This window comes from Schistocerca serialis, chromosome 2 (genome assembly GCF_023864345.2).
Source record: "Schistocerca serialis cubense isolate TAMUIC-IGC-003099 chromosome 2, iqSchSeri2.2, whole genome shotgun sequence".
NCBI classification, from domain to species: domain Eukaryota; kingdom Metazoa; phylum Arthropoda; class Insecta; order Orthoptera; family Acrididae; genus Schistocerca; species Schistocerca serialis.
In genome coordinates this window covers 880,478,870-880,623,048 of record NC_064639.1, presented here as the reverse complement: position 1 = coordinate 880,623,048, position 144,179 = coordinate 880,478,870, and the positions used below count along the sequence as shown (strand labels likewise).

The following is a 144,179-nucleotide window of genomic DNA, read 5'->3' as shown; positions in this document are numbered from 1 at the left end:
TATACGTGGCATAATAAATATTAAAAAATAACAAAGAAATAAATTACTTGACTTCGCAAGAAGTCTGGGTGCTGTGTGCACTTGTGGAAAATATATGTTACAAAAAATTGACATTCTTGTTTTACAATGACATATTACAGGAATATTCTTGTCGTTGTTTCGTCGAAGATTTCTTGCAGTAAATACGTAGCACTTTACTTATTTGTGGCTTTCATGGCCTGCAAAAAAAAATATTTCACTACACTTGGGTAGGTACGAGTTCCACTAGGAGTGGTAGAACTTCGGGTATAATTGATAGCACTGCACTTGAGTGGGGAAATTGATTACACTTTCACAGTGGAGGAAAAGTAGGGCATCACTTTCACTGTGGAAGTTGGAGTAGTTGTCAGGGTGTGATGTTGCGTTGGAAATACGCCGTGGGTAAGGAACTGGAAGATTGGTTCTGCAACATGTTGAGCCGTATGGTGGCGGTCTCTATTTCACTTGACACATGTCCGTGCTTCCATTTATGTTTTCGTACATGAAAAATACAGAAAAAAATTTGTATTAGAATGTGCTTACTTACTAATAACTTAGTCTAAAATAAAATTGGATTAGATAAGGATAACAATTGTTTATGTACATAAGGTCTCATTCTCTTAGGAATGCTCAGTTCTCATATTTATCTATTTTTCTGGTTTTATTTGGTTAGACACGTTTTCGTCATTACTCGGCCTGGTCAGTAAATTCGGTAACAAATGTCAAAATCGGGCTTAAGACTCTTCCGATTAGTGTCTTTATAATTTTACAAGGTACATGAGTGCTTAATTCATTGCTTTATCATATTTTATTTTGAATGCATTTGAAACACATTTGGCATCCGCGCTCGTTGTGCAAAGAAAAATTGATTGTTGAGCGCTCAGCGTACATAGTGTTACGTCCGTTGGTCACAATCACGTGACAATAACTTGACAGTTCCACAACGCTAGCAGCAGTATTCTGCGAGAAGCAGAGCGTTTGGTGTCTACTAGCCGTGGTGTGAGTTTTTACACAGTTTTTCATCGACTCTGGATTACGGAAGCAGCCAGATGCGGCGACTCCCGCCGCTGTTTCGAAGAATGTGTCCGTGAAAAGGCGTACAGTACCGTTTGTGGTAAGTACAACACTTGTTCACTTTTACTCTGCGGCTTTCTACATCGTGGTTTCGTGGTACAAGTACTCATAACATTACTTCACATGCGGTATTTCACACGTGTCCTTGGAGTTATCACCTTTTCAGGTCACTCGTTATTATTAATTCGTGTTCACATTTATTTGGTCATGTTAAGGTTCACACTCACCACTTTTATACGTGTCCATTAATTACTTGTCTATAGTCGGTTCACACGCAGCAGCATATACGTGTCCATTTATTGCTGACTGCATTTTTACTACAAAATACAGTTAACATTTAGTATACACATCATGTCTAAAAATTATTTACAAAGAAATATTTAGTCTCTGTGACTACAAGGCCTGACGAAAAGCGTGTCTCTTGTTCGTAGTTTGTGCTTCCAAGGCACTTTAGGTTTACACTTTGTTCGAAATCTTGTTATTCTTTTCTTTTTGCAATAGTTACTCTTTTCTGAAGTTCAGCTCTTTTATTTTCTCTCTATTACGTCGTTAGTTTGAAGACATAGTCAATGTGGCTTCGTTTACGTGATGAACAGTTCGTGTTCTAACTACCATTAGGGAAATTGGGAAGCTTGGTGTTCCCTGACGTGCAACTGCACATAACAAATCTTAATTGAACTCGCAATTTGCGGAGAATAAGCAAAGCCCGTCGACAACCAATGTGTCACGACTATACATTCGTATAGCCTGTATGTATCAATCATGCAACCAGCTCGTAAAATTCACTTCTCTACTGGATAAGGTAGGATGGTAAGGATACTGGTTACAGGAAAACACAAAAGACTTTTATGGAGTGAAGAGATTTGAATACACAGTGTTAATGACGTATGATATGATGAGCTTAACATAAATTATTATCACCTTAGTTTTTCATGACAAATAGTATAATTAAATCGATACAGTAGTTTCAGTGTCGTCTGATCCAGCTCTCTAAACAATTATCTATGCATATCTAAAATTACTTAAACCATGCATTAGCAGTGAACTGTGTCTGTTAACTATCTTCTGTTCCATGTATCGTAAAATTGGTTTTCTAAAAAAAAAATCATCGTATCTCGAAGACCTGAAATAGATATTTCTAGTACTAAATTAGTTTATTTATAAATGATCTTTGTAGGTATTTCAGCTGCACTGTGCCGTAAAATTGTTAAGAGCGTAGGCGGTTTTCTCCGTATTATAATAAAATAATTGAGTTGCGCACTTCATTCCTGCTACCTGGATCGTTATTGACTTACTTGATTCTTATACGCTAAGCTGCTGCTTTTTGCCTGCTGCGTTTCATAGGTGGTCTCATAAAATTTGTTGTCACACACTCCTTATGCATAGCATAACATTTACCTCATTAGAGTAAGCGACCTTAATCAAATTTTTTTTTCCTACGAGCAATCATTCTGGTCTGAATGATCATTTTAATTTATTTCATTCAAGAGGAGAGAGCTTTGCTATACTTAATACTAGTGGTAGCAGGTGGCACTTAGCACGTCCCTACTATAATATTTATTTGTCAGCTCTTTCGGCTGTGACCGTTCATGGCTCAATTAACTTAAAACTAACTTACATCTAAGGCAAATCTTGCTCTCCTACAATAAATGTGTTTTACTTCAGGTGCTCATATAAATTACTTATCTTGTTGTGGCAGGTCGACAGGATGTTAGTCCTGTGCATTACTCTTACATACGTTGGTACTTCACACATAGTATGACAACTTCTAGTGTGTGTATATTTTATTTTAGCAGCTTAACTTAACAGATATTTTCAATGGTTGACTCTGTATTTCTTCAAGTCTGCGTGATGAAACAATCCTTTTATTCGTCCAGATACAGGGTCAGCTAATAGATAGCAACCAATGTGCGGCTTTCTTAAGATAATATATGGTCCTTCATACAAGTGCTGCCACTTGCGATTCTTATGACGAATCAAAGATGGTTTGAAGTGGGTCTTTAATAGCACTCGTTCATTTATACGATACGATAAGACTTTGCTAATGTGTTTGTCATGCGCCTTTTTTCTAAGGTTGGCATGAGTGGTTAAATATATGAGAGCTTATTGGTTCCGCAGCTTCCCCGTGGAGGCCTAAAGAAGCTGCTAATGGTTTTCCGACTGGGGTGGAGCTGAAATGTCAGTTATTTTTACTTGAATATTATTTTGCGACCTACCAGGTCGAAAATTTGCGTACGTATCCCATACGACTTGTGCATCTCTTGATTGCGTGTTATTTGACATCGCATTTGGTGCTTGGTTCGCCTGTGTGTAGAAAATGGTCGGATTTCCTTGGCTATTATGACCGGCGGTGTCAGGAAAAGCATGCGACGAATTGTCCTGACTATTGTTCCTGAACTGGTGGTTGGGTTGGTGAGAAAATGTCGCATTTTACGGCTGTGAAAAATTCATTTGGTGAGAGGGAGTGAAGTGACTCGGCTGACTGTACCGTTGTGGTCTGTTACAATTGTTCCATTTCTTTCCCTTGTGATGTTTTCCATTATTCGTCTTGTTGTTCTGGTACTGGTAATTACCGTTGTGATTTATCGGTCAATTACCGTATTGTTGCTGTGTGTTTTGATAAATCGGATTGTATCTATTCTGGTGTGGATATCTGTTATATTGTTTTCCATTACAGCAGTTGAAACTGTTATGATTGCCGTAAGGCTGAGCATTTGGTTGTCCCGTGTTATGTTGATACGACATTCCATTGACGCAATTTGTTATGTGCTGCTGCGGAGCGGGCGGTCCATTATTATAATTATTCCGCGCACTCGCACGCACATCCTCATAGATCATATCCAAACTGTCAAGAACAGAAAGAAAGGCTTCTAGGTCTTCTTCACTCACATTAACTAGTTTTTCTCTTATTGACACAGGAAGTTTTGACTTTAAGATCATGATTACATCTTTGGTTGAAATGGGCGTGTCCCAATACTGAATTTTACGTATATATTTTTCAAAATAACGTCTCAAACCTCCTCCTTTGGTGTTGAAAGGTTCGGCGTTGTAAACCTCCTTTCGGAGTCTTTGTTGTATACCTGAACTCCAGAATTTATTCAAAAAATGCTTTTCAAAATCTGCATAGGTGTGACATTTGTCTATTATTTCTGTACCCCAAATTGATCCTTCACCGTGTACATAGCCTAAGATGAACTGTATCCGCTGCCTGTCGTTCCATGATTCTGGAAAAGCACCTGTGAATGATTTTAGAAATACCATGGGATTTATATTTCGTTTTTCAGGTATACAAGGCTGAAAAACTCTGTGTTTTAGCACACTCTCGTCGCGCATTAGTTCAACGAGAGTTAGTTGATCGGCATGACTACGTGATGTGGAAGTTTCGCCACGCGTATTATTTACTGTTGGTGAGAATTGTACCTGACACGCGGGATATTGACGATTATCGTGTTCTGGCGGTAGCGAATACTCACTTTGATTATCACCTTGCAATTCCGTAAATTGTCGTTTCAGTTGATCTATATCATTGCGTAGCTGACGTTTCCATTCCGGAAGATCGTGGCTAAATGCTCGTCTGATTTCACCTAATTCACTGGTTAAAGTGTCACTAGAAGTACCGGGAGCGGTTAAGATTTCTGCTGCAGCAGATTTAACCGTACCCTTTAGTTCAGCGTGTACCATGCTGATAATGTACTGTTCTTTGGATTGTATCCACTCTTCAAATTCCCTATTAAGTGTATTGCTTATACCGGTGTTGACATCTGCGATCTTTTTGTCAATATTGACATCGGATATTTGCTGAGCAAGGTCTTCAACTCGCTCGCCAACGTGGTTGACACCTCCTGTCAATTGGCTTACTCTCTTTGAAACATCACTGTAATGTTTCAAAGAGTCACTCGCAGTTGATTTACACACATCTATTTGGCCCTGCATATCTGTGAACTTGCTACCAATATTGGTCTCGGCGGATTCCACCATCGAAAGAACATTATCAATTTTTGCGTGTACGCTTGCGGTTAGCTCGCTTGCGTAAGCAGTGGTAATGGCCTTAATTTTCTCCTCCATGGTGTCATTCGAATTTTTGATTTGTGCTTGGATGTCCTCTATCCTTGATTCTAAACTGTTGAACCTGCTGTCACTTTGATTTCCTAATTGACTGATTTGCGTTCCAAGATTACCCATGTGAGCTGTGCCATGTTTGCTTCAAAACTGGTTTTCATATCAGCAAACAATTTTAGTGTATCTGACAGCGAGCATTCACGTGACTGCGACGCGGTCTGTGGCGCCGACAGCTCACGTGTCGCTTCGTCGTCTGTTGTTCCCTCACTACGAGATTCAGGTTTGTTTACACCCGCGCGCTCATCAGCCATCGTAAATTTAAAGTAGTGACACTGCACGAGCTAGAAAAGATAATTTTTTTAAATTATAATTTTCACTTGTCAGGTGCGCCAACGATTTCGCGTCCTGATTTCTCAGATATTGCTTGCACGTTATAAACAATTGAAACTCTGACACACGAAAATGCCAATATGGCAACGGGAGTGATAAAATAAATGAAAAACACTTATAGAGCACTGAAACTGGCACAGATAGCGGCCATTGTGATTTACTAAAATGCACAACAATGGAAATTCTTGCTAACTATTTCTAAGTATTGTAAGCGAAATGATGAGATAGAGGCGGATCTAATAGCAAAAGGAAACAGAAATTTCGAAATTAGATTGCTTGAGGAAAAGGAAAAAAGCGTAGAGAGTGAATGTCACGAGCCGATTGAATGCTCGGTACGCAAAGCTTCAAACGTAATGAAAAATCGTACTCACATTAGTTGTCTTGCGCGCTGCTATGTATTGCTGTTGTGGATTCTTAGTGCGATTTTCTGCATAAGCGTTCTTTTTTTTTTATCACTGGTTTTGGCTTCCAATTTTCTCCACATGGCAGCATGAAAATAAAAAGAACAAATTAGTCTTTTAGTCAAGTCCCTGTTCGGGCGCCACATCTAGCGTTAAAAGGTTTTTTGGGCTTTTCTCATTTAACCAAATATAACATTGATGATGATAATTTATGGCAATGTTTGCCGACAAGATAAAGAATGCAACCTTTAACACTAGATTGCGTACTCACGGCAGTTCTCCTCGGCCGTTTTTTGGTACGACTTGAAAAGAGAGAAAAATTAATGAATGATCGCCGATGCGTCGGTTCTCGATTGTGTTCAGGAGACGTACAGATTGATTGCGTGAATATAGTTTCTCAAATGACCTCTTAACCCGGATTGCTTTCACGCAATCAGACTCTTCAATGAAATTACCTAAGGGACCTATTTGAATAATAATAAGGAAAATTGGAAATGAATGCAAAACAGTGAAATTTTGTAAAAAAGGTTGTCAGATCGGAAATTGAACACATTAATGGTCTCCCAAATACAATGGAGACACCGCGATAAAGAGCGAACCTGTAACAAAGTTCATTTAAACATAAACATTATTTGTGATTAATTTAAAGAAAAGAATAAGCATAGATTTTCTGTACAGTGAAGCATCAATATATTCTCAAAGAACAAAGGCGTTAAACTACAAACATTAACAAATTTACAATGAATACAAAACTTACATTTTTATGTTTTTCTCATACATGGAACAGTCCAACAATCGCTGCTTTTGTATGTGTGATATTTTGTAAAAAATTAAATGTCCTGGCGTGCGCGTAAGTATTTTTTGTCGTCACATGGTTTACAAAAGCGTTTTCTTTCTTGATGATAACGTGGTTTTTCACACAAAATGAAATATAACTTGTAGCGGTGCTACACAACACTTCTTAACAAGTCGGCGACCAAACATCAAAGGTAATGAAGTACATGTTAACATATCGGCGACCAGAAGTACAACTAACTATAAAGACTCTAGAATTTTCCTAACAAATGATAAATTGTTCTTTCTTCTGTTTCGCAGCGTCTTGATATGAAGCGCTGCGGCAATGATTTTAAATATCTGCGCCCAGCGAGTCATAGTGTTTAAAAGTACCTTTTAAACGCAGGCCGAGCGTCTTGGTATAGGCGCACATTATAAACAGATATCGTTTCTTTACTCTCGCGTTGTCATGCTTAGTATCATTACAAACTACAGCTCGATGGCTGTCCTTTTCTCATATGCAAAATGTCTGAAATCCAATAATATCACAAACGTTAAACACACCTTATGGTCAAATAGTTAATATACTTTTCTATAGATCGCGCCAGTTCTTACTGAAAACAGTTATCAAAATCATCAGTTGAAGAGTGTATAGTTATTTCACAAGATATTTAGTCACCGTACCCAAGGAAAAATCTGCGTCAGGAATTAAAGTTCAGGAAAAAGAAATAAAAACTTTGAGGTTTCCCGATGACTTTCTAATTTTGTCAGAGACAGTGAAGGACTTGGAAGAGCAGTTTAATGGAGTGGACATCGTCGTGAAAGGGGGATATAAGATGAATATCAACAAAAGCAAAACAAGGATAATGGAAAGTAGTCGAATTAAATCAGATGATGTTGAGGGAATTTGATTAGGAAACGACGCACGTAAAGCAGTAGATGAGTTTTGGTACTTGGGCAGCGATGTAACTGATGATGGACGAAGTAGTGAGGATATAAAGTGGAGACAGACAATGGCAAGAAAAGCATTTCTGAAGAAGAGAAATTTGTTAACGTCGAGTATAGATTTAAGTGTCAGGAAGTCTTTTCTGAAAGTTTTTTTCTGGAGTGTAGCCATATATGGAAGTGAAACATATACGATGAAAGAATAGAACTGGGGAGACAAGAAATTTGTGAAATAACATGACCAAAAGAAGGGATCGGCTGATAGGACACATTCAGAGACATCAAATTGTAACACCAGAAATGCAAATTAAATACCTTTGCATCATACAAAATTATCGCCGTTTAATAGCGATTGATAACATGTAGTGTACTCCTAATTCTGAATCTGTAGGCTTTGTTACAGAAACTACATTTAATATGTATTGGGTGTAATAGTGTATTTATTTCTGAAAGTGTATAATTGGTTGTAATGCATTTACAATTTTGAGTGTTAAATTCATTCACTTAAATTAACGTAAAATTTCATTGGCAAAGCTAATAACTAAATATACAGCACAAATTAAGATTGAACAATCTCATTTTATTCTGTATTTAGCTTAGCGAGTGACTTCTGCTTGCTTGGTATGAATTTTATTGTTGTTATATTAAAAGGAAAATCAGTTGCTCATTTGCTTAGAGAAAACTGAATTTAGTCTTTCAATAGCCAAAAGTAAACTTCTTGTCTTTTTCTAAATTTGCATTATGTTTCACTGAGGTTAATAAAAGTTATTTTTCACGTAACAAAGTTTAAGCTGAAGCTGGTCATTTATTTAACCAGTAACTACATTTAACTTTCCTTTACAAATTTAGCATTTCAAAATAAGAAACTGCAGACTCAGTACTTTCTGTTTCATTTTTTTGCTCCTGAACTCTTGTGTTGTCGAAAAGCGTGACAACCTTCTGTTGCCTTCTGATTATTTATTTAAAATTTCCTTGCCAGTGCGTTTCGTAGCGGGCTCGTGACCGTTTAATTATCCCCTTCTTAGCTAAACAGTATTTTTTTAATGAGTGAAAATGAAATGTCGTGTGGCTAGGGCCCTCCGTGGGGTAGACTGGTCGCCTGGTGCAAGTCTTTTGAGTCGACGCCCCTTCGGCGACTTGCACTTGGGACTAAAGACCACAACAACACATTTACTCGTCTTAAAATACAAACATCAACAAGTGCCCGAGACGCATTTGTGGTGCCACGCTGCTTTGGTAACACGAAACATAATTTAATTTTATCCATATTTTGCAGCTTCAAACGTGACTGTATTCAATACAGTGGAGGTACGAATTAAAAAACACCTTCAGTCACAACTTTTCGTGCTAAAACGTTAAAACGCTTTTCTTGGATTATGTGGAATATGCATTTCACCTCATTCAAGAGAAGAAATTAAACATGTATTACGACAAATTACCCCTGACGAATTGCATCGTGTATTTAATAAAACACGAAAATTTGTGATTGAAGGCGTTTTCTAATTCATATCTCCAGTGTACGATACATTATGTACACGAAAATGTTCAGAGTGTGACACTTAAACACGTCTGATCAAAAGTACCTAAGTCCGATCCCGCGGTGACTGTTCAAAACCAAAGGGTAGCACACACGGGGGAGTTAAAGACTGTTGGAGAAGCTGGCACCACATAATTACTGCTGCTCTAGCCGTTGCAACTCTCCAAAAACAAGCAACACCACCATCTGATGATGGCGGAACGGTTATCTGCCGAAATATCGTGGGCATTCGAGGATCGTATCCGGCTGGACACCCGAGAACCCTTCAAACAGCGTATACGCCGCGAAACCCTCAGTTCACAAAAGAGTACGAACCTTCAATAAAATTTGTAAGTACTTTCAGATTATTTCGACGTCTATCGAAAATAATTCTGTATCCGTATTTCTTGTAACTTTCCGCTGTTCAAAGAATCGAAGAACATGGACTCAGCGCAGTCTTACGGCCAACTAAACCCTCTCTCGCCCAAATCACCGCGCCATGTATCAGACTTTTCCTGCTATATTGCAGAACTATTTGAACACTGTCTTACAACGACGTACTCGAAGCGGAAAATTGAGTTTTACTAACAGACGGACAGCGTGTATTGTAGTGAGTCCCTTAAGGGTGATGATACGAAGCGTCTTCGTGGAAATATTCGAAGAACAGCCATTAGGACCTGCCAACGAAAAGAAAAGTATATGGTTCCGTTACGAAGATGACAAGTTCATAATGGATGTGATTACGTAGGCTTTCCCGGCGTAATAAGTCTTGAAAGTGTCTTCGGGTTAGCTGCCGGATACTAAAATCAACTTGACTCGATATTTCGGCGATCCAACTGGTCGCCATCTTCAGGAAGATACTGCTTCTGCTGATGAGTCCCGCTGAGAACTGACGCTAGGTTCATGCTGCTCTCATCTTTTACTTTCCCCCTCTTTGGGGAAGTGTGAGGGGGAGTTTGTAGCTTTTCGGTTTTTACTCCCCTGTGTACGTGTGTGTGTGATTATTTCTGCAGTTTTTTTGGTGTCTGTGAAATGAGATGATTGCTCTGTTTGTGTCTGGTACTTGCCTGAGGTAGGCGAGATGATTGGTGTTATATAGGAAGGAACAGGATTAAGGGATCGGGTATTGGGATTTTCTCTTCGACTTAATCGTCGAAGATCGTCATGGTTGCAAATCGACGTCCTATACAGGCCACCGTTCAGTACACGGCGCATGCGCCGCCCATCACGATTTCTGCCTTCCAAGACAGGGAGCTGGCGCCGCCCTTAGTGAAACACTGCTGGCAACGACATATCGCACTCAGGGCCGCAACGAAGAACGTTCAGTTTTGATGCGAGATAATACAGGATTCCACGTCTTGCTAAGAGGAAACCGATTGTCTCTTTGATTAAATTATCAGCCAACCTAATTTCAATCGCCTCTTTATAGACACTGTTCCAAAAACCGGAAATGTTGGCAACTACCACAGTTTCATCAGTTTTCATACTGTGTCCCTCATTTAAGCAGTGTTCTGCTACTGCCGATTTTTCCGGCTGTTGTAGCCACGTATCACGGCGATATTCCACACACCAGTCATGCAGTGTGCGAATCGAACGGCCAATGTAAGCTTTCCCACATTGACATGGAATTTTGTACACACCGGGTTGCCTAAGGTGCAAATCATCTTTCACAGAGCCGAGCAGAGCCTTAATAGGAAAGAGAGACTAAATCGTGAGATTAAACCGAAGAATGCATTCACAGTTGCAGAGGGGTAGACGACAGGCAACATTCCCTTGATGTGTTGGTGGTCACGAAAGAAAATTACCAGACGCGCCAAAACGAGACATTGTAAAATCATCAGTGGATAGCGAGGAACCTTCGTGTACGGGACCTGCTTGAAGCGGAACTGGAATATACTACCGAGACTTTTCTGAAAAACGCATAATTGTTCGCTAAGAGGAGAAGAGTGTTTAGAAAACCTCTAAAAGTTCTTAGTGATGTCTGTGAAATGCAAGTGTTCTTGCCATTTATTATAGACGTTACTGACCGCATAAGAAACAGAAAATCGTTGTAATCTACATACCGTCTCGAAAGACCCAAAAAAACTTCTAAAATGTTTCAAGGCTGCTCGCAAACCACTGGTAAAAGAACGATATCGTGCAGTTGTGGGGACGTGCACGTGGGTACTACTAAAAGAACAACTACAAGAGCACAGCGGCAACTGTAAACTGTGCGAAATCTGCTTTGTGGCCAGGAGAACACCGGATTCGATTTAAAAAGATTCAAATGACGGTGCCATAAGAGGATATTGTAGCAGGCTGTAAAGACAGGCGTAGATATTTTTTATCGGAAGGAGTAGGATGTGGAACTGAATGATATCTGGGTCCTGCTGATGTGTACCGGTCCTCCCACTGTAGTGTGATGAGGGACAGCGGACGTCAGCAACCAACAACAAGAAACTGCGCTAGAGTTTTCAGAACGACATGCAATTTTGTTTCGGTCAGTAATGAACAGGGGTGCATAGAAAAAGTTATAGTCTCCCTAGAAAACGTATTCCACAGATGGAGACGAAACGTTGAATTTCTAGACGACCGTGGCAAAGTAACGTGGAATATTTTAATTGAAACGTAGTAGCGCTCGTACTGTTACAAAAGTAAATGAGACGCCCTGCTAAGCCCGTAGGGCAGGACAGGTAGTTTAAATTGTGGAAAGGGGCCAAAATAAGGGGCTGTCAGTTACACTCGAACATACAACTTTGTTTATTTGACCAAACATTAAAGAGCCAAGAAATTTTTTTAAAAAAAATACAGCATTAATTTAGCGGCTGAATGCGCCATAAAATTTCATGCCTTATAGGCAAGACAACTTTGATTTAAAACTGGCTGAAAGCCAGTAACTTCAGACTTAAACCAGATTCAGAAATTTAAAAGGCAGAAGGCCTTATCTTATATCAGTTCTTTCAGTTAGGCTGAAGGCCCACGCAAACTCACACCTTAAGAGCAAAAAAACTTTAATTAAAAAAAAAAACAATCGGCTGAAGACCCATCTCTTAAGACTCTAACCAAAATAAATTTTTAAAAGGTCAAAAGACCTTATCTTAAAACAGTTCTTTAAATTAGGCTGAAGGCTCAAACAATCTTACGCCTTAAGAGCAAAACAACCTTAATTTAAAATTCGGCTAGAAGCCATAGAAATACAAAAGACAAGAACAAATAAGAAAGGCAGTACACCCAACGGCGCTCAGAAGTTTCCGAGGGTTTGCCTGGAATTCAAACACTAACGCTCGCTCAGGTGAGACAGGCAGTCGGCCCAACCATTCTCGATCCGACGACAACCCATCCGACAGACAGTGAACGGACCCACTGACAAGATAACGTCCGCTCCACCCGACCAGCACACAACAGTGAGTTTAATGGAACAACATTGAAGGTACTGGCGCCCACAACCAATTATGCATTGAGCTGTCAAACTACACACCGTGCCGGACAGCGACAACAAGATGAGGAAAATACACTGCCATAATTTACGTCAACGGCTAGGGCAGGTAACCGGAACGTTAACGGCCACAAGGCAGACGATTCCGCTGGTGCACTTCAATTCAAAATAACCAAGTACAGTTAAACTCCACCGGAGGGTAGCTAAAATTTGCCAACTTGAAACCACACGTTGTTGCTCGCGGCAATGTCCCAACAGCCGAAAAAGAAATCCTAACGACACAATGTGAACAGTTGTGACCTGCTGGTAGAATAAGTCAAAACCCAACTTTCGTGTCCAGGATTGGTGATCCACGGACCTCGTAGCAATGGGAACAGCACCACACACTCCGACACCCCGTAGAGGCCGCTAGCGGCCTCGGCCAAACTACGCGCTGCGGAGATTTCCTCGCTGCTCCACACCAACAGACCAACTGCGCAGGCCCGGAAGCGGTGAAAGGACGAAATATACGTCGGCCGATGAGACGACCAACCGAACGGCCAACCAACGGTCGTCCCGCTCCAATCTCTCTCTGTCCGACAGTTCGTGTGTGTCGCCAGCGGTCGGCGAGCACTGGCTGTCGGCGCCTCACCGGCGCTCCGTCCCCTACTTCACTGCCGCTGCGCCCCGAGTGCACTGCTTGTCCGTCTCCAACTGACTACCAGACACACGACGACCCGGAAATGCTATCGGTCGCTCCAGAGATGGTACGACAATGCACTTATCGATACGCACTGCTGCTGCCGCTCACAGGCAAGTGAGGCAGGAAGTTAGGGACGCCAGTAAATGGAATAAGAAAACAAGGCGGCAGTACCGTAATAGAAAATGACAAACAACAAATGGCATGAACACAACCGTGCATGACTCAGTGAACAGTGACTGATTTATAGTAACCAACAGTACGAAATGTTAAATACTCAATAAACAAAATAACACAGTCACTTTCAGAGAAACATAAACTAGAGAACTGTCGAAATTTTCCATGATGGTGCACAACTTGACAAATATAGACTGGGTAATATAGGACAATTATGTAGAACATTCAGAAATACACTACTGGCCATTAAAATAGCTACACGAAGAAGAAATGCACATGACAAACGGGTATTCATTGGACAAATACACTCCTGGAAATGGAAAAAATAACACATTGACACCGGTGTGTCAGACCCACCATACTTGCTCCGGACACTGCGAGAGAGCTGTACAAGCAATGATCACACGCACGGCACAGCGGACACACCAGGAACCGCGGTGTTGGCCGTCGAATGGCGCTAGCTGCGCAGCATTTGTGCACCGCCGCCGTCAGTGTCACCCAGTTTGCCGTGGCACATGGAGCTCCATCGCAGTCTTTAACACTGGTAGCATGCCGCGACAGCGTGGACGTGAACCGTATGTGCAGTTGACGGACTTTGAGCGAGGGCGTATAGTGGGCATGCGGGAGGCCGGGTGGACGTACCGCCGAATTGCTCAACACGTGGGGCATGAGGTCTCCACAGTACATCGATGTTGTCGTCAGTGGTCGGCGGAAGGTGCACGTGCCCGTCGACCTGGGACCGGACCGCAGCGACGCACGGATGCACGCCAAGACCGTAGGATCCTACGCAGTGCCGTAGGGGACCGCACCGCCACTTCCCAGCAAATTAGGGACACTGTTGCTCCTGGGGTATCGGCGAGGACCATTCGCAACCGTCTCCATGAAGCTGGGCTACGGTCCCGCACACCGTTAGGCCGTCTTCCGCTCACGCCCCAACATCGTGCAGCCCGCCTCCAGTGGTGTCGCGACAGGCGTGAATGGAGGGACGAATGGAGACGTGTCGTCTTCAGCGATGAGAGTCGCTTCTGCCTTGGTGCCAATGATGGTCGTATGCGTGTTTGGCGCCGTGCAGGTGAGCGCCACAATCAGGACTGCATACGACCGAGGCACACAGGGCCAACACCCGGCATCATGGTGTGGGGAGCGATCTCCTACACTGGCCGTACACCACTGGTGATCGTCGAGGGGACACTGAATAGTGCACGGTACATCCAAACCGTCATCGAACCCATCGTTCTACCATTCCTAGACCGGCAATGGAACTTGCTGTTCCAACAGGACAATGCACGTCCGCATGTATCCCGTGCCACCCAACGTGCTCTAGAAGGTGTAAGTCAACTACCCTGGCCAGCAAGATCTCCGGATCTGTCCCCCATTGAGCATGTTTGGGACTGGATGAAGCGTCGTCTCACGCGGTCTGCACGTCCAGCACGAACGCTGGTCCAACTGAGGCGCCAGGTGGAAATGGCATGGCAAGCCGTTCCACAGGACTACATCCAGCATCTCTACGATCGTCTCCATGGGAGAATAGCAGCCTGCATTGGTGCGAAAGGTGGATATACACTGTACTAGTGCCGACATTGTGCATGCTCTATTGCCTGTGTCTATGTGCCTGTGGTTCTGTCAGTGTGATCATGTGATGTATCTGACCCCAGGCATGTGCCAATAAAGTTTCCCCTTCCTGGGACAATGAATTCACGGTGTTCTTATTTCAATTTCCAGGAGTGTATATTATACTAGAATTGAAATGTGATTACATTTTCACGCAATTTGGGTGCATAGATCCTGAGATATCAGTACCCAGAACAACCACCTCTGGCCGTAATAACAGCCTTGATACGCCTGGGCATTGAGTCAAACAGAGGTACAGGTACAGCAGCCCATGCAGCTTCAACACGACGCCACAGTTCATCAAGAGTAGAGACTGGCGTCTTGTAACGGGCCAGTTGCTCGGCCACGATTGACCAGACGTTTTCAATTGGAGAGAGATCTGGAAAATGTGCTGGCCAGGGCCGCCGTCTATCATTTTCTATATCCAGAAAGGCCCGTACAGGACCTGCAACATGTGGTCGTGCATTATACTGCAGAAATGTACGGTTTCGCAGGGATCGAATGAATGGTAGAGACACTGATCGTAACACATCTGAAATCTAACGTCCACTGTTCAAAGTGCCGTCAATGCGAACGAGAGGTGACCGAGACGCGTAACCAATGGCTTCCCATACCATCACGTCGGGTGATGCGCCAGTATGGCGACGACCCATACACACTTCCACTGTGCGTTCACCGCGATGTCGCCAAACACGGATGCGGCCATCATGACTCTGTAAAGAGAACCTGGATTCGTCGGAAAAAATGACGTTTTTCCATTCGTGCACCCAGGTTCGTCGTTGAGTACACCATCGCAGGCGCTCCTGTCTGTGATGCAATGTCAAGGGTAACCGCAACCGAGCTGATAGTCCATGCTGCTGCAAATGTCGTCGAACTGTTCGTGCAGATGGTTGTTGTCTTGCAAACGTCCCCACCTGTTGACTCAGTGATCGAGACGTGGCTGCACGATCCGTTACAGCTAAGCGGATAAGATGCCTGTCATGTCGACTGCTAGTGATACGAGGCCGTTGGGATCCAGCACGGCGTTCCGTATTAGCCTCCTGAACCCACCGATTCCATATGCTGCTAACAGTCATTGCATCTCGACCAACGCGCGCAGCAATGTCACGATACGATAAACCGCAATCGCGATAGGCTACAATCCGACCTCTATCAAAGTCGGAAGCGTGATGGTACGCATTTCTCCTCCTTACACGAGGCATCACAACAACGTTTCACGAGGCAACGCCGGTCAACTGCTGTTCGTGTATGAGAAATCGGTTGGAAACTTTCACCACGTCAGCACGTTGTAGGTGTCGCCACTGGCGCCAACCTTGTGTGAATGCTCTGAAAAGCTAATCATTTGCATATCACCGCATCATCTTCTTGTCGGGATAAATTTCACGTCTGTATCACGTAATCTTCGTGGTGTAGCAATTTTAATGATCAGTAGTGTACAACAATCTGTGCACAATGAAATGAAACTGTCTGTACTTTAAATGCTGTGATAAAGAACCATCACGAATAGCTACTGAATGAACGAACAGATCTGGTTAAATGCACTCTTTGGAACTCCCAAAGCTGACTGACGGTCCAGTCCATCTACGTTAAGTTGTGCGCCACTATAAATATAGCCACCAGTTATTTATTCTATATTTCTATGATTGTAAATCAATTAAATTCTATTTTAGTAATTACTGATATATGTAAGTCAATGTCCGGACTGACTGATTCACTCACTGACTCAACATCGGCCAGGTCAAACCACTAAGGATAGAAACTCGAAACTTGGGGTTGGTGTTGATTTTGTATTGTAGGCGTCGCTGAAGAAGCGATTTTTTAAAAAAAGTTCCACACCTGAGAGAGTGAAATATGCGATGAAAGTTTTTGAAAATATGTCGCTATTAAGACCATTTTGATAGACCCACGAAACATATGTTTCAATAATTTTGGAAATGTATCCCCTTGATAAACTGACTAATCCAGATGTTGTACAGAGCTTCAGAGAGAGCATAAGGGAACAATTGACAAGAATGGGGGAAAGAAATACAGCAGAAGAAGAATGGGTAGCTGTGATGGATGAAGTAGTGAAGGCAGCAGAGGATCAAGTAGGTAAAAAGACGAGTGCTAGTAGAAATACGTGGGTAGCAGAAGAAATATTGAACTTAATTGATGAAAGGAGAAAGTATAAAAATGCAGTAAATGAAGCAGGCAAAAAGGAATACAAACGTCTCAAAAATGAGATCGACAGGAAGCGCAAAATGGCTAAGCAGGGATGGCTAAAGGACAAATGTAAGGAGGTAGAAGCTTATCTCACTAGGGGTAAGATAGATACTGCCTACAGGAAAATTGAAGAGACCTTTGGAGAAAAGAGATCCACTTGTATGAAAATCAAGAGCTCAGATGGAAACCCAGTTCTAAGCAAAGAAGGGAGAGCGGAAAGGTGGAAGGAGTATATAGAGGGTCTATACAAGGGCGATGTTCTTGAGGACAGTATTATGGAAATGGAAGAGGATGTAGATGAAGATGAAATGGGAGCTATGATATTGTGTGCAGAGTTTGACAGAGTACTGACAGACCTGAGTCGAAACAAAGCTCCGGGAGTAGACAACATTCCATTAGAACTACTGAAAGCCTTGGGAGAGCCAGTTCTGAAAAAACTGGTGAGCAAGATGTATGAGACAGGCGAAATACCCTCAGACTTCAAGAAGAATATAATAATTCCAATCCCAAAGAAAGCAGGTGTTGACAGATGTGAAAATTATCGAACTATTAGTTTAATAAGTCACGGCTGCAAAATACTAACGCGAATTCTCTACAGAAGAATGGAAAAACCAGCAGAAGCCAACCTCGGGGTAGATCAGTTTGGATTCCGTAGAAATATCGGAACACGTGAGGCAATACTGAACCTACGACTTATCTTAGAAGCTAGATTAAGGAAAGGCAAACCTACTTTTGGAGCATTTGTAGACTTAGAGAAAGCTTTTAACAGTGTTGACTGGAATATTCTCTTTCAAATTCTGAAGGTGGCAGGGGTAAAATACAGCGAGGGAAAAGCTATTTACGATTCGTACAGAAACCAGTGAAGGAAACAAAAGAAAAATTCGGAGCAGGTATTAAAATACATGGTGAAGAAATAAAAACTTTGAGGTTCGCCGATGACATCGTAATTCTGTCAGAGACAGCAAAGGACTTGGAAGAGCAGTTGAACGGAATGGACAGTGTCATCAAAGGAGGATATAAGATGAAAATCAACAAAAGCAAAACGAGGATAATGGAATGTAGTCGAATGAAGTCGGGTGATGCTCAGGGAATTAGATTAGGAAATGAGACACTTAAAGTAGTAAACGAGTTTTGCTGTTTGTGGAGCAAAATAACTGATGATGGTCGAAGTAGAGACGATATTAAATGTAGACTGGCAATGGCAAGGAAAGCATTTCTGAAGAAGAGAAATTTGTTAACATCGAGTATAGGTTTAAGTGTCAGGAAGTCGTTTCTGAAAATATTTGTATGGAGTGTAGCCATGTATGGAGGTGAAACATGGACGATAAATAGTTTGGACAAGAAGAGAATAGAAGCTTTCGAAATGTGGTGCTACAGAAGAATGCTGAAGATAAGATGGGTAGATCACATAACTAATGAGGAAGTATTGAATAGGATTGGGGAGAAGAGAAGTTTGTGGCACAACTTGACTAGAAGAAGGGATCGGTTGGTAGGCCATGTTCTGAGGCATCGAGGGAACACCAGTTTAGTATTGGAGGGCAGCGTGGAGGGTAAAAATCGTAGTGGGAGACCAAGAGATGAATACACTAGGCAGATTCAGAAGGATGTAGGTTGCAGTAGGCACTGGGAGATGAAGCAGCTTGCTCAGGATAGAGTAGCATGGAGAGCTGCATCAAACCAGTCTCAGGACTGAAGACCACAACAACCCCTATCGGGGGGGGGGGGGGGGGGGGGGGAATAGTGGGTGGAATTTATCTTTAATATAAATCGTTATTCAGAAACTATTAAAGTGTTCCTGAAACTACGTCTATGAAAATTATTATTTCATTTATCAGTTGGAAATAACAGAAAAACATGTAATCGATTATTTTTGGAAATTCATCTAACGGGAAAAAATAACGGATGAAATGTTTTATGAAAACATTTTGTTATGAAAGAAGTTCAAAATAAAAATATTCGTGTTTCATTATTTTTGGAAATTCCTACTCTAAGGGGATGAAGTAGAGGATCAAGTCTGTTATGAAGATGTTTCATTGTGACAGCATTCTTAAACTCAGATCTTTGAAAACTGGTATTTAGCATCTCTGTTGGATGAGTTTTCTACAGTATTTTTTAATTCAACCCCGAGGAGGGAAAAATAGAGGATGTAAAATATTATATTAAAAAAATTGAGTCCATGAAGAGTGGAATTTCATTTCTCGGTTAGATTTAAAGAAACACGTGTTAGGGGACGAAAGTTTCTGTGGTAAAATTGCCAAAATTAATAATAACAGTGGTCTCCAGCTACCCGACTCTCTTGTTTATCGAAAGTACATCCGGAAATTACCATGCCTGAGAAGCTTTAATTAGCGTGAAAAGTTTAGCAATTTGTGAACTAAATCATAGAAAGCTACTTAACGGCCATCCACCACGACAAACCGACTAAGTCAGAATTGCATAAAAAGAATCGACTCATTAATACATCAATTTTTCACTAGGCCTAATACATGTTTATAAAATTATTCTTGTCGTAATTACTACCCGAATGCGAGCACGGCGGGTGCTAAGTTAGTTTCCTTCGTTACTGTAAATTATTCGCTGTGTATGCTTCTGCCTCTACACAGTAACACACCTGTATTTGCCAGTAATATGACACAGTGGACTAATGAACTGAAACGAGGGTCGCAGAAATAAATAATTTGTGAAACTAATGAAAACAACGTAGTTTTTACCTTTTTAAGTTAATGAATGTGTCTCAGTGTCTATCTATCCATACGTTAGTGTTCTAACTTATTAATCACACTATAATTGTAGCTACAAATCATAATGTAAACCCAGTCCATTTCTAAACGACATTACACCAAAGAATCTCTTGGAAGGAGATATGGAGATATGTTTACTTTTGCTGAAGGTATCAAGCAGTAAAATAAATTCTAATACCGATAAAAATAATATTCTCACCTCCAAATATGGAAAACGTTTGCATCACAAATTAAATTCATGCGGCCTCGTAAGAAGAAACTATCTAGTGGAGAGACTGATTCCACGGAATGTCAGATTTGTCTTCTGGTGTATTCATTACTGTAGCAACAAGTATTTAACAGTCGTTTTACCAATAATGTTAAGTTGCTGGCTCATTAGTTCTTACAGTTCTTACAGTCAGAAATGGATTTCTGGATACTTTGTGTGCTGCAAGTTTGCTACTTGTCAAGACGTTGTATTTAACAAGAATGCTTCAGAATTAACAACACACGCTATTTTACGTATTCCTGACGCCGGTTTCGATAGAGTGAACCATCGTAAGGCCATACTAAAACAGCGGTACAAGAGCAATTTAAAAATATTTTATGACAGCTAACTCATGATATGTTGAGGGTCACTTCTATGTGTCAACAGTGGCATTTTCATCGTTATATCGACAGATATTTCCAATTTCGTTTTAGCATTGCGTAGCTGGAATCGATCCAGACAAATGGTGCTCATTACGTCTTTCAAGCGACGGCCAGTGTGGACGGAAAATCATTTTTAAAGAGGAATTTTAAGTGCTTGATTCGCATGCAGGTGTGTCAAACACTAAACGAAAACGTGAATGTTGAGCATAAGAGTGCCCTCTATGTACAGAGAGTATTTTATTTATTATTTTATATTTATTATTATTTTTGACTTCTTAAGAGTCACGAAGTGAGAGTTGCTCTTGGGTGACCTGAGGATGGTGCCGTAGCTAGTAGAGAAAATAAAGAAACTGCGAACGTAGACATTACGTCGAGTACTGGAAATTATCTCTAATAGAAAAGTAGAGACTAAGTTGCCTTTAATTTACCCAAGACCTCCGGTGTTTCGCTTTGCTTCTTGAGCCAACAAAGTGAAGTGCGTCCCGGCGGCAAACACAGGGGACAAAAGATCACGTTTAAGGGCATGAAGGTAATTAACGCCGCCTGCAGTAGTACATTGTTTCGACCTGCCCTTTGTCCTCGCTATAGAGTACGTGGGGAGCATGGGAGGTTGGAACAATAAACCTGCACATGAATGGTCACACAAGAAGAGAAAGGAATATAAAATCTCGCTTATAAAGCCCTGTCAGCTGTCAGATGCATACTGTCTATTCACACAATGCCAAGTTTTGTCCCAGTAATTGTTTTCCATGTAACCGGACTAAATTTAATACAACATTGAATAAAAGACAGTTTCATTACAGATTCATTAAAGAGCTGCGTAAGCTCAATTTTCATCACACAAGAAAAATTGCTACTCAGGCATGCAACATTCCATCAACTACTTGTATTACTCATAAATTTATATGAGTCAGATCAGTACTTTATGGTTCGGCACTGAATTAAAATTTCTGGTACGTAGGTATTAACTGTGAGAGTTACTGTCTGGGAGACGTTTTTGAAATAGTATTTTACTGACGAGTTTTCATCCCTATATAACACCCCGTAGTAACGGTTTCAATATCACAATTGTCTTCATTTTGTAACACCAGAATAAAATCGAAAGGCCTATATATCGGCCAAGTCTGAGGAGTACAGTGTTGTCATACCGTCATATGGTCACAACTGAGCTCCTCACTCGACTGCTGTCAAGAAATACAGAACGTTATTGTCATTTGTAGGTGATAGATTTCCCTTCTGATTCTCCAAAAATGATGCTCTGAACATGAGGGGAGGAAGAAATGCATTATATTTTGTATGGAATGAATAGTATCTGGGTACCTACGAGTGAACAACAATATGGGTGTGTCCACGCTTCCTTTTTGCGACTGCCTGAAGTTTGCTGAAGATATTTTCAGAGAGGTATCTCAAAGTCTGTGAAGGAATGGCGACCTATTCTTCCTCAAGAACTTGAAACACAGAAGGTAGTGACGTTGGATGCTGAGATCTGGAGCGAAGTCGACGCTATAAATCGTGCTAAAGGTGTACCACTGGGTTAATGTGGGGACTCTAGATAGTCCAGTCCATTTCGGGAACCGTATTGACCACTTACCATTACGGACGCTGCTTTGTGACTTCCATGCAGTTAAAATATACATCGTGCCCAAAATGTACCTCTTGTCTATGCAGTACAGGATGCTGTGAAATGTTTTCATATCGTTCCAGTGTAAGGAGACCACACACTCGTTCTACATTCAGCGTAAGGAGACCACACACTGCTCACGGAAAACACCGCTGTACCTTTGTAACACAGAAAACGCAGATAAAATAGCTTCGATACAATCCAAAATTTATCGCCGTTTACAGTCTGGTGGTAAATTATAATATTCTGCTGATTCTGAATCTGTAAGCTTTAGTACAAGGACTGTATTTAGCGTGCTGTGGACGTAATAGAGTATTTATTTGTGAATATATATAATTGATTGTAAATATAATGTTAATATTTAAAATTCCTGGGTAATGGCCCAGGGAACTGTGTTCAAATGTATCGATAACAATGACGAAATGTCAGTAGCTGTGCCGTTTATCTTTGCGTATGGAGAGTCTGTGTCGCGTTGCGAGCAGAGAGGATGCAGAGCGGCTTGAGTGATGAAAGTGTGCGGAAGTGTTTGTTCGGCGCTCCCGCAGACGAGGTGTGCAGCTGTGATCGCTCCAGTGTAGGCGCTCCTACTTTGTTACTCCGCGAGTACTGAGCGCACCGTAGTACTGGACAGGCAGAGGAAGCTGCAACTCTAACCACTGCCTGTCTCATAATCATCCGCGACTCTGGAAACGACTCCTGGTTCTCAACCAGCAGCAGCAATAGCAGCAGTTAGGCATTGTCGTCAGCTACATTCTTCGATGTCCCCATAGCTACAGCACCATAAGACTGTTAACTGACAGATATGGTACAGTAGAGGCTTTACCCAATACCTTTCTGGAGTAATAACTTGCAATAGTTCATTTTTGTAGGGCAGCTGAGATGTCATTGTCCTCAGACATTATTACCAAGGAGGGTCCCTTTCCTTTCCATGCAGTCACGGAATGTCGTAAAAATATGAAAATTGGTTAACTATTTACTGCCAAATTTGTTTGTATGCTAAAGAAGAGTTTCAGTCTAAATTTTGCTGCCCAAGTAACTGTTTATTCTAGCATTGCATAACAGAGACTTAGCTGATCTGCAATTTTGAGAATTATTTTCACTCACTTGAAGCAACGTAAGATTTCACTGGCAAAACTAATAACTAAAGATACAGCACAAATTAAAAGTGCGCCATTTAATTTATTCTACATTTAGATTACCAAGTGACTTCTGCTGGCTTCGTATGTGCTTTATTGTTCTTGTGTTAAAGGTAAATTAGTTTCTCATTTTCTTAAAGTATATTCAATTCAGTCTTTAAATTCTTAAAAGTAAATTGCTTGTCTTTATCGGAATTTTTCATTAAGGCACGCTCAGGTTACTGATAATCGTACGTAACAGAGTTTCAGCTGCAGTCAGTCATTTATATAGCCGTCAACTTCATTTAACTTTGCTTTCAAAATTTAGTATTTCAGATTAAGTAACTACACAATCAGTGCTCACTAAGTCATTTATTTTCTCGTGAATTGTTGTGTTATGGAAAAGCATTACAGACTTCGGTTGCCACACGACAATCGTCATTTACTCAATTTCCTTTGCCATTAACTTTCTTAGGATTCTGGATATTCATTGCCCTAGTGTGTTTTATTATCACGTTTTGCTAATCAGTATTTTTGTATTAAATATTACGTGGTACACTCCCCCCTCCCTCCTTCACCCCCCCCCCCCCCCCCACCACCACCACCACCTCTGTGTTTCGTGAGCGATTGCACTAAATTTCGAAATTGCTGCCGGTATTTAGATTAGGTTAGGAATAGAACCTTCCTTCAGAAGGGTCTGTCGTACACTTTTCTCCTAAGAACCGATATTATTTTCCTTCGGTAACGATAACCTTACTCATTGTAAAATATGCGATCACGGTCATTTACATCGCAGTGCAATAAGCCCATCTCATCCATACTGGCGCAACAAGTGATGGCAAGTAACGCTCTGCAGGAATTCACCAGATCCAAACCCTTGCATCGGACTGTTACACAGTACAACTTGATTCATCACTCTAAATCACTTGTTTCAAATGGTTCAAATGGCTCTGAGGACTATGGGACTTAACTTCTGAGGTCATCAGGCCCCTAGAACTTAGAACAACTTAAAGCTAACTAACCTAAGGACATCACACACATCCATGCCCCAGACTGTAGCGGCTAGAACCGATCGGCCACCCCCTCCGGTTCACTTGTTTCCTGTCGTTCACCGTCCAGTCACGTCGCCCTTTGCACTACCGCCAGTGTCGCTTGGCATTTACTGCAGGCAGCTTCTCGACCATTGCATCCCATTCTTTATAACTCCTTACTCAACAGCCATTGTCCTAGGTGTACCGCTGGTAGTACTCTAGAACTCACGAGTGAGTCCTTCCGCCGATTTCATGAGGCTTATTATAGCCACCGGCAGCAATGATCGATGGTCGTTTCCGTCGCTACGTGAGGTGCATCTGTTCTTCACAACCATATAAGCAACAGTCGACTTGGGCAGCTTTAGAAAGGTTGAAATGTCCCAGATGAATTTGTTACTCAGCTGACATCCAGTAAATAGCCTGCATTCGAAATCACTAAGCTCTCCTGACCGATCCATTCTACTGTTACGATTTCACTAATGAAAGCAAAATATGCCCCGCTTCCTTTCATACCTTTTATACTACTAATGGCCATTTCCACGTTACATAGGACTTTCCGAACCCCTTCGATCACATAGAAATATTTTTGGGAAGCATTTGTCACAATTATGTTGGGTATTAATTAAAAATAGTGGAGGAAATTGGAAGAGAATTGATGATGGACAGTTTTAGGGTTTTGGTGGATGAATTAATGACACCTGCTGACACGTTCCATGGAAAATAATTGCGACCATTTCCTAAGATGTTGGAAATTGCTGTTAAGTCACAAATGTACTGCAAGTCGACAGTTAAGAAATACGGTAACATGCTGAGCAGTTGCTTGTGTGCGTCTCACATAAACACGGCAATACCATTCTTAATTTTTGTTTTGCTACTGCACTCCACGCACGCCAGAAGCGCTATGCCTGGCGTTGTCTTGGAGTCAATAATGGGGAGGCAGGCTTTCATTGTTATAGTACAAACTCTCCGGCCTGTCCTTCTGATTCTGGCAAGTGTCGAATCTCGTTTACCCGAATTGAGCGAGCTAGGAGCGGCACTTGATTGTGCTGCATTAACCCACAGATCAGTCCACATTGGAGGTTCGAAAAAGCTCGTCACAAACCTCCACGTGGTTGGAAAACGGGAGTGTGGGGTGCAGTTAATGCAACTCGAAGTAGTGGATTGTTTATTTCCAACCAATGCACACTTTCTGTTGGTATGTGAACAAGAGCCTTCTGTTAGAGAACTAACAGCCAACACTGAAGAACTGAGCAGGAAGACGTACCTCCAATGTGTCTACGTAGTACTCGCATTATTTCTGGACGCTTATTATTCATTTCAGGACTTGATTTGGGTTCAAATATGGGAGGGGTGTACAATAAGCAAAGCAACACACTTTTTCCTTGGCCATTTTTGGTTGAAAAAATGCGTAATTTAGTGTGGAATATTCCCGCTTCAGCCTCTAAAGTTTCATGAAGTTCCGACAGGAGGTAGCGCTGTAGTATCCTTCAAAATGGCGTCTTACTGAACGGAGATTGTATAGGAAAATATGTTTTTTTTTTTTTTTTTTTTTTTTTTTTGCGGAAATAATGGGGAAGAATGGTGTATTCGAATCATGAATAAAACCAACCTACCATGAGAAAAAAATATGTTTCATTACTTATTGAACGCACCTCGTACACTATAATTTATTGTAAATTTCGAGGAAACATGTCCTAATGTCCACTGTTCGAGAATTTAATTAAAAATCAAACAGTAATTAACACCGAATAATTTCAGAAAATTGCTGAGTAGTTATTTGATACAGAAGTTAATGCGATGTTTCTCAGTATTTAGTTTGATATGCTTTTGCTTTAATCACTGCCTCAACTGTTCATGGCATCGAGTGTGTCAAAGTCTGAGATCTTCTGGTCCGATCAGTTTGGACCATGAACTGACTATGGGCTCTGGCAGCTCACTCTCATTACCGGGATTCCGTCGTGAAATCATAGTTTTCCGTATTGATCACATGTTCTCGTTTTTAGGTCGGGACTGTTGACAGGCCAAGTCAGCGCACTAATGCGGTTGGCTGAGGACCATTTCTGATTGATTCGAGGGATATGACTGTATTACTGAAAGATGCACTGATTGTTGTTACCTTCAAAGCAATCAAATACAGATGGTAACAAATCCAGCACTGAGGCTTATTCTTGGTGCTGTTTTGCCGATAATTTTATCCCGTAACACCCACAGTCGCCCAATTCCATTTCTTGGCATGCAGCCCCACACGATGACGCTGATGGAAAGCTCCAAACAGCAGTTGTGTATTCAGACAACAAGTCTTCATGTGGTCGATATCGAGAGACCTTAACTCCATCGCTTCCAAAGATGCTGATCTAGGTCTTGTCACTCCAAATAACCCTAGCCCAATCTTCTTGCGTGCACACCCTGTGTGGTAAAGGCCAATTGATATGTTTGTTGTTCAGCGTTTTGTGCAGATAGACCTATTTTTAGGAATCCTCGCTCGCAAATCATTTTCACGAAACTTTTGTCTGACCGTTAGATCAGAATCTTCAGGCTCTTAAGTCTTGAAGATGTCATTTACTTCTTTAGCGGTACGCTGACGATCTTGCAGGGATGGCAGTTTCTGTGACAGTCTTGAACAGTCAATGTCGGTTTTGTCAATATCTGTTTCCTGCTGATTCTTCGAGAAGCTTCACTTCACCCATCTTCTTCATATTGCTTGCAAACTTCTCTCACACCAGTCACTGTAGAGCATGCACGGGAAACTGGCGACCCACGGATTGTATCGGTTCCGCGATCACTTTGTATCCGGCCCGCCGAAGAAATTCGTGCGAGAGAGAGCGTAGACGTATTAGGACATGGAAACTGTTGAAACTAAGGGTAATTTATAGCGAATTAGTGGTAGCCAACTATTTTTCCGTAACGGCGTTGCAGAATTTGCAACGAAAGTTTTCAAGACAGCTATTATAAAACGTCGTAAGTTAAGGAACAAAGGTTGCGACGCGTAATAAATTGTAAACATCTGAAAATGGAGTGAACGTAAAATCCATGTAGTCTCGAATGCGTGTGTTTTGCGGTATAATTTGTTGTCTTTGTCTGTGCCATTCATGCTGGTGGGTTCATGTTTCGGTGCAGGCGAAATTGTTCTCAATATTGTCTTCCATCTCAATTCACATTATTCAATAAAGGTCATACTTAAACAACAATAACGCATTTCTTGCCTGCTGCATTTACAACAATAATCAGGCAGTTGTTCCTCACGTGACAAAGCAATAATAATAAGCATTCGTCATTTTATTTGTTGTAACGGAACAAATGAGAAACTAGCTTTGCAGCTGTGGAAACTCGTAACATAATGAAGTTCTTAAATCGTTAACAGCTACGTCTATTTATTTTGTTTTTATAATATCGTAAGATATTCCGTTTTCCAAAAAAATGGTAAATACGTGATATGCTTATCGTAAACATAAAACAGAAGCCTAATTCAGTGATGTACTATACCAAAACCAGTGTACTAGCATATCGAAAAATATCCGAACAACCCGAATTGTGCTTCGCCTGATTTGCATGCAGCCCACATGACTTAGCTGTCTTGCAAGTCCTATAATGTCTTTGCAGTACAGTCGTTTGAATATACAGAATGGGTACCAAAAGAGATCACTAGCGAACACTGTTCTTTAACGTCATCACTCCAGATGTAAAGCAACACCAACTGGAAAATGCGTCATTAGAGATGATGAAGTCCTTAACGCTTGTAAACTCAATTTTATTACAGTAACTGACATTTCAAAATCAGTACTATACTCATTGGAATTTGAGTGAACTAATTCCGTCACAGCAATCTTTAGGCAAAATTAAAATTTTTGTGAACAACAGATTCCGAGACAATATCAGGACTCCTGAAGTTCTATGACAATTCGAAGTATTTTTACTCTTTGAAACGTTTCCTAGAGCATGTGAAATGTCGTTCATGATAATCGTGGTTAGCCATAAACTGAATGTTAGGCTAACAAGTTAAATGCATTGCGATTAACAGCGGCAAACGCTCTATGGAAACCTCAGAATTAATATCGTATCCGCAGCAATTTCTAGCACTCATGAATGAGCGAATATTTGTGTCAATGATTGAGCTCTAAACGAAATGACGAACTTTTTTTGTTCTGTATCTGTAATGGTACCAAACATCTATAATCACTGGGACTAAGCTAAGCTATCGTGTGTGACCGAGACTCGATCATAGCAACGATCGTCATTGGTGATCAGGCGTAAAGAGTCGTGAAATATCTGCCTGGAATCCTGTCAAGACCTTTACTTCTCTGTTAGCTAACCACGGAAAACGTTTATTATATTGGGTTCAATTCTCACTGCCGGCCTTTATTTTAAAACACGTGAACAGATCTCCATTTTGAACTTTTCACTATTTCCAGAAACTTTTAGGTCGAGAAATACCGTTGAAGTTACCAAATACTTCGATTATTACTACAATTCTCGCTATTAACTTCTTCATTCTGCTGCTGCCACAAGCGTGCCTGAAACGAACATTTAATGCTTCATCGTCATTATTAGCAGCATTGGCAAAAATACAGGGAGATTTTGTTCGCAGCAAATGGTTGCGGCCTTCTGTGGGAACTGGACCGTCCTTTATCTAGTCATTACTATCGCGAAATAATGGAGATCGTGATTCTCCCTTCTGTTCGTTAGAAATTTTTTTGGTGACAAATTAATCTTTCAACGTGACCGTTTTTCTGTCCACACAGCGTGCTGTGTAAAACACTGGTTTCAGATAGACGAAGACGTTGGGCTGTGGGACTGGCCTCGAAGTTGTGGCGACTTCAGTCTCATCGAGCACCTATGGGCAGAAATGGGGAAAATTATTACCTGCAGAAGACCAACTTCGACAACCAAGACAGCAATATTCGAAGCAGTCAGGGTGCATGAGAAGAGTTGTCACAGAATAACAGATTCATCCGGAAACTTGTTGTCTCCCTTCCTAGTGGGCTAAATGCAGTTGTAGAGCAGGTTGAAAACTAGACACGGCACTGAATTATTGCGTTGTTAGCTACAAATTGTTTATGAGAAAAGTATGTTTTGTTCTCCTTGGAAGAAGAGTAGTATTAGATTGTCTTATGTCTCTTCTTCTTTTTTCTTATTGTAACGTTGAGCACAGTAGATGCAAAAGCTAGGATGTCCGTTTCACTCTTTCAGTCGTCGAATAGACTCTTGATTTTAAATTATTTCACGAAACAATCATGACACTATTTCTTTTTGGTTTCCTTGTTTTTTTTTTCCACCTGGCGCATGACATCAATACCTATGAAGATACTACAGAGAAAGAATAGTTTTCTTACGTCGAGAAAATGCATCATATTAATTTGACTCCTCTTTGTTTACACGCAGGCGGAACGCCAATAGGGACGAAAGCAGGAAGTAGATATCATTTTCTTTTAATGCGAAGCAGAAATCACAGTACATAAAGAGGAAAAGAGGCGCGTGACCAGTAGTGTAGTCTTAACACTTAATAATTCTGCTAGACCCCTAAACAAATAACTCTTACCACTAATTAAAATTTGTGGATGTGACAGGATTCGAACTCTTCTGACTGGTTTCATCCAGCCCACCATGAATTCCTCTCCTGGGCCAATCTGTTCATCTCAGTCTCACAGTAGCACTTACAACCTACAAACTCAATTATTCGCTGGACATATTCCAGTTTTAGTCTTTTTATGGAGATTTTATCCTCTATGGCTCCATCTAGTACCATGGAAGTTATTCTCTGATGTCTTAGCAGATGTCCTATCATCTTGTCCCTCCTTCTTGTCAGTGTCTTCCACATGTTCCTTTCCTCTCCGTTTCTGAGCAAAACCTCCGCATTTCTTACCTTCAGCTAATTTTCAACATTCGTCTGTAGCACCACATCTCAAATCCTTCGATACACTTCTGTTCCACTTTTCCCACAGTCTGAGTTTCACTACCATAAAATGCTGTGTTCCAATCGTACATTCTTAGAAACATCTTCCTCAAATGAAGGCCTATGTTTCATACTAACAGACTTCTCTCGTCCATGAACGCCTTCTTTCCAATGCTAGTCTCCTTTTGATGTCATCCTAACTTCATCCGTCATTGGTCATGTTGTTGTCTAGGTACCAGAATTCCATAACTTCATCTACTTTGTGACAATCGATCCTGATATTAAGTTTCTCGTTGTACTCATTTCTACTACTTCACATTACTTTTGTCTTTCTTCGATTTTTTCTCAAATCATATTCTGTACTCATTAGACCCCTCATTGCCTTCAGCAGATCACGTAATTCTTTGTCACTTTCACTGAGGATTGCAATGTGAACCGCCAATAGTGTCATCGCTCTCCTTTCACCTTGAGTTTTAATTCCTCTAATGAACGTTTCTTTTATTTCCATCATTGCTTCTTTTATGTGTAGGTTGAACAGTTGGAACGAAAGATTACAATCCTATTTTATCCTCTTTAATCCGAGCACTTTGTTCTTGGTCTTCTTTGTTTATTACTCCCTGTTGGCTCTTGTACGTCTTGTATAGTACCCGTCTCTCCCTGTGCTTGCAACCTATTTTCTCAGACATTCGAATTTCTTGCACCATTAGACATTGTCGAACGCTTTTTCCAGGTCGACAGGTTCTATGACGTCTCTTGATTTTTTTAGTGTTGCTTCCATTTTCAACCGTGACGCCAGAATTGTCTCTCTGGCGCCTTTACCTTTCATAAAGCCAAACTGATCGTCATGTAACACATCCCCAATTTTCTATTCCATTCTTTTGTATATTATTTTGTTTCAGCAACTTGGATGCATGAGATATTAAGCTGACTAGGCGATAATTCTTGTCAGCTCTTGCAGTCTCAGAACTGTGTGGGTGATATTTTTTCAGAGGTCACATGATAAACCGCCAGTCTGATACATTCTACACACCGACATAAATAGTCGTTTTGTTGCCCCTACCCCCAATTACTTTAGAAATTCTAACGAAATGTTATCTATCCCTTCTGCCGTATTTGATCTTAAGTCATCCAAAGTTCTTTACAATTCTGATTCTAATACGGGATCACCTACCTCTTCTAAATCGACTCCTGAAACATCAGACAAATCTTCCCAATCACAGAGCCCTTCATTGTACTATTTCCACGTATTCGCTCTATCCTCTGCATTTAACGGGGAAATTCCCACTTCATTCTTAATGTTACCACCCTTGCTTTTAATTTCGCCGAGGGTTGTTCCGACTTACCTATACGCTCACTGAGTCCTTCTGATAACCATTTTTTTTTTTTTTTTCATGCCGCTATTTCGTCTTAGCTTCCCAGCACTTCCTGTTTACTTCATTCTTCTGCGACTTGTATTTCTTTATTCCTGAACTTCCCTGAACAGTTTTGAACTTCATTCTTTCATCGATCAACAACGGTATTTCATCTGTTACCCATGGTTCCTTCACAGTTGTCCTCCTTGTACGAATATTTTTTTTACAGACTTCTTTGGGTGCCCTTCTTAGAGATGTCCACTCTTTTTCAACAGTGGTGCCTACTAAGCTATTTGTTGCTGCAGCACCTATAGCCTTAAAGAATTCAAGCGTATCTCTTCATTCCTTAGTTCTTCCGTATCCCATTTGTCTTCGTATTAATTGTTCCTGAATAATCTCTTGATAAACTTCAGTCTCCTCTTATCACTACTACATTGATCTGAACCGATAGCTGCTTTTAGGAACGCCTTAGAATCCAGTATCGGATGTCGGAATCTCTGTCTGATCGTGACGTAATCTAGGTGAAATCTTCCCACATCTCCCGGCCTTTAGCAAATATACCTCCTCCTCCTGTGGTTCTTGCATGTAGCATTTGCTGTTACTAGCTGAATTATATTACAGAACTCATTTAGTCTCTCCCCTCTCTCATACTCTCTCGTAACCCTTTCTTCCACTCCTTCGCCTACAACCTCATTCCAGTCCCCCATGACAGATTTTCATCTCCCTTTACGCACCTCATTACCCGTTCAATGTCCTCACATAATTTCTCTATCTCTTAGTCTTCAGCTTGCGATGTCGGCATGCATAAATAAACTATCGTTGCAGCTGTTGGTTTGTTGTCGATTCTTATGAGACCAACCTTATCGCTGAAGTTTTCCCAGTAACACTCTCTCTACATTTCCTACCTATTCATAAGGAATACCTCTCCCGTTATATTATTTTCTGTTGCTGTTGATAATACCCTACGCTCACGTCATGTTTTGTCACATCTTATCCATTATAGTGGTTCGACTTACTCCGTCCGATATGCGAATAGAGTTTCACCTGGGCTACTCTAAGTACATATAGAACTCTGTAAGAAAGCTGCTTCTTTCTTCATTAATTGTTGCCACACTTGCTAGATTTAGGAACCAAGACTCTGTAGAATAATTACGCTCAAATCAGTGTCAGATTAATCAGTGCAACAGTGTAATGTCACAACACAGCTCCTCCAGAGAACCAGAAAGCAAATGAAATTTGAGTAGCCTAATTCGAAAATGAGCAAGTGATACATAGGGTCTTCTCGTCCTAAAGATAAGTTTCAATCTTTTGACTTAGAAGTCAAATTCGATAATTTATTAACAGACAGCTGATTTCTTATCACCATGCGATACTGAACCACAATAACTGCTGGAACACCATGTTTCCCACCCAGCCTACGGCGTCAGTCAGAACGGCACAGTTCCATGCCAGCATAAGGCACCACTGGATGTTGATTTCTGGCCACCCACTGACGCCCCCACACCCAAATACTCTAATAGCCGCACCAGCAGCGAACAGTGAAGAAAACGGTTCTATGTCAGGTTAGGTATTTATCTTTATGTTACAGTTTTCTGTATGCGTAAGTCCCTGATAACGAGCGAAACACGGTTCTCTCCGCCGTAGTCTGTACTACTCCAATGAGAGGACGTTCTTCATATTCTTGATTTCTGAGTAGCAGAGTGCTAAAGTCGTAGGCTCAAACCCCGCTGGAATAGTATATTTAAAGCCATATATTTTCCTCCTCCTCTATCCTAAGTCATAAAGACCGCAACGAATGTAATGTAAGTAACAGATTCCTACGGAATCCTTAAGATTGTACTACAGTGTTGTAAAGGTCAATAAGAAGTTTTCCACAATCTTCAGATGACTGTTGGAGTATGCTTCATCACACTGATTATTATTTATTATTTCATAGGTTCTTCTTTGTCTCTTATTTTCACAATTTTTGGAGGAAAGGATCTGGAAGAATGTAAACATTGGATGATGACCATAGAGAATATTCGTATTTCCTTGAAATATTTCTCTTGAGAGCATTGGTAGAATATCCATTCAGAAAATCTTACGCTATTCAGGCACTGCTGAGCAATTCTTCCGTAAGTAGGAATTAAGTGTGGCCTATGATCTAATGTTGTGGTAGTTTGACCTTATGATTCAGCAGCGTATGGATAGTCTCTGTGAAAGATAGTCTCTATAAATTCGAAAGCCGTCTGCTCGATTGTGCCGCCGCAACAGAACTCGATGATTCTCGTATGACTATTGTGATAGCCAAGAGGCGTCGTTAGTATTGAAACGTTAGGGGCAAAATTAATAATACTCAGCGCAAGCAACGCATACATTCTCAGCACCATATTCAGCTCGGAGGGCTAGCTGTTATTTCGGGTTCTATTTGTCTTTAGCACACAGCGCTTTGAAAAGCTCTTCAACATAGGCGCTTTTCGCTTTAATTGACAAAGCTTCAGCAGCCGATACATTTTAATGACAACGAATAGATCAAACTTACCATTCTTTTGGTATTTACGCATTAAATGACAGTTTTACTTAAAGGTGACTTATTCTAGACATTACTGTCAGCGTTTTGTGTTCCTTGTTCCACTTTCTGATAACACTACTTCTCTTGGAAGCTGGAATAGAAATTGCACTGCTACATTCGCTAGTTTAAATGTCAACGGAACTTCAAGCCCATATTTTCTGTCATTTCATATGGTTTGCTGCATGGCATCCTTTCTTTATTTGGAACTTCACGTTAATCATAGCTCACGAAATGTCTCTGTGGATGTTACATTTTGCGATCGATGCTGTGTTGTTATCTCTTCATTTGTGTGCCAGTCTTTCACGAATACTGGCGTTGGCATCGGTCTCAAGGAAAATATTTTCCAAGTTTTATAAAAAAGATGTGTTGCCTTCTCATAACGCTTACAGTATAACCACTGGAGATGTTCTAAAAATGAGAAACATGTCTGGCGACGGGCTGAGCTTTTTAGTTTCAGTACGCTTAAGACAGAACAACACAAGTAAATCTGACAGTTTATGATTTATGTTGTTCAATTTGCAGTCGGCGCTTCTGAGTTTTATTAGTGACGACCCCGTAGCCCTAAACCCAGTTACAGAAACGTGAATAAGACTCACTGACTTGTACTTTGTGTGTTTCGGCGCTCGGCCGCCACGTCTTTCAGACACAAACTATAGTCACTTCCTAGACCATCCAAAAGTGGTATTTCCTGCTAGAAGTATAACTGAAACTTTTAAACAGCGTAGGATATGTTTGGCAACCCTGTGACCGAAGAGTTATGTGTATGACACAGTGTTAACGTACAAAATTCATTTGATATGTTGGCATCATTTCCATCAATAAATATGAGTGATTTTCACATAAGGTGTCAAATAAAAATATCAATGTTTGGCTTTGAGTTCAGGTGAGTCATTCAACGTGTAAACTGCATCAGTCTCGGCTTTTACGTTTTGGGCTTATCTGTCCTAGCCCGCACTATAGCGATGAGGCAGAACTGAAGACCACAGCGTTACCCCAACTCTGAGCTAAGGTCGTCACCAGTAAACTGGTGTGTCGTTTGCTTCCTGGTTCATGGCTCGCTGAATAATATATTTTTAGCCGTTTCCTGATATAGCTACAATCAGACAGATCGAGAATCAATAAGGGAATTTGATTTATTTATGAAATGCCACATTCCATACTATTTCATTGCGATACAGGACAACAAGCAAACATAGACAGCTTCGAAATCAAGAATAAGTAAAATCATAGTAATTAGTGCTTATACAGGGATATTCCTGTCACAGACACCTTACGTTTCATTAAAGTTCCGCGCCTGCAGAAACCTAATGGATCTGAGTTAAAGATGTTGTAAAACCAGATTTGAAGTACATTTTGGTTCAGAGATTAATTATCTTGACTGTTTTTCGATAAGGAGCTCGTAAGGTAAACATGTGAGGGCGTAAGATAAGAAGAATGAGTGACTTTTCAAACTCGTGAACATTATTGTCAGTGAAGTGAGCAAAGTGCGTTATCGTGTGGTATCAAGACGTGATGAAGTTTTGTACGTCGTTTTTCTCGCACCACGACCGATCCGTATCTTAGCCGTTAGAAAAAAATTCCAACTAAAGTATAGTCTCCTCTGGGAAGTTTTTTTTTAAAAACCACAGCATCCTTTTTGTGCCACCATGGGCAAAATATTATTTTCACACTACCCTTTGCTCGAGAATATGTCACTAGTTAGAGATGACCCATCATTTCTTCTTATGAAGTTAACGTCATACCTAGTCCCCAGTAGGAATATAGCACTGGAATGCTTAATGAACCAGTTGATGACGAGCAAGTAAACATACACTAATAGTAACCCCTTGTGAATCATACCACGCAGTACTGCTGTTCTCAACCTCTGAACCACGCTTCATGGATTCAAACGTCACACAATGCTTAAATGGTCGCACTCCATCACATATGTCTGTAATCCAGGCTTCCTGAATGCGCAAAATCATTCTTACCAGAATGTTTCTTGAAGTAAAAAACTTTTTTCTATTTTGTTTTTCCCAAAAGACTTACCATACACGCAATACGAAGGTTTTGAGCTGCCTGTGTTATCTTTACCCCTTTACTAAACTAAAAGCGAACAATATGTCGCAAAAGTTTGACAATTTTTCATTTGTGACTATATTTTGTCACACTTGAACTACATTTATAAGTTTCAGGCATATAATTACCAAATCGTTACTGCGAGATAAGTACGAGAACTTTTTTATTTATTATTATTTTGAGCTTTTCCTCATTACAGAGGCTTATCTCCAACATAATAATTTACTTGGAAATTACAATACAAACAATAAACGTTCTTAAACTATATTTTCAAAATATTCCTCCAGGTGTCTCGATCTTGTGTGTCCTCTTCCTCTGCGCCAATTCTCCTCGTTGTGTGATGTACATTTTGGAGCCAGGTGGTCATAGGTCCTCGTCTTCCTCTTCTCCCCTCCGGTTCCCACTCCAGTATCAATTTTGGTATTCTGGTTTTCTCCATTCGTCGTACATGCCCGTACCACTGTAATTTCTTCCTATCCATTACGTCATATATTCTTTCTTTTATTTCCATTCTCCTTATTACTTTGGTGTTCCTTATCTTTTCTTTCCTGGAGATTCTTGCCAATCTTCTCCAAAAGTCCATCTCTAGAGCTTGTAATTCTTTTATGTACTTCATGTTAATTGTCCAGGTCTCCGTTCCATACAGAACCACACTCTCTAATATGGATTAGTATATTAATTTTTTGAGTTCTGCTCATTACATTCCTGCTCCATAAGACTGAGTTAAGCATCCCAATGACCCTCCGTCCGCTACTAATTCTTTTATTGATTTCTGACTCTGATTTTCCCTCGATTCCAAATAACAGAAAGTGTTTATCTTTTTGACTTTCTTTCCTTCGATGTATAGCTCATCTGAATCATTAGTCAACTATTCTGTTTTTTGGTAATTAATTTTCAAACCCCAAGTTTTCTATGCTACTGCTAGTTGATTGCACATACAGTTAGCATCCTCCCCATCTTGTGCTACGACTACTTGATCATCAGCAAATAATAAATGATGTAGGTAAACTCCATCTCTTATTTCTAATCCCATACTATTACATTTACGAGACCATGTTCTAAGGCTAATATCTATATAGATTTTAAATAATGATGGTGACATGAAACAGCCCTGTAAAAGGCCTTTGCTTGTTCTAAATTTCTGTGAAAGTTTATTACCAACTTTCACTTGGCAAATGTTATCTTTATACATCTGTTGTATTATTTTAATCAAGGAAGGGTTTATGTTTGCCATATGTAGTGCTCTCCAAAGTAATTTTCTTGGAACAGTATCATACGCCTTTTCTAGATCTATGAAAATTAATCCTATATTTTTTGATTTTACCTTATGTTTCTCCAAAATCTGTCATAATGTGAAAATATGGTCTACACATGATCTCCCAGCCGTGAATCCACATTTTTCTTCTTGGGTTCTAAAATTTTTTTCCAGTTTGTTTTGAATTACTTTCGCAAAAATTCTGATTAATGTGTTTGTAACACAAATTCCTCGATAGTTTGAACAAATTTTGCGATCCCCTTTCTTTAATATTGTATTAATGTAATCCAGCTTCATCTCGTTGGGTATTGAATCTCCATGCATCATTTTGTTGAAGAGCTATGTTATAAGTTTCACAATTTTGTCACCACCATATTTCAGACACTCCAAATTGATATTGCCTGGTCCTGATGATTTATCATTCTTTCCTGTTCTCAACGCCTGAAGTACTTCACTTTCTAAAATCTGGATCTCATCATCTTCATGTCCTTTATCTTCCCCTGTTCCTTCTTCTAGATATTCTTCTCTGTCCTCATTTAATAATTTTGGGAAATACTCTTCCCATTCCTTTTGTGTTATCACTTGGAGATTAGTTTTGCTTTTTGTATCCTGTCGAAGCCCTTTCAATACTGACCATGTTTCTTTTGCTCTCCCAAATCCTAACTTGCTATTCACCTTCAAATGATTCAACCAGTTTCCTTTCCATCCTGGCCGCAAAGAGTGTTTCTGATACTTTCGTCTTGTAGGCTGTCAATTTTAAAAGGTAAATTTTCATTTTTCTCAGTCTGGCTGGTTTTATTTATGTTATTTGTATCACTCCTTGCATTCTTCCATGGCCAGAAAGACTTCATTTTAACTAGATGGTTGTCTGATCCACACTGGGCTCCTCTATAAGATCTGACGTCTACTGCTTTGAAACTACTTGTTTGCCTAATGATAATATAATCTACTATAGAACGAAGTTCTTTGGTGTTCTGTTGCCAAGTATATTTATGAATGTCCTTATGTTTGAAAAATGTGTTGGTAATTTTTAGATCAAATTGTTCACAAATTGCAATCAATCGTTCCCCATTGTCATTATATTCGTCCTCTCCATGTTTTCCTACTATTCTACAAGATTCTCTAATTCCTACCCATCCATTCAGATCTCCCAGGATAATCAGTTCCTTTCTCCTTGGGATATTTTCAATGGTCTCCCTGAGGTTGTCCCGAAATGTATCTTTCTCCTTATCTTTTGTGTCGTTCGTGTGTGCATATACACCAATAATCACAACGTCCCTAGCAAATAATATTATTTCAACAGTTATAATACCTTGATTGATGAATGTCCAAATTGTGGTTCTTTCTTTCCATGATTTCTTTATCATAATGGAGACTCCTGCTTTGGCTCTTACTGCTTTTGATACCCCACTCGAGATATGTACATAATTATCCAGTTCTTCTTCTCCTTGGCCTTTCTTCTCTGTTTCAGAGAGTACGACCACATCCATGTTGAACATGTCAAGTTCCGCAGGCAGTAAATTTATTTTAGTGAAATACCTTGCACATTCCACCATCCAAACATAATTTTCCGTTTCTCATCGCCAGTTCGTCGTCCAAAGTTCCAATTTTTCTGATGCATATTATTAGGTTTTTTAGCATTTTTATGTTTTTGTGCGAGTGAGGATCTGGCCCACTGCACAACCCTCAACCCGGAGGACCAGGTAATTTTTACTCAAGGTTTTCTTCCTTTAGCATTTGATAAGCCAATATCATACTACAAGGCAGCAGTTGTTAGTTTTGGTCCAGCCCGGGTATTTTATTTCCCCGGTACCCACCATATCTGGTGAGCATTCCCCTATCCGCCACCTGGGGAGGCGCCCGATGGGAGACCAGCAAACTCCACACGGGATTACGAGAACTTAGAATAAGAAAATAACCGTTTGTAAATCCACTCATAGCGCCGCGGCACGGTGGCGGACGGCGTATGGCCATTGGCTGGTAGCTGCTGTGGGGCAAAGGAAACTCTAGAGCGAAAACTGATGTGGTCTCGACGCAGCAATGAGCTTCCACAAGATAGATAACTTTAGCAGATATCCGAGTTGAAGGAGCTAGGGAATGGGGTAAACTCGAATGCGCTACCATACGTTTACAGAGCACAAAGTTTATAGAATCACTGAGGAGAAGTGATTGTTTTTGACATACTTAGTTACTTCAAAGAATGACTCAGAAATGACTCCTGTGTGTCGTTTGTCATTTAGGGAATCATTTCCTGAGACAAACATTATGGAAGCTGTGGACATACTAAGGTGAATCTGGATGTGAAAAACGTATTGAGCAGCAGAATTAGACGCTTTTTCATGTCTTCCTTCTTGTATCTACATCGGATGAGATACATTTTCCTTGTAAATATACGTTTTGATTATTGTGTGATATGGTTGAATCAATTCCCGATTGTACTGAAACGAACAGTTCTCTCTCATTACATAAAACTTTCGTCGTAAGATGGATACGATAAGTATATAATTCAACTCCATTTTCTGATACATTTCGATCATGGTGAGAAAATATATACCTCAAAGATTCTCAAGCAATTTTCTGCACGAGCAGTGACCACAAGAGTAGCTTCGCCATCACTGTGCCTAAATTTTATGACACTTGCTTTAGCAGCTATTAAGTTCTCACACTCTCCCACACACAACATATCGCAAATAAGCAGATCTGATGAAATCAAGCACAATACATACTGTGTCACATTCAGAAACCTTATGTTCTTATGTGTCCAGCACATGTAAACATTGTTTCCGAATAAATCTGTCACTCTGTGACAACTCTTTCATGCGTCATTAACTGCTTCGGACATCGCTGTCTTGTTTGTCGGCGCTGGTCTTCTGTGCCTAATAATTTTCTCAATCTCTGCCCATAAGTGCTCCATGGGATTAAGGTCAGCATTTTTCGAGAGGCCAGGCCAACAACTCAACATCTTTGTTCACCTCAAACCAGTGTTTTACACACTTTTCTGTATGTACAGGAAAACGGTCATGTTATAAGATTAATCTGCCACCGGAAACTCTCTAAAGAACAAAAGGAAGCATTACGGTCTCCATTATTTCGCAGTAGTAATGACTGCAAAAAGGACGGTCCAGTTCCCACAGAATGCCACAACCATTTGCTGCGAACAAAAGGTAGCTGTTTTGGGCCACTGCTTCTAAAAATGACCTAGAAGAATTAAATATTTCCTTCAAGCACGAGTGTAGCAGCAGCAGAATGAAGAAACCAGTAGCGACAATGGCAGTAATAATCTAAGTATTTGCTAACTTCATGCTCATGAACAGTGTTTATCAATCTAAGAGATTCCTTGAAACACTGAAAATTTCAAAATGGCGTCGAATAGAGGCTAAGATGGCTAAAAATCATCATTTTATCCGGCTGATATGTGGTTAGCATAATTTCCGTGTCAAGAACCTGCTGATAAATAACTAGTTAATAGAGAACCTAATTGTTTCACCGTGTCTATTTTGTAAACCAAGCGCATAATGCGTTAGGACACAAGCATGACTGTAACAACTGTGGGGTTCAGAGGTCGGGAGTATTCATCCCGATTTCTAGTTGTGAGATATGGGTTCGATTCTCACTTCCGGCCTTTATTTTAAAACACGCGAACAGATCTCCGTCAGCTCTAGTAATGCCAAGTGAAGAACTCCAGGTTGCACCATCGTTCAGATTCAGCGTTGTAACCATCATACGGCTTCGTTACCAATGGGGCAGAGCCGGATTACGTTGTGCCATAACAGAAGCGGAAGTCACAGAAAACAGAAACTCTGCTGGCAGTGAGCTTCCTTACATCTGAAACTTTATTTAATGAGCCAATGGTCATTTAATGCCACAGAGCAATTTTTTATTAGAACTTGAGATGTAGAAAAATTTTGTGCTGGACTAAGATCCGAATTTGAATCTCCTCTTTCGTGGTATCTAACACACACAGTACAACATAGTTTGATCATTTCGTTGTCTTCCCCAAGTTACAAACTCAACGAAAGGCACTTATGTAGGTTCGAATTCTGGTCCAGCACAAAAATATCCTTGGTTTTATTTAAAGCCATGTCGTTTGCACACCAAACTACTAATGACAAAGAATTTTCTATTTTAACTAACGTCAAGTGTTGTCAGCAAACATGTACACATCCCTTACTGCTGAGCAAGCAATTCGTGGACAGAAAACAACGGCCGCAGATGTCGGATTCGATTCCCGGCCAGGCAAAAGAGTTGACTCCTCATTTCAAATGCAGACATCTCACTGCTAGTGAAAAATTCGATCTCTAACATGTGATTTTACTTAATTAGCAGTCTTATTACTTGCTAGGTTCGAGACCCTGTCACATAAGTTTAGATCGTCGCACTTCGTTTTAAACATGAGCAAACTATGTCACTTACTATACTAAACGCTTTTCGAAGTTAACAGTGAGATACTGGTCTGGACAGGATTCCAGGCAGGTATTTCACGACCTTTTACGCTTAGTCACCAATGCTGAACGTTGCTATGATGTAATCTCGGTCAGGGACAATAGCTTGTCTTACTTCCAGTGGTTTGAGTGCTTGGTTTCCATACAGTTACAGAAGGAAAAAGTTCATGTCGTTTAAAGCTCAATTATGTGCACAAATATTTGCTCAACCATGAATACAGAAAAATTGCTGGTCAAACAATGTTAATTTTGTCGTTTCCGTGGGGTGTCTGCTGCTGTGAATCACGTTGCTTTTAACTGGTTAGCTCAACATTCAATTTATTTAAAAGCAATCGCATCAGATACGTCATTACACAGACGCCGAAATCCTTTTAAAGAGGAAAAACACTTCAAATTGTCGTAGAAAAGTCCAGGTATTGCCTCAGAATCTCTTATTCATAAAAATATTTAATTTACTAAAGACTGCTGGGATACCTTACGTGACGGAGCTAGTTAACTCAAATTACAACGAGTGTGGTAGTGATTTTTAAATGTCATTTATTGTTGTGGAATTGAGTTCACAAGCGTTACGAACCGTCTCATCTCTAAGAACGCATTTCCTAGTAACTATAATATATTGGTTTTGATTTACATCTGGGCTGGTTACATTAAAGAGCAGTGTTCTCTCTTGTGATACCTATTTTGTACAGTCAAACGACTGTACTGCAAAGAGATTAGAGGAGCTGGAAGACAGCTACGTTCTGTGCGCTGCATGCAAATACGGCCGAAACGCAATTCAGGTCGTTCAGATGCTTTTGGGTGTGATAATATATCTCGTGATGTTAAAACTAACGAATATTTCAAAGCAATCTCGAGATAAGTGACTGTATTACGAGATGACAGTTATTATCCTGCGATAAAGTCACTGGTACCTTTTACTCGCCAAACCCGTTTCATGTCTTCAGGAAAGCGACATTTGCAAAAGCGAAATTGTTGAATTGAATCGACCGAAAATGAGGTAGTTATTTCTGGATTATGCAGATTCTTTATATGTGTTTTGCCTTTACACGTGTTAGATCGTCACCATGACATTCTCCCTGCGTTGCGTTTTCTGATATGCTATAGAACACTTGTGTCATATGGCGTGAGAATATTCTAAAACTTCTGATGAGATATTACTCAAGTCTCCACAGGAACTGAAGTGATTGGCAGTTTTTCTAGGCGCGATGCAAACTCTCCTCGACTTCTCCTCAGAAATACGTCAGGCACAATATGTGAGAAACTTTTAAGCTAGAAGTTTCCAAAGTCAGCAAGTGTATTCAGACTTCTGTGTCTTCGGCTAAGGAAACGTGAAAGAAACTGTTATCAAGAGGAAACTGCGCCTCATCCCTCAGAATGCAGTCTACCATGCCTTTACGGAGCAAATCGGATGAAGCAAGTTTTCCCAGAATCCCATTTGCCGAATCCAGTGCAGCTGCGATGCGTTTGGCGGATTCCCTACAAAATATAAGTGAATTTAACTTTCAAACTTTTTATGGTAAGACACTCAAGTCGTTTATTGTACCAAAATCTCTTCGGCTACGAATTTGGAGGAATTTTTCCTTTGATTTCAAGTTATACCACGTTTTTCATCTATCAGACAATCATCATTTCTAATAAGGCTGCCTTGTAATGTCTATTTGTAAATTTGGAGCTGTGAGATATCATAATCGCTAGGATTCTTCTCACTGCAGTCAATGGTATTAATATAAAGGAAAACATGGTCCATACTATGCTGTATTAGTCATTATTAAAAGTGCGGTCGGTCGAATTCGCCGTTTACATAATTTTCAAACACCTAAAATAAAACACCAACGTGAAGCACACTATAAAATCAGTACAGCATGCTGGAGCAACCGTGGGTCAGCAACTTCTGTTAATCAGTGGAACGAAAATCCAGTCCAAAGTTATCTGTATGAGATGTAACTGTTTGTTGCACTTTTTGAGAAAGTTTTCATATTTTCGGAAATCCCATTTTCGACTATCTTACGACGATTTGAAAATGGGTCTCATCGAGTGATTAAAAAAAGTAAAATTAGCAAATCTGGTCTGGTTCTGCGTTCTACTGATGATACTCCACTTCCAAACTGACGCTTCGTTTATCACATTACCGTTAACCTCGGTTATATGTTTATACATCTCGATGGGTCGGACGTTAAGTGCGTTTAAAAAGCGTATAACATTTCGCAACTCACACTTGATAGTATCGGCAATTTTGTCACACATTTTAAAGTCGCGCAGCTAAGCAGTAACCAACCGTATTGGAATGCAGCTGCCACCAAACAGAAGCGGATGAGTACCTGGGTCACTGGTTGGTTGGCGCTGGTGGTAGGGGGACGTCGTGACATGTCAAAACAAAACGTTCCTACTTTCCAAATGTTCCTCGTATTTCATTCGTTATATCGCAGCTTACTGCGCCTCTCCGAACAGATTGAAACCGGCGAAATAATCTGCTCTAGGACGAAACCATCACGATTTCCTATCAACAATGGGCTGCTATCCCTGTAAGCAATCTGTCTACCATCTGTGACGTCTTAATTGTCAGTTATTTTACTCGACATAATCTCAACAACTTCACTAATATAAAGTTTGGTGACTCCTTCTTCCCAATTGACTCAAGCATGACGAAAATTTTATTATGTGTTTATTTTACAAGTATTACAATTCCCGACGCAGTACTTTATAGCTACCCCATTTCATGGAAGTGGAGGAGAACACGCTTCTGCACCTGTGTCGTTCCTCTCATTTAAAATGCGTCTTACATCTATTTAAACTGCTAGTGTATACAGACGGCGCCTTTTTCAAGGTTCGAGGAGCCGTGTTGGCAGCTGCAAGTGGAACCTTTTCCGGTCACGTCAACATATTACGCCAGCATGTCCGCCACCTCATCAATTCTTCAGGCTTTCGGAAGAATGGAAAACATGGCTCATAGTGCGTCTCGGAATTTTTCCGACCCGCTACCTTTGAAATTGACTAGAAAGGAAACGAGTTGTTTGATTCTAATGAGAATTTCTATTCGGGAATGATTGTGGGTACGGAAATAAAAATCAAATTGCTCTGAGCACTATGGGACTTAACATGTGTGGTCATTAGTCCCCTAGAACTTAGAACTACTTAAACCTAACTAACCTAAGGACATCACACACATCCATGCCCGAGGCAGGATTCGAACCTGCGACCGTAGTGGTCACGCGGTTCCAGATTGAAGCGCCTAGATCGCACGGCCACACTGGCCGGCTATACGGATATAATACAGCACTGTCACATCTCGTATGGCTCCGCAAATAAACAAAGCAACGTGTCTTTGTATTTACGGAAAGATATAACCGCCATCTGACTGTACGATTTGCTTTATTACGCGATCTAGATTTCAGCCTTCGACCATTTTCTAATTTTACGACTGGAATAAATGCACACTAAAAGTACAAATAGGAGGAAAGTAGCAGAAAATCAGGGCAAAATACATTTAATGTATGGATTACATGATCTGTTTTCTTACTTAAATGGCAAAAATCATTTGAGTTGTTTAAAATATATATCTTTGGTTATACTCTATACACCTGATATTTCACAAGTGAAAGTGGTAACATATTTGTGGTATGCTAATTGGCTGGTGACTTATATGACTTATTAACAAGGCCGTGAAGTAAAACTGATGAATAGATCACAGTTTCATACTTCGTTTCACTGTTTCTAAGCAGCAACCAATATAAACGTAACTGAAACGATCGTCAAAGATCGTGACAGAGACATGAAAGTCTGCACCACGTAATCTATGGTGCGCCAGGGAACCAGGCAGTGGAAATATTTACTTAACAAGCTGGTTACATTATCTCTGCTATAGGTACAAGATGCCAGAGTGTACATTATATGGCACGGAGAACTAACTTCACAAGGCCGCGACATAAACCGTCATAATTTAAGAGACATACAAATTCAGCCTTGCGAGATAGTTAAGTATTTGATAAATGGTCGGTTAAAAAATAGTTATAAACATAGTTAAAATTACATCTCCTTATACAACAGAATTATGATATCTGGTTCATAATATAAAACAAATTTTTATCAACGTTGTTAAAAGCTACAACCCTCTTTACGTAAAAGCCTTAAAGATTCGTATAAAAGACCAAGCATTCAGGAAGAACAAAGGATAAAGTGGGGAATGGGGGCATAGTGGGCGAAGGTAAAGTGCAGGTTACAGTTAACTGAAATAAGCATAGTGGGCGAAGGTAAAGTGAAGGTTGCAGTTAACAGAAATAAATTACAAGTAACGCATAGGCAAGGGATGGAGGATTGTGGTTGATGTAGAAGGTGGCGGTTGTGGTGGGATATTACGATTAAGTGGATGGAGAAAACAGTGCTGGGGAGGGAGGGGGGGGGGTAATGAAGGAGGAAATCAATGTACACAATATTCTCAGTGTGACACAGATATAGAATTTATACTTCAATGTTGAGCATGAGATAAAAAGTAAGCCTCTTATTGTATGAGGGCTAACAAATGTAGTAAATGAACTAGAACTGAAAGCATAAAATGAATGGGACAACTCTTCATTTAGAAATATAGGAATGCAGTATGAAACACCAATTTTGAATCAATAACATCATTATTGGCGGCCGAAGACTTTCGGTTTAAGAATTCGTCCTCATTCCACCAACGGCCTTGTCTAAGAAGGCGGAAGAGCGGACAGAGTTTCAGGGCTCTCTCTTGCCTTTGGTGTGAGGATCTACCACTAAAGATGGAAGAATCAGAGACGATCAATGCCATAAGGATGCAGTAGCCAATGTAAACTATTGCATTAAAGACACCATGCATATCCATAGGACATGTGTGGTGTAATTGCAGACGTGTCATGATCTAACCACTAGAAAAAAATTCCGGCACATTCCCCAACTCGTATCTTCGTGAGGAGACCGCCTAGGGGGAGGTGACCAAGAGAAAAAGATTGAATACCATCGAAAGGATAAGGTTTTATGAATCGGGGTACGGAAGCTAGAAAATCCGAAAAGGTAAATTCAAAGGCTCACTGGAGATATCGTGGGGGTCAGAGAAGTGAAATGGAAAGATGACAAGGATTTCTGTTCAGATGAGTATAGTGTGGTATCAACAGCAGCAGAAAATGGTATAACTGGAGAACGATTCCTTATGAATATGAAGGTACGGCAGAGAGTGTTACTGTAAACATTTTAGTGATAGGGTTGTTCTCATCAGAATCGACAGGAAACCCACACCAACAAAGATAGTTCAGGTATACACGCCGACGTCGCAAGCTGAAGACGAAGACTCAGAGAAAGTATATGAGCAAATTGAAATGATTATTCGGTACTTAAATGGAGATGAACATCTAATAGCCGTGGGCTACCGGAATGCGGTTGTAGGTAAGGTGTAGAAGAAACGGATACTGGAGAATCTGGGGTTGGTAGTAGGAATGAGAGAGGACTAAGACTAACTGATTTATGCAATAAATTTCAGCTAGCAATAGCGAACACTCATTCAAGAAACAGAAGAGGGGGAGGTTCGCCAGGAAAAGCCCAGGAGATACGGAAAGATTTAAGTTATATTACATCATGGTCAGGCAGGGATTCTGCAATGAGATATTGGATTCTAAGGCGTATCCGGGAGCAGATATTAATTAGGTCACAATTCAGCAATGATGAAGATCAGACTGATGTCTCAGAGACAAATGAGGAAGAACCAATCGCAAATAAGAGGGATACGGAAGTAGTAAGGAGTGAGGAAATACGCTTGAAGATCTCTAAGATTATAGATACTCTGATAAAGAGTAACACAGCACTCACTTCAGTTGAAGAAGACTGGGTACCCCTAAGGAGGGCAATCACAGAAGTTGGGAGAGTAAAACATAGGTACTAAGAAAGTAACAATGAAGAAACATTGGGTAACAGAGGAAACATTTCAGTCGATCGAGGAATGAAGGAAGTACAAAAATGTTCAGGAGAGTTCAGGAAATACAAGTCCCTTAGGAAATGCAAGTTCCTTAGGAATGAAATAAGTAGAACTTGTAGCGTACATAAGATGAAATGGCTGCTTGAAAAACGTGAAGAAATCGAGACAGAAATGATTGTCGGAAGGACCGACTCAGCATATACAGCATATACGAAAGTCAAAACAATTTTCGGGACGGTCGGTGTGGCCGTGCGGTTCTAGGCGCTTCAGTCTGGAACCGTGTGACCGCCACGGTCGCAGGTTCGAATCCTGCCTCGGGCATGGATGTGTGTGATGTCCTTAGGTTAGTTAGGTTTAAGTAGTTCTAAGTTCTAGGGGACTGATGACCACAGATGTTAAGTCCCAATGTGCTCAGAGCCATTTGAACAATCTTCGGTGAGATGAAAAATAAGTTTGGTAACACTAATACTGGCATGGAAATTACACTGTTAATTGCAAAAGAGAGAACGGATAAGTGAAAACAATACATTGAAGACCTCCAGGGGGGGTGGGGGGAGGGGGGAAGATCTGTCAGATGTGATAGGAGAAGAAACAGGTGTCGATTTAAAAAATTGTTGTGGGAAGTACCAATGAAACGAATATGCACTTTGATGTGTACAATGTATGTCTGACGATATACCATTTGACTTCCGGAAAAACATCATCCACACAGATCAGGGGATAACAAGAGCTGACAAATACACAATTTGCTTAACAGCTCGTGCATCCAAGTTGATAATCGACGTAAGACCAAAGGAAAATCAAGAGATGTTCATAGAATTCTGTGACCTCGAAAAGGCGTTCGCCAATGTCAAATGGTACAAGAATGTTAGAAATTCTGAGAAAAACAGGAGTAAGCTATAAGGAGAGATGGATCATATACAATATCTAAAAGAGCAAAGAGGGAATAATAAGAGTGGACGACCAAGAACGAAGTGCTCGGATTAAAAAGACCGTAACACAGGGATGTAGATTTCCGCCCCTACTGTTCAATCTGTACACCGAAGAAGCAATGAGAAATAAAAAAAGTCTCAGGTGTGAAATTAACGTTCAGGGTGAAAGGATATCAGTGACAGGATTCGCTGATGACAGATTTTGGACAGTGTCATTAAAGAAGCCATTGAGATTGAGGACACAGATAATCTAATCAGACGTTACTCGGGATACCAAATCAGCACTGCCTGGAATCTAGCACTTGAGCTTGTGAAAACTCAACGCAGGACACTCCTGGATTCTACGAGAAATAGAAGCGGAGGCAGAGAGAACAGCTGTGAGACAAGGTGTCGGACATTAGAGACCAGAATGACACACCACAGATCATGCACTCGACTTCAGTAGACGGCCAGGCCGGGCGTGGACGGCGATCGGAACACCGGCGACCAGAGAGGACCAATGTAGCCGCCTATGGCGGATGCGGACCACAGACGGAACACGCAACACGTCGCGGACCGATTATGGAGCGCGCAGCACGAAACAGAAGTGGAAATCATAGTAACTGTCATGAGACAGAGTACCCAGCATCTCAGATCGGGTCTGACACACCACAGATGACGTCCACAACCGGTGGGGACGGCCAAAACGGGCGCGGACGGCAGTCGGAACATCCACTACTGGAGGGCTCCATTGAAGCCGAGTCTGGTGGGCGCGGACCACACAGCGAACACTCGACTTGGGGCGGACCGAAGACGGAACGCCCTGCTCCTTCCAGGCGTAAATACTGCACTCGATCGACCCAAGGACCACGCACACACGATGCACGCACTCCGAGTTGCGATGTCAAGGCGAGAGGACGTGTTTGACGATCGAGCGAAGGGTGTGGCGGATCGCTGTCCGGCGGGGTCAGCTCAGGCGACTGAGTTGCTCCCATCGGCAGCCCCATCCGGCCGTCAGCGTCGGCAATTGCCTCCGCGAATGCACAAGCTTGCTCATGGGGGCGACTATCATGGTCGTGAGGATGACGTAGCAGCCGTGCTTGCATACTGCAGGATCCGGAAGGCTGCTGCACTGCCGGGCACGGGGCGTCAAGCAGCAGGTGAGCCGGGGGTGACCTCGCCGGGCGCATTGCAAGAGTCTGCGTCCCTGGCGACGGCGGTCTCGCTGGGTGCGCCACAGGGGCCGTCCATGCAAGAGGTCGGTTCGCTCGTGGTTGCCCCTACGGCCCTGCGACAGCAAGAGCCCGTAGTCACGCCAGTTCCTGCCCGCCCTGCGCGCACTACCGCGGTCAGGGCGGGTGCAAAGCCAGCTCAAGAGGCCGCCGTGATCGAAGATGACGACGAATTGCCAGACGCAAATCTCGCGGAGGCAATTGCCGACGCTGACAGACGTGACGCTGACGATGCCTGTGCACTCTGGAAGCACCGGGCTGACACGGCTGAGGACTCTAACGTCCGCCCCCAAGCCTCAGACACTACTCGGCCATGGAAGAAGGCCCCTAAGGCCTCTCGTGCCACTGCTGCCACTGCGGCCCAGACGGTAGCAAAGAAGCCGCGCGCGAGGGAGCAGCAGTCCACCACAGGGCCTGCTCCCGTGCACCACCCTGACAAGGACGGGTTCATCACCCCTGCCAGGCGGCACGCGGCAAGGGCGGCTGTCCTACAGCCTGCGCTGCCACTGCCGACCGCAAACGCGTTCCAGGACGCGTCTGATGACGTCACTGATGACGCCGGGGCGGCCCCCGGAAAGCACCACCGCGCCCGCCACCGATTGTGGTCCAGTGGGACGGCCCTTATAAGCGGTTCGAGCAGAAGATCACTCGGGTGCCGCCCACTGCCAGCGTCAGGACTGCCGGCAATGATCTTTACCGACTCTCCGTGACCACTGTCGAGAACTACCGTGCAGTAATGGATGTCATCTGCAAAGATGGCGTCCACTGCTACACGCACCCGTCGGAACCGCTCAAGCTGTTGAAGGTGGTGTTCCGCTGCCTCCCCCTCCAGTTTGTGGCGGATTACCTCCGTGAAGAACTGGAGGACATGGGCTTCAGCATCCGCCACACGGGGCTCATGAACTCCCCGTGTACCCACTGCGCCATGCCGCTGTACCAGGTCGTTCTTGTCGACAACCTGGAAAATTGCAACATCATTCAGGTGCGGCGGGTGGGGTGGGTCGACGTCGAAGTGGAGCCACTGCGGGCCAAGAGGGCCCAGTGCATCTCTTGCCAACAGCTCGACCATATGTCTCGCTACTGCTCGATGCAGCTCCGCTGCGTCAACTGTGGGGCCCAGCATCAGAACAAAGAGTGCACACTCCCCCGAAAGGACAAAACGACGCACGTCGCGAGTTACCGAGGGTGTCCATCCTTTCAGTGTGGCCGACTTCAGCACCGTGGCCAGGCTGCCCCTTCCCACGAGGTGGAGCCTGGCACCAGCTTCACTAATGCCGCCAAGAGGGTGGGGGGCGCCCGCCCCCTCTCCCCAGCGGCCTGCTGCCTCCGATAGCGCTGCACAGCTGCGGCCTGCCTCGTCAGAGGCGGCTGCTGCCCTTCACTCACGCCTGCCGAACAAGCTACTGCCCCCCGCAGGCATGGCCGACGACCGCGCAGGGTCGCCCCCGCGGCGGATCAGCCGACCACTGCTGCCCCATCGGCGCAGCAACAGTCCGCACCTCGGGCTGAGCTGCCGCGGCGGCCGCCTCCTTCGGTCCCTCCCCAACCTGCTGTTCCTGCCATGGAGGCTGCCGCAGAGGCCCCTACGGCTCACGATGCGGCTGAGCTCCGTTCGCTCCTGCGTTCGTTGAGCCAGCTGCTCTAGCAGTTCCTGGTGCTCGTCACCGCCGTCACGTCCGCCCTCCAGGCCGGCGTTGTTCTTGCTGCCCGCCATGGATAATGCGCATGTTCATGGGCTCACAGTGTGTAGTATTAACACACACGGTTTGGTTCCCCAACAAAGGGAATTCCGCGAATTCCTCCATGACGAGGGAATAGACATTTGTCTCGTTTGCGAGACGTTCGTGAAACGTGGTGTGGACGTCAGGGTGGCGAACTACCACCTCCGTCCTGAAAGGCTTCGGGCACTTTACGTCGGCTACCATCCGATGCGCCCTGTCCTCTGACCACCTTCCGGTGATCTAAGACGTGGACGTCGTCGGCACCTCCCTGCCGACTGACCGCTGCACCTTCCATGGCATTGACGAGGCCCGATTTCTGGCTGAACTGCTCGACCGCTTCGATGGTGTTCGCGACCCTGCCCTGGAGGGGGCCGATGCTGCAATGGCCTTCTTCAAGTGGCACACTCTCAGCGCTGCAGCAGCTGCGTCTCCCAGACAGCCACAGAGGCCTCACGAGATGTCACAGCAGCTTCCGCCACTCATCCGTGAGTGGCAGCTCACTCGCCAGCCTGCGTCCAAGTGCTGCCTCAATAGGGCACGTCGCGAAATCCAGGCCGCTATGAACACCACAACCGTGACTGCGCTGGCCTTGTGGCCACCCTGGACACGAGCGATGGGAGTGCCTGGCGGACCACCAAGCGCTTCCCCCGCAGCCATCAGCGGGTTCCTCTGCTCCACGTCGGTGGCGAGGTTGTCTGTGTCCCGGATGCCAAAGCCAAAGCCCTCGCCGACGTGTTCGCCGACAACTTCCGCCCCATCGCGGACGTCTTCGATGCCGACCACATTCGTCTAGTGGAAGACCGCCTGCCAGTTTTCCTCGCCACCAGGGCCGATGACGACGTGATCGCACCTATCACAGCCCCTGAGGTTGGACTCCCGCTATTCTGCCTCAACCCCAGGATAACGGGTAGCTCCGATGGTGTCACGAACCGCATCCTGAAGTTACTGCCGCCGGAACTACATCAATCGCTAGCGGACACATTCATATGCGTTCTCCGCTCTGGGACCTTCCCTTCCGCATGGAAACACGCGGAAGTGGTGGCTATCCCCAAGACCGGCAAGGATCCGCGCCGGGCAGAGCACTACCGGCCAATCAGCCTGCTTCCATCTCTCTCCAAGATCTTTGAGAGGCGGTACGTGGAGTGGCTGTTGCGCCACCTCACTGCCGAAGGGCTCATTTCGGAGGAGGAGTTCGGGTTCCGGAGGGGCCACTCGACCACACAACAGCTACTACATCTGGTGGAACAGGCGATGCGGGCGCTGGAGACGCGGGAGTGCCTTGGGGCGGTACTCCTCGACGTCTCCAAGGCGTTCGACTGTGTGTGGCACGAGGGCCTCGTGTACAAGCTCCTTGTACACGGGGTCCCGACGTCACACGCCATTCTGTTTCAGTCCTACCCCGCGGACCGCACCTTCCACGTTCGGATTGCCGGAGGCACCTCCACCGACGGGGCGATTCGTGCGGGGGTACCGCAGGGGTCGGTTCTCAGCCCCCTGTTGTACTCCATGTACACCGCTGACGCACCGCGGGTGGCGCGCGTGGAGTTGGCTCTTTATGCCGACGACACTGCGCTGTTCACCCACAGCATGAACGTGGTCGCGATGTGCCGCCGACTCCAACTAGCGTGCGACGTCCTGCGGGCGTGGTCCACTAAGTGGAGACTCAAATTTAACGCTGCCAAGAGCGGTCTTCACTCGGAGACGACTGCCTCCTGCCCTGCCGCCAGTCACGACCTTGGGAGGCCCCATCCCGTGGTCACCGTCCGGCAAATACCTCGGTGTGACGCTGGACAGGCATCTCACCTGGCTGCCGCACATCCGAGACATCAGGGGGTGAGCGATTGGGCGTCTCCGGGCTCTCTACCCACTGCTGAACCCCGAATCCACCCTCCCACCTCGCCACGGCCTGACTGTTTACTTGGCCCTTGTCCGTCCAGTGCTCGAGTACGCCGCCATAGTGTGAGGGAATGCAGCCCCGTCGCAAGCTGCCATGCTCCAGCGCATCCAGAATCGGGCGCTCTGACTCGCTCTACACAAGCCGCCTCGTTATTCAACGAGGCTCCTTCACGAGGAAGCAGGCGTCCCGCTGCTGTGGGATCGCTTCAGGCAGCCTGCCAGTGTGTTCTGTGCCTCCGCCGAACACTCTGGCAGTCGTCTTATTCGTGGACTGGGACACCAAGTCCACCACAGGCTGACCATGCACTGGCCTGATCTGCTGCGGAGTAGTTTCTTCTGCAGCCCCGATGACGATTTCGACGAAGCGTCCGCTCCAACGCGGCCACTCGCATAGGCCAATCCCACCCTTGAGGCCACAAATCGTTATTGAGGACCACAAACAGCAGCTTCGCTGCTTAGCCTGTTTCACTCCTAGTTGATGTCACCAGAGATTTGCAGTGCAGTACCGAAGGACCAGTCTCAGGTAGCACCTAAAGAAGACAGCGAGGCACGCTGTTGAAATATCGTGCGAGAACGACGCAGATATGCGGCTGGATTCCCGAATTCCAAGATGTGAACAGATCGCCGGGAAAGCATGAAGAACTACAAGAGAGGATCCGTTTACCTTGAGGCTTTCCTCTTTCTTGTTGAAGCTTTTCTCGTGTTCGTGTATTTCTACAGCTTCTCTGAGTAAGAGGGTGTGATAGTACTTCCCTACAGCCAGAACTTCCGTGTTGGCGAATTTTACTACGTGGTCGGTCTCACGCAGCGAGTGGTCTGCCACAGCAGATTTCTCCACCTGTCCCAACCTGCAATGTCGTTTATGTTCTGTAATCCTGGTGTTGATTGATCGTCCAGTCCTTCCAAAATAAACTTTTCCTTATGTGCATGGTATGCCGTATATTCCTGGCATTGCAAGTGGGTCCCTTTTCTCATTTGCCTATCAGAGACACTCTTTGATTTTCTTTGTCGGTTTGTAAATAGTCTTTACGCCGTGTTTGCGCAATATAAGGCCTATTCTGGCTGCCACTCTGGGAATATATGGCAGAAAGACCGCAGCCGACATTCCTTTTTCCTATGTGTCACATCGCCAATTGCGTGACTCTGTTACACTTCTTATACAAGTTGTGGAGTATCCATTGTTCAACAGAATGCTTTCCAAGTGTTGTATTTCGCGTCGAGGTGCTGTGGCTCACATAATCGTCTTGCCCGCGTTACGAGCGTCTTGATCATGCCTCTTTTCTGGCTCGTGTGGTGCTTTGGTTGTTTGTGCATGTATCGGTCCGTGTGTGTCGGTTTTCGATACATTATGTGTCCCAGGTTTTCACCATCTCTTGCACCCGCACATCTAGAAAAGGTAGTTTTTTGTCCTTCTCTACTTCCATAGCAAATTATATGTTGACATGAGAAATTTTCAAGTGTCTCAGGAAGTCACCGAGCTGTTCTTCACAATGTCTCCACACAACGAAGGTATCATCGACGTATCTGTACCACACTTTAGGCTTACAAGGTGCCAAGTCCAGTGCCTGTGCTTTGAAGTGTTCCATAAAGAAGTGGGCCACCAGAGCACTACTCATGGCGACGCCTTCCAGCTGTTCGTAGAAGTTGCCATTCCATCAGAAATAGCTCAAGATGTGACATCCATGAAAAAGCTTTGTGATATCTTGCGTGAAGATGGAGCCAATGTGCTCCAGAGAGTCCCTGAGTGGCACTTTTGTAAACAAAGAAACAACATCAACGCTGACCAGGATGTCGTTTGGCGTAAGTTTTAGTTTCTTCAGCTCTTCAATGAAATGTCCTGAGTCCTTAATGTATGTGTCAGTCTTCCCCACGTGTGGCTGGAGCTGAGAGGCCAAGTGTTTTGCCATCAGTTTATACGTCGGTAAACCAGGAGCGCTAACAATCGGTCTTAGTGGAATGTTTTCCTTATAGATCTTACCTAATACACACAGCCGAGGCGGCAGGGCTTTTGTGTTGAGCAGGCTCCTCTGTAAGTACGTCGGCAGAGAAGACGTCTTGATTAATCGATTCGTATTCCGTGTGATACGCTCCGTTGGATCTGCGCTTAGTTTTAGGTAAGTCGTCGGATTTAATGAGTCCCGGATCTTCGGTCTTCATTACGACGGTTGCATTTCCCTTATCAGCAGGCAGTACCAATATGCTCCTGGCGGCATTGTTGACACCTTGTACCTCTTCTTTCTTCAGGTTGCAAGCTTTTCTTCTCTCACTCAGTGTAGAGCTTCAGTTCGTTCTGTGTGCTCCTGCATGTTGTTCTTTAGTGTGTGCTATCACAGCTGCTGTACAAGTGTCACTGTGGGAACTTTTTAAAATACCGTATCTCATAGACGACTCACATTAGAATCCTTCAACCAACACCTCTGACATTCTAATTTACCCTAGCTTCAGTTTGTTAATGTCAATACGCTTGTTCCATTAAGAAAGTGCATATACGCACAAGAAATGCGCTTTTTAAGAATTATTACAATCTGTTGATTTGCTAACAATACGAGCCCCTGACTACTAATCCAATCTGTGTAAGGCGCACATCAATAGCACTTTCCATTTCCTCAATATTTGTGGTGCAAGTTTGAAGTAATTCTCCGTGTATTCAAGACTATACCTTGTTTGTATTTATAAAGTAACCAGTAAAATTGATTTGAGTGATTCGGATGTAACCCACTTCCCCCACACCAAACCCATGTGTAGATTGTTGCCGGTTTGTGTGGCCAGGCGGTTCTAGGCGCTACAGTCAGGAACCGCGCTACCGCTACGGTCGCAGGTTTGAGTCCTGCCTCGGGAATGGATGTGTGTGATGTCCTTAGGTTAGTTAGGTTTAAGTAGTTTTAAGTTCTAGGGGACTGACGTCCTCAGAAGTTAAGTCCCATAGTGCTCAGAGCCATTTGAACCATTTGTAGGTCGTTGTGAGCAGCAGATGTTTATGGCTTTTAGCATGGCAGTGAAAGAGAAACAAATATTCTCAAACAAAAATTGTTATTAATTGTTGCATGTACATTTAAACACTGAAAAGGTATGTTTTTAACTTACAATTTAAATCTACACCCGAATCACTCAAATAATTTTTACCAGTTATTTTAAACACGTTTTATTATAGTTGTATGTCCCCTGGTTGGTTTGGCACAGCCTGCCACGAATTCGTCTCCTGGGCCGAACTCTTCATCTTAGTTTACCTTTTCCACCCACTTACTGAGTTACTTTTCGCTCGTATTCGAATCCTTGTCTTACACTTCCCCTAGAGTTTTACCTAAGTACCCAGCAAGTTATTCCTTGGTGTCTCAACAGATTTTCTGTCATCTTGTCCCCTTTTACGTCAGTGTTTCATGTGTGCTCTGTGGACAATCGCCATATTTGTCGTCACCCCATCTTATTTCCAACATCCTTCCATAGCACCACATCTCAGACGCTTCGTCTTTCTCCTTTCCAGGTTTTCCCACAAACCACGGTTTAATTTGAGATGGCAAATCCCTGTAGCTGTGACGATAAACTTTAAAGACGGCCGTTCAAGCGCTTCCTGTTGTGACAATAGAAGCAGGCGCAGACAGTCGGGTCAGAGGGTGTGAAGGGCGAGCAGGGCCGCACGAGATTCGCCGTGTCATCAACAGCTGGCGGCACCCTTCGAGCCGCAGTGATTGGCTGATGCTCTGAAAATGACTATTTTAGAACGCTGGTAAGGTAAACGCATGTTCTTGCCCCCATAGGCGTGGAAACCAGGGCTTCCAGCTGTTGGTGTGGAACATGGAGGGGTAACCGTCATGGCTGGATTCAGAGTCCAGAATAAAATAGCAAATAAGACTGAATCAAATAAAACCTGAACCAATATAGTGACAGAAATCCGAGTAACATGTTTAGTAACAAGACTAACGTAAGACGAGTGTGTAGGCGAAAATAGCAAATAAGACTAACTCAAATAAAACCTGAACCAATATAGTGACAGAAAATCCAGTAATATATTTAAAAACAAGACTAACGTAAGACGAGTGTGTAGGTGAAAACGTGGTTTCCGTAGGATGTGTAATTTATAAGTTATTTAATGTTGAATCTTTCGTGTTTATAATTAAATAAAAAAATAATATCTCAACAACTCCTTAAGTGATTTTTACAAACAAACTATCTATGGATATGACTCATTGAGCGCTATCGGACCAACATAGTAGATATATTCTTTAATCATTACCTATTTTGATTAGATATAGTTAGGAATTCATCAGCATGCTTATTTGAAATTGTTTTTATTTACTAGTTATAGGAAAATGCAAAGTGCACTGAGGTGACAAAATCACGAGCTAGTGATATGTACAGATGATGGTAGTATCACGTATACAATGTGTACATGGATTGGCGGAGATGTCATTTGTAGTCAGGTCTTTAATGCGAAAATGTTTCACATGTGATTATAGCCACACGACGAGAATTAAGACACAACGAGAAGTGGTAGTTGGAGCTAGAGGCATGGGATATTTTTTTTCTGAAAACGTCAGGAAATTCAATATTCATCGATCCACATTGTCAGGACTGTGCCGAGAAAACCAAATTTCAAATAAAAAATGGGAAATACTCGAGAGGTCAGTCAGTTCGTCCACCAAATCATGCTCTGGTAACACTTCCACGTTTATGGAATGCGATAAAGGCAGCATGGCTCTATTTCTGCAGCGGACTTCCAGTGACTTGTGGGGTCCATTTTCTGCACTATGCCAGGCAAAAGGAGCTCCGACACGATATAGGGAGATATTCCACGACTTTTGTCGCCTCAGCGTATTGTTTACCTGGACAAAATCATTGTTTATGACTAAAAATTTAAGTTGGAGAAAAATAAGGACAGAAAAAAATAAAATAAAATAAAAACAAAAAATATGCGTGCTAAAGAAGTCACAAGTGTGTTTGTTGACTCACGTCAATAAAATGATTTAAATAGTGGTGGCAATCTTTGCACGTGGCTTTTCGGCTCTTCACTTTGCACCTGTTCAGAAATCTTGGAGCGTGGGTAACGTACGTGCCGCACTAGGTAGCGTTTCGAGTGTGGTGTTCTCTTTTTACTTGCTAGGTGGTAGCCATTAAATCGGCCGCGGTCCATTAGTATACGTCGGACCCGCGTGTCGCCACTGTCAGTAATTGCAGCCCGAGCGCCGCCACACGGCAGGTCTAGAGAGACGTCCTGGCACTCGCCCCAGTTGTACAGCCGACTTTGCTAGGAAAGGTTCACTGAGAATTACGCTCTCATTTGCCGAGACGATAGTTAGCATAGCCTTCAGCTAAGTCAATTGCTACGACCTAGCAAGGCGCCATCTATCCTTTGCTATGTATCTAATGAAGCATGTACAGTAACAAGACCAATGTTCACCAATTGTGGATTAAAGTTAAGTATTCCAGCAGCTACGTACTTTTCTTTATAGCATTCATTACGTATCCTGTTTCAGACCTCACGCCATCCTGCGTGAGCTTATAGCGTGCATTTCGGCTTCCTCAAACAACACGGTGTTGGCACTTCTGCCGACACTTCAATATGTGATACTCAAGTGTATCTATCGTAACTATTCCGAAATACGCGTAGTTTTAACATGTCGACTTTTAATATTTCATGTTGGGAGAACTTGTCTGACTCTGAAAGCTTATTTCAATTATTTCTGTCGGTTATCAACACACAGAATTTAATTATTTAGCGTTTGTAGAATTTACACTTTGGAATTGCAGTAAAGGAGCTTTGATTATATTTCCACAATTTAATCTGAAATTTACTGGAATGTGAATTACTGTTCGATTTCATTTAAGTCCTGGCTCAGATAATTAATATATCAGCTATGAATAGTTATTAACTATCATAAGAGTTAAGTTCACCGATATAATCCTAGTTCTGTTATAAATTTAAACACTGTGAGAACTGAGCATTGTTTTCACCACAAATCCCTGCCTGCGTGTATTTGTACTTAGCGACTGGATAATTTTGGGTTGATGCCACAGCTGCATTGATTGACCTCTAGACTGTGGAGTAGCGAACACTTGAAAATCTGACCATTAATTCTGGACGCCATACATACAGTGTCTTTCTGATTTACACCCTTATTGTTCAAGGGGGCTCACAAGCTGCTGACTTAAGAACTATTTTGTGGAAGTTACAAGTTTTAGCTTCTCTCTCTCTCTCTCTCTCTCTCTCTCTCTCTCTATCTCTCTTCATTTATTATCCGTACTGTAGTATACAGTTAGTCTCGTACATGAACATTTGCCATCAATCATCTGTCTCATCACAACTAACATACTCCGAAATTACATTCACAGAAATTTCTTTCTCATATTAAGGCTAATGTTTGATACTAGGAGACTTATTTATGCTAGGAATGCCACCTCTCTGTGCTTGTCTGCTTTTCATGTTCTTCTTGCTTCGTCCATCAGGTGCTAATTGATTTGCAAGTTAGTAGAATTTATGTATTTCATCAGCTTCGTGGTCTCCAATTTTGATGTTAATTTTATCACTAATCTCAGTTCTCCTACTCTTCATCACTTTCATCTTTCTTCAGTTTAGTTTCGGTCCAGATTCCCCATTTGTTTCGTTTGACATCTGCTTCTTCTTCACTTTCACAGACACGACAGCAATGTCATCAGCGAATCATATTACTGATAATCATTTACCCTGAATTTTAATACCTCCTGAACCTTTCTCTTATTTCCGCCAATGTTTCTTCGATGTATAAATTCAACACTAACGGCGAAAAACCGTATGACCCTATAGCTGACATCTGTTTTTTTGAAAATTTTGAACGTCGTGTACTACTTACTGTCGGATCCTTTTTGTAGAGCGACAAATCCTTGATACTTCTTCAATAAATAAATAGTTCCAAATTTATAAAATACCATCCCACAGGTTTTAGTTACTTGTGATGCACAAGTTTTGCGTATCTAAACATTGATTCCGATCTTACACAAGCTATAAGAATTTCATTATCACAATGCGCCCTGGGTGACGTTACCTAATGGGATATTTAGGCGAGTGGCTTCTCTAATCAGAGTCCCTTACGAGCAAACCAGTTGCTATTTTGCCTGTGGTCAGCCATACCTTAACGTAATTGGGCAATTTATGGCTCCTTTTAAAAGGAATACCTCGATAACGTAGTAGAGTCAAGCCTCACACGTCTGCTTTCTTTACGAGCAGCTAGCTTGCTGCACTTAATTACCTGTAGCTGTCATCCTGCAGTCGAGTAGTCTCTGGATTGGCTAGAACTGCGAATTAATAAACTATCTGAAATATTAAATGAACGATAAATTAATAATTAAGGAAAAGGTTTCTGCCCTAATGCCTGTAGTTGATGTAGACGAGATGTATATTAACTAATGTTTATTCATGAACGTAAATCGATTAAAGAGAAAAGGGTCTTATGATAACAGTTATCCTTATAAAATGTAGTAAAGTTGCGCTGAGAGCATTACGAGAATGGTAACAAAATCCCCAAACTAACTAGTCATTCAAGACATGTGACAAACTAAATCTTTATCGTGATAACAGTACATGAAATATTAGCCCACTCAAAATAATTCAGAGTTCAGTACGATGATCTACAAAATACCACATGAGAGATAACGAGTAGGAACTCATACTCTCTGTATTCTCAATTCTGTAATGCAAGCGGATAAGTTAAAATTCGGGACTGAAGCACATTTGTTCCTCATGAAAGTCAGTGTCCCATCAATATTTAAAGTAGTGTAAGGACCGTTCACCACCCAGAATCAATTACCCACACCATCAAATAGCCTATGTTACACAGACAGCTCTGTCTTCCACCAGATCTCAATGGAAAGTGACTAAAAGTTAAGGCCTTTTAGCAGCAGTTCCTCATCCAATATCATCCCCACACGGACGAAAATCTCACTAACTCACAGGCAGGTCTTCATCCTTTAAAAACTGGCGTAAAAGTTGCCAATCGTTCTGTTGAGCGCCGCACTCTAAAATTATTTGACCTGACTCCATTAGTGTTCCACCACTGGTTGCTTCTCCACTGGCTAAAGGCTGTCCCCACCAAAAGTACATCTTTCTTAAATTCTCGAGACATGGTTTTGACTCAGACTCACACTTTCTGCCCTAAACTAAACTATAACAACAATATTTAAATAAAAAATTGTTATAAACATTCAGTAACATTCAGATCATTTACAATAAATATAAGTTTTAAGTTTGTTCATAAATAAACTGACGGTTATTCTTACGTAAGTGCACTCACATTAAATGACAACTGCTTTTAGTTACATATTGCTTACACAATTATTGATGTCTGGTAGGAAGAAACGTCTTTTGGTACTCTTTTCAGTAGCGGTGTCAGCTAACATATGTGACCGACCGGTTTTAATTTTTTTTTATACGGTTGTAATTATGTTTAAATTAAGTTACTGGCAAACATGGAAAAAATATTGCTTGAATAACTACACAAATACAAGATATGACGTATTAATGCTGGGTTGCTGTACAGGATATGATGTTTGGACAAACAACTGCATAATTAAGAGATCTCAAAACATGATAAATCAATAAACAAAGTAGATACAGACGATTGAAATTCAGGAATGGTAGCTATAGTGCAAAGCTGTTATCTGAGGTATCGTTTGTTGAAACTTCATGAACCATTTAAAAGTCGTTAATTCAAATGCTGATTGTGAAAATATTTAGTGACTGTAAAATATTACATTTTGCAGTTTTTAAGTTATTGAAAATATTATTGTTTTACTGGATGTGCCTCATTTTTCTGACATAGCTGCTGTATTCAGATTTGCTTTATTATGTAACTGTCATTTACTGTAGTATTTCTATGAGCAATATGCTGCCTTAGTTCAGACTCTCTTAAAATTCGCCATTTTTCCTACATCTCCTACACCAACCATGTGAGTAACCATTGTCGTCTTCATCTCCATTAGGATGTACCCATTTCCAGCAACTGAGGCTGATTGCCTTTTTACCTGAGCTTACCTGGTGAGACCGCATGACTTCCTAGCCCCACTGACTCGCACTCAGCCATGAAATCAGGTTCACCTCTCCAAGTACCAACCCTAAGCGGCCAAATCGCTCGCCTGCATGTGTGTAACGTTACAACAAAGTAAAGCAATTTACGTAAGAAATGAATGTACAAAAAGAAATCATTATACATGACACTGGGTATGCATTTAAATGAGATACAAATGAAAATTGTAAAACCATGGTTACATATAATCAGTATAAAACACAGCATACAAATAATGTAATTTCTTATTTACAACTTGGAAAATTACAACTATTAGAAGAGTAAATTGTATTTAAAAATGCTCTTTGAACGAAATAATGTCTCACAAATTTAAAATATAATTATCTCTTATCCATTTGACTATTTCGTCTACTCTTTCAGCTGTATTGCGGCAGATTTATTGTGTCAGGATACAACTTTCTAATATGACTGCACGTATACTATATCCATATATAATTAAGCCACTTTTGAACTGAAGTATAACGAACATATCAGTGGACAGAATTCGCATAACTGAAACAAGCAAGACCCTTGTGCTACCGTCAGATCCTCCTAAATGCATAAACGAAAGATAAAATCTTTAACAGAGGATCCCCATTCAGTTATATTTGCATAAGACAAGAATATCAGGACTGATCTATAATAGATACCTGCACTACAGTGTTCATTTATGACGAGGCGGCCCATTTCATGTGAGTCTAGGAGACAGGTCTGTAGACACTCCATAAAATGAGCTTTACGCCGGCTGCATTGTTGTCAGGAGACCAGGAACAGAACATCAGTTCACCATTTCTGAAGTCCGGAAAGTCTGCATCTCTTCGTTTGACAGCCAAATGTACTCAAGATGTTTCACAATGTCCAGCCCGTGCAGCTGCTGTGGGGCGGTGTTTCCAGATGATTTATCACAACACCAGACTTAAAGTTTCTGCACAGACACTTACCTTCAGTTGCATAACTGAGGGTGAGTGAAGAGGAATTATCTCATGCCACTCAGCTGGGTCTGGGCCACTGCAAGAGTAGGAGCCGACTTATCGCTTGCATTATAGCAGCTGCATACCCCAGAGCATCTTCGGCAGCTGCGTGTAGAGCTGTCTGTGTCAGGAACATGATGTGTATAACCAGTGTGAGGTTGAATTAGCAAGGACTTACCAAGAAAGAGTACAGCACTGAGTGGCAACAGCTGTTGTATTTTTTTGACATACGCATTTCTCCAGCTTTGTCGTTGTGAGACGCTCACTTCATGGACCTACATATGTAAGTTTCACCCTCTGTGATGCTAGCACAATCTCAAATTACTCTAGGGGGACAGATATGCCATAACAGCTTATACCTCTGCTATAACACATCTTCAGTTTATTATGTAAGCGCCAGTAACAGCCAGGTTACGGTACAAATGTGTCAGCTGCCACTGACTACTAGGACAGACGTAACAGAGATGCCCGAAATAGCAGCGCAGCGTTTCTGAACTGTTGCGTATCTTCAGGCGCTCAGTTGACAGGCAGCCACGCTCTAGGTGTGACTCGGACATACAGCCCATTGGCTGCCGCCAGGATGACCTTGCGAGGCTCCAACGGGATTGGACTGCCAGCTGAGCGCGCGCACCGCCAGAACTCGAAGCGCGACAGCAGAGCCGCCAGCCCAGCTTTTACCTCGACCAGAGAGAACGTCTGACCTGTAGAACAGTACAACTCAATAACTTGCAGCTGTTCTACCGACAAAACGACAGGCACATTAATGTAATAGGAGACATCATTACCACAACAGATAGCGAGAATTACACAAAGGAGTCTAAAAAAAATTTTAACAACAGGAGTGATTACTTAAACAGTACGTTGTGTTTTTGTAGTCTTCAGTCCGGCGACTCGTTTGATGCTGCTCACTGTGGTACTCAATCATGTGTGAGCCTCCTCATCTCCAAATAACTACAACAACATATATGCAGTCTTCACGGGTTGTCAGCCGAGTAGCATCGTCGTATCGTAGCAACGTTTCGATGGAATGCGTCTCCATCATCTTCACCTGAAGATGATGGAGACGCATTGCATCGAAACGTTGCAACGAGAAGACGATGCTACTCGGCTGACAACCCGTGAAGACTTCATATATGAAATTCACCGAGAAAGCCTGCACTCGCATGTAACTACAACAACCTTCTGAATCTGCTTACTGTATTCATCTTTTGGTCTTCTTCTATGAATTTTACCCTGCACACTTCCCTCTAACGCTAAACTGTTGATCCATTCATGACTCAGAAAGTATGCTATGACCGATCTGTTCTTCTAGTCATGTCACAAATATCTGTTCTCCCCAAATCATTTCAGTACCCATGATCAACACATTCATTTTTCTGTAGCACCACATTTCAAAAGCTTCTATTCTCGTCTTGTGTAAACTAATTATAGTTGACGTTTCTCTTCCATACATGGCTACGCCCATACAAATATTTTCAGAAAATACTTCATAATCTATCTTCGATACTAACAAGTTACCCTTCGTCACAAAGACTTTTCTGGCCATTGCGAGTCTACATTTCATATCCTCTCTTCTTTGGACATCAGTAGTCATTTTGCTACCCAAATGGCAAAACTCATTTATTAGTCTGCGTCTTATTTCCTCAGCATCACTTGATTATGCATTATATTATCCTTGTCGTGCTTTTGTTGGTGTTAAAGACAATGTCCATTCTGTTCATCTTCCAAGTTATTTGCTGTCTCTCATAATTACATTGTCATCAGAAATTCTCAGTGTTTCTCTGTGAACTTGAATTCCTATTCAAATTTTTCTTTGTTTTGCTCTACTGCTCACTTAATATACAGATTGAATATCATGAGATATAGGCTGCACTCTTGTCATGTTCCCCTCTCAATCACTGCTCTCCTCCCATCAGGTGATTATGTGTGTGCCAGTCACAACACGATTATGTTATAAATGCATCACCAGCAAGGCACCATTAGTACAGACGTAAACAGCCCCCATTCAGATTTCAAGGTGGGAGTACTTTTGGGGGTTTCGTCATTACAAGAATGGATCGGAGTGTGGAATGTTAGATCCTGTAACCGAGCAGATATATTAAAAATTTAAAAAAAGGAAATGGATAGGTTGATGTTCGGTATAGTGGGAATTAGTGAAGTTTGGTTAGAGGAGCAACAGGAATTCTAGTCTGGTGGTTACAGGATTATAAACACAATATCCTCTAGGGCTAATGGAGGGCTGGGTTTAATAGTGATTAAGAAAAAAAAAGGGATGCATGTAAACTACTAGGAACAGTACAGTGAACTCATTATCATAGCCAAGATAGACACACCAAACCAAAGTTGTACAAGCTTATATACTAAGTAGCTCCAAAGATGAAGGGTTTGAATAAATTATTCAAATAGTTAAGGGAGACGAAAACTTAATTGTGATGGGGAACCTGAATTTGATAGTGGGAAGAGGAAGAAAAGAGTAGTCCTATGTGTATGGCGACTGAGGGGATATGAGTGAAAGAGGAAGCCACTTGGTAGAATTTTCCACAGAGCATAATTCTATAATCGCTGATGGTTGATTTAAGGATTGTGAGCTAAGATTGAATGTTTGGAGGAGACCTGAAGGAACCAGAGGGTTTATGATTGATTCTATAATGAAAAGACAGAGAATTATAAAAAAGATTTTAAAGTGTAAGATATTTGCAGGGTCAGATGTGGATACCGAACACAGTTTATTGTTTATGGACTGTAGATTAAAACGGAAAAACTGCAAAAAGATAGAAAATTAAATAGATGGCATCTGGATAAGTTGAAAGAGCTATTAGTTGCTGAGAATACCAGGGGAGCAGTAGACACTGGTCGACTAGAATAGGGGATCGCAATACAGTAGAAGATGAATGGGGTAGTCTTGAGATATGAAATAGTGAGAGCGGAACAGGATCAAGTAGGTAAAACGGCAAGGCCTCATAGAAATCCTTAGATGATACAGGAGATATTGAATGTAATTGACAAAAATAGAAAATATAAAAATGCTGCAAATGAAGCATCCTCAGGAAAGACTGTTTACACTTACAACTGGTTTGTAACATTTCATTGTGATCGTGCTAGTTTCTACGATGAATTTCGTGAAGCTCAACCAAAATTGGGTTTTGTTGCGACGTTCATTGAAGACTGGAGACTGGAGAGCATCGGCATGTGTCTTACTACGTACAAGATGGAGTCATACGTAAACATATCTAAGACATTTGATCGAAGTTCAAATATAGCCGAATGTCGTTTGCAGTAAGGAAATTCTCATGAAATGGAGAAACATTATGTAACGCTTTAATAGAAATTTAAGCTTCACTCGGTGTTCTGGGTTGTCCAAATGAACTGAAAACAATTAAAACAGTTTCTTTGCGATGTACTTCTAACGTAATCATCGTCTGTTTCGCTAACTGCACCACACATGTGACGACCTTTGCTTGCAAGGACCAAAAAATAGTTAACTCTGAATGATATACAATAATTTGTTTGTCAGAATGCGCCAATGAAATACGAAATACTCTCGTAATCATAGCACTTGTTATTCGTGGTTGCAGTGCTATATGACAAAGAGCGCGTCAGACTATTAAGTGCTTGACGGAGAAAAATATCGAATTAATGCGTCATTGTCAGTATCCACATAATGTATCGACTGAGGAATTGTTTTTGATCGCTTATGGTACACAACAATTAAGTGCATAGCGATTTTGATGACTTCAAAACCTACTGAAACCATCAAAGTACATTTTTTTTTAAGTATCAACAAGAACGTGGACGGAAAATAGTTTCCTGAAATACTACGAGGGCATGAAGAAGTTTACATCTTTTAAAGAAAACTACACTGCCTGCCAAAAACTGAAGTACTCGGAAGACGAGAGTGGATGTCAATTTTAGTGCATATACACACTATCGGAAGGTATGCAAGCGAGTAGAGTCGAAAATTTCTCTGACAGGTGGAATGGGTGCCAGGCATCTTTAGGGCTGTTCAGTTTTAGTGTTGTTACCAGACCTCGTAAGATGTACAAGGGGCATGAACGGAGTGTGATTTTGGGCTATCACTGCGTAGGAGATGAAGTCATCGCGTTCTCGCAAGAGACGATGTTATCAGCAGGTGATGGCAATGAAAGGGGTGTCATTGTGGATCTCCATTTAGTCAGATGGTCGAGTCGTGGAATATCGAGGTGTATTATGCAAGTGTAACAGTGGCCCACTGTTGGAGTTCATGGGAACGTGAGAGCAAGCATAGTCATTGTCAGGGTTCTGGTCATCCACGTCTGCCCACCAGGAGGTAGGACCGCCGTATTGTGCGCCAGCTACATCTTCAGCTATCATCCGACGACAAGTAATAGACTCCGAGCAACATTCTGTGTAGTTATGCATCACTGGGTAGAGAAGAGCAGCATTTTAACTAAGGAACTTCTGCCTAAAGTGCAGGCTATCGTTCTCATCAAAACACAAAGGACGGTTCTGGCGAGGTGCGTTAACTGTACGCCAGATGTGTCAGAAAATGTTTGCAAAAACTCAAGAGCTCCATTTGGTGCTTGTTGATGAATAGACAATGTTACGAATAGATAATGTCCAGCGTTGGATCGTGAGGATGGCGGTGACCTAGAAGAGGTCCCATCCTTCCACTGCTTTGAGGAGACACAGTGGTGTTATTCCTGGTGTCAAAAACCATTCAAAAGATAAGAGCACACAAAATATTTTTCGTTCAAGACTATCAGTTTCAACAGCCTTTGCTGTCATCTTCGGTTATTACACATCTTTTTGTAGTAAAGCATGTTCATTTTACGCTGAAACTCACGCACGAGGTGTCAAAGGGATAAACCTCAGCACATTGTAAACGTTTGTCATCCACTTGACATCTTGTGCATAAGGTCCAGCGTAAAATGAACATGATCACTACAAAAAGATATTTAAGACCTGAAGATGGCAGTTGTGTTGGATACAAAATATTTTGTGCCGTCTTGGCTTTTCAATAGTTTTTAGCAACTGAAATAGATCGCCCTTCAATCCTCTTATAGTGCGGAAATTCAATACTCCTGGTGTATTTCTGTTAGGAAACGCACGATATGACTTCAGGTCACGACTGGTAGTCATTGAGGGAATGCTGACAGCACAGCAACAGGTCACACGGACATTGTGTGTCCTCAAATATTACGCCAGATGCGACAGTATTGAGCTACTATTCTTCAACAGGACAATTTTCATTCACACATGGCAGGTTCTTTATGAACTGTCTGTGTGCCTTTGAGGTACTCCCATTGTCAAAAAGATGGCCAAATCTGTTCCTAATATAACATGTCTGGCTCCACATTCGACATATATTCCATCCCAGTGCCGGTACGCAAGGTAAGAAGGTCAAATTACTACAGATGTGCATTACGTGATGTAGAAACACTTCCATAGGCGAGGATTAGGCACAACTTTGAAATATAGAAAGGTCTTGGTCGCACAATTCTCACAAGTAAATAATGTACAGTAAAATTGATTATAGGGCTTTGTGTAAAGCATGTTAACATTTTTAATAGTTTATGTCATCATCATCATAATCATCATCTTGTACACTTTCCAGTCTCTGGCCGAGTCTGTATGGAACATAGGCCTCTCCATCATCTTCCGTCTTGCCGCCATCCCTCTGTCTTCATCTTGGTCCAGGCTTCTCTTTTCTTCTGGATGCATTCCTCTAGCCCTTTCAGCCATCTGTCTCTCTGTCATCCTCTTGGTCTCTTTCCTTCCAGTTCCATCTCAGCGGCTCGAGTGGCCGAGCGGTTGTAGGCGTTCTCGTCTGGAACCGCGCGAACGCTACGGTCGCAGGTTCGAATCCTGCCTCGGGCATGGATGTGTGTCATGTCCTTAGGTTAGTTAGGTTTAAGGAGTTCTAAGTTCTAGGGGACTGATGACCTCAGCAGTTAAGTCCCATAGTGCTCAGAGCCATTTGAAACATTTGAAGTTCCATCTCGTGGATCCTCCTGAGTATCCTCTCCTCCTCCATTCTCTTAACGTGTCCATACCATCTCAGCCTTGATTTCTCTATCTCCTTCTGTAATGGATCCGCCTTCATTACATCTCTGATCCTCTCATTTCTTAACCTGTCTACCTTTGTCAATCCAATGCTGTTTCTCAAGAATTTCATCTCACTAGCTTATAGTTTGCTCTTCTCTCTTCCTTTCATAACCCAGGTTTCTGATGCATACGTCAAGATCGGAACATAGTGTGACCGGTACACAGGGTGGTCCATTGATAGTGATCGGGCCACATATCTCACGAAATAAGTATCAAACAAAAAAAACTACAAAGAACGAAACTCGTCTAGCTTGAAGGGGGAAACCAGATAGCGCTATGGTTGGCCCGCTATATGGCGCTGCCATAGGTCAAACGGATATCAACTCCATTTTCTAAAATAGGAAGCCCCATTTTTATTACATATTCGTGTAGTACGCATAGAAATATTAATGATTTAGTTGGACCACTTTTTTCGCTTTGTGATAGGTGGGTCTGTAATAGTCACAAACGTATAAGTACGTGGTATCACGTAACATTCCGCCAGTGCGGACGTTATTTGCGTCGTGATACATTACCCGTGTTAAAATGGACCCTTTACCAACTTCGGCAAAGGTCGATATCGTGTTGATGTATGGCTATTGTGATCAAAATGCCCAACGGTCGTGTGCAATGTATGCTGCTCGGTATCCTGGACGACATCATCCAAGTTTCCGGACCGTTCGCCGGATGGTTATGTTATTTAAGGAAACAGGAAGTGTTATGCCACATGTGAAACGTTGACTACGACCTGAAACAAATGATGACGCCCAAGTAAGTGTTTTAGCTGCTGTCGCGGCTGATCCGCACATCAGCAGCAGACAAATTGCGCGAGAATCGGGAATCTCAAAAACGTCGGTGTTGGGAATGCAACATCAAAATCGATTGCAGCCGTACCATATTTCTATGCACCAGGAATTGCATGGCGACGACTTTCAACGTCGTGTACAGTTCTGCCACTGGGCACAAGAGAAATTACGGGACGACGACAGATTTTTTGCACGCGTTCTATTTAGCGACGAAGCGTCGTTCACCAACAGCGGTAACGTAAACCGGAATAATATGCTCTATTGGGCAATGGGAAATCCATGATGGCTGCGACAAGTAGAACATCAGCGACCTTGGCGGGTTAATGTATGGTGCACCATTATGGGAGGAAGGATAATTGGCCCCCATTTTATTGATGACAATCTGAATAGTGCAATGTATGCTGATTTCCTACGTAATGTTCTACTGGTGTTACTACAAGATGTTTCACTGCATGACAGAATGGCGATGTACTTCCAACATGATGGATGTCCGGCGCATAGCTCACGTGCGGTTGAAACGGTATTTAATATCATATTTCATGACAGGTGGATTGGTCGTCGAAGCACCATCCATGGCCCGCACGTTCACCGGATCTGACGTCTCCGGATTTCTTTCTGTGGGGAAAGTTGAAGGGTATTTGCTATCGTGATCCACCTACAACGCCTGGCAACATGCGTCAGCGCATTGTCAAAGCATGTGCGAACCTTACGGAAGGCGAACTACTCGCTGTTGAGAGGAATATCGTTACACGTATTGCTAAATGCATTGAGGTTAGCGAACATTATTTTGAGCATTTATTGGATTAATGTGGTATTTACAGTTAATCACGCTCTAAAAGCATGTGTTCTCAGAAATGGTAAGTTCACAAAGGTACATGTATCACATTGGAACAACCGAAATAAAATGTTCAAACGTACCTACGTACGACATTTTAATTAGAAAACCTACATGATACCAACTGTTCGTCTAAAATTGTAAGCCATATGTTTGTGACAATTACAGCGTCATCTATCACAAAGCGAAAAAAGTGGTCCAACTAAAACATTCATATTTCTTTACATACTACACGAATATGTAATAAAAATGGGGGTTCCTATTTTAAAAAACGCTGTTGATACCCGTTTGACCTATGGCAGCGCCATCTAGCGGACCAACCACAGCGCCATCTGGTTTCCCCCTTCAAGCTAGACAAGTTTCGTTCTTTGTAGTTTTTTCGTTTGACCCTTATTTCGATAGGAATTTGGCCAGGTCACTATCAATGGACCACCCTGTGTAACCTTTTTACTGATTTGGATTACATCCTTTCTCCATATCAGGCTTCTGACACTATTCCAAAATTCTCCTGCTTTTTTTCTCTGCTAGTTTATTTCTCTGTCGTGTTATCCATCTCCAAAAGAATTGTGCCACCAAGACGTTTCTATATTTCAGAGTTGTACTACAGACGTGTCCCATCTTGCCATAGCAGAAAATTGAAGTTCTTTATGATCCTCTTGACAAACGAATCAGTGAATGCATCGAGTCCAGAGTATTTGCAACGTCATACTGATAAGTGAGCTCATATCGCCAAGCTTTGACTCGATTTTGTAATTGTTGAAATAACATCACATACCTTCTCAAATCGTGAAGTTCCATTGCGTTTCCTCCTCTCATCTGCGTGCTTCACTTTTTTTGTCAAGAGGTATAATTTCAGAAATAATACACTACTGGCCATTAAAATTGCTACACCAAGAAGAAATGCAGATGATAAACGGGTATTCATTGGACAAATATATTATACTAGAACTGAAATGTCATTACATTTTCACGCAGTTTGGGTGCATAGATCCTGAGACATCAGTACCCAGAACAACCTCCTCTGGCCGTAATAACGCCCTTGATACGCCTAGGCATTAAGTCAAACAGAGCTTGGATGGTGTGTACAGGTACAGCTGCCCATGAAGCTTCAACACGATACCACAGTTCATCAAGAGTAGTGACTGGCGTATTGTGACGAGCCAGTTGCTCGGCCACAATTGACCAGACGTTTTCAGTTGGTGAGACATCTGGAGAATGTGCTGGCCAGGGCAGCAGTCAACATTTTCTGTATCCAGAAAGGCCCGTACAGGACCTGCAACATGCGGTCTTGCATTATCCTGCTGAAATGTAGGGTTTCACAGGGATCGAATGAAGGGCAGAGCCACGGGTCGTAACACGTCTCAAATGTAACGTTCACTGTTCAAAGTGCCGTCAATGCGAACAAGAGGTGACCGAGACGTGTAACCAATAGCACCCCATACCATCACGCCGGGTGATACGCCAGTATGGCGATGACGAATACACGCTTCCAATGTTCGTTCACCGCGATGTCGCCAAACACGGTTGCGGCCAATTTGATGCTGTAAACAGAACCCGGATTCATCCGAAAAAATGACGTTTTGCCATTCTCGCACCCAGGTTCGTCGTTGAGTACACCATCGCTGCCGCTCCTGTCTGTGATGCAGCGTCAAGGGTAACCGCTGCCATGGTCTCCGAGCCGATAGTCCATGCTGCTGCAAACGTTTTCGAACTGTTCGTGCAGGTGGTTGTTGTCCTGCAAACGTCCCCATGTGTTAACTCTGGGATCGAGACGTGGCTGCACGATCCGTTACAGCCATGCGGATAAGATGCCTGTCGTCTCGACTGCTAGTGATACCAGGCCGTTGGCATCCACCACGGTGGTCCGTATTACCCTCCTGAACCCGCCGATTCCATATTCTGCTAACAGTAACTGGATCTCGACGAACGCGAGCAGCATTGTCGCGATACGATAAACCGCAATCGCGATAGGCTACAATCCGACCTTTATCAAAGTTGGAGGCATGTTGGTACGCATTTCTCCTCCTTACACGAGGCATCACAACAATGTTTCAACAGGCAACGCCGATCAACTGCTGCTTTTGTATGAGCAATCGGTGGGAAACTTTCCTCACGTCAGCACGTTGTAGGTGTCGACACCGGCGCCAACCTTGTGTGAATGCTCTGAAAAGCTAATCATTTGCATATCACAGCATATTCTTCCTGCCAGTTAAATTTCGTGTATGTAGCACGTCGTCTTCGTGGTGTAGCATTTTTAATGGCCGGTAGTGTATATCGATTTCCACAAAAACAATTCGTTCTTCCTTTTTGTATACGTATTGATTGCCGTCCACTTATATGAACCACGACTTGTCTGTAATGCTAGGTCACTCACCGAGACAGGTTCTTGGTCCGGCGCCAAACGGCAGGTAGGCTGGGCGGGCGTGGCCGCCGCTGAAGCGCTCCGGGTTGAAGCGCAGCGGCTCAGGGAAGAGGCGCGGGTCGCGGTGCAGCGATAGCAGCGGCACGTACACAACGTCCCCCACTCGCAGGCGCAGGTCGCTGCCCGGCACCTGGTACGGCACAGTACACTGCCGCATTAGGAAGCCCAGTGGCGGGTACAGGCGCAGAGTCTCTGCCGAAGGGAAAACAGTCAGGGGCTTGTAATGGTACTTGAATTACGTAACCATTACGGCACCTCAGCTCAACCTCTTGATGCCAGCAATATTCTAATGAGTTTCTGTAAAGTAGGTAACGTATTTCTGAGACAACATTTTGATTTGATTTCATTAATGTAGAGGTACATTTATACATCGATATGTTTATGTTGCAATGATATTATTCTTATGTGTGTTCTTTCTTTTGTCACTATGATCTTTAACGTACTTGTAACTCTGATTTTTGGGCGTGGTTATTAGTTAGAGAGTCGGACCTTGAAAAAGTCAAGTCTTGGACGTCATGTTGAAAAGATGCATAGTGTAGTCAGCTTATAAAATGTGAACTTTAACAGTGAGGAAGATGTTTTCAAGTATGTTTTATATTGTGAAGTGATGTTTTGTGTGTGACGTGATATTGCAACAAAAGGAATAAAATGGAAGTGTAACTTAAATTCGGAGTGCTGATTAATTTTTACATCACCATTGTGCTAACTTTCAAAGGTTTAATCTTCAAGGATGGTTTGTGAAGCGCATCTACAAAACTTTCGAATTTCGCATAATAAAACCTAGGGCTCTTTGCATCCGAGCTTGGAATCATCACCACCTAGATTTTCGACGATTGAGCCATGATTTTACAACGAGACCAGCGTGGGAAACACGAAAAGGTAAGTGCCTAGTTTATTCATTGGTACATGGAATGACTTTATTAACTGTGCTCTAATGACACCTGCCACATAATAACTTTGTTGTTGCCCGAAAATGCAGTATTTAGCAGCGTGAGCAACACCACAATCATTAAATTTTGACCTTTGTTGTGGTAGGGTTGTTAGAGGCTCCGGCAGCTGCAAGCTCAGTGTAATTCCTTCAATGAAGTAACCAACTTTTCACGCATTTATGGCACTTGCGCTTCACCGGTTTACCATAAATGCAACCCTGAATACGGTACACAAGCCTGAAACGAATCAAAATTATGGTGGTTCTTATATGGCACTTATTAAAATTTTTGATAATTTTTCATGAGATATCTCGCCAGTTTTGTTCCATTTCATGTGAAAATTAGCTGCATAAGATACGGGCTCAGTAGAATAAAGGAAAGTGTGCCCCTGCGGCTTAAAAACAGACATAATTAGAAAAGGAAGACTACAATAAACTTTGTAAAATAATACTTTTGCATCGTAAGTTCGTTCAGTACCTAATGCGAACCGGTTGTTTCGTTCAGTTTGCTTAATTAAATCTCTTGTTGTTTACACAGACCACTTTGTTCGAGTGACGTGATGGGTAAATGGACCGCACACAGATAGTAAGAGTAGGGACTAAGCTTTCTTTTCTTTTTACAACTTAACGTGGACTACCTCAGTGGTCTTCAACTTTTGCAGAAAGGTAGCAATCATAGCATGCAGTACTTCTTCTTCAGTTCTATGGAAAAGGACCTTTTGTCAAACACAAGTTCACAATTTGCAAATGTATTAATCAACTGTACATCGAAAAATCAGATTGGGCAGGTAAGGGCGGATGATTTGTTGGGATATCTGACGCTTCTCGCCACAGGAGCAGGAAAAATCCAGACCAAAATTAAAAGCTTTGTATCACAAGCGAATAGAAACTGGTCAAAACAGCATACGCTAATGCTTTGGAGATCGTTGCTTTTTGAAGAAGATAGGCGGATCCACGACTGAAAAGAAGATCTAGGGTGGTCAATGGAATCGATGATTACAATGCCTCTTATGTGTCTTTACCAATTCCGAAAAATCCTTTACGTTATTTTATGCAAACTGGATCTCGTACACTTTTCGGCTGTTAATGATAGTTGGTGAATAATACAACCAGTCACAAATACTTTTGAAATCCTTTATTTCAGTTCCATATCTGATTTTGGGCTAATGTTTCTGTTTATTCTACCTATCTCTTGTTCTGTTCCCATGGCTACCTTTGATTCCATTATTCTCTTGAATCCAAACTGGAAACTGACAGCACCGCGAAGAAAATATTAAAAGCCTCCAAAATTATCGATAAGGGGGTTCAACAGTGTATTTCTAATAATATTTGAGTGTCTTTCTAGTAGGTTTCACTTTAGTGAGTAATTTCTTAAGCCAGACCCTTCGTAGTAGCATGAAAGTGAAAATTTTGTCAACACCAGTTCTTAAACTGAAATCTGTAAATGGCCCAACTGAGAGAGAGTTGTAGTTCATAAAAGACTGCAATGATGATTTACCAAAATCGATAAAGGGAAGTAGTGTGCGCTTTAGGTTGTATCCACGTAGTGTTATACATTTCCAAGGCATAGGCACTGTAGCCAGTCCCAACACCGACTGAGAAAGCAGGAGGTTCACCAGCGACCAGGCGCTCTCTACAATGACTCAAAGAGCGAAAGTAGTAACCTTCTCGGCTGTAATTCAATAAACAGAGACTAAAATGTGGGGTAAGACTCTTAAAGCTTGGTCGGCTATCTACCGAGGAGAATGTATTCTGATTTAACACATAGTCTTTCAGAATGGAGGGCGTGCAATGTTCTGGCTGCCCATCCATAGCAAAAGAATTGCAATTCATCATTTCCTAAGAAAAAGCCAGAAAGTTCTCAAAGATGGCGACAAGACCATGGTACAAGAAAACAAATTGGTGCTAAAGACAGTTTATGTATAGATACCTGGAATACACGTGGAGTTTTTAAAGCAAAGCAAACAGAACATACAGAAAATATGAAATAAAGAAAAATAAATGGTGATGTAATCACAGAAAGAGGAAACAGAGGAACAAACGGTTTACATAATTATTCACTAATTTACACTTGAGATGAACAAATGCAATTAGAAGTGAGTGAAAGTGGTATTCTTATAGATGGTAAATGGAAAAGAAATGAAGATTTTTTTTTATGATTATATGATGGAAAGGGTAGCAAACGCTACATTTAGAATTGGTAGAGGACATTAACACATCATAGGAGGAAGAAAGACAATATCAAGTTTCTGAAATCTTTTATGGCGAACTGCAAATCAAGCTTATAAATCTGGAAAAACCATTTTTTACATTAGGAGACTTAAATACAGAAACAGAAGAGGTACTGGTAGAGGATATAGTAGGCATACTGGGTTAGATGACGTTAATGAAAAGGCCTAAAAGGAATTTTTCTATGCTTACTCAACTAAAATTACAATTACACTCTTTAGAAGGAAATACATAGAGAAATACACCTTTAGCACAAGATGCACACACTCTGTAATTGATTTTGTAATAGCTAATAAATAAATATTAGAGATAATAAATGCTCTCTCCACTTCCCAATTACTAGACTGAAATATGGAAAAAACGGAGGAAACAAACCAATGTAAAGAAAATACAGGGACAAAACTCAAAATTTTATCTTCAATGGGAAGAAAGAACATGGAAATTACATCAAGAAATTTTACATGCAAACTACAAATGGTTGAAACTAAACACAGTACTGAAGGAAAACTGGAAAAGGGAAGTATCAGACCAGAAAAGAGGTCTGAAAACATGAAACGAAAAAATAGCCAACAATATTAAAGAAAAACAAAATGCTTATAATGCCTATTTACAAACACCAGTGAAGCCTAGGACATATACAAAGGCAATAAATAGTACAAAAATGTTGATAAAAAGGCATCATGCTGAATCCAGGAACATACAGATTGCTAATGGTTAACATGAAATTTATGGAAGACAGGACATAACATTTAAACTTATGAAATGAATTAAGATACAGCAAATACCTATTATAACAACAGAAAATCAATGCATAGGACATTATGGAAATTTAAGGAATGAAGAAGATAATGAAGAAAATTAGTAAATAAAAACTGGTAATAGCACTGTGGCTTGAATAGACATAAATGAACTAAAAGGGCCCCTAAATGTAACAAAAAATAGGAATGCTACTGACCTGGATGGAAATAATGCTGTATTAAGCAAATATAGAGAAATCAGATTAGAATTTTGGTTTCTCAGTTTTCTGAATATGGGTTAGAAGAACTATTCCATACTGAAGTTATTTCTGTATTTAAAAAACGGTAACAGGAAAGACTCAGTTAATTGCACATGGATAAGTTTACTAAGTACACGATACAAAATGTATCGAAAAATTGTTAATCGAAGACTGCAAACTATAACTGATGCAGTAATTTCATGAGAACAATCAATGTCCGAGAAGCAATGAATTTTTGTGGAGGGATATTCACGCTATGATAACATATTCATAATAAGACCAATTATTGAGGAACTTCAGTAATTTGGCTTAGAAAGGCTTTCAGCATGTACTGATTGTGAGGAAGCCTCTGATAAGGTAAAAAGACACTTTCTGCAAAAATAATATAAAATATAAAGTTTTCCTTACACATTATTAATACAATAAAGAGTCTATAGTCTATAAAAATTCGAAAATGGTTACAATTACAGGTTAAAAAATATTGGATGAAATTTTAATGAACCAACATGTTTGACAAGAGTATAGTCTATCCCAAATTTAATTGATTTAACTGTTGGTGACCTAGTTACAAGCTGAAAAGGTGAAAGAAAGGAAATAAAATACAATCTAGCTTAACATTAAATAATCTATTTGTGCTGATGATCAGATAATTATGAAGGAAACGGTAGATAACGTAGAAAGAGCAGTATAAAAATTGAGCCACAATCGAACATACTACAGTTTAGCTGTATAATCAAACACTTCAAAGATAATGGCTTTCAGACAGAAAATCCAGTCAGTTCAGAAGTAATAATAAATGAAATTATTTTAGAACACTTGAATTACCAAGGCATTGACAATGAGGCTAATAAATTTCGAGCTATCTGGAGAACAATTAGAAGGGCTTACGAAAGGAAAACAAGAAACAGGTCATAAACGTAGTTATGGCTCTACCTATTCTTGTATATGGTTTCAAATCATGGACTACAACAAAAATGAGAAATTATGTATACAGGCAGCAGAGATTAAGTTCATGAGATATGTGAGGGGTTGTAATAAAATGGGTAAAATAAATGTTTAAACAGATTTCTAAACCTTTTCAGCTAACAGGAAGACAGAAGAGAATAGAATGAAATGTTGATAGAATGACAGAAAAAAGACTACCAAAAATGATTAATTTTCGGTCGAATGAAAGGGAGAACTAGGCAGAATTGATAAGACGATGATACAAACCTGAACAGGTGACTAAAACTCCTAATCTTTGGACAGAGAGAAGAGATCGATGCAGTTCAAATGCGGGCTGCTACGTTACTGGTGGGTTCATACATCACATTAGTGTCAATGCTTTGGGAATCCCTCGAGGAAAAATAGGAAATGTAGAAGTACAGAAATGGCGCTCTGGTGAGCATGATAATCATACAGTTCCTTAAAATCTATTTTTGTAGCCTCATATGAAATAAAAGTTATTACAACAGGTTTTATTTTCTAGGCAAGTAATCTATGACGACGGCTGGCAGATATGTGCCTCGACAAAGTGGTCTCTGGAATCTGTATGTGCACAGTATACTATGTCTCGACACCCATTGTACAATAAGTACATATGATTGGGGTGAAAGTATACAAACTCTGAACCAACACAGTGGATGGAAGTGCGTGAAACAAAATTACATACGTTGTAAGGTGTCAGACAAATCCAACAACTTCAATTAAAACCCTGACATGATAAGCAAAACCAGTAGTATGTCACATAGCTCCAAATAAATCGTGACATTAAATTAACCGAAGCAATACGAGTAACAAGTGAGCAAATGGAATACCACAGACTAACACAAGAATGCCTAAATGCATGTCATACCTTCGCACCGTGAGAGAAACGAGAACAGAAGCCGAGAGCAGAACCGTGTTAACCTAGAAGGCCCTATGATAAGGGACGGACACGCACGTCGCCAGCTAACCACCAGGACCACCCCCAGCCCATGTTAAAAGGTAGAGCCCTCCAGAAAAACAGTATAGATCTTACGATAACACTAAAAGGGCCACACCAGCCGCATGTTTTAGCATGAGACTTTTTCGCATCTGTGTTATGTTGCAAACGTTAAAAACATCGCCCTGCCACGAAAAGTATAACGTTTCTCATTGGATAGACAGAATTTTTGTAGGTGGAGCTTAAGGTTAACATTGAGACCCTGATTTGTCAGATGAAAACACAGTGATAGTTTTTTCTTAAACCAACTTCAGTAAATTGTAGTATGGAGAGGTTAGTGCAGAGTTGCTTCCGAGACAGAGAGCTGTACGGAGCTGCGCCGGCTGCCGCCCCCTGACGAACACCAACAAGGTAATGAACGCAAGTGATGCCGCATTTTTGAGCGCATAAGGCTTCACTCAGAACTGCAGAAGTCTTGTCTGTTACATCCCCTTTTGGCGTAATACTAGTGTCGATCATCAATTGAAGCTCATGGTATTCACATTTGCTACGTAAGTTAAAATCTGAAACGCGATGATTTTTCTGTTATATAATTATTGAGAAGCCACATCAGCCACTGTAATTTACGACAACTTAGATAAGTAATTAAAGATAATTGAGGGTCACTGTAGACCATTTTGATAGTTTTCTCTTTTGTGAAACAATTTAAACCTAGATTATAGATGTGATATGGCGTAGGTCATCCTTCAATCCAATGTAGAACTTGGAAACCCATTCAGGGAATATTCGTTCACATTTTTGTTGAACGCAGTTGGTTTTTATCATCCTGTATTAAAATATTTCATTTTATCAAAGTGCAAATTATAAACAATGTTTTGTGAGTAGAATAAAATTTCCAATGGTAAACTTAACTGCTTTTTCGACGTTATTTTACCAGCTAACTAAAAATAGGAAAGCCTTGAACCCCTTCCACTAAATTTAGTTACTATTAAGATTCTTTTACAGGGAGTGCAGTGGAGCTGACGCTGAAATCATTAAGTATTAGGTTATATCATCGCTAGTCTCACTGAACTCTTCTGAACTCTACACGTCATGTGTGGTCTGGCGTCTCCTTACCAGCAACAGGTCCCAGGTTCAAACTAGTCAATTCCCTAAGAAACACGCTCAGAGCATTGTTGCACAAAAGTGGTAGGGAGATGCGACATAGAACAACAGACACTATGCAGAATGTTAAAGAATGGCGACCCTGCCAGGATGGTAAAATACCATGATGGAAGGTCGACCACATGCCTAACTAGGGCAGAAAAATAACTTGTTGAACAATTTTTGTAACAAAATTTTTTTTCCTGTAGTTATATATAGTCGGAAACAGTAGCTGCAGTGATAGATAGTAAGAAAGTATTCAATAGAATGTGAGACATTCTAACAGAGACAATAGCATAATTAAGTTATGAATTTTAATATTGTTAGAATTAATTCCATTGCTAAGTTTTCTCTCCAATGCAAGCGCACAGGTGGCGGATACATCGTTGACAAGTTGGTTCTGACCCAACAAGTAAGTGAATGGGTTGTCAAGTCGTATGTGCAAAAAGTTTATGAAACGCGTCGGATCGTATGAGCGCATGTTGACGCGAAGTAGGGCGCGTGTATTGCTTTTAAAGCTGAAAATAAGGGATTCGTAAAGATTAGCAATGGAAGATCGAGACCTTGACCGAATTGAGGTAGAGACCCAACATGAAGACGGACAGAGAATGGAAGACAGTACAACAGACGATGGAGTATCGCGAGAAATAGGACAGATAACGCACCATAACGAGGATAATGTACGCCAAGGCACAGAAAACCTAGGTCAGCATACGACAGAGGAGCAAGAAAGTAGAGAGACAGCCGATGAGGATTCTAACTTGCGTCTTGAATACGTAGAACCCATAGTACAAGTAACCAGAGCTCCCTCACCACAGAGTACAAGGAATTCGAGCAGAAACGTGTCACCTTACAGTTCAATGCAATCGGTTGCAAACCAACACTTGGGCGAAAACACAGAGCGTCGGACGTCGGAAGAAAACGCAATAAGACCCTCCGATCTGGCAGAATTATTACAATTAATGACTGAAACCATGACAAGGCAAAATAAAGAAATAACGAACCAAATTAAAATTCAGAATGTAGAAACGACGAAACATATTCCAGAAACCACGAGACAAATGCGTTCGATTAAAGAACAAAACAAAATAATTCACTTACACCTAAGTCATATTGAAGACGAGGCAAAAGAATCTCGAGAAGTGATAGGAAATTTAATAACAAGTGACAATCAATTGAGAACAGACATTGACAAGGTACAAGCAGACGTATAAACATTGCGTAATGACATTCAGGACGAGATAAAAACATTACGTAACAACACCCAGGGAGAAGTCACGAAACTAGAGAAATAGATAAAAGTAATTACTAGATAAGCAGCAGGTACAGCGCGTGAAATTGTTGAAAACAGTGTGTTACACAAACGTATCACAAAAGCAGCGCTGAAAAGATATGATAACCGCATAGTCAAAATAGAAGCGCAAACGAAGCGACAATTTCAGAAATTGCGAACAGAGTTGTTGGAAACCATTGAAGAGCGTAGTGAACAGGATCGAACAAGCACTGAGTCTGCAACCACATCCGGATCTGTAACAGCACCGGAAAAACAAGCAATTAACGAAGATATCATGCATTTTCGATTCCAATCACAGGCGGAAAATAACATACGTGAAATCAGACAGCCTGCACCGCAACAAACACGTTTCGAAATTCTTGATGAACAAACGGCACCACAAACACATGCAGAATCACAAATGCATGTGTCAAAACAGTTTGGATCGTGCAATGAAGCAGCGAGGTTAGCCAGACAAGATACCGAACCAATATCTGACAATGGTGACAATGGAAAGCCAGGTCGCGAAGAGTACAGTGCAATGCATTCAGTTACACGTTCACAACCGATGGAGGAAAATTACTGCGTACCACTCCAACGATACTATGCAAGGGTAGGCGAAAGTTACAGTGGACAATATCCAATGGATCTACCACAACCGGAAAGAACGACGGGAGAAATGATCAGAAACAGCAATGGCGAAGAGTAGCGAATTTCATAACTATGACGAAGTACGACAACGATCATTTCCTCACAGTCAGAAAATTTTGACGATTTCGAGAAGGAAACTCATTACATCCACGAACTTTTATTTATCAATTCCGGGTAGGATTACCAGAACACTGGACGCTAGCACACAAATTAGACTTTATATGTGCACACATGTCAGGAACAGTCGCAGAAACCTTGCAGAATGTTGCAGCGACATGCCGATCGTACGAAGATTTCAGAGAGAAGTTTCTCTCACGATATTGGTCCAGCGATGCACAGAACAGAGTGAAGTACGAATTATTACAGAACCCATATTTTGAAAATTCGGGAGAGAAGAGTCCCGTGAAATTTTTCGAATTAATGGCAAAGAAAAATCAATGCTTAGATGTACCATACAGTGACGCAGAGTTGATTAAATTATGCGCGATGAAGTTACCATTGAAACACCAGCAATCATTAGTAGGTCGCGGAGGCAATGGCGTCGAAGCATTTAAAGGTATTCTAAGGGAACTAGAGTTCATATTTTCGGAAAATGACGCAAGAAACGACGAAGCGCACGTGAAAACGAAAGCAAAAAGCAGTGGAATCCACAAGACACAGTACGAAGAAACAATAATTACGAACCACGAGATAACTTCGCACCAAGAAACGACAATAGATTTCAACAAATAACCGGTTATGGATTTAAAAGATAATACGGCAATAACCGTAATTCACACAGGAACGGCAACAACTATTACAGAGGGAATAACGACAACCGGAACGGGTATTGGAGAACCAATAGTCCGACAAATTATCAACAAAGAAACCAATATCAACAAGCTGAACAAGAAAAGAGAATACAGATAGAAGAGGTGGAGGTAAGACCACCAAACCCCGATAAACGTTCGAATTGACAGCTAAGCGCCCATGCCAAAGAGAATGACGCACCGACCCAGGACAATTGCAGCACCTTGAACAGAGAAGTAAATACCTTATCTGTTAAGTCCCATAGTGCTCAGAGCCAATACCTTATCACGAGAAAAGAAGAAGGAAGAAACAAATCCGCAGGGACCAGATGAAAACGAAGACAGGACAATAACAATATCATGTTGGGATGAAATTAATTGGGAGAATACTGACGAGGAAGATGAATTACCAGAGACATGCACAACGAATGTAGGAGGAAAGGACGAAGTAATGAGTACTGCAGAGCTATTTGAAATGGAAACCAGGGAAAGCGAATTAAATGAAGATAATGCGCAGTCGACAGAAGGTGAAAATAAGTTACTAGTTGGCACACAACCCAAAGTATATAATGAAGGAAGTTATGAAGCGATAAGTAGCGCATTTAGATGCGATTATGTGGAAGTAGCGACGAAGAAGGAGAAGATAGACGAGGATGAGTAAAAAGTAGAGGATGTTGAAGAAAACGTAAATGAAGGAAGAAATAGAGAAGAGGAAATAAAAGAGAGAGAAGTAGCAGTCGAAGCTTATCCTACAGAAAGTTCGAATTCACAAAGGAAGTTCCTGAAAAGACTCATGTCTGATTCAGTGGAGGATTCATTGATGCAAGAAGAAGAAGAACAGAACCAACCCTTTCAAATTCAGCCAATTGTGAAGGCCATGGTAAAGAATATCCCAGTCAATATTGTAATTGATAGCGGAAGTGAACTGACTGCGATCTTAGAAAATTTATTCATGCAGTGTAATGCCAATGAGGAATTGCCAGTTCTGAAAACACGTAAGATTAAAGTAAGAGGTCCTATTAGAAACAATGCTGCGGAAGTTACGAGACAAACTAGGTTAACTCTTTTGTCCCAAGGTCAAAAGTTCGAAGCCAACTTCGTGATTATACCTAAACTAACTGTAGATTTGATTATAGGTGCAGATTTTTTAAATGAGAGACGAGCGATAATAGATATGGGGAAAGGTAGCGTAACATTCGGGAATGTCACACTTCTCTTTGAGCAAAAGCTAAAATTAGAAGAAATACCAGTTATAAACAAACAATTAAGAATGACGCGAGATAAAGAGGATGAAGAATTAGAATGGTATGCACAAAAGGGGGAATCGCCTCAACTCTTGTTAGAAGTCCATAAAGAAATCGACGAAAAATTGCAAGAAGTTCAATGTATTTTGGAACACAGTAAAAGAGAATTAGAGGGTATTTTACGAGATAAAACAGAGGTATTTTTACCTAAGACTGGCAGTATTAAACACTTTAAGTACAAGTTTGAACTAAAACAGCTCAAACCATTTAGAGTGCCACCCTATACAATCCCATTCAGCTACAGGAATAAAGTATTCCAGGTGATATCTAAAATGTTAGATGATGATATTATTGAACCAGCTACCTCCACATATAACAGCCCGCTCCATATTGTACAAACACGAGATGGGAGCATCAGGTTAGTGCCTGATTCCACACAGATCAACACAATCATAATCACTGAGACAGATCGCCCAGAAAAATTAGAGGAATTGATACAAAACTTCCACGGTACTAAGATATTTTCATCAATTGATTTATGGAGTAGTTTCTGGCAAATAGAATTGGCCCAGAATGTAGAAAATTTACAGCAAATTTCGTATTCGGTAGATGTTACCAGTTTAAACGATTGCCATTTGGTTTAAACATATCATCAGCAGCGTTTATTAGGGGATTTAATACCATACTCAGTCCTGAAATTTTACAAAAAATTACATTGTTATGTTGATGATGTGATTATAGCTAAACCCTCTTGGGAACATCACAACAACACGTTAAATCAGTTTTTACAGATCATGAAAGAGCATGGGGTCACAGTAAATATAACAAAATCCAAATTTGGAAGGCGAGAGGTAAAATTTCTAGGACACATAATTTCAGAGAAAGGGGTAATGCCCGACCCAGAAAAACTAACGGCAATCAAAGAATTCTGGACTCCATATAATAAGAAAATTTTCAGAGGATTTCTAGGTCTCACCGGATTCTATATAAAATATATTTGGATCGACTCTCTCGCAACACCACACCTATGTGCATTGACTGGAAAAAACACGCCATGGGTATGGGATCAACAAGCCAATGAAGAATTTTTAAAAGTGAAAAACGCGCTAACAACAGCACCGATTTTAGCACATCCTGATCTAACACAAAATTTTTGTGTGGCCACTGATAGCGCGAAAACGGGTTTAGGAGTTGTTTTATTCCAAGAATACAAACAGGCAGAGCTAAGATCATATAGAACAATTGCATTAGCCAGTCAGGTACTCACAAAAAGCGAGAAAAACTATTCAGTCACGGAGCTGGAAGCAGTCGCCATTGTATGGGGCTTCCAACGTTTTCGATACTTCCTATTCGGAAGAAAAACTAAAGTATGCACTGACCACAAAGCATTAGAATATCTGTTATCCGCCAAACGAACTCATGGGAGGTTAGCCAGATGGATGTTAATAGTACAAGTATTTGACTTCACTATTACACATACCAGGACCAGCGAATGTATTAGCAGATGCTTTATCACAATGTCCACAGGGTGCATCCAATAAGATAGGTCTGGAAGCAGCAGAAGATCAGTTTACATTGTACTACATGAAACAAGTACCTTTCGAAAACTACATTACGACAGCATTGAAAAACATAGGCAAAGAACAGGACAAGGATCCCGAAATACTAGGAATCAAACACAAGTGGAGAAGTAAGGATTTTCCAGATATTCGACAGCACTAACTCGTAAAAAACAATGTTTTATTTTTTAGACGAAATGTTGAAACGAATGAATGTTTAGTTTATGTCCCAGATGAACTAATTAATAAGTCCGTGTGGTATACACATTTAAGTAATGGCCACTTTGGACCAAATAAATGCTTTTCAAAAATAAAACAAACAAGCCATTTTCCTAATATGGAAAGACGAATTAGAACAGTATTAGTCAAATGCAAAAAATGTATGAGGGCTAAACACGTCACTTTCCAAAGCAAACCACCTATGTTTCCAATAATCCCTAAAAAATTAAAACAAATAGCTGCAACAGATTTGATGGGGACCATCCCACGCACAAAAAATGAATATATTTTCATATTTGTCGTTTTGGAACTTACTTCTAAATATGTTACTTTGACACCATTAAAACAGGCAACAGGTCTTACTATAAGTAAAACATTTAGACAAGATTTTCTCAGACAAGTAGGTCGAGTGGAACGAATAATTTCGGATAATGGCCCACAATACAAATCAGTGCAATGGCAGAACACGTTAAAACAACACAAAATAAAACTCATCTACAAATCTAAGTACAAACCTAGCGTATATCCAGCAGAAGAATCTATGAAGGACATAGGCACTTTCTGCCGATTATATGCAGGCAAAAGACACATCACTTGGGATGTATACCTTAAACATATTCAAGAAGTAATTAATGAAATGCCACATAGCACTACACTACTACATCCAGTTACTGTACTTAAAAATATTGAATCCCCAAACATAACCAGAGCAAATGTTAGATTTCCTATTGTACCACATAGACAGTACAAACAAGTCATAGCAACAGCACTCTCCAACATCAGAAAGGCAGCCATTAAAAGAAAAGAAAGAGGAGATAGAACAGCAATTAAAAGAACATTCTCAGAAGTGTAGAAAGTATTTGTAAAAACACACCAACTCTCCAGCAAACAGAAACACAAAATACATAAGTTTTACGCTGCATACAAAGGACCTGTCATAATTAGCCGAATTTCTCATGATAATGCTGTGGAACTAATGAACCCAAAAACAGGCAAAACCTTAGGACTTCACCATGTGAGCCATATCAAAAAGTTTGAAAATTAATTTCATTACTGGTAAATAATCAGCACAATATTTCAAGATTATGTTGCAGATAAGATCGTCAGGAGAAAGAAGAATAAAGAGAGAGAAAGGTGGGGAAAAGAAAGTAGTTTCAATAAAAACAAAAACAAAAATAACACTAATAGTACCATAGATTAAGGTGAAGGGATAAAGCGTAGATAGTCTAACAGCATGAAATACTAATGCTGTACACCACGACACTACACAAAAATAAAAAAGGAATTTGAGGATTCTTGTAGAAGCTAAGACTCAAAATATCTTAGAATTGTAACATGGAAAGGGTACCAAAATTTGTGAAGCTTTTTAAGAAGGCGTAAAACAATGTAGGTACTAGACATATGTTGGATGATTATAAGTAAAACTTTTTGTAAGAACCATTGTAAAAACTCCAGCAAAGACCAGGTGCAACGACCCACAAGTTGCAATGCGAGAAGTATCAAGAAAGAAAAGGACGTAATTAGCAAGACACAATTCCTACAAAGCAGAAGCATCGAGAGACAGGAAAGGACAGCGAGACCAACAGAGGGCCCTTGTAGCTGAAGTGGACAGTAAATCTGCTGAACCACAGAGTGGCGGAATCCTGCTGAGACAGAACACGGAACCACAGAGTGGTGGAACAAGGAACGCCAAGAGGGTCTTGGAACACCCTGAATCAGTGGAGCGAGCAAAAAATGGCCTGACGAGAAGACCGCTTGGGCAAGCCACCACTGGCAAAAAAATAATATGTGTAAAAGTCACACTACTGTTATTCAACAGCACGCTGATGCACGAAACTGAAGAAAACTTCCACAAAGTAAAAATGACAATCCCAAACAATTTATCAAACTGTTACTAAGAGGAGAACTTCAAAGGGACTAGTTATCAATAAATATTTCCATATCCTGCCCAGAGAAGAACCAAGAATCAAGTAAGAAGCAGAGAAAGCAGGAAGAACAGAAGTTGAAGATTCGCAAGATTGAGACCAAGAAACAAGACGGGTGAAGAATAGACGACATACCTTCCCAAATCCCTATCCTATTGTAAACTAGTCGTCTGCGAAGTATTACAACGGAAAACGACTGTTTTCAGCGACACATAACGATGACTTTCACGCATACAAAGCCAGTAAACCACGAGATTCTGCACTCACAGCTCCATTCCATTACGGGACCTCCACAACAGCAACACACACTTGCAAAGCCAACAAGGAACGACGAACGAAGCTGTACGTCAAATACTTGCCCACATCCATCTTGCTCAAGTCCATCATCTTCGTGCAAAATCATTCGCCAACCTCAAGCTTAAACATTCATAGGATTGTGTGAATGTGTGAGATCAAATTATGTGATGTAGGAATTGTGCAAAAGAAACGTGTGAAAAACTAAATAAGTTAAGCACACCAGACACCTAATAAACTATAAAATACTAGTCATTTACTATGGACTTAAGTAAAAAATAGACTATCGATAAAAATAAGTCATTAGTTCTTAAATGGACAGTATATAAAGATCAAAAGTAAGGCATAATAAACACTAAAACTATATGCCACTTACTTTCTCCTCATAATAATAAAAGAATAACTATATTTTATTTAGTTTCTCCTTATAAAAACAAAGAATAAAAAAATTATCTTGTTGGATGTTTTCCCTTTTTTTTTACATTTGTACCATTTGTTAGGATAATATCTCAATACTTGTGTATGTAGATTTCTTTGTCAAAGCAATTCTTGGAAATAATTCTTATTTGTTAGTGTAACAATGTTGAAATGAGTGTCTAGAAACAAAAACAATTTACTTGTACATAAAATTTGAAAATGTGTTAGCAATAGATTTTACTAAATTACTACATTTATAAGAGAAAAAAAATATTTCTAAGAAAATCGATGTGAAAGACTCCTCACCTTCGATAACAAACTTCTTAAAAAACAAACTTCACACATAAATAAAGAAAGGAAATAATCAAAAATTAACAGTAATAATAATAGCATAAAAATATTCTTCTCTTGTCAATATAAACATATTTTTGAGAATAATGTGGAAGAATATGGAAATATCACTGAGTAATACAAACTAGCATAGAACCAGAATAATGTGGCTGAACAGTAGGCAACAAAATTTAGATAAAGGAATAATTTTTGACTGACTTACACTACGATTCAATCATTGCCTAACTTCAGTGCAAAAATTAGGTTTGAAGGGTGGTGATATGTAAGGTGTCAGGCAAATCCAACACCTTCCATGAAAACCCTGACATGATAAGCAAATCACATAGCTCCAAATAAATCGTGACATTAAATTAACCAAAGTAATACGAGTAACGAGTGAGCAAATGGAATACCACAGACTAACACAAGAATGCCTAAATGCATGTCATACCTTCCCACCGTGAGACAGATGCAGATCCGAGGGGAGAAACGAGAACAGAAGCCGACAGCAGAACCGTGTTAACCTAGAAGGCCCTACGATAAGGGACGGACACCCACGTCGCCAGCTAACCACCAGGACCACCCCCAGCCCTTGTTAAAAGCGAGAGCCCTCCAGAAGAACAGTATAGATCTTACGATAACACTAAAAGGGCCACACCAGTTGCATGTTTTAGCGTGAGACTTTTTCGAGTCTCTGTTACGTTGCAAACGTTAAAAACATTGCCCCACCACGAAAAATATAACGTTTCTCATTGGATAGACAGAATTTTTGTAGGCAGAGCTTAAGATTAACATTGAGACCCTGATTTGTCAGATGAAAACAGAGCCAGATAGTTTTTTTTTAAACCAACTTCGGTAAATTGTAGTATGGAGAAGTTAGTGGAGAGTTGCTTCCGAGACAGAGAGCTGTATGGAGCTGCGCCGTCCGCCGCCACCTGACGAACACCGACAAGGTAATGAACGCACAAAATGCCGCATTTTTGAGCGCATAAGGCTTCACTCAGAACTGCAGAAGTCTCGTCTGTTACATCGCCTTTTGGCGTAATACTAGTGTCGATCATCACTTGAAGCTCATGGTATTCACATTTGTTACGTAAGTTAAAATCTGAAACGCGATGATTTTTCTGTTATATAATTATTGAGAAGCCACATCAGCCACTGTAATTTACGACAAGTTAGATAAGTAATTAAAGATAACTGTGGATCACTGTAGACCATTTTGATAGTTTTCTCTTTTATGAAACTGAATTTAAACCTAGATTACAGATGTGATATGGCAAAGGTCATCCTTCGATGCATTGTAGAACTTGGAAACCCACTTGGGGAATATTCGTTCACATTTTTGTTGAACGCAATTGGTTTTTATCATCCTGTATTAACATATTTCATTTTATCAAAGTGCAAATTATAAACAATGTTTTGTGAGTAGAATAAAATTTCCAATGGTAAACTTAACTGCTTTTTCGACGCTATTTTACCAGCTAACTAAAAATAGGAAAGCCTTGAACCCCTTCCACTAAATTTAGTTAGTATTAAGATTCTTTTACAGGGAGTGCAGTGGAGCTGACGCAGAAATCATTAAGTATTTGTTTATATTATCGCTAGTCTCACTGAACTCTTCTGAACTCTACACGTCATGTGTGGTCTGGCGTCTCCTTACCAGCAACAGGTCCCAGGTTCAAACTAGTCAATTCCCTAAAAAACACGCTCAGAGCGTCGTTGCGCGAAAGTGGTAGGGAGACGCGACATAGAACAACAGACACCATGCAGAACGTTAGAACATCACGACATGGCAGTTGACAAGAAATAAGGTTATCAAAACATTCGCTATCAACGCTACCAGAACGACTGGGATTCAAATAAAATAGTCATTTGACTCTACAGCTCTTCTAAAGGGAACTAACACTACGATTTAGGATCGAGATACCTTTTGTAGTTAACATACAGGTAAACTACCTATTGGCCATACACATTTTGATTTTGTAACAAGTTTCACCCATGAAACGCGAGCAACATCGAATAATTTAAAATCTTTTCCACTTAATTTCCAGCCAGGTATAACAACTGTTACGACTTATTTAAACAGGGAAACAGTCTTGGTGGCAAATCAGTGATAATTTAATAACACGTTTCATCCTTTGAGGCATAAGTAGGGAGAACTTACGTTGTCTTCATCGAAATGTCCGAGATAGGGCGTGGTCGTATAAAGGAAATATCGCGATACGAATATTTTAATGTTGTAGACAAAAGGGACAAAAAGTGCAAAGCCGCCGGAGCATAATCGTAAACCTTTTCATGAAAACATCAGCATTCGCAGACGTAGAAGCGCATAATTAGGACCACGCTTACCAATGTTAAGAGTGTAGCATTAGTTTCCTCAAAACAGACATGTAACCATATATGTCGAATTGTAGGACAACTGTATGGTACGTGAAGTTTAGTAAGGGTAACTTCAACTTGTTGACACAGATTGACATAACATAGAGATTACTACATTTAAGATATGATGAACAGTTACAATAAGCAACAATAAAATCTACAAATGTTTAAGCGGAATTACAGATAAAAGAAAGAAGATGAATAAAAGGAAAACATAGTGACCTGCAAGAGTCCTGGCATAGATTTTTGTAACATACAGCGTATAGAATATCATGAACCGCCAGATCAGATAAGATATTATTAATCTGCGAGGCAAATAATTTTGAGGAGGATTAAGAGTTGTTGTTGTTGTTGTGGTCTTCAGTCCTGAGACTGGTTTGATGTAGCTTTCCATGCTACTCTATCCTGTGCAAGCTTCTTCATCTCTCAGTACCTACTGCAACCTACATCCTTCTGAATCTGCTTAGTGTATTCATCTATTGGTCTCCCTCTACGATTTTTACCCTCCACGCTGGCCTCCAATGCTAAATTTGTGATCCCTTGATGGCTCAAAACATGTCCTACTAACCGATCCCTTCTTCTAGTCAAGTTGTGCCACAAACTTGTCTTCTCCCCAATCCTATTCAATACCTCCTCATTAGTTATGTGATCTACCCACCATATCTTCACCATTCTTCTGTAGCACCACATTTCGAAAGCTTCTATTCTCTTCTTGTCCATACTAGTTATCGTCCATGTTTCACTTCCATACATGGGTACACTCCATACAAATACTTTCAGAAACGACTTCCTGACACTTAAATCTATACTCGATGTTAACAAATTTCTCTTCTTCAGAAACGATTTCCTTGCCATTGCCAGTCTACATTTTATATCCTCTCTACTTCAACCATCATTAGTTATTTTACTCCCTAAATAGCAAAACTCCTTTACTACTTTAAGTGTCTCATTTCCTAATTTAATTCCCTCAGCGTCACCCGATTTAATTTGACTACCTCACTTACAGAATTCAACAATATTGAAATACTGTCTGTAGAACTGAATGGTTGTATTGTGTCGTCAATTTACAAACCCCCAGGAGCAGATTTCCAATTTTCACCTACAGACAACTACACCAATCAACAAGCTCACTTTATTGTTGGAGATTTCAATAGTCATAGCAGTGTTTGGGGTTATGCTGAGGACGACAGTAATGGTGAAGCAGTTTTGACTTGGGCTGATACCAACCATCTTAATCTTGTCCATGATAATAAACTCCCACCATCTTTTAACAGTGGGCGCTGGAAACGTGGGTATAACCCCGACTTAATTTTTGTTAGCGAGAACATAGCTCACCAATGCAGAAAAACTGTTCTAAATCCGATACCAAATACTCAACACCGCCCCATAGGCTGCCAAGTGTTTGCAGCCATTACTCCTAGAATCACATCATTCCGAAGGCGATACAATTTCAAGAAAGCAGACTGGCAGAAGTTTGCTGATCTCCTTGACTCAGAAGTTTCACGCATAGAACCCTCAGTTTCCAACTATGATGAGTTTGTAGAAGCCGTGAAAAGATGCTCAAGACTCTCAACTCCCAGAGGCTGTCGAGTTAACTACATACCTGGCTTGACAGAAGAATCCGTGAAGCATCTACATAACTATATCCAACTTTTCAATGATAATCCTTACAGCATTGAAACCTTAACTGCTGGCCAAAATTTATCCTCAGCCTTAGCCAAATCCAAAAAAGAACGATGGATAGAGCTACTCGAGAACCTTGATATGTCTAAAAGCAGTCAGAAAGCCTGGCAGTTGCTGCGACGCCTGAACAACGACCCTGTCCACAATCATGGCCATGCAAACATTGCACCAGATCAAATTGCTCATCATCTAGTTCAGAATGGAAGGGTCAATTGTTCTAAAGATAGAACAAAACTCAAAAGAGACCCTGAACGTGAAAACAACCATATATCAAATGACTTCATCTTACAAGAACTCAGAACCGCAATTCAGAAATGCAAAAATGGTAAAGCGCCTGGTCTAGACGACCTAATGATTGAGCAAATTAAACATTTTGGTCCCATCACGGAAAGATGGCTTCTGCAATTCTATAATGGTTGTCTGAAGCGGAAACAGATCCCTGCCATCTGGAGGAAAACTAAAGTTATCCCCTTACTAAAACCTGGAAAGGGTGCAGCTGATCCCAAGAACTACCGACCGATTTCGCTCCTTTGCCATTTGTATAAAATCTATGAAAGAATGTTGCTAAATAGACTCACTCCCATTGTTGAAAAACAACTCATACCTCAACAAGCAGGTTTCCGACCTGGAAAGAATTGTACAGCACAAGTCCTTAATCTGACTGAACATATTGAAGAGGGATATGAAAAAGGATACATTTCCGGGGCTGTCTTCGTGGATCTCACAGCAGCATATGACACCATTCAACATCGACAATTATTGCACAAAGTCTACTACATCACTAGAGACATTAATTTCACCAGAACTGTGCAGACACTTTTGGAAAACCGGCGATTCTATGTGGAGTTCCAAGGAAGAAAGAGTAGATGGAGAAGTCAAAGGAATGGCTTGCCTCAGGGTAGTGTCCTTTCCCCCATATTGTTCAACATATTTACAAATGACCAGCCTCAACCTTCTCTTACAAAGAGTTTCATCTATGCAGATGATCTTGCCTTAGTCACACAAGCCAGAGATTTTGACACAGTAGAAAACCAGCTTACTGTTGCTCTCAAGGACCTATCTGAGTACTACAGAGTCAATAACTTAAGACCGAACCCTGCTAAAACTCAAGTTTGTGCTTTCCACCTACGCAATCGAGAGGCCTATAGAAAACTTACAGTGTTTTGGGAAGATCAAGAGCTTGAACATTGTTTCTACCCCAAATATCTGGGTGTCACCTTAGATCGAACGTTGACCTACAGAAAACACTGCACTAACACCAAGCAGAAAGTTGCTGCTCGTAACAACATCCTGCGGAAGCTCACTGGCAGCGTTTGGGGTGCAGATCCCAAACTACTAAGAACATCAGCCTTGGCCTTGTGTTATTCCGCAGCTGAATACGCATGTCCTGTATGGTACAAGTCATCTCATGCAAAGCAGGTTGATGTGGCCCTGAACGAAACCTGCAGGACAGTAACGGGATGCCTCAAAGCTACACCTATTGATAAACTCCATAAACTTGCAGGTATTGCTCCTCCAGACATAAGGCGTGAAGTCGCAGCCAAACTTGAGAGACATAAAGCAGATCATAACACCGATCACCTGCTACATGGATACCAGCTACCAATTAGTAGACTCAAATCTAGGAGGAGCTTCATGAGAACTACTACACCCCTCACCGGTCGGACTGGAGCAGCCAGACTATCTCAGTGGACAGCAAAATCTGACAGTAACGATTGGATGACTCCTTCTGAGACCCTTCCTCCTGGTGGAAATCAAGTCTGGACAGTGTGGAAGTCTCTAAATCGGCTCAGGAGTGGCGTCGGACGAACTAAGGACAATCTGTTTAAATGGGGCTTCATGAAGGAATCTTCCACCTTGTGTGACTGCGGAGAAGAACAGACAACCAAACATTTAATTAACTGTCCTAGATGTCCTGTATCATGTTCCACACAAGAGCTTGTTGATGTTTCAGACAATGCTGCTGCCGTTGCACAATTTTGGGCTAATACCGTTTAGTTTGTTCTTTTATGATTTGACCTGATTTGTTATATTGTATATATTGTAAATATTGTTGTAATGTTTTTGACTCGAAATAAATAAATAAATTTGACTACATTTCATTATGCTCGTTTTGCTTTTGTAAATAAACAGATATCGAAAAATCAGATATAAAATACAAAGCCCCCATTGTATGCAGACAAGTATGCAAGAATACTCTCATCCAAGTAGCAACAGAGGCAAGAAAATTAGCGAAGACAACAGTAAAAAATAGCAGTTCACTGTGGCAACCAAAATGCGCTAAATGGGTAAGTTTTGAAATTACTCATCTTTTTTCTTTTAGTGAATTTTATTTATAGTTGAACTCCGTGACTGTTCCTTTATAGGGCGGAGAAAAATTTCCGCTACCAGTCACATTAAAAGATTATTTATTCGTTACACGACCGGTTTCGGGCTTTTTCCCATCCTCAGGTGTTAATACATTCGTGTACATGTTTATATTGCTGGAGATAACTGTGTAAATACAAAGAAAACTATTTGCTGGATACAAGTGGAACAACTGTAAGTGGCAAGGCAGCATTTGTCGAAAATATATACGTACTTTCATACAGATGAGAAATCATTATTGTAATTACGCTGTGGTGACAGTTTTTCCTCTTGGCAACATTGTCAAGATTTATTTGTTTTGTAAATAAAAACCGTCTTTTCTTGCTGCATTGTAATTTATTTCGACCAGATTTGGGTCGCGACTTTTTTACGCTAAGACATCTTCAGTGGGATCTAAAACTACACAGCTTCGTTTTGATATGTGTCAGTTTCAGTTCAAGTAGCGTTTATTTATGTAAATATCTAGTTACCTACAGTTCTTCGCGTTTTTGGTTGGCATATACGTTTCCTCTCATATGGTCTGGAGATCACACTACCAGTACATTTACGAAACATAAGCACTTTTTATATTCCGAACTTTTTCCTTCACACTGTTCATCCCGTTTACCCTAATTTTTGTGGTGCACAAGTTATAGATGTTTGTTCGAAAACTGTGCTTTTAAAGGCGTAAATATTGTGAGTTCTCAGTGTCTCATCCTCTTTCGTTTGCTTACCTACATGTTGGCAACCTAACGACGCATTTGCTGAAAACTAACAACTATCCATGATGTTTGTATCTGTGTCTGTGTGTGTGTGTGTGTGTATGTGTGTGTGTGTGTGTGTGTGTGTGTGTGTGCGTGTGTGTGTGTTTGTGTGTGTGTGTGTGTGTGATTGTGTGCAGTGTGGGGAGGAGGCGGTTGTCCAGTGTGAGTCGTAGAGTGTTGAATACGAATGTAACCGCTGTCTCTCTCTCTCACTCTCTCTCATTCACACACACACACACACACACACACACACACACACACACACACACACACGCTGATATAAAGATCATGAATAGACCTAGCTTTCAGCGTATACGTCATGAGGTTGGCGACATGTAGGTAAACAAACCAAAGACGCTGTGAGACACAGTGAACTCAGAGTATTTTCGCATCTGAAAGCACAGTTTTCGAACAAATATTTTTGTCATAAGAGTAATTGTGCACCACGAAAAGAGGGGTAAACAAGATGAACAGTGTAAAGGGAAAAGTTCGGTATTTAAAAATGTACTTATGTTTCGTAAGTGAAGTGGTAGTGCGACTTTCAGACCAGATCAGAGGAAACACATATGGCAACCAAAAATGCAAAGAATTGTAATTACGTATTTAAATTAATGAACCGAAGTAAACTGTTTTATAACCTAAAAATAACACACAAGAAAACAAAAATGCATCGTTCTAGACCCCCCTGAAGGTGCCATACAGAAAAAAGCTACCTCAGACTTCACCTTTTAGCACCGACTGTTTGTAATGCCCAAATAGTGGTATAATCCCCGACTAAAATATAATTTTGAGCAGAGTTTCAGAAAACAAAAATCAGTAAAAGCATACTGGTGATTTTTGTAGTATACAGTCACTTATCACTCTTCGAGAAAAGCTGCAAACAGTGGATGGACTAAGTTTCTTGTGTGCCTATTAAATTTAATAAAGTGATCCTATTTACCTTGAAATGCAGTGAATCTAAATTTTTCACTCTTTGTTCGATTTCTACGTTTATTGCAGGAAATACTACAAATAAAAACCCGGTTATTTTGAGCGAATTTAACAGCTAGGTTAAAATGACGTGGGAAAAAACCGATATAACCTGATGTTTTAGCGATAACCGCCGTCCCTAATAAGTCCATGCTCCAATTCGTACATTTTTACGAATGCTTATTTGCGGAATACTGCACAAGTTTACTCTTACGACGATTTGTAAATTATTTGTTTACTTGTTGTAGAGGTGGATGGTCGGAGGGTAGATAGAAGCCTCCTTTTCGTGTTAATATTTTTCTTTTTTCTCTTTGTTGATAATCTGATGATGCTCCAAAATGCCGGAAAGTATTATTAAACAATCATTATTTTGCAACCAAGAGCCGGCCGGAGTGGCCGAGTGGTTCTAGGCGCTATAGTCTGGAACCGCGCGACCGATACGGTCGCATGTTCGAGTCCTGCCTCGGGCATGGATGTGTGTGATGTCCTTAGGTTAGTTAGGTTTAAGTAGTTCTAAGTTCTAGGGGAATGATGACCACAGCAGTTAAGTCCCATAGTGCTCAGAGCCATTTGAACCAATTTTTTTGCAACCAAGACTGTTTTGTTTTTGAAACATCAGATAATTATTGTCCTGGTGGCAACACATTCAGATGTCAAAAGCAACATTCAGTAGCACAGTCAGACTCAAACTTGTATTTGACTGAGCCACCTTACGTTACTTTTGACACCCTAATTTTTTGCCACCAGGACAACATTTATCTATCTAATGATGCTCGGTTTGACGAGTGAATCTGGTTATGAAATCAAATTTTCAGCGACATGTGGCTGCTTTAGCTATACATTAATTCCGATGTTCGCTGTATGACCGACAGGCAAGTTCTACGACTGCTGTGTGTAATGTCGTTGTGTAAATTTTCTGTGATGTATGCAGCACAGTATTTTCGAGGAGTCACTAGTCTTGATGGTTCCCAAATATTTCCTTTTGATCCGACGGTACAACCCATAGCGGAATGATTGTCATAAATATCATCCAGTACGAAGCAACCATTGTCATTCTGCCTGTCCTTGGAGTAGCTTGCTTTGTGGTCATCAGGATCAAATACACCATACGCCATTATTGAAAAAGTTCATTGTCTCATTCGGAGGCGGTTACAAACCTGCTGCTGTCTTGAGATTTGTCACAGCCTCTGACCATCTGTCTGGATCCTGGAGAACTCAATTTAAGTGATGCGGTTGATGCTGGGCAGGAGTCTTTATGCACATTTGAGTAAAATTTATTTGTCGCAGTTACAAAGAAGTGCGAAAATAATTGATGAGATTATATCCATGAAGAATCCGCCTCTTTAGTAACAAAGATTGTGTTACATTGCCAGGTGGAGGATCCATGTTGTTGTGGTCTTCAGTCCAGTGACTGGTTTGATGCAGTTCTCCATGCTACTCTATCCTGTGCAAGCCTCTTCATCTCTGTGTAACTGCTGCAACCTACATCCTCCTGAATCTGCTTAGTGTATTCATCTCTCAGTTTTCCACTACGATTTCTGCCCCCCCCCCCCCCCCTATGCTTCCCATCAGTACAAACCTGGTGGTCCCTCAATGCCACATAACGTGTCCTACCAACCTAACACTTCTTCCCAATTCTACTCAGCACCTCCTATTTAGTTATGTGATTGTATGGTTGATTTGGGGGGGGGGGGGGGGGGGGAGGAGACCAAACTGCGAGGACATCGGTCTCATCCGATTATGAAAGGATGGAGACGGACGTCGGCCGTGCCCTTTCCAAGGAACCATCCCGGCATTTGCCTGAAGCGATTTAGGGAAATCACGGAAAACCTAAATCAGGATGGCCGGATGCGAGATTGAATCGTCGTCCTCCCGAATGCGAGTCCAGTGTGCTAACCACTGCGCCACCTCGCTAAGTAGTTATTTTATCCACTCATTTAATTTTCACCATTCTTCTGTAGCACCACATTTCGAAAGCTTCCATTCTCTTCTTGTCCAAACTGTTTATCGTTCATATAGGGCTAAACTCCATTAAAAAAATCCAAGAAAAAATCTGTGTTAACAAATTTCTCTTCTTCAGAAACGCTTTCCTTGCCATTGCCAGTCTACATTTTCTATCCTCTCTACTTCGACCGTCATCAGTTATTTTGCTGCCCAAATAGCAAAACTCATCTACTACTTTAAGTGCCTCATTTCCTAATCTAATTCCCTCAGCACCACCTGATTTAATTCTACTACATTCCACTATCCTCGTTTTTCTTTTGTTGGTTCATGTACTTACTCATAATGTGAGTAATACTGACACCATTATGGTAACTGCTGTACATAACTGAAACGTTTATACTGTCTTTTAGACAGCAAATGTCACACTCTCTCCTAATATACGTACTAGCATATTTCATTGACAGTGTACTGACAGAGAAGTTATCACCCTGTGTGTATGTGGTAGAGGATTAGATGATACGTAAATATAATGTTTGTCTTAACCAGACTTGTTTCTTGTGTGGGTTATGTGGTGTCACCGCCAGACACCACACTTGCTAGGTGGTAGCTTTAAATCGGCCGCGGTCCACTAGTACATGCCGGACCCGCGTGTCGCCACTGTGTGATCGCAGACCGAGCGCCACCACAAGGCAGGTCTCGAGATACGGGATAGCACTCGCCCAATTGTACGGACGACATTGCTAGCGACTACACAACGAAGCATCGTTCATTAGCCGAGCAGATAGTTAGAATAGCCTTCAGCTAAGTCCATGGCTACGACATAGCAAGGCGCCATTACCCTTACATAGTTTGATAGTTATCGTATGAAATGTCTCATCAAGAACGCTGTATACAAATGGTGGATTAAAGTTAAGTATTCCAGCAGCTACGTACTTTTCTTTATCGCATTTATGAAGTATCCTGTTTCAGACCATCAAGTCTGCCTGCTTGCTTAATGGCCGCCTCCCTTAAATAATGTGTGTAGTGTTGGCAATCTGTCAACACTACAAATGGCGACGAGGATGGGATTAAAAGAGGATTTCGCGTTCGTTTTGCTCTAATTTATGGCACCGACGTTACAAACCGCCTTCAATCCTCTTTTAATCCCCTCCTCATCGCCTACTGAATTCAAGGTAATGAGCGGCAGCCTCACTTATTATCCTGTGTCGGTGTGTCCACCTACCGTGTGATAGTGAAATTGTTTCCCCGACGTGACGTAGCAACTCTGTCCTACGATGAAATTTTGTCGGCATTGGACGCCTATTTGAAAGAAACAGTCAATGTCGTTGCAAAAAGGTATACTTTCTTTCGTGCAAAACGTACGGCCGGTCAAACTAATAGGGAGTGGGTTACAACATAGCAAGGCCTTACAAGGGATTGTGCTTTTGAGTGTGAATGTGGACTCCTTTATTCAGATACTATGGTACGTGATGCAATAGCACAGAACGTTTCTGATGTTCGTATACGGGAGCAAATTTTGAAACTAGTTAATCCCTCCCTTCAGCAAGTGATAGACATATTGGATAGACAAAACACACTTGACTTTGCTCAGGAATCATTTGCAACTTCGCCAGCCGTGTGTAACATTAACCGGCGCGCTGCGCGCCCCGGTAAACTGCCCTCGCGCAAGTCCACGCAGCTGCTGCCACGCTCTAAACCAGGTGTGCCGCGCCAGCACACAAATGCAGTGAAATCATGCCCGCGGTGTGCAACTAGACATTCGCTTGAAAATTGCCCGTCACGCCAAGCTATTTGCTTTTTCTGTAATAAGAAAGGACATGTTCAAAGTGTTTGCCAGAAAAAGCTCAGATCAGACAATCACAACCATTCCAGGCCCTTTGCTTCGCGCCGGAATCGAACCAAGAATACTCCAGCTCGTGAACCTTCGCCCATGGACATTCATGTAGTTAATTCCACTCCGCCCAGTGCCACTCTTTCTAACAGTGACAGTGTTCGTCCCACACAAAGTGTGCATCGACGTCGCCGGACATCACGTCAATTAGCAAGTGATGCTGTACCTGTATCAGTTCAAATTGCATGAGACTGTCGCTCTTGTCGTCAGCAGGACAATAAACTTTTTGTAGATTTGGACTTTAATGGCAAGGTCATACCATTCCAGTTCGATACCGGAGCTGCAGTTTCATTGCTCAATCACGACACTTACAAACAACTGGGCAAACCTCCGTTGCGTGCCGCAACTGTTAAGCTCACTACATATTCAGGACAGCAGATCCCTGTGTTAGGACAGTGCACTCTTCTTGCAACATACAAGGGACAAAAAAAACTTGTTTCATTTTACGTTCTTCGTTCTTCTTCTGCAGTGAACTTGTTTGGTTTAGATTTATTTCAATTGCTTAACATGTCTATCGTAAATCAGGTCCTATCAGTGAATCAGACTGTGCCTTCAGACAGTGTTTCTAGTCTGTGTGAAGAATTTGCAGACATTTTTGCACAGGGCCTTGGTTGCGCTAAGAATTATGAGGCACATTTGGAACTGAAAGTAAATGCGCAACCGAAATTTTTCCGAGCGCGCAATGTTCCCCACGCATTGCGTGATGAGGTCACCAGAACATTAAACGATTTAGCATCACAAGGTGTGAGTGAATGTGCGCAATGCCTCTTCCCTTTCAGCTCCGCTTCATCGCTTACGCCGTACAGGTGTTCCGTTCGGCTGGACGACGGAATGCGAACGCGCCTTTCGCCAGTTGAAATCGGCGTTGCTTTCTAATACTTGCCTTACGCCATTCTATCCCCAGAAACCCCTTTTGTTGATGGTAGATGCATCGGATTTCGGGATCGGTGCTGTGCTTGCGCACAAAGATGGGTCGGATGATCGCCCTATTGCGTCCACATTGCTCTCGTCTGCGCAAAGAAATTATTCCCAGGTAGAGAAAGAAGCTTTGGCTCTCGTGTTTGGTGTTACTAAGTTCCAGACCACCAACCTTTGACGTCGCTTTTTCATCCGAACAAGCCTGTACCTCCGCGTACAGCGCAGAAATTCATTCGCTGGTCTATTTTCCTCTCGCAGTACCGCTACGATATCTTGTATCGGTCCACTGCTAAGCACGGAAACGCCGATGCGTTGTCCCGTTTGCCTGTTGCTGAGGATAGAGCATTCGATTCTTCCGAACTTTCTTGCATGTTCATTGATTCGGAAACCGATGAAGTGGTCGAATCGTTTCCGGTTGATTTTCGTCGTGTAGCTACAGCCACAGCTGCTGACCCTGTCCTTGCTACCGTTTTGCGTTTTGTTGCTACGCAATGGCCTTTGTCAAAGTCTCGGATCGAGGATCCGTTGGTTCGCCGATTTTTTGCTCACAAGCCGAGACTTTTTGTTCGACGTGGTGTTTTGTTGTTGCGTTCTGATAATGATCAGTCCAGAGTCGTGGTCCCACGTTCGTTACAGTCCTCTGTTTTACGGCTTCTTCACCAAGGACATTGGGGTATAGTGCGAACGAAACAACTTGCTCGTCAGCACTGTAGTTGGTTCGGAATCGATGCTGCGATTAAGAATATGTGTTCTTCTTGCATGGCGTGTGCCGAACAACAATCCGCACCGCCACGGAAAGTCTTTGCATGGCCAAAAGCCACTTTCCCTTGGCAACGCTTGCACATCGATTTTCCTGGTCCATTCTGGAATGCTCGATGGTTGGTTCTGGTAGATGCCTTCAGTAATTTTCCTTTTGTTGTCCGGATGTCTTCCACGACGTCAACTGCCACCATCCAAGCGTTGTCTGCTGTCTTTTGCACTGAAGGTCTTCCACACACTTTTGTTTCCGACAATGGTCCACAATTCATGTCCGCAGAATTTCAGTCATTCTGCCAGGCCAATGGCATTCATCATCTGACGTCCGCGCCGTTTTCGCCTCAGTCAAACGGTGCCACTGAACGATTGGTCCGGACTTTCAAGTCACAGATGTTGAAGTTGAGAGAGTCGCATTCTCGGGAGGACGTGTTGTTGCTCTTTTTGTCATCGTATCGCTCTCAGCCCTGAGATGGTCGCTCGCCGGCTGAGTTGCTCCACGGTCGTCCTCATCGAACCTTGATGTCTTTGCTGCACCCGCCGCATCAGGTTCCTGTGCAGCGGCTGACTCTTGCTTTTGCTCCAGGCGACGTTGTATTCTATCGCAACTATCGAGGTTCACGGCGTTGGCTCGCAGGGCGCATTCTTCGCTGCCTCGGCCGCGCGATGTATTTGGTTTTGGGGGCCTCTGGTGAGGTGCGTCGGCATCTCAATCAGCTGCGCCTCTGTCGTCGCACGGGTTCTGCCGCTCCCCGTCTGCTTTCAGCGACGGTGCCGTTCGGTCAGCACCCTGGGGACCCATCTACTGGCTCGCCTCATCCCCAGGTGTTACCGACGATGCCTTCCATTTTGCCCCAGGACGACGCGCCGCTGCCGCCGCCGCCGCCGGTTCTCCCGCCGGCGCCGCCCGCATTCGACGCTTCGCTGCAGCCGCCAAACGCCTCCCTGGGTCACGCGCCGCCGATCGCTTCCCGTGACCAGCAGTCCTCCGCCATGGAACTCTTGCCCGCTCTGGACCACATGGCGTCTTCGTGCGTCGGGTACCCCGACGGAATGGAGGTCGACCCTTCGGACCCTCCTGTCTCTTTACGGGCGCATACACCGCATGTTGACGTGCACCCTGGACTAGGTTTTCAGGCGTTTCCTAGCTCCCCTCGGACCGAATGGCCGGGTGCGGGTGGCACAGCCTCGCCTGTTTTTAGGCTCCCCACCCCATCGCATACGCCAACATATGGGTCCTCCCCACGGAGGGCGGAAGCCTTATCACACGACCGTTCGCCGATTTGCGGGGGAGGAATGTGGTGTCACCGCCAGACACCACACTTGCTAGGTGGTAGCTTTAAATCGGCCGCGGTCCACTAGTACATGCCGGACCCGCGTGTCGCCACTGTGTGATCGCAGACCGAGCGCCACCACAAGGCAAGTCTCGAGATACGGGATAGCACTCGCCCAATTGTACGGACGACATTGCTAGCGACTACACAACGAAGCATCGCTCATTAGCCGAGCAGATAGTTAGAATAGCCTTCAGCTAAGTCCATGGCTACGACATAGCAAGGCGCCATTACCCTTACATAGTTTGATAGTTATCGTATGAAGTGTCTCATCAAGAACGCTGTATACAAATGGTGGATTAAAGTTAAGTATTCCAGCAGCTACGTACTTTTCTTTATCGCATTTATGAAGTATCCTGTTTCAGACCATCAAGTCCGCCTGCTTGCTTAATGGCCGCCTCCCTTAAATAATGTGTGTAGTGTTGGCAATCTGTCAACACTACAGGTTACACAGTGATTCTCTGTAAAGAGCGTACGTTGTTCCGATGGAACAATGCGCTTATATTCATTTAATAATAAAGTGAGAACAGATTTTACATTATAGCGATAATTTTAATGTACAGCTTTTGCAGTAAGTAATTAGTTATACAGTTTTAACGAATGAAGTTAACAGTGTCATGGTTGTAGTTTAATCAATTACCCTCGGTGTCAATATATTTCACATTTTCAATTACGTCGACAAATTTCAGCAGCGTATGTAGTTTCATGAAGGAAGGGCTAGTTTAGCAGTGTTTTGTTAGGTTAAGGAAAATTCACCAGTTGTTAACCAACTCGGGAGTAATATCAGTTACCCCTTCCCATGGCGTTTGCAGCGACAGTGACAGGATGCCGTTATATTGCGTGAGTACTCCTGTTAGTCGGTTATCGATCAATCCTCGCCGGTCAACATTTTCATCGATAATCTCTTCGTCTTAGATTTTCACGATGTTTTGAACCCAAAGGCAGTTGCAAACTTTTGCTAGCCGAGCGGGGTAGCCGCGCAGTCTAGGCGTCTTGTCACGGTCCGCGCGGCTCCCCCCGTCGGAGGTTCGAGTCCTCCCTCGCGCACGAGTGTGTGTGTTTAGAGTAAGTTAGTTTAAGTTATATTAAGTAATGGGTAAGCTTAGGGACCGATGACCTCAGCAGTTTGGTCTCGTAAGACCTTACCACAAATTTCCAAAAACTTTTGCTACTTTCACTTCCCTCCTCCTATGCTACTAGCCTGAGCAGGTATCAGCTCGCACCTTTGGCAAGGTGCCTTAAAGTCTTCAGAACCTGCACATCTCCACAATTTCTAAAGAAAAACAACACTCTCCTGAATTCCCTAGTCCTCTAAACCTACCGCTACTGTGAGCAGATATCTGCATACGAGACGATGTTGGCTACAATTAAAGCCCTTCTTACTGTAATCGACACTGGAGTACGATAATCAATGTGACGCCTGCAAACCGGCTACGGTGGTATGTAGAGCTCAAATGAAATACAACGAGTTATAGAGACAAATGAGTATCGCTCGTCAATTGAGAGAAAGTAAAAAATCTGAACGAGTAATAACATCTTGCAGTCTTACAGGAATTAAATATCAGTTGTGGTCAATGACACAAAGGAGAGAAAAAGTGGAGTCAATGTGGAACAGAATAATTAAAACCAGCTACACAAACAGGCGTTTAAGATTACAAACTGCGGAAGTATAGTTTCTTCTGAAGTCTAGTTATTTATGAAGTCTGTAATTGTTATCTACACACGTCTGTTCGGCCCTTTATGCTGACAAACAAATCGTTTGTTACCAGATTGGCGACACAGAAACCAGCAGCACACCTCACTCAGATGTTCTCCAAACAACCGTAATGGGACAATGAAACTGCATTTACTGACCCATGTGCAGTCAAAATCTGTTAAAAACAGCTTATTACAGAGATGCAGTCTTCCTCCCCTACTGTTCATTCAAGAAGCATTGACGGATGTAAGCGGAAGTTTGTGGATTAGGAATAAAATTTAGGATGAAAGAAGGCCAATGGAAGATTTGTTGATGACGTTATCCACATTGAAGGTGGGAAAAAACTGCAGGATATGTTGTGTGGAATCTGTAGACTCATGAGAGTAAGACATGTATTTCTAGAAAACCAGAGACCAATGGACGTTGTGAGTACTATCAAAAATGAGATTAGGGACAAATTTAAGATCGACATTCGATGCGAAATCAAGCAATTTCATTATCACGGAAGCTAATTAAATCATGGTCGTAGCAGCAAAGACATGTTGTTGTTGTTGTGGTCTTCAGTCCTGAGACTGGTTTGATGCAGCTCTCCATGCTACTCCATCCTGTACAAGCTTCTTCATCTCCCAGTCCCTACTGCAGCCTACATCCTTTTGAATCTGCTTAGTGTATTCATCTGTTGGTCTCCCTCCATGATTTTTACCCTCCACGCTGCCCTCCAATACTAAATTGATGATCCCTCGATGTCTCAAAACATGTCCTACCAACCGACCCGTTTTTCTAGTTACGTTGTGCCACAAGCTCCTCTTCTCCCCAATACTATTCAATACCTCCTCATTAGTTATGTGATGTACCTATCTAATCTTCAGCATTCTTCTGTAGTAACACATTCCGAAAGCTTCTATTCTCTTCTTATCTAAACTATTTATCGTCCACGTTTCACTTCTATACATGGCTATACTCCATACAAATACTTTCAGAAACGACTTCCTGACATTTAAATCTATACTCGATGTTAACAAATGTTTCTTCTTCGGAAACGCTTTCCTTGCCATTGCCGGTCTACATTTTATATCCTCTCTACTTCGACCATCATCAGTTATTTTGCTCCCCATATAGCAAAACTCCTTTACTACTTTAAGTATCTCATTTCCTAATCTAATTCCCTCAGCATCACCAGACTTAATTAGACTACATACCATTATCCTCGTTTTGCTTTTGTTGATGTTCATCTTATATCCTTCTTTGAAGACACTGTCCATTCCGATCAATTGTTCTTCCAAGTCCTCTGCTGTCTCTGACAGAATTACAATGTCATCGGCGAATCTCAAAGTTTTTATTTCTTCTCCATGGATATTAATACCTACTCCGAACTTTCGAACTTTTATTTTGTTTGCTTTATTGCTTGCTCAATATACATATTGAATAGCATCGGGGATAGGCTACAACCCTGTCTCACTTCCTTCCCAACCACTGCTTCCCTTCCATACCCCTCGATTCTTATAACTGCCATCTGCTTTCTGTGCAAATTGTAAATAGACTTTCGCTCCCTGTATTTTCCCCGTGCCATTTTCTCAATTTGAAAGAGAGTATTCCAATCAACATTGTCAAAACCTTTCTCTAAGTCTACAAATGCTAGAAACGTAGGTTTGCCTTTCCTTAATGTTTCTTCTAAGATAAGTCGTAGGGTCAGTATTTTCCCACGTGTTCCAACATTTCTACGGAATCCAAACTGATCATCCCTGAAGTCGGCTTCTACCAGTTTTTCCATTCGTCTGTAAAGAGTTCGCTTTAGTATTTTGCAGCTGTGACTTATTAAACTGATAGTTCGGTAATTTTCACATCTGTCAACACCTTTGGGATTGGATTCATTATATTGTTCTTGAAGGCTGAGGGTATTTCACCTGTCTCATACATCTTGCTCACCAGACGGTAGAGTTTTGTCAGGACTGGCTCTCCCAAGGCTGTCAGTAGTTCTAATGGAATGTTGTCTACTCCGGGGGCCTTGTTTCGACTCAGGTCTTTCTGTGCTCTGTCAAACTCTTCACGCAGTATCATATCTCCCATTTCATCTTCATCTGCATCCTCGTCTATTTCCATAATATTGTCCTCAAGTACACCGCTTTTGTATAGACCCTCTATATACTCCTTCCACCTTTCTGCTTTCCCTTCTTTGGTTAGAACTGGGTTTCCATCTGAGCTTTTGATATTCATACAAGTGGTTCTCTTTCCTCCAAAGATTTCTTTAATTTTCCTGTAGGCAGTATCTATGTTACCCCTAGTGAGATAAGCCTCTACATCCTTACATTTGTCCTCTAGCCACCCCTGCTTAGCCATTTTGCACTGCCTATCGATATTATTTTTGAGACGTTTGTATTCCTTTTTGCCTGCTTCATTTCCTGCATCTTTATATTTTCTCCTTTCATCAATTAAATTCGATATTTCTTCTGTCACCCAAGGGTTTCTACTAGCCTTCGTCTTTTTACCTATTTGATCCTCTGCTGCCTTCACTATTTCGTCCCTCAAAGCTACCCATTCTTCTTATACTGTATTTCTTTCCCCCATTCCTGTCAATAGTTCCCTTATGCTCTCCCTGAAACTCTGTGCAACCTCTGGTTCTTTCAGTTTATCCAGGTCCCATCTCCTTAAATCTCCAACTTTTTGCAGTTTCTTCAGTTTCAATCTACAGTTCATAACCAATAGATTGTGGTCAGAGACCACATCTGTCCCTGGAAATGTCTTATAATTTAAAACCTGGTTCCTAAATCTCTGTCTTACCGTTATATAATCTGATACCTTTTAGTATCTCCAGGGTTCTTCCATGTATACAACCTTCTTTCATGATTCTTAAACCAAGTGTCAGCTATGATTAAGTTATGCTTTGTGCCAAATTTTACCAGGCGGCTTTTTGATTTCTTAGCTCCAATCCATGTTGACCTACTACGTTTCCTTCTCTCCCTTTTCCTACTCTTGAATTCCAGTCACCCATGACTATTAAATTTTTCTTCTCCCTTCTCTACTTGAATAATTTCTTTTATCTCATCACACATTTCATCAATTTCTTCGTCATCTGCAGAGCTAGTTGGCCTATAAATTTGTACTACTGTAGTAGGCGTGGGCTTCGTGTCTATCTTGGCCACAATAATGCATTCACTATGCTGTTTGTAGTAGCTTGCCCGTACTCCTATTTTTTTATTCGTTAGTAAACCTACTCCTGCATTACCCCTATTTGATTTTGTATTTATAACCCTGTATTCACCTGACCAAAAGTCTTGTTCCTCCTGCCACCGAACTTCACTAATTCCCACTATATCTAACTTTAACCAATCCATTTCCCTTTTTAAATTTACTAACCTACCTGCCCGAATAAGGGATCTGTAATTCCACGCTCCGATCTGTAGAACGCTAGTTTTCTTTCTCCTGATAACAACGTCCTCCTGAGTAGTCCCCGCCCGGAGATCCGAATGGGGGACTATTTTACCTCCGGAATATTTTACCCAAGGGGACGCCATCATCATTTAACCATTCAGTAAAGCTGATGTAAAGCAAAGACATATAAGAAGAAAAACTTGCCCAGCAGAAGTGGACATCATTCGCTAAAGAAAGAAGCTCACCAGTAGCAAAGACAGAGTTCAGTTGCACGGAAATACAGATTTAGAGTTGTTGTTTCAAAGTGAATGATGGATTGCGGAAAAAGTGAAAGTGAAGAGAATGGATTAGTTTGTTGCCACAGAAGGACGCTGTAAATTAAGTGGACTTATAAGGTGAGAAATGAGTAGATCCTCCAGTAAATCGAGTTGGAATAGGAGGTGTGAAAAACACTGGCTAGAAGAAGCGACCGTACGACAAGATATGTAATCAACATTCAGTAAAAATTTTGTACGACGAGGAATCATAGAAGTCATAGGATAAGACAAAGACTGCAATATATCCAACAAGTAATTATGCCACTCTGAGGTGAAGAAGCTGGCAGAAGAGAGGAAGTCGTGGTACATCACGTTCAAACAAAACAATGACACAAAAAATAGAATAATTAACACACGATGTGTCTGTCACCGAGGCCAGGCGGCACAGTGGTGTGCTGAACAACTGTATAATTTTGTTATTCAATATGCAGTACCAATTAATATAGTATTTGTTTGTTTTTTATGTATGTCATTCGCCTCTTTTCGCAATTCCTTCACGTAAGCTTTTGCTAGCTTTAAATATTCGACCTTTTGCAGTTTGCCTTCTCTGGCTCGAATCGCCGCAGTTATTAAAACGCCAGGTAGATAATGTAGAACCCACAGTGGGACATTCAGGATTAACCTCTACTATACTAATGTAACAGATCAGACAGAGAATGCTATCTGCTGTGGGGAGGCGAATTCCTTACCAGCAACCACCATGTCCAGGTACCGCATCTCCTGGAGTGCTTCGTACGTGATTTCGCCACCGTGTCGGCTGAGTACTGCGTCTACCTCGACTCGCGCCTTGGTCTGCACTCCTGGGTTCATGGCCAGCTCGTGCAGGCAGAAGCTCATCGCCGTGGAAGTCATCTCGAAGCCGAGTGCGAACACTATGTGCAGCTGCGCTGCCATAAACTTGTCGCTGATTTCTGAAACAGAGGGGTGTGCTCTCCATATCTCTAGTAAGTGCAACACCTGAGGCAGGGACCCTCCTTACTTGGGAGTGACGCACATCGAAGGCACAGAAAAGAAAAACTCTGTGCGCACCAGAGACTCGAATTAGGAACACCCGTAATGTGCACCAAAACCAGTCTTTAAACTGCTTACACTAAGCTAGTCCGTCCTCCCATAGAATACTTACCGCACGGAATTCAGAGAGGACACCAAACGCACAGAGGTGTCACACAAGTAAATGTGCTTTTAGTGTACTAACAATTCGATAATTCGCCACACACGCTGATGGACAGAGGGGTTCCTACTCTCACTTTCTGGAGCCTGCGCGTAAATGTTGTTCAGACTGAACAATGAAATTTGTTCAAGGCTCAGAAATGTTAAGCATAAAGAAGTTTTAAGGTAGTGCAAAAACTAAAATTGGTGCAGGAAACTGGTATGAACAAACTTACGAACGTAGAAAGAAAACTGGTTAGATGATTTCTTGGCGCACGGACGGCATAAATAGAATACAACACGCCATACCTAAAAAAGAAATCTAGGATCAGCTAGGAAGCCAAATACAGCCCACTGCATAAAAAAGAAGTAGAATGAATGATGACGTACTGAGGAAGCAATTATCTAGTAGGTTCTGAAGCTTAAAAAACAAGGGAATGTCTTAAATGTGAGTGTATGCTTTCCCGGCGTATACAGCTGGCGAAGAGTTCTCGGGCTTCCAGCCGGGTGGCGGTGTCTTCAAACAGCGACGTTTCGACGAGTGACATACTCATCATCTTCTGGCGAAGTGCCGAGACTTTGCGGATGCCGGTCCCTTTATACCTGCGGTGTGCCCCCCACCACCTGGCCGCGGGAGGCTGGGTCCAGAGGAGCCGGCGGGCGAGGTGGAGGGGGAAGCGGGTGCGCCGTTCGTGTCTCCGTCAGAGCATTCTGATTGCGTCTCGTGAGCTGGACGGTTCTTGTTGCGTTCCTGGCGCATTGCGGCTAATGCTGGAAACACCAGGGTGCTATGCCGAGCCGGGAGCTATTGGGATAGCGTCATTAAAGAATCAATAGAAATACGGGTCCACGAGAACCTTGTGAACAGGGACGAAGGCTATCAACTGAGCGCGGCCTGGAATCCAGCATTAGCCGCAATGCGCCAGGAACGCAACAAGAACCGTCCAGCTCACGAGACGCAATCAGAATGCTCTGACGGAGACACGAACGGCGCACCCGCTTCCCCCTCCACCTCGCCCGCCGGCTCCTCTGGACCCAGCCTCCCGCGGCCAGGTGGTGGGGGGCACACCGCAGGTATAAAGGGACCGGCATCCGCAAAGTCTCGGCACTTCGCCAGAAGATGATGAGTATGTCACTCGTCGAAACGTCGCTGTTTGAAGACACCGCCACCCGGCTGGAAGCCCGAGAACTCTTCGCCACCAAGGGAATGTCTGTTACACACACTGAATGACCTCAGAAAAGCCAATATCAGCATGATGGACACACCATAAAGAATTTATTTATTAAGAAGTTTAGAAAATTTTCTTCAGGGACGAACAAGACACTAAAAGAAAACAGTCCCATAACATCAAATAGCTCCGGGAGAAGACATCAGAACGTGCGAAACGAATTTGAGTAAGTGCAACAGGACTCCATTCAGCTAGAGTTGAAGTATTGATTCAACGTGATCTGTAAAAGACCTACTCGAAAAATTAATTAGTAGTATTCGAGGAAACCAAGTACTTATAAAATTTCGAGTTACGTCTAAATACAATAGTTACAAAACCTGAAATTTTAATACTGTTTGTAATGGAGGAATGACGCGTCTTGCTGAAACCTTGTTTAACAGTTTCAGTATTTTCCAAATCATTAATCAAAGTGTTTAGTTCTGCTGGAAAACAATAAAAGATGACAATTCATCAATTATTCTAACTTAAGTTGTAACTTACATACTGACGTGGCAAAAGTCATGGGATACCACCTAATACTCAGTGCAAAGTCCCAAAATACGCAAAAGATGACTCCGTGAGCATTTCAGTTTGAAGCGACACAACTCTTATTTCTTTGTTTAGCAGTTTAAGTATTTTCCAAATCATTAATCAATGTGTTTAGTATTGATGAAAAACAATAAAACATTACAATTCATCAAACATTCTGACTTAAGTTGTAGCTTACGTACTGAGGTGACAAAAGTCATAGGACACCACCTAATATCGTGTCGAACCTCCTTTTGCCCCGGGTAGTGCTGCATCTCGATGCGGCATGGACTCATCACGTGGTTGAAAGTCCTCCGCAGAAATACTGAGCCATGCAGTGTTACGCACTATTTGATATCTCGATTATGTCTCATAAATATTCGATGAGATTTATGTTGGGCCATCTGGTTAAACAAATCATTCTCTCGAACCGTCAAGAATAATTGTGGGCAGGTGACATGGCGCGTTGTCATCCATAAAAACTCCAACGTTGTTTGAACGACGGCAAATGATCTCCAAGTAACGGAACATAAACTTTTCTTGTCAATTATCGGTTCAGAGGAACCAGTCCACTGCATGTAAACACAGCACAAACCATTGTGGAGTCACTACCAGCTTGCGCAATGGCTTGCTGACGACCTGGGTATCTCGATAAGTGCAGTCTGAGCCACACGCGAAGCCTACCCTGTTCTTATGTATTGAAATCGTGACTCATCTGATGAGGCCACAGTCTTCCAGGGGTCTAGGATCCAACCCATGTGGTCACGAACGCAGGGAAGGCGCTGCAAGCGATGTCATGCTTTTAGCAAAGGCTTTCGCATCGGTCGTCGGCTGCCATAGCCCGTTAATACCAAATTTTGCCGCAAAGTGCTAATCGATACGTCTGACAAACGTCCCACATCGATTTCTGCGGTTATTACGCGCTATAGCACTGATAACTCTATCCAAACACTGCTACTCTATCTCGTTAAGTGAAGGCCGTCAGGCACAGCGTTGTACGTGGCGAAAGGTTATGCACGAAATATGGTATCCTCGGCACACTCCCGACACTGTGAATCTCTGATTATTAAATTCCCTAACGATTTCCAAAATGGGATGTCTCGTGCGCCTAGCTCCTACTGCAATTCCGCGTTCCGAGTCTGTTAATTGCCGTGCTGCGGTCATAATCACGTCGGAAACCTCTTCACATGAATTATCAGAGTAAATAGGACAGCTCCGCCAGTGAACAGCCGTTAAATACGTCGCGTACGCGATACCATACCGCCAGCAGTACATCGCTATCCCACGAGTGTTAGTTATCTGAAGGCAGACGGCACTTCTGCGAGCTCATAAGTATGACACACAGTAAAAACCAACCTAAAGACTCTCCTTCCTCCGTGACCAGGAGCCCTTTCTGTTTCAGCGTCATCATCAGGTGAACTAGGTCATCGCGGAGGACTTTATTCTTCACCCTGTACTGCACAGTTTCCGCTGAGATTCTGTCGAAGAACTCCGTCACGGCCGTAGAAAAGAAGCTCATCCCGGGGAGAGCGGCCAGTGCTGGCAAAATCAGCAAGAGAATCTGCCGAAATGCATTGGTGGCCGAAGTGTCAAACACCTGGAAAAAAATTAATACATCAATCAGATTCTCGAATTACCTTTATCAATTATCCTTGAAATGATATCAACCAATCGTTGCGTACCCTTCCTTTGAGAAAGAAAAATTATTAGTTTTCCTGTCGGAATACATGCTCGTAATACACTGCTGGAAAAAAGTTAATACAACCATTCAGAGTTTTGCAGTTCACTCACTATTTATTCTTGCAACTGGGGATATGGAGTATATGAAATGACTACATTTACATACCACATAGCATAAGCGGTTCTGAGGTGCTATATATAGATCCACGCTGAAACACATATAAGAATACTTAGTGTAGCCTCGACGGGTGGCAATTCAGGCGCTGACTCTGGCATCTAGCCGATTGTACAGATGGCGAATACTGTCCTGGGATACGTTGTGACTTGTCTTCTCGCCTCGATCACGTTGTGTTGTGGTCTCCAGTCCTGAGACTGGTTTGATGCAGCTCTCCATGCTACTCCATCCTGTGCAAGCTGCTTCATCTCCCAGTACCTACTGCAGCCTACATCCTTCTGAATCTGCTTAGTGTATTCATCTGTTGGTCTCCCTCTACGATTTTTACCCTCCACGCTGCCCTCCAATACTAAATTGGTGATCCCTCGATGTCTCAGAACATGTCCTACCAACCGATCCCTTCTTTTAGTCAAGTTGTGCCACAAGCTCCTCTTCTCCCCAATCCTATTCAATACCTCCTCATTAGTTATGTGATCTACCCATCTAATCTTCAGCATTCCTCTGTAGCACCACATTTCGAAAGCTTCTATTCTCCTCTTGTCTACACTATTTATCGTCCACGTTTCACTTCCATACATGGCTACACTCCATACAAATACTTTCAGAAACGACTACCTGACACTTAAATCTATACTCGATGTTAAAAAATTTTTCTTCTTCAGAAACGCTTTTCTTTCCATTGCCAGTCTACATTTTATATCCTCTCTACTTCGACCATCATCAGTTATTTTGCTACCCAAATAGAAAAAACTCCTTTACTACTTAAAGTGTCTCATTTCCTAATCTAATTCCCTCATCATCACCCGACTTAATTCGACTACATTCCATTATCCTCGTTTCGCTTTGTTGATGTTCATCTTATATCCTCCTTTCAAGACTGTCCATTCCGTTCAACTGCTCTTCCAAGTCCTTTGCTGTCTATGCCAGAATTACAATGTAATCGGCGAACCTCAAAGTTTTTATTTCTTCTCCATGGATCTTAATACCTACTCCGAACTTTCGAATTTTTATTTTGTTTCCTTTATTGCTTGCTCAATATACATATTGAATAGCATCGGGGATAGGCTACAACCCTGTTTCACTTCCTTCCCAACCACTGCTTCCCTTCCACACCCCTCGATTCTTATAACTGCCATCTGCTTTCGGTACAAATTGTAAATAGCCTTTCGCTCCCTGTATTTTACCCCTGCCACCTTCAGAATTAGAAAGAGAGTATTCCCATCCACATTGCCAAAAGTTTTCTGTAAGTCTACAAATGCTAGAAACGTAGGTTTGCCGTTCTTTAACCTTTCTTCTAAGATACGTCGTAGGGTCAGTATTGCCTCACGTGTTCCAACATTTCTGCGGAATCCAAACCGATCTTCCCCGAGGTCGGCTTTTACCAGTTTTTCCATTCGTCTGTAAAGAATTCGCGTTAGTATTGTGCAGCTGTGACTTATTAAACTGATAGTTCGGTATTTTTCACATCTGTTCTGTAAATTCGTTGACGAGTCGCACGTGTCACTTCATGTCATATCATATCCCAGATGTGCTCGACTGTCTACAAGTCCGGATTTCGTTTTGACCATAGAGGTTGCTGCACGCCTTGCAGAGTACGTAGAGTTTCACCGGCAGTGTGTGTGGGAGAGCATTATCCTGCTGGAACAACACATCACCTTCCTGTTGCAAAAACGGAAAGCAACGGGTTTAGCAACATTCTTCCCCTACCGAGCGCTGGTTAGCGTCCTCTCAAAAATCACCTAAGCTGAACGAGAGTTGTAGCTTGTCACACCTCAGATCATGATACCTGACATGGGGCTAGTGTGTCTCGGACGAATGCACTCTAAGAGACAGAGCTCACCAGGTCTGTATCGTACGTGAAATCGACCGTGACATAAGTGTGGCTCTGAGCACTATGGGACTCAACGTCTTAGGTCATCAGTCCCCTAGAACTTAGAACTACTTAAACCTAACTAACCTAAGGACATCACACACATCCATGCCCGAGGCAGGATTCGAACCTGCGACCGTAGCGGCCGCGCGGTTCCAGGCCCGTGACGTAAGGGCAGCCAGAATGTGCTTTCATCGCTGAAGACCAGCGCGCGCCATTCCATCTTCCAAGCGACCCTCTGATGGCATCACTCCAGCCACGCAGTCTATGCTGTGGCATGAGTGGAACAGCTAGAGGTGTGCGTGCGCGTACTCCCACTGTTAATACCGAGTTTCAACAGTCCATGTTGACACGTTTGGGCTCATAAGTACTCTTATCTGGGCTGTGGTAGCTGCACGATCTGCCAATGCTGCTCTTACAATAGGGAAATCCTGGAGATTGTCTGTGCTGGTGGACATCCAGAACCCAAGAATGTTCAAGTGATCATTGAGGCCAGCACCGTTGCACAATCGACGCATCACCTCCAACCTCTGTGGCCGAATGGAGTATTGCGCCACTTGGAAGGCCACAATTTTTGTTCTTTCCAGACTCACCCAGTTGGCTGTAGCAAGCATGAGTGGATCACCGTAACATGGTTGTCTGCTTTGTTCACATGTCTGCACCACACTGAGCCTTCTGGCTGTGAGATTTCCATTTTGAAGGTGGACATAGATGGCGCTCTGGTAGCTGCACCAATTAGCTCTCTGATTGGCGGACCACTTTGATACCATTATCACTACATCTACTAGTCCCCATACTGGCATGCACCGCCATCGGAACAAAATCCACGTCGTCTTTCCCAGTGTACTAATTTCTCTTTCCGGCAGTGTATCTTCTGACAAGAAACTGTAATGCTTAAACTACAATGACGAACTATGCTATGTATATGACAAATGGAAACCGTTGAGAATGTAAGTTCTGGTGAACTACCAGTAACAGTGCAGACTAATCACATATAATTTCAGGTGAACTTTCAGTAACAGTGTAGATTAATCATGCAGTCACAACTGCAACATTCAGAATGATAAGACATCCAGAATGTGATAAAATCACATAAGTATTATATCTCCCCAGTCATAATGATTTAAGATATTCGCCTGCAGTAATGATTTCTTCGTCTTTCAGTATTAAAATTACCGATGAATGGTATTCCTATTTCGGACACGGCACCCTACTCTTTTTATGTAAGACAACACAAAATACACTATGTCATCAAAACTATCCGGACACCTGGCTGAAACAGACTCACAAGTTCGTGGCGCCCTCCATTGGTAATGCTGAAATTCAATTTAGTGTTGGCCGACCCTTAGCCTTGATGACAGCTTCCGCTCTCGCAGGTATACGTTCAGTCAGGTGCTGGAAGGTTTCCTGGGAAATGGCAGCCCATTCTTCACGGAGTGCTGCAACTGAGAAGAGGTATCGATGTCGGTCGGTAGGTTTGGCACGAAATCAGAGAAACAAACATCCCTAGGGTGTTCTATCGGATTTAGGTCAGGACTCTGTGCAGGCCACGCTATTACAGGGATGTTATTGTCGTGAAACCGCTCCGCCACAGGCCGTGCATTATGAACCGGTACTCGATCGTGTTGAAAGATGCAATCGCCATCTCCGAATCGTTCTTCAACAGTGGGAAGCAAGAAGGTGCTTAAAGCATTAACATAGGCCTGTGCTGTGGTAGTGCCATGCAAAACATCAGTGGGTGCAAGCCCCCTCCATGAATAACACGACCGCATTATAACACCACCGCCTCCGAATTTTACTGTTGGCACTATACACACGGGCAGATGACGTTCATCGGGTATTTGCCATACCCACACCCAGCCATCGGATGGCCACATTGCGTACCGTGATTCGTCACTCGACACAACGTTTGAACACATTTCAATCGTCCAATGTTTACGCGCCTTACACCAAGTGGGGCGTCGTTTGCCTTTTCTCGGCGTGATGTGTGGCTTATGAGCAGCCGCTCGACCATGAAATCCAAGTTTTTTCACCTCCAGCCTAATTGTCATAGTACTTGCAGTGCATCCTCATGCAGTTTGAAATTCCTGTGTGATGGTCTGGGTAGATGTCTCCCTATTACACATTACGACCATCTTCAACTATCGGCGGTCTCTGTCAGTCAAGAGACGAGGTCGGCCTGTACGCTTTTGTGCTGTACGTGTCCCTTCACGTATCCACTTCACTATCGCAACGGAAACAGTGGACCTATGGATGTTTAGGGGCGAGGAAATCTCGCGCACAGACGTATGACACAAGTGACACCCAATCACCTGACCACGGTGAAGTCCGTGAGTTCCGCGGAGCGCCCCATTCTGCTCTCTCGCCATGTCTAATCACTACTGAGTTTGCTGATATGGAGTACGTGGTAGCAGGTGGTAGCATAATGCACCTACTAGGAAAAACGTATGTTTTTGAGGGTGTCCGGATAATTTTGATCACATAGTGGATGTTCTCCAACACTATTTGTAGTTAAAGAGTACCATAATTGTTAAATTCCTCCCTATTTAGAATGTCACTTTTGTCATCTACAAACAGAAAATAGTTTGCATCGCAAGCCGTGTTGATCGGTAGCTCATTGATGTAGATAAGTATAAAAAAAAAATCTGAACCCTACAACAGAACCTCATACTTTACAACACCGAAATAAGTTCCACGTTTGTTCACTATATGCTGTAACCTAATAAAATACTGAGAATGCCGAATAAAAACACATGTCAGTCGCCTAAATTTCCAGTTGTTAATTTATTGAGTAAGCAGTTTCGGTGACACATTACGCCACCTTCAGGCCCCCTGACCGACGTGTAGGAAGATTCCCATCTCTTTTCCAGTCAAAATAAGGTCCATCATTCAATGACTGGCAACCGCAGATTTTTGACACAATGGCAATAGGCAGAATATTTGCGCTCACTGTTTGCTGAATTTCAAAGGAAACTTTGGCAACCACTTACCCTTACGTAATAGTGCATCAACTTATTTATGTGTATATGTTGGACCTCGAAATCTGCATGTAAAATGACAATGATCTTTGTCTTTACATAAGTATGGTTGAAAAGCTGCCGAATTTCTGCTGTTCAAAACGCTTTTTCCTCATTAGAATTAAAAAGTCATCACCTTGTTTTGCAACAAGTTATATTTTATGTGCTCTGCAGTACACCTGTTTCCTAAACCATGGCATAGTCAGTATCTCAGCATAGTTAAACCTCCGAGAACACACCAGATTAGAATTTCGTTTTATAGATACCTTCAATTGTCTGGTGTGCCACCTAGAAAAATATCAGTAATATAATGTGTATGATATTTGAAATCGGACGAAAGAAAACAATTTCATTTAATTAACAAGGAAGACAAGTTTCTGTATGAGTTTATAACTGCCGAATCCCTTTTGTTGGATGAACAGTTGTCACCAACTGGAGCATCAGATTAGCTGACCACGGAGGAACAATTGGCATACCAAACAGCGTGCCAAGTGCGATGTTTATTTGAATGCTAAACATTAGGAGATTACTCCGACTTATATTTTCAAAACGGTTTCATGTTATTATAAGACGTCTCTGAAAATTACCACACACTGAGTACCTAAATGCACGAACTGGAGCCAGCCTATTATGTGGCTTCACCTGCTTTACCGTAGGGCGCTTAGTTAAAAACCATTAACGTAATGACTTATAGATTCAGGACAGCTACAGTCTGTTGTGTTTGGCACTAGAGGCGGGCACTGTTCATTGCTTCCATCGAAATGATAATGCAATCAACAGGTTCATAACTGATTATAATAAATACTCCGACGAATCGTACGTTAAAAAGCTCGATGTGTTTGGTCTCTAACGCTGAGCCATGGTGCGATATCTATCAATCTGCCATAGCTACCAATCTCTGAATTTGTATGGCTGTCTCTGGCCAGGTTTGACGTAATGAACATTCTGCATGATTCAGGCAGAGGTCACATTTTATATGTGCACCTTGAGTGTCCAGGAAGTATACATGAACTTCAATATGTCCTTCCATTATTCCCAGAGAAACTGGTACCACAGCCTAGCATTCACTAGCCAGGAGTTCCGCAAAAGCTCGTATTCGTATTATTCAAATGGTTCGCAACAGAAATTTAGACAACTCTCATATTATAAGCAAAATTCACAGCATATTATCATTCCATCAAGGTCCCTGGATGAAGCAATATAATGATGTTAATGCTGAGAAATCTATGAATGCGAAAACCAATTTTTTTACTCAATTAGAGTGTATTTGGAATAAACAATACAGAATGTGCGAAGCTGAGATGTTTGAAGCTAGTAACTCGTAGAACGTAGATACGGAGCAAATGGTTTGATAGCAAGACCGAATCTGAAGCGCAGTGTCCCATTTAAGGAAAATTTGCTTGCTATTGAATTTAGTAGCCTTAGCATCGTTTTTGGCAGACCCACGATCTAGAAATGGATGTTTTGAGGATTTCTAAGATGCTGCGAATTTCCATTATGGGCGCATATTGAACAAAGTCGAGGTAAAACATTAGCTCTGACAAGGTCAGCGTAATATATTGTTTGACAGCCTCTAATACTTAGGGCGTTATTAGAGAACTGCATAAGTGATTTGACAATTTTGGTTACCCAGTCAATAATATTTACAACATCTCATGCATCAATAAAAAGGTGGTGTTAGCGGAAGATGAATTATAAAGACAGATCATCACAGAATTAAAAGTAACAACGTACGCTCTCGAAACTAAAACACAACGCGTTATGCTAAGAGTGAAATGTGTTAAACAGACTCCGGCCGGTGTGGCCGAGCGGTTCTAGGCGCGTCAGTCTGAAACCGCGCGACTGCTACGGTCGCTCAGAGCCATTTCAACTTTTTTTTTTTTTTTTTTTTTTTTTTTTTTTTTTTTTTTTTTTTTTTTTTGGGAAACAGGCGGCAGCAAATAAATTAAGCACTGATGACAATCGAGATAGTGTATTAAATGATGTCGATAAATTAACTTTCAAGTATACAATTCGGTCCATGTTAGGTACCGTCTAATCTATAAAGCAATGTACACTACTGGCCACTAAAATTGCTACACCAAGAAGAAATATAGATGATAAACGGTTATTTATAGGACAAATATATTATACTAGAACTGATATATGATCACATTTTCACGCAATTCGGGTGGATAGATTCTGAGAAATCAGTACCCAGAACAACCACCTCTGGCCTTAATAACGGCCTTGATATGCCTGGGAATTGAGTCAAACAGAGCTTGGATGGCGTGTACAGGTACAGCTGCCCATGCAGCTTCAACACGATACCACAGTTCATCAAGAGTAGTAAGTGGCGTATTGTGACGAGCCAGTTGCTCGGCCACCATTGACCAGTCGTTTTCAACTCGTGAGAGATCTGGAGAATGTGCTGGCCAGGGCAACAGTCGAACATTTTCTGTGTCCAGAAAGGCCCGTACAGGACCTCCAACATGCGGTCGTGCATCATCCTGCTGAAACGTAGCGTTTCGCAGGGATCGGAATGAAGGGTAGAGCCACGGGTCGTAACACATCTAAAATGTAACGTCCACTGTTCAAAGTGCCGTCAATGCGAACAAGAGGTGACCGAGACGTGTAAGCAATGGCACCCCATACCATCAAGCCGGGTGATATGCCGATATGACGATGACGAATACACGCTTCCAATTTGCGTTCACCACGATGTCGACAAACACGGATGCGACCATCATGATGCTGTAAACAGAACCTGGATTCATCCGAAAAAATGACGGTTTGCCATTCGTGCACCCAGGTTCGTCGTTGAGTACACCATCGCAAGGCGCTCATGTCTGTGACGCAGCGTCAAGGGTAACAGCAGCCATGGTCTCCGAGCTGATAGTCCATGCTGCTGCAAACGTCGTCGAACTGTTCGTGCAGATGGTTGTTGTCTTGCAAACGTCCCCATCTGTTGACTCAGGGATCGAGACGTGGCTGCACGATCCGTTACAGCCTTGCGGATAAGATGCCTGTCATCTCTACGGCTATGATACGAGGCCGTTGGGACCCAGCACGACGTTCCGTATTTCCCTCCTTAACCCACCGATTCCATATTCTGCTAACAGTCATTGGATCTCGACCAACGCGAGCAGCAATGTCGCAATACGATAAACCGCAATCGCGATAGGCTACAATCCGACCTTTATCAAAGTCGGAAACTTGATGGTACGCATTACTCCTGCTTACACGAGGCATAACAACAACGTTTCACCAAGCAAAGCCGGTCAACTGCTGTTTTTGTGTGAGAAATCGGTTGGAACCGTTCCTCATGTCAGCACGTTGTAGGTGTCGCCACCGGCGCCAACCTTGTCTGAATGCTCTGAAAAGCCTACCATTTGCATATCACAGCATCTTCTTCCTGTCGGTTAAATTTTGCGTCTGTATCGCGTCATCTTCGTGTTGTAGCAATTTTAATGGCCAGTATAGTAAATCGCCATTATCGCAAAAGTCGATAAACGCTTCATACTCGGTGATGAAGTGGATCTAGTAGCGTGGGGTCGTGTTAGAGAAGTTAGGGCTAATCAGCATCTGTGTCTGCAAGCCGGGGCAATTTGTAATTGATTTAGCAGTAACCTTTTGGTTTTGGACGAAATATAATTGAGATCTACTTTAGCCTACAAGTCGTAGATGTATTATGAAAGCAATATTGTTCTACATGTTATAGATGGGCAGTGATAGTGAAAATGGAAACCTAAAAGCAGCAGATTTGTTGATTTTGTACCTCACAGTCCGTCCTTACCACTATAAGCTATCTCATTGCAATAAAATACTGTGCGCAATTGGGAATGTAACAGAATTGAGCGCGTGTGTGTGTGTGTCTGTGTTGGTTTATAAGTTTTCCTAGTCGTCTGTTACCAAGTACGTGGCTTAGTTTAGGATAGGGGAATCTGGCGCGGGAATGGGGTGAGGGAAGGTAGAGGTGAAACGGTAGGGAAGAATGGGATGGGCAGGGAGGGTGGGGTACTGGGGGTCTCATGTCGTCAATACACTCTCCCCTACACATGAATATTGGCGACCCAAAAGCCAGAGGTCAATTTCTATCCAAAGTCGCCACTGCATCGCTGCTGCATGTTTCGTGGCTCAGCTTTTGGTGGGCTACAGTAAGTCTTTGGGCGTTCGGTTTTCCCTATCACGCGACAAAAGCTGAGCCTGGCACAGAACAGACTGCAACTTCCCTTGGGTCGCATTCCATCTGTCCATTCACAGAGTGCTATTGCGGCTCTCGAAATCCCCAGCCGGCATGTGCGACCGTCAGTTTCCACTTCTGTATCAATTTTCGTATCATCTTTGAGTGTAACGACAGTACCTGACACTGAACAATTCGTTTCCCTAGACATATGTTCCGTTCCGTTAAGACCTTTGTACAGTTACCCTAATTTACACACAGAAACACCCTGAATACGTATCTCGTTTCTGCAGCTACTGTGAGGAGCGTTTCAGAAAGCAAGTTGGTTTTATTCAGGATTCCAAATTATTCCCCACTCTTTTGGCTGTTACTCTACTAGGCGACATCGGAGCCAGTGTCTTTACAGCATCAATAACGCCCCCACCATCCACGTACTGCTTCCGGCGGAGTGCATCCTTCATTGGGCCGAACAGTTGGAAGTCAGAAGATACGAGCTCCGCGCTGTATGCGGGATGAGGAGGAACAGTCCAGTGACGCTTTGTGAGCGTCTATGCAGACTTGTGGGAGGCCTTGCGTTGTCATGGCGGACGAAAAGTTAGTTTGCATTTTTGTGGCAATGAACATGCTGAAGCCGTTTCTCCGGATCCCTTGAGAGGTGCTCGTCGCACCATGAGGGAGGTCATAAAAAAAATAACCCCTTCAGAGTCTCAGAAGTCCGTAGCTATGAGTTTACCGGCGTGTTCGGTTCTGAAATTTTTCTTCGCAGGCGAGATGGTATGGTGCCACTCCATGCACTGCTGTTTTACTTCTGCTTCGACGTGATGATCCCGCGTTTCATCGCTAGTGACAGTTTTCGTCAAAAATTGTTGCTATCAGCCTCGTAACTCGCAAACAATTCCGCAAGATGGTCGTCCGTTGACCCTCCATAGATTGCCGTTATGTTTACGGTTCGAAGTGATGAACCCCTCTTTCGTCACCTGTGACGATCTTCGACAGCAAACTGTCACGATCAACTCGTAGCGCGCAAGCAATTCCACACGGATGTTCCTTTGTTCCTCCTTATGGTCTTTTGTTAGGCGACCAGGAAGCCAGCGACTACACATCTTTAAGTTCAAATGGCTCTGAGCACTACGGTACTTAACATCTGTGGTCATCAGTCCCCTAGAACTTAGAAGTACCTAAATCTAACTAACCTAAGGACATCACATACATCCATGCCCGAGGCAGGATTCGAACCTGCGACCGTAGCGGTCATGCGGTTCCAGACTGAAGCGCCTAGAACCGCACAGCCAAACCGGCCCGCCATCTTTAAGTACCCCATCTGGTGGACAGTGTGTCGGCACTACCAATAGAGACGTCCATTTGAGCAGCGAGGTCTTTGTGATCCGTCTATTCCCTCGAATGAGAGTGTCCGCAAGTTTCAACATTGCAGGAGTCACAGCTGTGGGCGGCCTGCCGGGACACGGACGATCGGACAGGTTTTGCGCGATCTCGTTGCGATTACGACAGACGCCGGTCCGTGCTTTTGTCCTCTGGTAGGTCTCCGTAGACACACTGCAAACGCCTAAGAATATTTGCGATGCTCTGGTTTTCCGTCAAAAGAAAATCAGTGACGCTCTCTGCTTGGAACGAACCTCCGTAACAGATGCCATTTCGAAGGGGCTACCTATTGCGCTACTGTATACTGGAACTTCATGGAACTATGGGCGCTGAAGAAGGAATATTCTACAATGTCCCACAGCAAATTCCTCACTTTTTCATCCGGAATTATTCGAGGAAAAAATGCGTTGCAGTACTCATTTAAAGGCCGTTGTACAATAGCGCTTCATGGCTGTCCTGGACCGTCGTTAACTGTGTACATTCCCTGCTTCCCCTGTCTGGCCCAAAGCAGCTTGTGGTCTCATTGTACCCCTACGTCGAAAGACACAGTAAAATACTCGCCATGCTGCTGATGCGACGGAACTGCGAGTTGGCGTCATCAATTGCGCCACACTCGATCCCGAAGGCGTACACTCCGATGACGTCAGTGGTGAACGAGGAGACCAGATCCTTGAGCTCCACTTCGCAGCCGGGCTGGCGCCGGATGGCCGCCTCCACGGACTTCAGGAGGTGCGAGCAGCACTCCTGCACCACGAAGAAGACGCGGCGCGTGTGGCCCACCGAAAACACCTGCGACATGCGGAGACGCATCTCCTTCCACATGGAGCCGCCCATGGTGCACAAGTGTTGCATCATCGGGTCCTTTTTGTACTGCGGGAAGTTCATCCTGAAACAGTGCGACGAGACGTTCGTGAGGTATCACGTGTCTGACACGCTTTCCACATTTGTTATACGGAGCAAGGTTGAGTTTAAGTCCTGTGTTACTGTTGGTGGACGTGACGGGATAGACAGCAAGCTGGTTTGAGCCTTGATCAGCTACGCTGTTGTAGTCGTAGTGAGAATTTGGGGCACTTTGCATTCAGGGCCGGTTACTAATAGGGGTTTACAGGGCAGCTACTCTGTTGTAATTGTAATGAGAATTTGGGGCACTTTGCATTCAGAGCCGGCCACTAATAGAGGTTTACAGGGCAGAGTGGGGCAGTTTGAGGAACAAATTTTGGGAACTAATTTTCTTTTCCTTTTCGCATTAGAAAATCATAAGTTTTTATAAGTTTCCAGCCCTACACTACGCTGTGACACTAGTACGTTTATTTCCATCCTATTAATGTTCATATAGGTATACTGGTGGTTTAATGGAAGTATGAGCACTTAAAAAATTAAATTAAAACTGAGACTGCATTGACGAAGTCTTTGTAGCGACAACGCCGCGTGTTATGTTGGATAGTCATCAACAGACATAGACGTAGCTACATTCGTGCCCCAAGAAATGTTCTGATGTGGCATGCCGTTTATATATCAACAAACCTGGCGGCCTTAATCCAGCTTAAACTTCGCAGAAGCCATAAAGAACTAATGTTCTCTCTGTCAAAGCCCCGAGGAATGTGGACGGCGCTCTTTAACATTATGTGTGCTTTAAGAGTCTGTGCGGCCAGGTTTCTCAGGTGTGATAGCCACAAATCCTTTTGTTAAAAACTAGGTTCCTAAAGTTTAAAATCTCACGCTTATAACATTGTACCCTATTATTACTACTGCTATATATGTATCACGAATGACGTAATTCCATCGACACTCTTTGCACGTCTGCAGTCTCCTACCGCTCTCTCCTTATTGAGAAGTAATACAGTTAATCATTACAAAACAGAATAAGAGTACGCTTCCTTCAGGCACGTCGTTCTCCAGCTAATACTGGTCTGATACGAATTCCTCAATTTGGTACCTGAAATAAGGTCCTTACGTGAAGGGCTGTAGAATGGTAAGTAGCTATCCCCAGAACACCCACAGACGGACATATCCGAGGATGTTATTGCTATAAGTAGGTTCATAGGCCTTCCATAGATCTAAAAATACTCTTATGTAGTATTTGGTGCATATAAGTGCATGCGTTACAATCTTCAGCAGGGTCGTATTTCCTACAACAGAATTGTACTTCATGAAGCAGCGGACAAGATTAAGAAATTGCCTGCATTTGAGAACCAAGACAAGAGGGTGATTTGCCGTATCTCACAGTGTCATTTCTTCAACATTGGTCGTGTGGTCTAGAGGTAGCATCTCTGATCAGTAATCAGTACCTCCTGAATTCAGAGTTCGAGCCAAGACAGTGCTTAAATTTGAAATGAAAATCATTACCATTGGTGAACGAAGATTTCCATTGTACCCTACTCTTGCCACCGGTGTTCTCGAAGAGAGCAGAGGAGCGAACAGAGGTTCGGGGCCGCGTGGAATTAGCCGAGCGGTCTAAGACGCTTCAGTTATGGACTGTGCGGCTGGTCCCGGCGGAGGTTCGAGTCCTCCCTCGGGCATGAGTGTGTGTGTTTGTCCTTAGGATAATTTCGGTTAAGTAGTGTGTAAGCTTAGGGACTGATGGCCTTAGCAGTTAAGTCCCGTAAGACTTCACACACAGTTGAACAGAGGTACGAGGCACCTTCTACCCTCTGGGACGGGAAATTGCCTCTAATTGATGGAAGAGTCTGGAGTGATCAGCGGCACGAGGACGTAGAAACCAACGGAGACCACTACATTAAAAGCATACAATCTGTATTCACAAGACAGGAGACCTATAATTAAGAAATGATTATAATGGTCATCTGCTGACAAAAGATTGTGGATTGGCATGACAGGAGTTCGACGCGATAATAAGGCTATAAAATCTAAAAAGGAAAATGGGAAAGCTCAGCCAAACTATAGGGCATATCAGAAAGTACTTTACAACCTCGAAAATTCGTCCAATCTTATTCGTAAGACTTACAGACTTAGTCGTGATTACACTGTGAAGGAAAATGTCAGGTTTAGACTGTTCTGTAGGAGGTCAGGGAGCCGGAATCCAACTCGCAATTGAACAAGTAACGCCTGACACGCTGCAGCGGATTTTCAAGAAGTCTATCAGGGGTTGCGAAGTGGCGTTGGACACTGTCGCTGGCCTTTCTAAGCACCCATTTCGTCGCATTCCTTCTGGGCACTGCTCAATCTACTAAGTGTATTCACTTCCCACAAAATGTGTCAGTTACTAATGGAGCGTATGCTGTAAGATCAGTGGTGGGGAACGACCCTCTTCCAGTCTTGGTTCAAACAGCTTTACAAGTGACAAGTGAACACCAAACTGAATCGACCACTGATCTGTCATGATGTGGTCGCAGACCCCTTTTGCACACATCGTTCTTGATTCAGTGAAACGTTCTCGTGTTATTGCTAGTTCTTCCTGTTCCCAGTGATCGTCCGTGTCAAGTGAGAACCTAACAGTCAGGACGGAAATTGCACAGTGAGATACATATTAAGTAGTGTTCACTGCATCAGTATTCTCTTACTGTAGTTGATTCAACAGAATGTCACAATGAGCCATGACTTTATTTTAAAAATGTAAGTAAAAGGAAATCTTCGTCGTGTAGGAAACTCTTCAGTTCCATAGCCTTGTTTGTAGTGCTATAGTCGTTGGCCTCATCATCAATAATATTTTCCATGCACTCAACAACTTTCTTTTGGTATTAAAAATACTGTGATTACGCTCGTCGCTTTTAAATTCCAACTGATGTGCTGAGGGCAGGTAGGAATACGATTCTTCATTGTCTAACCAAGAACGGCTTTGAGTTTATGAGACGAGGAAAAAGGGAAGAAATTCCTTCCGAGTTGCTGATGAAAATACGCACTTGCTCATTGCCCATCACACAACACTCAACAATTAAATTTAACTTGAGTACATATTAGTGAATCCAGGAAGCATTTACGTACATCTCTTTAATTCTTATTTCAACTCGACTTTTGTGGCCGCTCATAACAGGAGCACTATCGTAACACTGAGATCGTTTTTCAGGCGTCTCATTGGCTTTATTACCTCTAGCTCTCAGAGAACAGCTGCCGGTACATCGTCTGCATTGTAACGTTTTGGTCGTACAATGGATATAAAATCTTTCGTTTATTTTCGTCTGTAGCTCATACCGAATTATTAGGATGAGATATGCAAAATTTGCCAAGTCAGTGGTTCCATCAACTTCGACAGCGAGGAAATTCGTCTTCGACCACTTCAGATAAGATTGAGGCATACCTCATAAACTGATTGAGGGGATTCATTTTGAACTGTTTTGGGCAGGCCTAAGATAACTCTATTTTATGATTTTTCAGGGTGCAGCTAGAAAATGCGCTCTTGTTCTGACGTTAGATTAATTACAATACAGATGGTTCCCGGGTTCTCGGGATTTTCTGTTCCGTCATTGCCCTTAGGGCAAGCTGAAATTGGCTGCAAAATTTAATGCAGTCTGTCAGTTTACTCAATATAATACGGATTGTTTACACATTTTCATTATATATATTTATATTAAGGCGATAAGCGCTACTAGTTGGTACATAATGTCCACTATCCCTAGCATTGGAATTAGACTTAAACCATTTAACTGTTTTTCACTGAAACTATGTTTTTTTAGCTTCGCTTGAAATTTTTTAAAGATTTTAATACCTCTCTCAGTCCAGGTGCTATCAGTACTATTTGTAACTGGGCAAGTGAAACAGAAAAATCTTTTTTTTCACTTCACATCCGAAGCATCGCTCAACTGCATTGTACATTACAGTGTTAAAATTGCCTGTATAGCCTTGCCTGAATTTTGTTCCAGTACTTGACTGAAGTTTAGATGGGGTAGTGGTGCCCCAATTTCCTTCACTTTCATCCTATGCTCATGTTCAATATTTTTCTCATAATTTGCACAATGAACTGTTATTGTGGTGTTTTCTGACTCGTAGTATATTACAGTTATTCACAACATAGTAGAAACTAAATGAACGGTACATACTTCGCGCTCGTTTTCCTGTAATCATTCGTAAACACTCATTAGTTGGTGAAACTTATGTTACCGCATCTAACTCTAGCGAGACATTTTCAAACTTACTCTAACAGGGGATTAAGTAGGCAATAGCAGAAACAAAAACACCATCTGAAACACTATCAAAACAACAATACTAAACGTCGATTAATTATTCATCAAAGCTTAAGAGAGATATGCAGAGACAGGGGTTAGTTAGCAAAGTTTTATCAATTCTGTTCATTCTCTATCAATGCAAGCAGTTGCACGTGAAAATTGTGTGGAGGTTGGTAGCACACCTTTGGGCTGAAAGATAACAGCCTACGGGTAGCCCGCAAAAGCTGTGTTCTTTAGAAGCATGCGCCGAACCTCTTCTACACAGAACTAAGCGGCACTTCAAGGAGCAACCTTTACCATAGCTACTACCTCTTTGAAAACCATTGCTTGATATCACATGTCCAAGGTTCAAAAACGTTGACCGGTGATATTAAAATCCGTGTGGAAAATATGCGAAATACGTTCTGATAATTCAAACTTCGTAATACGAAGCTGAGTATTTTAACGTATATTTTGGAGCAGCTCCACTACAGAGATTTTAAGTACGAGCCGCGCCTGATACAGAGTAAAATAAATAGTTCTACATATCTATGGAAAAAGCAGATATACGAATTTTCACAATGAAAGTGTGAGGACTTTGTTAATTACATGTATCATAGACCATTTGAACGATTCTTTTATCGAAGTGGCGTGGAACGAGTCAGTTTACAGGGTGTGTATACATGATTAATGTTAAACATTAATGAATACATTATCATTTGCAGTCTACTCATGTAACTACCTTTTTTTGTAGTGGATACCAGATTTTAAGAAGAAACTTGTCAATGCAATAGAAGGAGTTGTCCTGGATAAATGATTTCAAATTATATTCTAAACTTACTTTCCTACATCTCAAACATTTTAGACATTTTATGTCGTTGGGCAAATAATCAAATATTTTTGTGGTGGCAAACTGAACTTCTTTCTGAGCCACAGGAAGCTTTAACAATGGATTACAAAGTTTATTTTTCCCTGCAGTGTTGTAGGTAAGGATTTTTTGATCATCTCAAATTGTGCTGGATTATTTCTGACCAATTTCATTAGTGATTATATCTATTATGACGGCCTAGCTAAAATGATTAGCTCCTTGAAAAGGTGCCTACATGACACACTTGGGTGAACACCAGATACTACTGCTCGCTTTTGTGCAATCAATAGTTTTCGACCCAAAATTTAACCATGTGGGACCCCCTTTGTGGACTTCTTCTCCCAGTCATTAAGATATTCTACCTTTCAACATAATCTGAATTATTGAGCACACCGTTTTGCACTCTCTTTGTTAAGTATGATGTGTAAAGACATCAATTCCATAAAACTTCAGTTTTTCTAAGAGATTAACATGCCGCCCTTAAAGAAATCATTGAAAGGTAAAGCGCGATAACACCTGGAAAGAATGAAGAGGAAGCGATACAAAAATCAGTATACACATTTATAAGCAGAGATGAACATAATATCTATGGATATCCATGGGAGACGAGAAATAGCATGTAGACTAGCAAAGAATACAACAGTCTGACTGGATTAAATATTATGAAGGACTAGGGTACAATCCACAAGCCAAAGAAATAGATAAAAAATAACAGTCCCAAGGAATAGACTTACATACCTGATGGAATTGAAGATAGTTATAAAAAATTGAAAACAAAGACGAAATTCAGAATTAATCAACCACAGAGGAATTTGGCTACAATTAAGAATGCTACATACCTTTAACAAGCGCTGGGTAAAATATGAGATACCACAGGAATGGAAAATAACCAAGGTCACTTCAGCACACATAAGAAAAACGGAAGAAGTAATACATCCAACTAGAGCGGTATACGTTTTTTTGGAAAAATCTTCCAAAATCTGCAGTAAAGTAATAAATGAAAGGCTCAGAAATTCCTTGTATATAATTTCAGTGAAGGAATAAGCAGGTGTCCTAAATAGAAGGTCACACAAAGATGGTGTTTTCGCAACGTAACAGATAATATAGAAAAGACGGGAATCTCATCTAGAAACTTATCTAGCATTTCTGAACCAAGAAAAACCATTTCACAGAATTCTCAGAGAAGAGCTATGGGCAATAACGGAAAAACGAGGAATGCCTGAAGAGCCGACCCATTTCGAAACATGGCTGTATATGAGCACAAGAATTAGAACTGTCACAGATAAAGAGAAAGCACATGAAATACATGGAAATCAAGCAGTTAAACACACTCGTGGCTTCTCACCAACATTATTCAATATCTTTGAAAATGACATGATCAGAAAACAGAAAACAGACAGAATATCATAAGCCATAACTATAACGAGGAGTAAACATATCAGTGCGATGTTATTTGCAGATAATCAAGTTATTATACAAGACAGCGAAGATAAATTGCCAATGGCTTGCATAAACTAAACTAAATAAGCGCAAGCTACAATCTTCATTCAATACAAACAAAAATAGTATTCAATAATGAAGCGGTAGAATGTGTAGCCCGTTCCCTTTATTTAGGATGTGACTTACCAGATGAGCAAAATATCGATGTACAGAAAGAAATTAACATTCACCGTCGTATATGTGGCGCAACAAGATGAACACTTAAGGATAAAACAAGAAAGGAAAACAATTGAAATTTTTGAAAGTCACGACAGTATACACTTTACTACAAGATGTGGAAATTGAGAAGCTGAGAAACATATACAATTTCTAATATCTGTGAAAGGCTGCACTAAATAAGACAAAATGGAAAACGAAACAATAAGGAAAGAATTAGGGATGGAACCCTTAACCCAAAGGAAATGCAATGAAAAAAAGAAAAACAGAGAGAACAAGCACTTCTCAGGCCGTCACAAGGAATTCCTAAACTAGGATTGGCATATAAGCAGTGAGGAAAGAGAAGTATGGGAAGACTGAGGAAGAGATGGTAAGACAGGAACAGACCGTAGGGAAGCGGCAGATGAAGGACAACGTTTAGTTATACAAAAGAGAGAATTACGATTAGCGTGAAACAAATCTTTCCTGATACAGTGATACGTTATTTAAAGACGAATATACCATAATTGATATCAAAGGAGAAAATAGTTGAAGCAGTCACCGTCAGAGATGACATAAACAAGGGAGTCAAGGAGATAGGCAAGGATGCAGTATATCTCCATCACTGTTTCACAATTGATAAGAATAATGAAGGCGACGATTTTCGTTTGGTAATAAGATTTTGAATATAGCAGTAAGCGAACATTTTAAGCTGACGATCAAGTAAAGTGATAAACAGCAAAAGGCACTAAAAGTCGTGGGGGACATAAGACGCACACCAGAAGAGAACATACGTCACCAGCAGAAGTCTGCTGGTAAAATGCATGAGCCTTGATTTGAGAAAGAACTCTCTGAGAATGAACCTCTGGTCCACAGCATTATGTGAAAGTCCATGACAGAGTATGGAAAAAAACTTGAAGGAGTGAATCGAGATATTTAAGTGATTGAAATGTGGTGTTAGCGAGTTATTGTGACAGTTAAGTATACTGATAAGATAACAAATGGCATGGTGCTATGTAGCATCGTCGAGGAAACTCTTACGTGGAGAACACTGTAATTTAAATTAGTTTGCATCTGACGTTTAAGGAACAAAGTTGTGACGTTGTATCTGCGAGCACCGTCCTGTCGGCACAGCACTTCGCTCCCTGCGGGGATAAAAATCGCTTTAAAGTCTCTATGTGCTACAAAAACAAAACAAAGATAACAAGACGTGTTCATGTTACAGATTTCTACTGTGTTTCCTAGCATATAAAATATATGTCCTTCACTTTAATTAGAGGAAGATACAGAAGTTTTGTTTTTTCTAACGTAGAAAATTTTTCTGTTTGGTAAATAACTTAAAGCTCATCACTTTATATATCACAAACTGTTGAACCCACTGAAATAATTTTCGTTTCATTAATTTCCAGTTACATAGATAGACAAAGTATCTTTCCAAAATTTCCTATCGCATTGGCGTTTACTACGTACCAGCTGCGGAAAATGGACTTTTTTATTTTATTTTATTTTTTAAATCAACATTTTTAAGGCTTTGACAGGACTGTTATTGATATCGAATGAAACAAAACGTTTTTGTAACAATTACTGTTTAATTTATTTCCACAACACGTTTCAATGCTTTGAGACTCCATTATCTCCCAATAGCTTCCGAAATAATGGTTTTCTTTTTGCTTTATTTTATTCCTAGTTTGAAATTATATTTCTGTTTATGCTGTTTCCTTGCGCAAGTCATTCTTTCGACACCATCTTTGTCGACAATGAGTGGCAGTTTATAAGTGATGTGTTAAGACTGTGAAAGGATCCTGTGATCACTGGAGGTATTCTATTTTACTCCTTTTCATTGCAATTTTACATTAATGTTCAGTTTTTTTGTGAAATTTATCAATAGAACCATGTTCTGGAGCAATGTTTTGGTTCTGTGCTGCACAGTGCCACAGGTTTCTCCAAAATCGTTAAGACTACACACGTAGGTCATATTAATATAAATAAATAATCCTGATGATGGAGGTTTGAACCTGTGAAAAGCGTTGTGGAAATAATGCACGACTAACGTATCTTAATGTGTGTAAGAGGCTCAAAGATCTGTTCTTAATGTTAATTAGGATTCTATTTCCGTTTCTTGCCGGAACAGGAGAAATTTTCGCATCCGGGAAAGTTTTCTACTAGATGCTCTGCGCAGCGAAGTGGCAACAAAGTGGGAATCGACAATGGTAGCAAAGCTGCTAGTGCATCGCTGGCGGGAGTAATCCAGCATGCTCGGCCTCGAATCGCAGCTACTTTAAATACAACTGCAGAACACGTGACAGAATGAAAAGACATTAGTTAATGTGTGAGACGATAACGTCGCAGTTACTAGGAAGTGCGTAGAGGGCAAACAATGGACAGGAAGACGGAGATTGGAATATTTTCAACAAATAATTGAAGACATCCTCACGCAGGAGGATCTTACTAACATTACGCCGTTTGAGTCTCGTACAGATTCCCATATGGAGGACATAGTAATAGACATCCCTGGGGTTGTGAAGCAGCTGAATGGGTTGAAAATAAATAAATCGCCAGATCCTGATGGGATTCCAATTGGGTTTTACAGAGAGTACTCTACTGCATTGGCTCCTTACTTAGCTTGCATTTATGGCGAATCTCTTTCCCAACGTAAAGTCCCGAGCGACTGGAAAAAAGCGCAGGTGACGCCTGTATATAAGAAGGGTAGATGGACGGATCCTCAAAATTACAGACCAATATCCTTAACATCGGTTTGTTGCAGGATTCTCGAACATATTCTCAGTTCGAATATAATAAATTTCCTTGAGACAGATAAGTTGCTGTCCATGCATCAGCATGGCTTTAGAAACCATCGCTCCTGCGAAACGCAACTCGCTCTTTCTTCTCATGATATCTTGCGAACCATGGATGAAGGGTATCAGGCGGATGCCATATTCCTTGACTTCCGGAAAGCGTTTGACTCGGTGCCCCACTGCAGATTCCTAACTAAGGTACGAGCATATGGGATTGGTTCCCAAATATGTGATTGGCTCCAAGACTTCTTAAGTAATAGAACCCAGAGTGATGGTGAGTGTTCATCGGAGGTGAGGGTATCATCTGGAATGCCCCAGGGAAGTGTGGTAGGTCCGCCGTTGTTTTCTATCTACATAAATGATCTTTTGGATAGGGTGGATAGCCATGTGCGGCTGTTTGCTGATGATGCTGTGGTGTACGGGAAGGTGTCGTCGTTGAGTGACTGTAGGATGATACAAGATGACTTGGACAGGATTTGTGATTGGTGTAAAGAATGGCTGTTAACTCTAAATATAAATAAATGTAAATTAATGGAGATGAATAGGAAAAAGAATCCCGTAATGTTTGAATACTTCTTTAGTAGTGTAGCGCTTGACACAGTCACGTCGATTAAATATTTGGGCGTAACATTGCAGAGCGATATGAAGTGGGACAAGCATGTAAGGGCAGTTGTGGGGAAGGGGGATAGTCGTCTTCGGTTCATTGGTAGAATTTTGGGAAGATGTGGTTCATCTGTAAAGGAGACAGCTTATAAAACACTAATACCACCCATTCTTGAGTACTGCTCGAGCGTTTGGGATCCCTATCAGATCGGATTGAGAGGGGATATAGAAGCAATTCAGAGGCGGGCTGCTAGATTTGTTACTGGTAGGTTTGATCATCACGCGAGTGTTACAGAAATGCTTCAGGAACTCGGGTGGGAGTCTCTGGAGGAAAGGAGGCGCTCTTTTCGTGAATCGCTACTGAGGAAATTTAGAGAACCAGCATTTGAGGCTGACTGCAGCACAATTTTACTGTCGCCAACTTACTTCGCGGAAAGACCACAAAGATAAGATAAGAGAGATTAGGGCTCGTACAGAGGCATATAGGCAGCAATTTTTCCCTCGTTCTGTTTGGGACTGGAACAGGGAGAGAAGATGCTAGTTGTGGTACGAGGTACCCTCCGCCACGAACCGTATGGTGGATGCGGAGTATGTATGTAGATGTAGACATGTTACTCTGAGATGAAGAGGTTGACGCAAGGAAGGAAATCGTAAGAGGTTGTTGAATTATACTGTTCAGGAAACTCGTTAAATAAAAAAAAACTATTAATTTACAGTCGCTCATTTGTTGGTCGAGACTTTACCTGTCGTGAAAATGTCCAAAGTCTCCGACAAAGATTCTGTTGATGAGGTTGACGTCCCTCAGAAGAAGACACGGCCTCGTCATGAGGTAGAAGCCTCCGAACGGCAGTCCCTCCAGCTGGTGGTAGACACGGTCCAGCGCCTCTGGGAGGCATTCCTTGAGGAGGAACAGGCGGCGGGTGTTTCCAAAGAAGAGCTGCGGCCTGGGGTGCGCGATCCCCAGTTTCCTCCAGTGCTGGTTGACGGAGTACAGGTAGAGGAGCAACAACGCGGCAGCCACCGCGAGCAGCACCAGACTGTACCACAGCCACATGGCGGGGCAACGTCTGCGTCTCTCACTCACCAACTCGCCGCCGCGCCGTCCCAGCGACGCAAGCTACTCGGCTGCCGCAGCCGTGAACTGACCTCATGGCAGCCGCAGCCGTTACTGCTTACTGCGTCTGATGTGCGACCAGCACAGACACAGCAGATAAGGAAGTCGCGCCGAGTGGTTCGACCTTGAGCGGGGCGGTGACGTAGCGTAATCGCGAGGCGAGCTGTTCATCAAACACCGTTGCCCCAGGCGACTGTCACGTGCCAGACGCCACCCGGTTTTGACGCTGCTGTGTGTTTTGCTACTTTGCAAGTCCCGCATGTACGTAAGTGGATCATTTGGCGAATGGGACTTTTAAAAAAGCCTCGTCGCGTGACCGCGGAAACATGCGAGCGGTCCAAGGTGAAGCAGAGCGAAGCTGTTAATACGTCTTACGTGAGCAGCGCAGCCGCGTAAACGCTCCGTTCTCACACCCGACCAGACAGCACAGCAAATTCATCGAGGACGAACGAAAGACATTTCTAACGGAAAACTCCTACGTAAAGTGTCAAACACTGAAGCAACATCGGCTACTACGCCACGGAAGACAACGCAGGTGTTTTTCACGAATGATGCTGCCGACACGCCATAGAAAAGGGAAGATCAAGAACACCTATAAACGAGTGTTTGCCAGGCTCCAGTGTCCAGTGCCTATACGTTTTATAGCAGGATGCGGGATTTTGTATGTCGAAAATTTAATGAGGCCATTTCAGAAGGAACAACAGATGTAGATGAGACTAAAAATATCGATTATCTCCGTCAAGAGTATTGGAAGATTGTTCTTTTACTTCTGTAACATTTAAGTCTAGAATCTTACATCCAACCTGGAGTACATATCGTGGAAGTTATAACGTTATTTTACAACGTTATACGTGAGAAGCAGTCGATAAATGACGTTTAGATTACATTTTTCCAGAATGTATACCTAAATATTACCAAAACCAAAAGACTATTTAGGACAGAGATACACTACCGGACAAGAAAAAAGAAAAACCCAGAAGTGGAGGAGGTTCAAATGGCTCTGAGTACTATGGGACTCAACTGCTATGGTCATAAGTCCCGTAGAACTTAGAACTACTTAACCTAACTAACCTAAGGACAGCACACAACACACACGAGGCAGAGAAAATCCCTGACCCCACCGGGAATCGAACCCGGGAACCCGGGCGTGGGAAGCGAGAGCGCTACCGCACGACCACGAGATGCGGGCAAAAGAAGTGGAGGAGGAAACTAAATGAAACTTACTGCGTTGAGGGGGTATGTCATCTTATTTCGGTGATGATAATGCCGAGTCAAATTTATGAATAATATCGCGGTTTGAGCTCCCTTTGTGAGTATGGCGCAGCACGACCTCTAGCCTCGATGGATACATTGAATCGGTTGGGATGTATGTCATAAAGCGCTTGTACTTATAAACGTCCTGCTCAAAGAGCAGCTATAAATAATGTTTCTTCGCGGTTGTAGCAGCTGATATATTATTTTGTCATTTAATTATGAAATATTTTGATATTTTTTTTCTTTCTGCCTTTTATACATATTATTCCTCGTCCTCTGGATGGATGTTGAAGTATTCAAGCGAATGTAATACCTCATGCCAGTTTTCCGATCTGACAGATATCGCCATTATTTTTTTGTTTGATACGTTATAATTAAAATGTTTACCGAAGACGTTGGTTCTAATGCGCGTAACAGACAACGCGCTAAACCATAGCCGTTACATATGTATTTATTGCGTTAACTGACTGTTCTGTCGAATCTTTCTAGAATATTTTATACATTATGAATGAAAAAGCTCACGACGCTGGTGTAATACTCAACAATAGTTATTATTTTACAAACCGCTGTTCGGCTGTTACGCTCTTTTTGACAATGACGTAACAGCCCAGAATGTGTTTTTAAAATAAGAACTATTGTAGAATATTACACCAGTGTCATGTATTTTTTGTTATTAATGTCTGTTTTAATTCAATCACTTAATATGGTTAAAACACTTAGGACATAGAAGGGTGTCTAATTAGAAATCAGATATTTTTCTTCTAACAATTCTCGCCTTTACTTATACCCAAAATCTAATTTCAGAATATTTTCCACTCTTAACGATCAGTCTAAGGCATTACATTCTACGAACTTCGGTAGTCAAGCTCTAAGAGTAAAGTATGTATTAAAGATGGTAAAAATAACTTAATTGATATAAATCAAATTTTACTGAGAAGTCACATTTACCGTAATAACCGCACATCTAATATTAACGGTTATTCTAATAACTGACAATAGTGCGTGGTGCCATCTGTTTACCGAAGAGTGTACTACGCTAGGCTGTCGTATCAACTCGGACCTGACAACTGGCAGGTCGTGTCCTACGTGAGCGACAGAAGCGACTGACACCGCGTGACAGCTTCAGGCGACAAAACACAATCGCTCGGTATAGTTACGGAAGTGTCCTACGTGGCGTTGCCTGTTCTCTGCTACAACAAAGCCCCTGCCACGCCGTAACGGAGAAGCGAGGCAACTGTCCCCCAATTGAAGCAGCTGATCGCCGCCATTTGCAGGGATGAATCCTAGTACTGGGGATGTGAAGTTTATGAGACGCAACAAGAACAAATTGAAGCACAAATTAAACACTTTTGTTTAAAAAATACTCAGTATTTGAGTCTATTTTAAAAGTATACTTAAATGAATGAAGTTTCCTAAAATCCGAAATACGTTTGCATAGAGACGCGAAATATAAGAATGTAAGGCTCTTTCCTGACAAGGTCGAGCAAGTTTACATAGAGTTATTTGCATTAGATAATTACATGAAACTTTTAAAGTAGCAGACAGTACCATTATTATTTAATTCACGTAATTTTCCTGTCAGGTTCTGTTTGCTTTTTGCCGACTACTGTGTACATTTTGCACGCATACTTTTGTTTAGCGCAGTATTGTCTACACTCGAATTTTGGTATGATTAATTGTAATAACCCATATCACTTTATATACCGAAGAAATTTCATTCGCGCTGATAGCACCTCTGAAAGCACATTTGATCAAATATTTGACCATTTACGAAGTATAATCACCACCTGACAACACGTGTTAAGTATCTAAACGCAATTATTCGACCTACCTCTACATGATCAAAAACGTAAATACCTATCATGTGCCTAGTTCTTCATTCAGTTCAACTTAGTACATTAACCCTGTTAGTATTTTTAGCAATTTATATGCAAATACAATATAAGTACTTGACATACAACAAAGTACCTTTGTCTGTAATCTAACACTGCAACTTTTTCCCTATGTAGCTTGCTATTTTTGTAGCAGAAAGTTTATTAGATACAGTGTAAGGTGTAAATATAGACATCAGGTTAGGCTATAGAACAATCTGCTGTGACCTACATTTAGCATTTGCATTAATTGGCTTTGCAAACAAATTGTTACTTTCCAATTTAACCTACAACTCAGAGGCATCACATATTGGTTTATCACAACCAAGATGTAGTGTCACTTCAAGAATATTCTGTAACAACCTATTATTCGTATTTTGACAACTATCCATTAATACCCTTTATCATTATCAACATTTGTCACTTCAAATAAATGGTGAAAGCATGGAAATAAAATACTAGGACCAAAATAGCCTCTGCAAAGACCTAAAGTTACTAAGAAGAGTCAGCTATCCATGTTTTCAGTAACTTATCAGAGCACATTAAATGTCATGTAGTGGAGGTCAAAACACTCAAAGAAATTTCTATGTGGCAACTCCTTGAAATATATTCAGTAAATCTTAAATTTACTATTTTGGTTATAGAATTAGCACTTGAGTACAATGATGTTAAGACTTTTCACTGTCTTACACTGACATCTACATCTCTAACTTCATTCCACACCTCACGGTATAATGCTGATGTAATGTTCAGTAGAAGGAGGTAAGAGGTGTGAGGAACGACCACCACACTACAGACATTAATTGCCATAATTAAATTCACAGGATTTAATTTTGTACACATACATAAGAAAGACATTTACTGCAGTCTTGATTATTCATACACTGGTGGTAAAATGCAAGAGTTGAAATGATACAACAACGCTATTTTCAATTTTAAACAGTATTTAGCTTAGTCTTATATTGCACAATTTTTTCTTCCTTCCTTTCTTCAATTTTTTCGAACTTTTCCTTCAGCTTACTTGGACTTGATGGAAGTGAGTAATTGTGGTCTCCAGTGTAACCAGAAACGTGCACATCCTCACACACGTTTTCTGCTGTCTCAACATTTCTTGGCTTTGGCGGTTTCCTTGCCTTGGTAACATGGAAAAGGAACGTTCAAAATTATGCACACTGACAGTATTTCCACACTATTTAACCTAGGCCTATATTGCACGATTTCCAGGACACTATACCTTTTTGAAATGAGTTGGAAATCCAAATACTGTCGGTAGAGAATCGTCCTTCAGTCGACGTGTATTTACATAATTTTCCATGTAACAATTCTCTCCAAATTGAAGCGTGCACAGCAAATGATTTGCTGTCGGTTGGAAGTTCTCTCTCCGAGAAGCAGCTATCCATTTCCGATTTAGAAAATCACTTGTAAGGGGGAAACGTAAACAAAAACAAACGCTCATGATGTTTTATTTCTCCATGAAAATGCTATATACAAGTAATAGAAAGTAACGAACAACCAGAAATGACTGACCTGTGAAGTTTAACATTGTTTCCGTCTTCGTCTTGCTTCCATTCTTACTGTTACAATTAAAAGCAGCACACGAACGAACCATGTTTACGCACTGTTTCCCTGCAAATGGCGGCTTGTATCAAGTAGGGACGCGACACTAGCGCCAATGCGCGGTCTAGTTTTTATTTAGTAAGTCTATGGCTACAACTAGCGACGTTTGAATTCAAACGTGTTTGGATCTTGCCGCTGCAGCACGCGCGACAGTGAAAGCGACAGCCACGTGTCTTCTCGGCAAAGCAATGGAGCGGACGCGACGGCAGCTATGGAATACTTATCATCAGATTTTAAGAAAACTGTTCGGTGAAAAAATTTGATTCTTCCGCATCTTATACCTTAACATCTTTGCTCGATAAAGGTCTGAATTTATTTCGTTGCCGGCCGGAGTGCCCGTGCGTTTCTAGGCGCTATAGTCTGGAACCGCGAGACCGCTACGGTCGCAGGTTCGAATCCTGCCTCGGGCATGGATGTGTGTGATGTCCTTAGGTTAGTTAGGTTTAAGTAGTTCTAAGTTCTAGGGGACTGATGACCACAGATGTTAGGTCCCATAGTGCTCAGCGCCATTTCGTTACTCGTCATAGTTATTATGCTGCACGTAACTGAGTACATGAGTGCACGAAATTTTTAAGAATTTGCAGAGATAAAATCACATTGCGTAGAATTTCAATATAGTTACATTAAAGCCATACATTACTGCGTAGGAAATATATCCAATACATCTAACTTTTATTTAAAGTTGAAACCGGAAAGATAACTCTTTTCATACTTGATATATTGGTTGTTATATCAGCGGACGGGTCGCTCGCGGTGCGTCCGAACGCTTTCCTGCACTTCGGGAATCAAGTGGTCGTAAAAAATAAAAAAACAAACAAAAAAAATAAAAATAAAAATACGTAGTATCTCATGAACGGTTCAAGATATCGAAATGGCGTCTTTTGGAAATGACATCACGCAGAAAGGACTATATTATCGTATGATTAACACTCGATGCACTTTTGTAAGCACGTGAGCAGAGAGAAAACAAGACTTTTTACAAATTACACAATGGGGATTTGTCCGAATTTTCGTAGCCAAACAAAGAGAGAGAAACAGGCAAATGGGGTATCATAGTGACCTGCATGAGATCTGTTTTTGCATGAAAACATGTAACTGCTTGAAAGTAATCAGGGTAAGTAAGGAGAACTTAATTAATGAGCTGAGGAAAAATTGAATTATTTCACGAAAAGCTGCTACCAAGCTGGGTAAATGAAGTGTCGGACAGTTCATCTGTTCAAGTCCTAGTTGTTTTGCACACAAAAAGATACACTGGTGTCGTATTTAACGTCAAAAATGCTTCCTTCTAATCAAGTACCAAAGCTAGGATTTTCCAGAACAAAAGACGTTAGGAAGGCAAACGAGGAGTCAGTAAGATCACGCTTCCTGAATGAATTTGAAAATAAAAAACGAAAGAAATCGGTCAAATATTTGTGAAATGATTTGTGTAAAGAAATAAATAGACCAGAGAAATGTTCTACGTGCCTTTGAATGATGCTCGAAATCATGAACAGAAAATGAGGTGCTTCAAACGTTTCCCAAATATTTTTTATTTCATACTTTTAGACAAATCATTTCACAAAACGTTTGACTTTCTTTTCAAAAATTTTGTATCCTTTACTTATACAGACTATTCTGATTAACTGATACGCTTGGCCTTGACGCTGGCTGCTTATGAATTACGTTCGAAACTTCAACTTTCTGTAAAAGTTCATGATTGTTCGTTGTAATTTATTAGGAATTTAATGTGTGTGATGTACTGGGGTAGGTTTGTATACACTTAAAGATCAAGTACTTTGGCACGACATTAAAATATACTTCGGGATGCAGTGTTAACAGTTTACATAAAACTTAGTATACAGAATTGTAGCTCAGTCAGTTAAAATGTAGGGAGTAGCAGGGATTGATCATCGATCCCACGACCCTTCCGCAGCTGTATACTCATAATTGAGGACGTAGGTTGCAAGTGCTACTCTGACATGAAGAGGTTAGCACAGGAAAGGAATTCGTGGCGGGCCGCATCAAACCAGTCAGTAGACTGATGACCGACCAAAAAAAAAACACTCAAATCTGAAACACTACTCTTACACCAGAACTCAGTATGTTTAGTAAGCGTTCATTCTTGTTATTTAGTCTAGTCAGTCATTCCTCTGCAT

The 144,179-nt window shown here is 41.9% G+C and overlaps 1 protein-coding gene across 1 annotated transcript; it reads right to left on the bottom strand.

The window, feature by feature from the left end:
• Nucleotides 1–62,842: 62,842 nt before the first annotated feature.
• LOC126458211 (probable cytochrome P450 6a13) lies at nucleotides 62,843–137,366 on the bottom strand. Its single transcript, XM_050095105.1, has 6 exons — nucleotides 136,932–137,366; nucleotides 125,750–126,074; nucleotides 114,261–114,501; nucleotides 110,709–110,930; nucleotides 73,709–73,948; nucleotides 62,843–64,331 (listed from the first exon to the last, which is right to left on the bottom strand). The coding sequence occupies exons 1-6, from the start codon at nucleotides 137,240–137,242 to the stop codon at nucleotides 64,147–64,149; spliced, it is 1,524 nt and encodes a 507-aa protein (XP_049951062.1). The 5' UTR covers nucleotides 137,243–137,366; the 3' UTR covers nucleotides 62,843–64,146.
• Between the last annotated feature and the right edge of the window lie 6,813 nt (nucleotides 137,367–144,179).

What these genes read in the sequence shown, in the direction of transcription:
- LOC126458211 (XM_050095105.1), bottom strand. Translation starts at nt 137,242, where the DNA reads ATGTGGCTGTGGTACAGTCTGGTGCTGCTCGCGGTGGCTGCCGCGTTG. An exon ending in GGAGGAAGGAGAGTCTTTAG is followed by an intron (nt 110,931 to 114,260) that starts GTTGGTTTTTAC and finishes CCTCTGTTTCAG; the next exon opens with AAATCAGCGACAAGTTTATG. An exon ending in CGGACCAAGAACCTGTCTCG is followed by an intron (nt 64,332 to 73,708) that starts GTGAGTGACCTA and finishes ACTGTTCTACAG; the next exon opens with GTCAGACGTTCTCTCTGGTC.